General features: G+C 37.3%; 4 protein-coding genes and 2 long non-coding RNA genes across 9 annotated transcripts; 3 read left to right on the forward strand and 3 right to left on the reverse strand.

The window, feature by feature from the left end:
• The first annotated feature begins 2,350 nt into the window (after window positions 1-2,350).
• On the forward strand, window positions 2,351-3,437 carry LOC128031342 (uncharacterized). Of its 2 annotated transcripts, XR_008188078.1 has the most exons (3): window positions 2,407-2,476; window positions 2,908-3,054; window positions 3,120-3,437. It is a non-coding gene; the product is annotated as an uncharacterized LOC128031342 (long non-coding RNA). The 2 variants fall into 2 exon arrangements; XR_008188079.1 differs by lacking the exon at window positions 2,908-3,054 and having other exon boundaries at window positions 2,351-2,476.
• Window positions 3,438-5,981: 2,544 nt separating this feature from the next.
• Window positions 5,982-88,868, forward strand: LOC127933267 (unconventional myosin-VI-like). 2 transcript variants are annotated; one of them, XM_052530114.1, is made up of 32 exons: window positions 5,982-6,265; window positions 37,619-37,760; window positions 49,277-49,346; window positions 49,460-49,533; window positions 50,940-51,069; window positions 51,211-51,316; window positions 51,750-51,805; window positions 51,911-52,008; window positions 52,088-52,252; window positions 52,593-52,673; window positions 54,940-55,120; window positions 57,985-58,129; window positions 60,299-60,456; window positions 60,749-60,840; window positions 61,085-61,157; window positions 62,363-62,490; window positions 63,843-63,938; window positions 64,201-64,371; window positions 65,233-65,271; window positions 66,162-66,255; window positions 66,936-67,066; window positions 67,628-67,705; window positions 67,834-67,963; window positions 68,098-68,188; window positions 69,350-69,500; window positions 73,526-73,734; window positions 77,390-77,468; window positions 80,171-80,331; window positions 84,737-84,840; window positions 85,602-85,733; window positions 86,819-87,037; window positions 87,245-88,868. In XM_052530114.1, exons 2-32 carry the CDS (start codon window positions 37,644-37,646, stop codon window positions 87,442-87,444), a joined length of 3,759 nt encoding a protein of 1,252 aa, XP_052386074.1. In that variant the 5' UTR covers window positions 5,982-6,265; window positions 37,619-37,643; the 3' UTR covers window positions 87,445-88,868. The 2 variants fall into 2 exon arrangements, 1 of the variants encoding a protein (XP_052386074.1); XR_008147477.1 differs by lacking the exons at window positions 66,162-66,255; window positions 66,936-67,066; window positions 67,628-67,705; ... (8 more) ...; window positions 86,819-87,037; window positions 87,245-88,868 and adding an exon at window positions 64,690-64,796 and having other exon boundaries at window positions 6,073-6,265; window positions 65,233-65,265.
• LOC127933268 (uncharacterized) lies at window positions 44,614-46,286 on the reverse strand. Its single transcript, XR_008147478.1, has 2 exons — window positions 45,936-46,286; window positions 44,614-45,395 (listed from the first exon to the last, which is right to left on the reverse strand). It is a non-coding gene; the product is annotated as an uncharacterized LOC127933268 (long non-coding RNA).
• Window positions 88,869-88,966: 98 nt separating the features above from the next.
• Window positions 88,967-110,351, reverse strand: LOC128031559 (interphotoreceptor matrix proteoglycan 1-like). Its single transcript, XM_052619878.1, has 18 exons — window positions 109,880-110,351; window positions 104,347-104,571; window positions 102,879-103,045; window positions 102,736-102,764; window positions 102,353-102,381; window positions 102,227-102,270; window positions 101,986-102,135; window positions 101,365-101,423; window positions 100,541-100,722; window positions 100,119-100,460; window positions 99,138-99,961; window positions 98,151-98,240; window positions 95,337-95,556; window positions 93,914-94,124; window positions 92,988-93,173; window positions 92,668-92,851; window positions 91,425-91,508; window positions 88,967-89,543 (listed from the first exon to the last, which is right to left on the reverse strand). Exons 1-18 carry the CDS (start codon window positions 110,049-110,051, stop codon window positions 89,463-89,465), a joined length of 3,279 nt encoding a protein of 1,092 aa, XP_052475838.1. The 5' UTR covers window positions 110,052-110,351; the 3' UTR covers window positions 88,967-89,462.
• An 8,951-nt stretch (window positions 110,352-119,302) lies between these two features.
• Window positions 119,303-123,274, reverse strand: LOC127933483 (5-hydroxytryptamine receptor 1B-like). Its single transcript, XM_052530512.1, has one exon. The coding sequence runs from the start codon at window positions 122,917-122,919 to the stop codon at window positions 121,765-121,767; it is 1,155 nt and encodes a 384-aa protein (XP_052386472.1). The 5' UTR covers window positions 122,920-123,274; the 3' UTR covers window positions 119,303-121,764.
• Window positions 123,275-135,603: 12,329 nt separating this feature from the next.
• Window positions 135,604-140,267, forward strand: LOC128031504 (collectin-11). Of its 2 annotated transcripts, none has more exons than XM_052619801.1 (7): window positions 135,604-135,741; window positions 136,159-136,289; window positions 136,964-137,035; window positions 137,427-137,498; window positions 137,574-137,627; window positions 137,753-137,848; window positions 138,073-140,267. In XM_052619801.1, exons 2-7 carry the CDS (start codon window positions 136,160-136,162, stop codon window positions 138,480-138,482), a joined length of 834 nt encoding a protein of 277 aa, XP_052475761.1. In that variant the 5' UTR covers window positions 135,604-135,741; window position 136,159; the 3' UTR covers window positions 138,483-140,267. The 2 variants fall into 2 exon arrangements, with proteins under 2 accessions (XP_052475761.1, XP_052475762.1); XM_052619802.1 differs by having other exon boundaries at window positions 138,091-140,267.
• The last annotated feature ends 3,912 nt before the right edge of the window (window positions 140,268-144,179 follow it).

The following is a 144,179-nucleotide window of genomic DNA, read 5'->3' on the forward strand; positions in this document are numbered from 1 at the left end:
CACTGGTCCCTTAATGCTGTTTTTTTTTTGGTAATCTGTGCAGGGTTGTCTTGCCCTGGCAACCAAAAACACACTCCTTTTGTGACATTTCGCGACGCTCTCGCTCTGATCAGTGAATCGCTCTGATCAGTGAAATGTCTGTGCTCAGCCTTGCAATGCTGGAGCGCGCGCTCTTCCGGCAGACGTGCCCTCAGGACCCATATAAGGAAATTCCGCTCCATCTAACGTCACACAGAGCCATACTCGAAAAAAACTTTCCGAAACTTGTGACAAACCGGAAGGAGTATTTTGGGAACAAAAATACTCCTTCAAACCTACAACTTAATTTTTGAAACTTTGTCCATGTTTAGCATGGGAATCCAACTCTTTAACAGTGTAAAAAACTCAGTATGCATGAAATAGCATCCCCCCCCCCTTTAATTTCCATGTGTTGTGAAGGATTTGCAGTGCATATTGTTAATGCATGTGTTGTGAGGATTTGCCGCGTTTCGTTATATGCATGTGTTGTGAGGATTTGCAGTGCATTTCGTTATATGCTTGTGTTGTGTGGATTTGCAGCGCGTTTCGTCATATGCATGTGTTGTGAGGATTTGCAGCGCATTTCGTCATATGCACGTGTTGTGAAGATTTGCAGCGCATTTTGTTATATGCACGTGTTGTATGGATTTGCAGCGCGTTTCGTTATATGCATGTGTTGTGAGGATTTGCAGCGCGTTTCGTTATATGCATGTGTTGTGAGGATTTGCAGCGCGTTTCGTTATATGCATGTGTTGTGAGGATTTGCAGCGCGTTTCGTTATATGCATGTGTTGTGAGGATTTGCAGCGCGTTTCGTTATATGCATGTGTTGTGAGGATTTGCAGCGCGTTTCGTTATATGCATGTGTTGTGAGGATTTGCAGCGCGTTTCGTTATATGCATGTGTTGTGAGGATTTGCAGCGCGTTTCGTTATATGCATGTGTTGTGAGGATTTGCAGCGCGTTTCGTTATATGCATGTGTTGTGAGGATTTGCAGCGCGTTTCGTTATATGCATGTGTTGTGAGGATTTGCAGCGCGTTTCGTTATATGCATGTGTTGTGAGGATTTGCAGCATCAAACTGATGAAGATGTTTTGTTTTTTTTATTTGCTAGTGTTTTTTCAATTTGCATGTGCTTTCTTAAATTGCAGCGCGTTGAGCTCACTCGGCCACCATAACAAATACTTAATACAAGCTAAGTTGTTTTGAGAGCATTTGAGGCATTTATTTTATTTTATTTTATTTTTTATCACAGTTGTTTTTTTGGTTTTGCTTTTTGCATGTACATACAATGCACTGTAAGTCACTTTGGATAAAAGCATCTGCTCAATGCATAAAAAAAAAAATGGACCACAAAACCAGTATTAAGTGTCAATTTTTCGAAAATTGAGATTTATAAATCATCTGAAAGCTGAATAAATAAGCTTTCCATTTCCACAATATTTTTCCAAGATAGAACTGGAATAAAACTTTGAAAATCTGGATTCTGAGGGAGCAAAAAAAAAATCTAAATACTGACAAAATCGCATTTAAAGTTACCCAAGTGATTTCTTAGCAATGCATATTACTACCCAAAAAATAATTTCTGATATATTTACGATAGGAAGTTTACTATATATCTTCATGGAACATGATCTTTTCTTATTATCTTTAATTATCTTTACTTATACTTTACTTATTTTTGGCATAAAAAAATAGATAGATAATTTTGACCCACACAAAATCCCAGCAAGTTTTGTGGTCCAGGGTAACATACACACACACACACACACGCACACACACACACACACATATATATGTGTGTGTGTGTGTATACATTTACATTTATGTATATACATTTACATTTTTTTGAAGTCTCATACTCACCATGACTGCATTTTATTTTATCAAAAAAAAAAAAAAAAAAAAAAAACATTAAATAAGAAAACCTCTAATTGTTATATTACATTATAAATGTCTTCACTCTCAATTTTAATTAATTTGATGCATTTATTTATTTATTTTTTTGGAGGGATGAGTGAAAATTATTTTCTTTGATTTATCTCTCATTATGCATGTTTTTTCCCCCATAGACGACTTCGACCAGTGTTTCTGCTCCCTTTCAGATGAGGAGGTTAGGGATTGATGTTCAGGTAATGTGAGTAAATCACTTTCTAACTCTAACAAATCAATGGATAGTGAATTAACCTTTTCCAATTATTATTATTATTATTTTTTAACAGACTGTATAGAACAGATATTTCATTAACAGTAAAAGTAATGTCTCTAAACAGTGAGTCAAGTTTTTTTCCCCTTCATGTTTTCCCTTTACCCGTCACTAGATGGCAGTAGCTAGTCAATGAAATGCTCGATTGTACTGAGTCATTGATGAACTGTCTGTGTTTGTAGAGCATGCATGCACTCGTCATGGACTCTCTCGCCTGCAGTGGAAGATCATCAGTGGTGCAGATACTCCAAGAGTAATTATCTTCTGTTTCAAGAGTTTGATTATTTTTGCACCTGTGCATTAATCGAGAGCACACATTTTCTCTTGTGCTTCTGTTTTCTGCATTTGGCAGCAAATGTCTCCAATTAATTTCAAACGTCTTTCTCAAGGGGGAGCAGCTCAGAAAAGCCAAGTCCTTCACTGGACCGCATTCAAATCTCATTGGAGACGTTTGTATGCTAGAAAGAGCCATTTGTTTAAATCAATTCAAAGGACTCGTTGCTGACATAAAAATGGAAATCTGTCCACAAACAGAGCAAACCACATGCATGTTAGCTAGTGGCATATTTAAAATGGTGGAATTCACAATCAAATTATTCAATACTTCACAAATAAAAATATTTATTATCAATGAGCGCAAGACAACATTGCCATCCTAAGCAACGTATTTTCTGTAAATCCAAGGTACTTACAAGAAGAATGGAAGGTCAGAATGGGCTCTGAACAGAGTTTTGGAAATGGAGTGATGAATGGAGTCCCCTCGTCCCACAACGGGATAACTAAACAGACTGTGGCATCTACCTTCTGCTTTATGTGGAGAGCTTCATCAAGGTTTTTTGATGAGCAATCTTTTTTTTTCTTCTGTATTTAAAAACTGTTATTATTTATTGTTTCAGGACCCACCACAAACGTTCCTTTCCAACCTGAACAGAGGACAGTGAAGAAGAAGAGGAAGAGGAGGCAAATCAAACAACTCATTCTCAGGCTTCACAGACAGCAAAATGTTTTAAAATAGTTTTTTACTTCCTATGGATCTTTCAATGTGACTACAACCTCAACCCCTTCCTACAGGATGTTTCATGGAAGGAAATTAAATTTGCATGTGTGAAAAATGAAATGTCATTTGCTTTGGAAATGGATCATTTGTTCTTGAAATCCAATTGAAAATGTAGCCATAAATAAAATCTATCAAAATAAAATGACAAGATGCTGAATCCAAGTTCCAAAATCCATTTTTAAAAATTGTATTTGTTGGGGTGAGAGACTCACTTAAACCTGAATTGTTTCATTTCTGAACAGAATAATAAGAATAACTCTTTTTCCAACCGATTTCTCCAAACCTGCCACTGCATTAGTCCCGTCTCAAACCCATGTCATTGGTTGAGCCAGTGTTGCTTTACTGTGTTGGTTGAGATGCTCAAATAAACAGCGATTATATGAATTCTTCAAGGAAATGAGTTTATAAATGGCTTATTTGTAGTTGTAAAAATATCCAAGAGCCCTTGCTGTTTCTTCAAGCAATCCAAACATTAAGATTTCATTCTCATTCTCATTGAAGGCCCAAATAAGCACTCATAAAATGAAAAAATACATTTATTCCCCCAGGAACACGGCTTATGCATATTCTAAACTCATTAGTTCTTCCGGACTTGCTTCTGTCTCTGCTGGAGGGCAGAAATTTTTGCCTGTTCATGCCGAAGATCAGTCTGGCGTCCTGCGCGATCAAGAAAGATGACCGTCTGCCTTCCAGTCCTCAAATTGAAATGCTTTATCTATTTCTGTGTTTCACCCGGGGCAAGGGTTTATTGATGATAATGAACCCCCTGATCCCTCAGCACTTCAGAGTATAATATTCAAGACTTTGGAAATCAAATGCAAAAAAATAAGAACCCTTCGTTTAAAATATGCCGGCTGACTATTGGTGTTTACATATAATGGTTACAATCCTTCTTCAAAGGGTTAATGTGCACACTGTAGCAAGTATGAGAACTATAAGCAAATCAACTAGATTAGTAGACCAGAAAGTTCAATTCTTAGTTTAAAAGAAACGTCTCATAGCCTGTATCATTTGATCAACTTTGAAACCTTGAAAACGAGCTCCTGTGACGCCTCACCTTCTTCCCATCTCTTGAGATTGCATCCCTGCTGTGTTCTCCATATGAGAAACTTCCTGTATCTCTTTAATTCTGAAGTGTTAGCGCTAATGAGACTCTTTGAGTGGATCACGCACCCGATGCTCAGTTATTACTTCAGTGCTTTGTGGAATCACCCATCTGCCAGGAGGCCAGCAACATATGAGCTGTAATTTAAGCTGAAATGTTTCTGAGGGATTGGTTACCACCGAGGGTATAAGGAGGGCAAACCCAAATACTCAGTTTGCTGTTTGATTTGTGTTCATGATTGATAGTATTAATATCTTTAATAAAATCATTCATTTGTATTAATTAGAACTCATTTATTATCCCATATGAATAGTCCTAAATGTGTATATTTATGTATTTATTTATTTTTAGAAAAAATACTAGAATATCTCCGAGCTAGCATAACACTCCTCCTCACTTCAGGCTTTTTGTGTTTCTGGCATATGTGCTCTGGAGCACATTGTACGATTGTTTTTATCTCTGCGAGGCTCCTGGGAAATGCAAGAGTCAGTCTGGCATTAAATCTAATTAATGGTGTTTCTTTATGCTCACCAAACATGACTGCAAAACTCCTGTTTTAACCTGTTTTGAAACTTGTTTCTGAAGGAACTGATGTTGAATATCAATAAATGTTGGTATACAAGATATTATTCTATAAAATCTTGTCAGATATTACAATACTTCATGGCTATATTTGAGACTAACCCAAGCTTCTAGTTTAACTGTATAAACACCCTGAAGAACATTTCAGCATGAAGTCATACGGAGAAATATAAGTCTAGGTTTTTAAACTAAAAACTGTTTTTCTCCTAGCTGTTTTGTTCAGACATTTGATACAGTGCCACGTAGTGAGTTATCATGTGTCCTAATTCGATTTACAAACACAGTCTGCTTTTCAGGGGTATTCGATTTCAACTTGGGAATACCTCTGTAAGTTTTGAATTACAAGCCAATAAAATATTAACGAGTCTCCAGTTTGTATCAGTTGTGCATCTTTTAGTAGCCATGACAATCCAGTAGACAACTCTTGACTTTCTCCTCATCATCCCTCAACAGACACTTTTTCATTTTCAACACAACTTCATATAAATATAGAGAATATCTTAAAATATAATTTAACGATTTGATAATTGTTTTGGTATTGGACCTGGTTCATATTTGTAGCCTGTTTTCCACTAGGAACGTGAGTTATTCATTCTATAGTGTGCATATTTATAAAGCCCCTGTAGAGAAAAATTAGCTTTTTGTTCAGTCCAACAAAGTTTAAATGTTTTTTATTTTTTATTTTTTTATAGAATGCTGACGAAGCAACGTAATTTGTGCGAAGAGAACTGATCAAATGAAAATTAAACATTTGTTTTGATTAAACTCATTAATTTGTAACCTGTGTATTTTACTCTTTTAGACCTACTACACACTCAAGAAAAATAGTAATGGGCCTATTATTTCCACGTTAAAACACATTGCTCTATTTTCATAGTGAACAATTTGTGTTGGCTGTGTGTGTTTTTGTGATTAGATGAGTGATATTTTAGTGATTAGATGTATGAAAATACCTGCTGTGTCTCAATAACCTACCTAGGCAGCATTTAAGATGTCAAGTTGCTGCTGCGCGTTCCCGCGAAGACCAAGTCTGTGCACGCGCCGTCTATATGAGCTGTATAGAGAGTCAGCTCTCTGTGTTTTGAGACACAGCCTGTGTAGGTCACAGCTCAGTGTCACCACTGAGGTGGCTGTTATTCCTGTGGATTTCAGGCTGAAGTCGGACACACTTTAGAGGAAGGACAGCGGTTTTGAAAAAGGGAATATTTCACATCGAGGGAATCTGTCACCGCTAACCGGGATAATCTGTCGCTTCTGTGTCCATAAAGGCATCTTTTCTTGCCGGACTTACAGATAATGTGAGTGACTTTCATTGCTCTGTTTGGTGCGTGTCTTCTGTTTAGAGCAGCTAACATGTTAGAGGTTTGTTGTTAGGTCGTGTTTAATTGCTTTACAGTGGCAAGCTAGCATGCTGCTAATGAATGAGTCCATATCATAAACAGTCGTCAGGTGAATTTCGAGGATCATTTGTTTTAGTAACAAGCACAATTCTGTTTAAATACGCGATTCTAATTGTGACTTTTGTGTGGTATTCGCAAATATTGCTATATGTAGCTTCTTTTCTATCAGGGTTAGTTATATCTATTAATAGTTTTGCATTCGGTTGGCTTTAGTTATATTATTTTGTCTTTCAAGCGGGGTTAAGTTGGTTTTGTTTTCGATATTCGTGACACATTCAGCAGTAAACGCCAATAACTCCAAAACGAATTGCCCTACAAAAATCTAAACAGTGTGACCTCCAAAAGGGAAGAGCTGATCATGTTCCACAGCCTTCTTTTACTATATTTCCCTCGATATAATAAGCATGGCCCCGTGCAAGCCGTCGCAATGTGCAGAAAGCCGGGAGAGAACGCTCTCAGCAGAGCCTTCAGTTAGGGACCGTGGGGGAAGTGCAAACTTTCTTCGTTTTTTGCTATAGCTCAGTAGGCGTTGTTTTTGTAATAGCTTTTTAGTTAAAGGGCATATAGACATGATAACAGTGTCAATCAATAGTGGGGAACCGTGGACATTTTTCACAACCTCTTTTTTTTGCCCCTACGGGTAGAAACGGGAATTGCATGTCCAAAATTAACATTCTTTTTGTAATAACTTTCTACAGCAAGGAGACAGAGACATAAAGACAGTGTCCATCAATAGAGGGGGACAGTGCACATTTTTCACAACCTTTCTTTTTACCCCTACTGGTAGAAAAGGGAATTACATGTCCAAAATTAGCCTCCTTTTTGTAATAACTTTCTACAGCAGGGAGACAGAGACATGAAAAAAGTGTCAATCAGTAGGAGAGAGTGGACATTTTTCACAACCTTTCATTTTACCCCAAGTGGCTGATTAGGGAACTGCATGTCCAAAATTATCCTTCTTTTTGTAATAACTTTCTACAGCAGGGAGACAGAGACATGAAACCACTGTCAATCAAGAGAGGAGGAGAGTGGACATTTTTCACAACCTTACTTTTTCCCCTTACTGGTAGAAAAGGGAATTGCATGTCCAAAATGAACCTTCTTTTTGTAATAACTTTCTACAGCAGGGAGACAGAGACAAAAAAACACTGTCAATCAATAGAGGGGGACAGTGGACATTTTTCACAACCTTTCTTTTTACCCCTACTGGTAGAAAAGGGAATTGCATGTCCAGAATGTACATTATTTTTGTAATAACTTTCTACAGCAGGGAGACATAGACATGAAACCAGTGTCAATCAATAGAGGGGGAGAGTGGACATTTTTCACAACCTTTCGTTTTACCCCAAGTGGCTTATTAGGGAATTGCATGTCCAAAATTAACCTTATTTTTGTAATAACTCTCTACAGCAGTGAGACAGGTGCATGAAACCAGTGTCAATCAGTAGAGGGAGAGAGTGGACATTTTTCACAACCTTTCTTTTTACCCCTACTGGTAAAAAAGGGAACTGCATGTCCAAATGAACCTTCTTTTTGTAATAACTTTCTACAGCAGGGAGACAGAGACATGAAACCACTGTCAATCAATAGAGGGGGGCAGTGGACATTTTTCACAACCTTTTTTTTTTACCCCTACTGGTAAAAAGGGAATTGCATGTCCAAAATTAACCTTCTTTTTTGTAATAACTTTCTACAGCAGTAAGACAGGTACATGAAACCAGTGTCAATCATTAGAGGGAGAGAGTGGACATTTTTCACATCCCTGAATTTTACCCCTACTGGTAGAAAAGGGAATTGTATGTCCAAAATGAACCTTCTTTTTGTAATAACTTTCTACAGCAGGGAGACAGAGACATGAAACTACGGTCAATCAATAGAGGGGGAGAGTGGACATTTTTCACAACCTTTCTTTTTACCCCTACTGGTAAAAAAGGGAATTGCATGTCCAAAATAAACCTTCTTTTTGTAATAACTTTCTACAGCAGGGAGACATAGACACGAAACCAGTGTCAATCAATAGAGGGGGACAGTGGACATTTTTCACAACCTTTCGTTTTACCCCAAGTGGCTTACTAGGGAATTGCATGTCCAAAATAAACATTCTTTTTGTAATAACTTTCTACAGCAGGGAGACATAGACACGAAACCAGTGTCAATCAATAGAGGGGGAGAGTGGACATTTTTCACAACCTTTCTTTTTACCCCTACTGGTAAAAAAGGGAATTGCATGTCCAAAATAAACCTTCTTTTTGTAATAACTTTCTACAGCAGTGAGACAGAGACATGAAACCACTGTCAATCAATAGAGGGGGACAGTGGACATTTTTCACAACCTTTCTTTTTTACCCCTACTGATAAAAAAGGGAATTGCATGTCCAAAATTAACATTCTTTTTGTAATAACTTTCTACAGCAGGGAGACAGAGACATGAAACCAGTGTCAATCAATAGAGGGAGAGAGTGGACATTTTTCACAACCTTTCATTTCACCCCAAGTGGCTGATTAGGGAACTGCATGTCCAAAATTATCCTTCTTTTTGTAATAACTTTCTACAGCAGGGAGACAGAGACATGAAACCACTGTCAATCATTAGAGGGAGAGAGTGGACATTTTTCACATCCCTGAATTTTACCCCTACTGGTAGAAAAGGGAATTGTATGTCCAAAATGAACCTTCTTTTTGTAATAACTTTCTACAGCAGGGAGACAGAGACATGAAACCAGTGTCAATCAATAGAGGGGGAGAGTGGACATTTTTCACAACCTTTCTTTTTACCCCTACTGGTAAAAAAGGGAATTGCATGTCCAAAATAAACCTTCTTTTTGTAATAACTTTCTACAGCAGGGAGACATAGACACGAAACCAGTGTCAATCAATAGAGGGAGAGAGTGGACATTTTTCACAACCTTTCGTTTTACCCCAAGTGGCTTATTAGGGAATTGCATGTCCAAAATTAACCTTATTTTTGTAATAACTTTCTACAGGCAGGGAGACATAGACACGAAACCAGTGTCAATCAATAGAGGGGGAGAGTGGACATTTTTCACAACCTTTTTTTTTACCCCTACTGGTAAAAAAGGGAATTGCATGTCCAAAATTAACCTTCTTTTTGTAATAACTTTCTACAGCAGTAAGACAGGTACATGAAACCAGTGTCAATCATTAGAGGGAGAGAGTGGACATTTTTCACATCCCTGAATTTCACCCCTACTGGTAGAAAAGGGAATTGTATGTCCAAAATGAACATTCTTTTTGTAATAACTTTCTACAGCAGGGAGACAGAGACATGAAACTACTGTCAATCAATAGAGGGGGAGAGTGGACATTTTTCACAACCTTTCTTTTTACCCCTACTGGTAAAAAAGGGAATTGCATGTCCAAAATAAACCTTCTTTTTGTAATAACTTTCTACAGCAGGGAGACATAGACACGAAACCAGTGTCAGTCAATAGAGGGGGAGAGTGGACATTTTTCACAACCTTTCTTTTTACCCCTACTGGTAAAAAAGGGAATTACATGTCCAAAATAAATCTTCTTTTTGTAATAACTTTCTACAGCAGTGAGACAGAGACATGAAACCACTGTCAATCAATAGAGGGGGCAGTGGACATTTTTCACAACCTTTCTTTTTACCCCTACTGGAGAAAAAGGGAATTGCATGTCCAAAATAAACCTTCTTTTTGTAATAACTTTCTACAGCAGGGAGACATAGACATGAAACCAGTGTCAATCAATAGAGGGGGAGAGTGGACATTTTTCACAACCTTTCTTTTTACCCCTACTGGTAAAAAAGGGAATTGCATGTCCAAAATTGATATTCTTTTTGTAATAACTTTCTACAACAGGGAGACATAGACACGAAACCAGTGTCAATCAATAGAGGGAGAGAGTGGACATTTTTCACAACCTTTGGTTTTACCCCAAGTGGCTTATTAGGGAATTGCATGTCCAAAATTAACCTTATTTTTGTAATAACTTTCTGCAGCAGGGAGACAGAGACATGAAACCAGTGTCAATCAATAGAGGGAGAGAGTGGACATTTTTCACAACCTTTAATTTTACCCCTACTGGTAGAAAAGGGAATTGCATGTCCAAAATAAACTTTCTTTTTGTAATAACTTTCTACAGCAGTGAGACAGATACATGAAACCAGTGTCAATTAGTAGAGAGAGAGAGTGGACATTTTTCACAAACTTTAATTTTACCCCAAGTGGCTGATTAGGGAACTGCATGTCCAAAATAAACCTTCTTTTTGTAATTACTTTCTACAGCAGGGAGACAGAGACATGAAACCACTGTCAGTCAATAGAGGGAGAGAGTGGACATTTTTCACAACCTTTCATTTTACTCCAAGTGGCTGATTAGGGAACTGCATGTCCAAAATTATCCTTCTTTTTGTAATAACTTTCTACAGCAGGGAGACAGAGACATGAAACCAATGTCAATCAGTAGAGGGAGAGAGTGGACATTTTTCACAACCCTGAATTTTACCCTTACTGGTAGGAAAGGGAATTGCATGTCCAAAATTAACCTCCTTTTTATAATAACTTTCTACAGCAGTGAGACAGATACATGAAACCAGTGTAATTTAATAGAGGGGGACAGTTGAAATTTTTCACAACCTTTCTTTTTACCCCTACTGCTAGGAACTGGAATTGTATGTCCAAAATTAACCTTCTTTTTGTAATAACATTCTACAGCAGGAAGATAGAGACATTAAACCACTGTCAATCAATAGACGGGGACAGTGGACATTTTTCACAACCCTGAATTTTACCCCTACTGGTAGAAAAGGGAATTGCATGTCCAAAATTAACCTTCTTTTTGTAATAACTTTCTACAGCAGGGAGACAGAGAAATGAAACCACTGTCAATCAATAGAGGGGGACAGTGGACATTTTTCACAACCTTTCTTTTTACCCCTACTGGTAGAAAAGGGAATTGCATGTCCAAAATTGACATTCTTTTTGTAATAACTTTCTACAGCAGGGAGACATAGACCCGAAACCAGTGTCAATCAATAGAGGGGGAGAGTGGACATTTTTCACAACCTTTCGTTTTACCCCAAGTGGCTGATTAGGGAATTACATGTCCAAAATTAACCTTTTTGTAATAACTTTCTACAGCAGTGAGACTGAGACATGAAACCAGTGTCAAGCAATAGAGGGGGACAGTGGACATTTTTCACAACCTTTCTTTTTACCCCTACTGGTAAAAAAGGGAATAGCATGTCCAAAATTAACCTTCTTTTTGTAATAACTTTCTACAGCAGGGAGACAGAGACATGAAACCACTGTCAATCAATAGAGGGGGAGAGTGGACATTTTTCACAACCTTTCGTTTTACCCCTACTGGTAAAAAATGGAATTGCATGTCCAAAATAAACATTCTTTTGGTAATAACTTTCTACAGCAGTGAGACTGGTACATGAAACCAGTGTCAATCAGTAGAGGGAGAGAGTGGACATTTTTCACAACCTTGAATTTTATCCCTACTGGTAGAAAAGGGAATTGCATGTCCAAAATGAACTTTCTTTTTCTAATAACTTTCTACAGCAGGGAGACAGAGACATGAAACCACTGTCAATCAATAGAGGGGGACAGTGGACATTTTTCACAACCTTTCTTTTTACCCCTACTGGTAGAAAAGGGAATTGCATGTCCAAAATTGACATTCTTTTTGTAATAACTTTCTACAGCAGGGAGACATAGACATGAAACCAGTGTCAATCAATAGAGGGGGAGAGTGGACATTTTTCACAACCTTTCGTTTTACCCCAAGTGCCTTATTAGGGAATTGCATGTCCAAAATTAACCTTCTTTTTGTAATAACTTTCTACAGCAGTGAGACAGATACATCAAACCAGTGTCAATTAGTAGAGAGAGAGAGTGGACATTTTTCACAACGTTTAATTTTACCCCAAGTGGCTGATTAGGGAACTGCATGTCCAAAATAAACCTTCTTTTTGTAATAACTTTCTCCAGCAGTGAGACAGAGACATGAAACCAGTGTCAATCAATAGAGGGGGACAGTGGACATTTTTCACAACCTTTCTTTTTACCCCTACTGGTAGAAAAGGGAATTGCATGTCCAAAATGAACCTTCTTTTTGTAATAACTTTCTACAGCAGGGAGACAGAGACATGAAACCACTGTCAATCAATAGAAGGGGACAGTGGACAGTTTTCACAACCTTTCGTTTTACCCCAAGTGGCTTATTAGGGAATTGCATGTCCAAAATTAACCTTTTTGTAATAACTTTCTACAGCAGGGAGACATAGACACGAAACCAGTGTCAATCAATAGAGGGGGAGAGTGGACATTTTTCACAACCTTTCGTTTTACCCCAAGTGTCTTATTAGGGAATTGCATGTCCAAAATTAACCTTCTTTTTGTAATAACTTTCTACAGCAGTGAGACAGATACATGAAACCAGTGTCAATTAGTAGAGAGAGAGAGTGGACACTTTTCACAAACTTTAATTTTACCCCAAGTGGCTGATTAGGGAACTGCATGTCCAAAATTAACTTTCTATTTGTAATAACTTTCTCCAGCAGTGAGACAGAGACATGAAACCACGGTCAATCAATAGAAGGGGACAGTGGACATTTTTCACAACCCTGAATTTTACCCCTACTGGTAGAAAAGGGAATTGCATGTACAAAATGAACCTTCTTTTTGTAATAACTTTCTACAGCAGAGAGACAGAGACATGAAACCACTGTCAATCAATAGAGGGGGAGAGTGGACTTTTTTCACAACCTTTCGTTTTACCCCATGTGGCTTATTAGGGAACTGCATGTCCAAAATTAACCTTATTTTTGTAATAACTTTCTACAGCAGGGAGACAGAGACATGAAACCACTGTCAATCAATAGAGGGCGAGAGTGGACATTTTTCACAACCTTTCTTTTTACCCCTACTGGTAAAAAAGGGAATTGCATGTCCAAAATTAACTTTATTTTTGTAATAACTTTCTACAGCAGGGAGACAGAGACATGAAACCAGTGTCAATCAATAGAGGGGGACAGTGGACATTTTTCACAAACTTTCATTTTACCCCAAGTGGCTTATTAGGTAATTGCATGTCCAAAATTAACCTTATTTTTGTAATAACTTTCTACAGCAGGGAGACAGAGACATGAAACCAATGTCAATCAGTAGAGGGAGAGAGTGGACATTTTTCACAACCCTGAATTTTACCCTTACTGGTAGGAAAGGGAATTGCATGTCCAAAATTAACCTTCTTTTTATAATAACTTTCTACAGCAGTGAGACAGATACATGAAACCAGTGTAATTTAATAGAGGGGGACAGTTGAAATTTTTCACAACCTTTCTTTTTACCCCTACTGCTAGGAACTGGAATTGTATGTCCAAAATTAACCTTCTTTTTGTAATAACATTCTACAGCAGGAAGATAGAGACATTAAACCACTGTCAATCAATAGAGGGGGACAGTGGACATTTTTCACAACCTTTCTTTTTACACCTACTGGTAAAAAAGGGAATTGCATATCCAAAATTAACCTTCGTTTTGTAATAACTTTCTACAGCAAAGAGACAGATACATGAAACCAGTGTCAATCAATAGAGGGGGAAAGTTGAAATTTTTCACAACCTTTCTTTTTACCCCTACTGCTAGGAAAGGGAATTGTATGTCCAAAATTAACCTCCTTTTTGTAATAACATTCTACAGCAGGAAGATAGAGACATGAAACCAGTGTCAATCAATAGAGGGAGAGAGTGGACATTTTTCACAACCTTTCATTCTAACCCTAGTGGCTGATTAGAGAATTGCATTTTCAAAATAAAAATAAAAATTATTTGCTTGTGTTAATGTGAAGAAAGAAAGTCATAAACATCTGGGATGACAGAGGTCAGTAAATGGTGAAAGAATTTTCATTTATGGGTGAACTATCCCTTTGAAGATGTCAGGGCGTGGTAGAAACGGAGCAGTGGAAAAAACAGGGTCTGGGTCCAAGTGCAGGGAATAAATTACTTTTTTAATAAATGAGAACAAAAAGGCCAACAAGGCAAAACAAAACAGAAACAAATCACGGAGACAAGAGCAGACGCAGCCAAGATGCAAAAACACGAGTATCCAGGAACATTTACAAATCACAATTTACATTACACAATTAATACAGCCTGACAGAGTGGTTAGAGAGTGGAGAATATATACTCATTGACAATGGGCACCAGGTGTGTTTGTTGTAACGGAAACAGGTCAATTTAGCTCAAAGGGAATCATTTAAGATTTTAAAGGGAATTTGAACAGAATCACTGTTTCACGGCTGTTCACGGAGACGCCCTGCGATTCAGTGAACTAGCCGTTTAACATCAAATCTGCGCTGGATACTAATATCCAAACTATAGTGAAAACACTATTAATTAGAATAGTAACAAGTTCGGCAGTTTAAGACATTAATTTGTAAGCACAAAACACAAGATACTTCTCTTTTCAATATGAATAAGGCTTTATTAGATAAATCTAAGACATATAAACTAATCTAACACATAAACGCACGCACTCACACTTTCACACAAGTTGCAGGAAGATCGAAAGTTAGGAAAAGATGAGTTTAAGAGAATGGAAATATGGAATTCCAAGTTTACAGCAATACGTTAAATTGCATAGACATAGAACAACCATCAATCACGTAATTAGCCCTTGCATTGAGTTCCTCAATGTGACTAAAATTATATTAGATACACCAGCACAACAAATATCTGGGGATACGTTGCCTTCGTTTTCTGTGAAAGGGACTCCCATTGAAAGGGGTATCCCGGTGTCGCTGATTGGCTGGAAGTTCAGTAGTGAAGTGACGTCTTGGGAAGCCCGTGGTTGTTGGGCGTTGGCTGAAAGTGCAGAGTCGTGTGCGCTGGTCGAAGTTGAACGGGCATCCGAGGTCAGGCTTCGGAGACTCGACGTTACAAAACTTAACTCAGAACACGAAACTCTCAAACGGAAAAAGAAAAGAAATAAAGTTTGACGAGACTAGGTTGTGTTCCTTCTTATCGTGGCATAGTAGCAGCAGGCAGGCCGAAGCACGCAGGAACTGCGCTCAAACAGTGATGACTAAACCGCATGGCTAGAAGCTACAAGCTAGCAGAAGCATAGCTAGAGACTAGAAACAGACATGGCTAATAGCAGCAGCAAGGGACTAAATGCAGACTAAAAGCAAAATTTCATGGTGTCCAAAGTATTTAAACTTCCTTGTTGGCCACCCCTCAAATGTTGCCTTGACCAATCAGATATGGTCTTGGCTCTGGGGTATCATAAATCATTTGTTTATCTTACCAGGCATGTGGTTCTTGCCTCACAGGGTCTAATTTTGAACATGATTCCTATAACATGATTATGATATATTTTACAAATAAATGATTGTCAGGACAATATCAAGCAAGAAAATTTGATTATATCAATTCTAGACATGACTATGTATCCTATAGTTATCAAAAGACATACACAATAAGTGATTATACATGATAGTCAAAGGTGTGGGTTACACATAAATGAATATGGAGTTAAGCAATGGAACGATTCATTTATAAGTCTTTTTGAGTTCATTCTGGTCCATATATAATGTACCAAAAGCAGTTTCTTTGCCATTCTCTGGCAAAGGGACTTTTCTGTGAAGACAAAGGTTTAAAGCCCTTCCCCCTTAGGAATTTCAGTCTGGTTCTGCTGGGTGGGGGGAAGTCAATGCAAGTATTTAACTTGATCTCCTGGGTTTACATGTGATGTCCAGCGTTGCATTTCAATCACGAACAATAAATTTGACAATGTCTTCTTCGAATTAAAATTGTCAATAATTGTTCTATTGGTGTTAATGTTGAAAGCTGTTGTGTGAACAAGTTGGTTGGTTGGTTATCTTGCTTGGCTCTTGTGGCACTAGAACTGATTTATGACTTCCTGAGGAGTTCAGCTCTCGTTTCAATGCACACAGCTCTGATAGACTCTTTAATTTGTCTGGTTCGACTCATTTCTGCTACATTGTGTAAGTGTGTGAGTGGATGAAACAGCTGTGCGGAGTGAAGGTAATGAGTCCGGGAGCAATTGAGAAACACAGGTGGAGCAACTAAACAATAATGAGGTAACAAGGTGGGTGGGATCAGAAAAAGACAGGATAGAGCACATGGCACCAAACAAACACAACACTCACAGAAGACAGTGACAGAAAGACATAAGACTGTGACAGAAGAGCAAGATGTGATAGAGAGGCTAGAAATATATTCGAAACAGAATACTAGAATGTGTTCAATTAATGAGTAGAGTCATAGAATTAATTAAAAAAAAACGTTAACGTTTTTAAAGTCCATTTTATTTGTGTTGTCTATTCAGCGTCACTGTCTAAAAGGACAATTAATCTTTTCAATTTTTATTTTGGGCATTTATAGTTTTTTCCTAGCAAATATTGATAAATTGTTATTTGTGACTAATTAGATTCATGAGAAAAAATATTAATAGTATTTAAATTTTCATCACAGATTTTATTTGCACTATTTTGTGCATTCAGTTTATCATAGCTAATGGCTCTATCAAAACAGAACAAATAATAAATAAACTTTTTTTTTTTTGCGGGTGAAACGAAACTTTTGCTGCCTCAAGTAAAATTACTCAAGTATTTTACACCTCTGTTAATATGTGCTTACTACTAATAAATGGCTAATATTCTATAAATATGCATACTTATAAGCAACTAGTTAATTAATAGACTCTGAAATATAGTGTTACTAATTATTTTAATTAATTACATGTATTTAATTGAATGAATATTTATTTTATTGTGGTTTGGTTACTACATATTACTAATAAAGTGTTTTACTTGAAACATGGTGATGGTAGTTCTTAAGATCTTAAACTTTTAAAGAACCTTATATTTTGTAGTTTCACACTGAAGCTAGGTTGTAGAAAAAGGTGCAAATAGGAGAAGATTCAGAAGGTATTTATTCCACATGACACAGGAAAAGGGTATCCACAGATAGCAGTCATGAGGTCTAAAACATTACCCGACAAAGTAAAACTAAAAGGACAAGAACGTAACGTAGACAGAACAAATGAAATAATTAGCAACACCACAGGTGAACTTATGTAATCAAAATGTGAGACAAAATATAGGTCAAATGACAAAGTATGAAAGACAGACTTAGTCCAAACTAACAAAACTGTGATAAGTAGAGTTAAGAGTTCATTATGCTTACAAAAACATAAAGGATAGATATAAACCATACACTGTTGACACAATGACAGGAGTAATGTGTAAATATACAAAGTATATGCCAGGTGCATGTGGATGGGATAAACTCCACAAATTCCAAGTATTTGTTATTATTATACTTCACCATCATGTTGCTTTACTTCACTTCACTACATATAGCACAATCCTTGTCAACAATGTATGGTTTTATGTCTATGCAATTACAAATAAAGGTACCTGAAAAAAATGTTATGAGACAACATTAAAATACATCTTTCTGATTTAGTAGATAGAACATGCTATCCACTTATAAAGAACACTATTTATATGTACCTATTTTATATTTATTTTTATATCTATTTAATGTACAGTACAGACCAAAAGTTTGGACACACCTTCTCATTCAACGAGTTTTCTTTATTTTCATGATAATTGAAGATTCACACTGAAGGCATCAAAACTATGAATTAACAAATGTGGAATTATATATGGAATTATATACATAACAAAATATTGTGAAACAACTGAAAATATGTCATATTCTAGGTTCTTCAAAGTAGCCACCTTTTGCTTTGATTACTGCTTTGCACACTCTTGGCATTCTCTTGATGAGCTTCAAGAGGTAGTCACCTGAAATGGTCTTCCAACAGTCTTGAAGGAGTTCTGAGTTCTTGAACTGAATACTGAACTATTTTGATTTGCTGTGCACTATTTGTATGAACACTTTTAACGTATTAACAGTTAAGATACTATTTTATCATAAATTAAATATTGCAATTGATTTCGAATCACTATATTACTGTATTGTGTTACAACCCATTGTTTTGCATCTTGTCATTTTGTCTCCTTTTTTTTTTGTATTTGAAAGTGTTTTGTCCAGGTAGGATGCTGATTGGCTCCTAAAGGTTAATGACTGGCCCATCTAGATTGGTGCATTCAATCTTAGGCACACCTTAAAAGCCCTGATGTCACTTCCTTTCTCCAGTGCAGTGCAGAGTAGAGAGAGAGAATTGTTGTTGTTTGGCTGTTTGGCTGTTTGGCTGTTTGGCTGTTTGGCTGTTTGGCTGTTTGGCTGTTTGGCTGTTTGGCTGTTTGGCTGTTTGGTCTCTGTTGAACTTTGATACTATTTTTTTGTAAGTAGGAACTGATTGGTATTTTGACTCTATTGCTTGTTATGATGTGTATTTGGATTCTCCTTGTAACTCTGTTTGCCTGATCTTGTAAATAATTGTATATCATTGTAAATCTAGAGGGTTGGGAGAAAGTAAGGAGTTTGACGCCATTTTGTTTATTGTAACCTTTTGATCTCTGTTTTTTGGTTAGGGAGTTAGGTTAAAATATTGTACTTTTATTTTGTTTAGGGTATAAGAAAGAGGTCTTAAACTACAGAAGTTTTGTTTATTATTTTGGCCTGGTCAACTCCTGAAGAATATTCCCTCATTTACTTATTTTGTTGGTTGTATTTTTGTTTGGCTCAATTAAAAACCCTCTAAAGAATCCCCGTTTTCTCCCTTCTCTTTTTATGTTATGCCTTTACCCCTAGACGGGCGTAACATGAATTGGGGGCTCGTCCGTCCATTCGGATGAAATTAGAAACTTTTTTTACTCCATCTGAATGAAGTTGAGTATTTGGGTACTCACTGTTTCTGCAGAGTTGTGTTTTTCTTGTGTTTGCCTGGTGGTTTTCATCTAGTGTGGGAGGAAGCTTATGGTTTACAATGTCGTTAAAATTTGAACTTGAGAAATTTACGATCGCGCCTACAGAAGAACAGTTTGAAAAGTGTCGGAAGGATGATTTATTGTTAATTGCAGATTTTTTTGATATAGGCGTGTCTCGAAATGCGCTTAAGAGGGAGCTTAAGGAGGTCTTGCACAAGGAGTTGGTAAAGCAAAGGATTTTACCTGGTGAAGCTGAGGTAACGGGTGTTGCAACAAATCCAGTGTTTTCTGACGACTTGAACGCTTTAGAAAAGGAGCTCAAGTCTGATGAGGACGAGCGCATAGATCCCGATAATCCCTCTTCACCAAAAGAGAAAATGTTAGCAATCCGACTAAAGGAGTTAGATGTGGAGTTAGCCCGACAGCAGTACCAGAGTCAGCTTTTGCAGGTCCGAGCACTGGAGCTTGAGACAACAAGAGACATCCGGCTCAAAGAGCTGGAAAATGAGCAAAAGTCTGGTCAAACACGGCATCCTTCTTCTCCTGGATTGCAGGGAAATACTACTCCTGTGCAGGCTGTTACTTCATCACCTCTTCCTGCAGCATCGTATACTTTACCGGTGAGTCAAACTGAATTTGATGTTTTCAGACAAATTTCGTTAGTTTCTACATTTAGAGAAAGTGAAGTCGATACTTATTTCACTGTTTTCGAACGCATCGCTGCTACTCTGCAGTGGCCCAAGAATATTTGGCCTTTACTGTTACAGTGTAAACTAGTGGGTAAAGCGCAGGAGGTAAGTTCGGCATTGACTTTAGAACAAAGTCTAGATTATGATGTAATTAAGTCCTCTGTGTTAAGAGCTTATGAGCTTGTTCCAGAAGCCTATCGACAAAAATTCAGAAAGCATATGAAAACCTCCAGCCAAACTTTTGTTGAATTTGCCAGAGAAAAGACTACTTCGTTTGAGAGGTGGTGTGCAGCAAGTAAAATCAGCACGTTTGAACAACTTAAGGAGTTAATCCTCGTAGAGGAGTTTAAGAATTGTGTGTCTGAAAAGATTGTAGTTCATTTAAATGAGCAAAAGGTGACATCACTCACCGAAGCTGCCATCTTTGCAGATGAATTTGTGCTTACACACAAAATTGTGTTTTCTCCTTTACGTCCTACTCGTCGTGTCACTGAGCGGAATCCCAATTCTAAAACTCTGATTGGCCAGAATGATGAGCAGGGTCCTGATTCTCGTGAGTGTTTTTACTGTCATGAGAAAGGTCATTTGATCCCTTTATGTCCTACGTTACAACGTAAGAACCAGAGGAAAACACAGACCACACATAAAAGTGTTGCTTTTGTGCATACCCACCCTTCAGAGTCTATGCTTGCGATTGATCCCACCTTTGAACCATTTGTGTGTGATGGTACAGTCTCGTTTTCTGAGTTAGACACAGAGCATAAACATGTACGCATTTTGAGAGATACGGGTGCGGCACAGTCGTTCATCTTGACAGATGTACTTCCTTTTTCGACACAGTCCAGCTGTGGTTCAGATGTCCTAGTTCAGGGAATTGAACTTGGGGTAGTTAGGGTTCCACTCCACAAGATATATTTGCGTTCTCATCTTGTGACTGGGTTAGTTAAAATAGCTGTACAATCTCAGTTGCCACTGAAGGGCATTTCTCTCATTCTTGGTAATGATTTAGCCGGAAGTAAGGTGTCTTGTCTTCCTGAAGTAGTTGATATACCCTGTGTATCAAAGAGTAATGTGCTATTGACACAGGAGTTTCCTAAGGTATTTCATTCCTGTGTTGTTACACGAGCACAAGCTCGTAAGTTTGAAGAAGAACTTGATCTGTCCGACTCATTTATGTGTTCTGATCAGTCAGATGTTGAGACTAGTTTAAACGTAGAGAAACAAATTTTGAGTTTTGGGCCAAATGTTGATTTTCCTTTTGATAGGAAGCACCTAATCGAAACACAAAAATCTGATGGTACACTGACGACTTGTTTTAATGCTGTGATGGATAAAACCTTGTTAGATGATCATGTTGTTGCCTATTTTCTAGATGATGGAGTACTTATGCGTAAATGGAGTTCTGAAGGAAAATGTAACTGGAACTCTGTTACCAAGTAGTTGTGCCTAATTCTTACAGAGAATATGTTCTACATGTTGCTCATGACCATGAATTGTCTGGACATTTGGGGATCAAGAAAACCTATAACAATCTGCTAAGACACTTTTTCTGGCCTGGCATGAAAGCTAGTGTAACTAAGTATTGTCGTTCGTGTCATGCTTGTCAGGTTGCTGGAAAGCCTAATCAGGTTGTTGCCCCAGCACCATTAAAGCCTGTTCCGGTAATGAGCGAACCTTTTGAGAAACTGGTAATAGATTGTGTTGGTCCCTTGCCGAGAACTAAGTCCGGCCATTCGTATCTGTTGACTTTAATGTGCTCTGCTACCAGGTTTCCAGAAGCAATTCCGCTACGCACCTTGAAATCTCCTGCAATTGTGAAGTCCATCATTAAGTTCTGCACCACTTTTGGTATGCCAAAAATAATTCAGTCAGATCAAGGATCTAATTTCATGTCCCGTGTGTTTCGTAAGGTAATGAAAGAATTGAATATCAAACATTGTGTATCCAGTGCATATCATCCACAATCACAAGGCGTGTTAGAGAGGTTCCATCAAACTCTTAAGTCTATGCTTCGAACTTACTGTCTTGAACATGAGAAGGATTGGGATGAAGAGGTTCCGCTTTTGTTGTTTGATGTCAGAAATACGGTCCAGGAATCCCTTGGATTCAGCCCAGCTGAATTGGTCTTTGGACATTCTCCTCGTGGTCCATTAAAGATGTTGCAAGAACAACTTCTTTCTCAAAGTCACTCAGTTAAAGAACAGAATGTATTAGATCATGTGAGTCATTTCCATGAAAGATTGCATTCTGTCTGGAAGTTGGCACGGCAAAGCTTAGAAAGTTCACAGTCTCGGATGAAAAGTAGATATGATGAAAACACTGTTCAACGCTCATTTGAGCCTAGTGATGAAGTTCTTGCATTACTGCCTTTGCCTGGGTCAGCTCTTCAAGCTAGATTTGTGGGTCCATATGTGATTGAGGAAAAGTTAAGTGACACTGACTATGTGGTAAAAACCCCTGACCGGAAGAGGAAAGAGAGGGTATGTCATATTAACATGCTAAAATTGTATGTTTCTCGTCCTAAGCCCGAATGCACCGTTCCACTTCCTGTTATTGTAGCTGGGAGTGCAGTCTCCTCTGAGTATTCACCTAGTGTAGATGATCTACGAATTGGAAGTACCTGTTTGTCTGACATTTTCCTGAAAAATTCTGAATCCCTTGCTGTAATCAGTTCAAAACTGTCTCATTTATCTAGTTCATCTCAAAAGGAACTAATGCAGTTGATTGAAAAGTATTATTCACTGTTTTCTGATGTGCCCACTGTAACAAATGTGTTGGAGCACGACATTGATGTGGGTGATCATCGTCCTGTTAAGCAAAATGCTTATCGCATCAACCCAATAAAGCGTGAGATCATGCAGAAGGAAACACAGTACTTGATTGAGCATGGTTTAGCTGTGCCAAGTTCAAGTCCCTGGTGTTCCCCATGTCTTTTAGTTCCTAAATCAGATGGAACGTCACGCTTCTGCACAGATTACCGTAAAGTTAATCAGTTGACTAAATCAGACTCATTCCCTCTTCCTAGAATAGATGATTGTGTTGACCGCATTGGTCAGGCCAAATTTGTGACAAAGCTTGATTTACTAAAAGGATATTGGCAGGTGCCACTCACTGATCGTGCTTCAGAAATCTCCGCTTTCGCTACTCCAGATGTCTTCCTGCAATACAAGGTTCTTCCCTTCGGCCTGAAAAATGCTCCTGCCACTTTCCAGCGATTAATGAGCAAGGTGCTGTCAAATGTAAAAAATTGTGAAGCCTACCTTGATGACGTTGTTTGTTACTCTGATACATGGGAAAGTCATTTAAAGACTCTAAAGGAAGTCTTCTCTAGGTTCCAAGAAGCTAATCTCACCCTCAATTTAGCTAAATGTGATTTCTGTCATGCCAAGGTCACCTATCTAGGTAAGGAGGTCGGTTATGGTATGGTTCGACCAGTGGAATCTAAAGTTCGTGCCATCATGGATTTCCCCTCTCCTAAATCTAAAAGAGAACTCCGGCGTTTTCTTGGCATGGTCGGGTATTACAGAAACTTCTGTAAAAATTTCTCAGATGTAGCAAAGCCTCTCACTGATAGTCTTCGAAAAGATGTTTCTTTTGTTTGGAGTCCTAATTGTCAAGTTGCTTTTGATTCACTAAAAACATTGTTGTGTAGTTCTCCTGTCCTTGCTGCTCCAGATTTCACCAAACCGTACAAACTTGAAGTGGATGCCAGTGGAACCGGTGCCTGTGCTGTCCTCCTACAAGAGGATGATCATGGGATCGACCACCCTGTATGCTTTTACTCCAAGAAATTCAATCGACACCAGTTAAATTACAGCACTATAGAAAAAGAAGCTTTAGCTCTTTTATTAGCATTACAGCAATTCGAAGTGTACATCGGTTCAAGTTCAAAGCCTGTTGAGGTATTTACAGACCACAATCCACTTGTTTTTCTTCATCGCATGTGCAATAAGAATCAAAGACTCATGCGATGGGCTCTTATTTGTCAAAGTTTTAACTTACAAATCCGATACAAGAAAGGTGTAAATAATGTCATTGCTGATTCTGTCACGGTGTTCTGTATAAACCTGCTGCCATGTTTATTCTTATGTGTGGGGGTGTTACAACCCATTGTTTTGCATCTTGTCATTTTGTCTCCTTTTTTTTTTTGTATTTGAAAGTGTTTTGTCCAGGTAGGATGCTGATTGGCTCCTAAAGGTTAATGACTGGCCCATCTAGATTGGTGCATTCAATCTTAGGCACACCTTAAAAGCCCTGATGTCACTTCCTTTCTCCAGTGCAGTGCAGAGTAGAGAGAGAGAATTGTTGTTTTTTGGCTGTTTGGTTGTTTGGTCTCTGTTGAATTTTGATACTATTTTTTTGTAAGTAGGAACTGATTGGTATTTTGACTCTATTGCTTGTTATGATGTGTATTTGGATTCTCCTTGTAACTCTGTTTGCCTGATCTTGTAAATAATTGTATATCATTGTAAATCTAGAGGGTTGGGAGAAAGTAAGGAGTTTGACGCCATTTTGTTTATTGTAACCTTTTGATCTCTGTTTTTTGGTTAGGGAGTTAGGTTGAAATATTGTACTTATATTTTGTTTAGGGTATAAGAAAGAGGTCTTAAACTACAGAAGTTTTGTTTATTATTTTGGCCTGGTCAACCCCTGAAGAATATTCCCTCATTTACTTATTTTGTTGGTTGTATTTTTGTTTGGCTCAATTAAAAACCCTCTAAAGAATCCCCGTTTTCTCCCTTCTCTTTTTATGTTATGCCTTTACCCCTAGACGGGCGTAACAATTGTCTTATTACAATTATTTACAAAATTTTATTTCCTCAAGTACTGGGTATAGAATATATGACAAGAAATAGCTTATTATTGATATTATTTTGATCATGATATGACAATCTTTGTATTCTTGTCATTAATGGCCATTTCAGTTTGATGAAAAGATGCATTCATGCGGACATAATTGCAAAGTTCATGGATCATACTGAAGCAAAATGACAGTGATTTATTTATTTATTTTTTTAGCACTCCCTTTTTGACAGAACTGTGGTGTTTTTTGGTGTATGTTTAAAAGCCTGGATTTTGCATTCCGCACATATAGGTCAACTTGCAATCCCGCATCGCCATTTAATTAACTAGTAACTTCCTGATGCTTAAAATTCTACATTGTTTTAATAATTATTTTCTCATGACAGATTAATGAATGAACGGTCTATAAGAACCTAAAAAAAAGTATTTGTCTGAGATCAAAGATGTATTTGGCACCTGACTGTCTGTGCACATTTTTTTATGAATTATGATCTTCCTGCTAGTAAATCTATCCATCTACCTCTCTTACTGTAACCATACGCTCATCTATACAGTGGTGGAAAAAATTATTAGAACACTATAATTGTCAGAAGCTTTAAATTGTTTAAAGACAGTAATCTACAGTATGTCTTTATCTGTAGCTGTCAGTAGAAAATTTCAGCGTACAATCCAATCACCAAACACATGGCAGTTGCTTCAATGCATTTAGGGGTGTAGTCCTGGTCAAGACAATCTCCTGAACTCCAAACTGAATGTCAGAATGGGAAAGAAAGGTGATTTAAGCAATTTTGAGCGTGGCATGGTTGTTGGTGTCAGACGGGCCAGTCTGAGTATTTCACAATCTGCTCAGTTACTGGGATTTTCACGTTCAACCATTTCTAAGGTTTACAAAGAATGGTGTGAAAAGGGAAAAACATCCAGTATGCGGCTGTCCTGTGGGCGAAAATGCCTTGTTGATGCTAGAGGTCAGAGGAGAATGGGCTGACTGATTCAAGCTGATAGAAGAGCAACTTTGACTGAAATAACGACTTGTAACAACCGAGGTATGCAGCAAAGCATTTGTGAAGCCACAACACGCACAACCTTGAGGCGGATGGGCTACAACAGCAGAAGACCCAACCGGGTACCACGCATCTCCACTACAAATAGAAAAAATAAGCTACAATTTGTGGTGGTGGTGTAATGGTGTGGGGGATGTTTTCTTGGCACACTTTAGGCCCCTTAGTGCCAATTGGGCATCGTTTAAATGCCACGCCCTACCTGAGCATTGTTTCTGACCATGTCCATCCTTTTATGACCACCATGTACCCATCCTCTGCTGGTTACTTCCAGCAGGATAATGCACCATATCACAAAGCTTGAATCATTTCAAATTGGTTTCTTGAACATGACAATGAGTTCACTGTACTAAAATGGCCCCCACAGTCACCATATCTCAACCCAATAGAGCATCTTTGGGATGTGGTGGAACGAGAGCTTCGTGCCCTGGATGTGCATCCCACAAATCTCTATCAACTGTAAGATGCTATCCTATCAATATGGGCCAACATTTATAAAGAATGCTTTCAGCACCTTATTGAATCAATGCCACATAGAATTAAGGCAGTTCTGAAGATGAAAGGGGGTCAAACACATTATTAGTATGGTGTTCCTAATAATCCTTTAGGTTAGTGTCTGTCTGTCTGTCTATCTGTTTGTCGATACACTGGTCGGTCTGTCTGTCTTTCTGACCAAATGGTTAAAATAAAACTTTGATTTGTGATATTGTATTTTCAGTATTCAACCCGAACAGCATTGCTCCCTGTGTGGAAAAGAGTGTTTAGTTGGAAGCATGGCTCCTTCATTGAGTAATTAGTAAAGTGACATGACATTCAGCCAAGTATGGTGACCCATACTCAGAATTTGTGCTCTGCATTTAACCCATCCAAGGTGCACACACACAAACCATGAACACACACCGGAGCAGTGGGCAGCCATTTATGCTGCAGCGCCCGGGGAGCAGTTGGGACAAGGCCACAACTTCCCCATGAAGATGAGGTATTATACAATCTGTAGAGCTGAAATGTTAAATTATTTCAACTATATAGATAATTATTATGCCGATAATTAGTATGCAGTTAATACAGAAATGACTTTAAATCAAATATTAAGTAGTATTTTGTATTAGGTCAATACAGATCAAAAGGTTTTATTATTTTTACTGTTTGTTCAATTGTCTATATTTCAATTTGATGATTTTAAGCTGAAATTACTATTAATATCTTAATAATGTAGTAATAAAAGAATGAATTACAGTTTATTTTTAACTTAATATGTTGTCAGGCTGTCTGGTCTCTGTTTCCCTGAGTCTCCACTAGTGGTCTCACTTCCCCATAGGCACCTCACCGCAGGCACTACAATTCCCACAAAGCCTTGTCCCTTCATCACAGTAATTGCACTTCTGTTAATTGCACTCAGGTGTCTTCACTTGATAGTCATTACCCTGCCTATATTAACCGGTCTGTTTCTGTTTGTTTTCATGGAGTCCTTTCTTTCTGTCACCCAGTTTCCTCGCCTTACGAGTTTCAAGTTCTATTCCTGTTCCTGTTCCTATTCCTGTTTGTTTGTTTGGATGGATTTTTGGTTTTGACCCCTGCTTGTTGGATTCTGAATTTGGATTACCCATTAAACTCACAGTGTGTTTGGATCTCTCGTCTCCTGTGTTTCCCTGGGTTCCCGAACGTAACATATGTTCAATATAATTAAAAATTAAGTTTACTTGTGACAATTTTTATTTCCACTAGATTCAGTGCAGCAACTGTGAAAAATGGTACCACTCTGTCGGTCTCGGAATGATTAAAAAAGAGGTACAAAAATGGAAGACGAGAAAGTGATTGTGTGTTTTCTATAAGTAAAAAGTACTTTACAAGTGTAGGTGTTAAAATATATTGTTTACTCTTGAATGTTTTTTGTTGTTGTTGTTGTTGTTTTTTGTTTTGATCAGCTCCTTATAAATGTTAAAATCAGTCAATTTTAAAATCAGTATAAATTTATGATCAGTGTATTAAATACCAGTTCAGTCAAAAAGGCTATTTACTGTTGGCTGTTGTCGTTTCAAATTAGTTTACAGTATTAACAGGATCATTCTGCATTACATAAATTTCGTAATTGTCAGGATGTAAATAAGGTACAATTTGTAAATGCAACTACCTTGTGCAACAGTAAGGATTAAATGTGAGGTTGTGTAAGTTGATCACTGTCTCCCTCTATTAACTGACACTGCTTTTACATCTCCCTGGTGGAAAATGCCATTACTAAATTAAAGTACAAAATGCTTCAAGCTGCAATGACGAGCCCAAGTCACTAGTGCAACCACCATCCTCTAGTGTCATTGGGAAAGAGGTGTGCATGCATTGATATTAACCGTTTGGTAGTCTGGTTTTAAGGGTTACAGCAATGAAATGGTTAAACACCATGCACACAGACAACAAAATATAAACCTTTGATAATGGTTTACAATAAGGTTTAAAGGAACACTCCCCTTTTTTGGAAATATGCTCATTCTCCAACTCCCCCAGAGTTAATGAGTTGAGTTTTACTGCAGTGATATCACTGCAATGGCTGCACTCATGTTATGGCTGCACCGTTCCTTGATTATTACACCAGAATGAGTATAGTTTTTAATCATATCACCCTAGAAAATCACAACTTTACATTTTCCACCGGTCTTAGTACAAAATAGAACTACAAAAGAGGAAAGTTTTAAATAGGAAAAATACCCATACTCTTTGGTCATTTCTGAATGCCATGCTGCTGGTCTCAAAACCTGATATTGGCTGAATGGATTCAAAAATGGTATAAACTGGGAGTTTGAGAATGAGCCTATTTCCAAAAAAGTGGAATGTTCCTTTAATATGTTAACAGTACTTAACTGTGCATGTTAACTTGAACAATATTTTTTATAGCATTAATTATATAATTACATACTAAAAATACATTATTAATTTTCATTTGTGTATCTGTTAACATAAGTTAATGTACCGTGAATCAACATGAACAAAAATAAATCAAGTAACATTAAAACATTAAAAGATTGATAAATGCTCTAAAAATATATATTGTTCATATTCAGTTAATGTATAGTAATGCATTAAATAGCGTTAACAAATTAGACTTATTTTTAAAATACTACCAAAACTTGTAATTATGTAAAAACATTATTTAAATTATTTTAATGATCTAGTAGTGCAGAAATAATACTATACTTACAGTACATACTAACATAATTTATGTATTTGTTGGTCATTGTATCTTCTTGAATTTAGCAGGACCTTGCTCACATTTCTTATCCTATCCATCTAGTGAACACCTACAGTATCACAGCCTTCATCTGTCAACTAAAATGTCTGATATGAATATGAGCAGCACAGAATTGGTGCCAAGTAATGTCCCACAACCAAAAAACAATTGAAAAATGCATTTAAGTATTCAAACATTAGATATTTACCAAGATCCTTGTGTTATTTATTTAAACCCCCCATAAAATGTAAAATATTAGTAAGCTTAAAACATATATTATAACATAATCATAATTATAATTTTTTGGGTGCTTTCCAATGGCTGGTGGCTGCCCCGAACCGTTACCTCTAAATTTCATATTATAAAATAAATTTTAAATGTTAATTAATGTTTTATTTTAAAAACAAATTTTGTATTTTTTTCTTTTAATAGTGATGTTCAAATATATATAAATATGTGTGTGTGTGTGTGTGTGTGTGTGTGTGTGTGTGTGTGCGTGTGTGTTTATCTTTTATATTTTATTTGTAAATTTGCAAATGTTTTCCTGTATTGGCCGAGATTGATTTTAACTACACCCCTACATTTATGAACAGGAAATATTAATGTGTCCCTCTCTCTTAAATCTTAAAACATATACATAAAAAAATCTTATCATGTACATATACACACACACATACACATAAATTCAATTTTCCAGAGAATAAATTAATAAATACAAATAATGTGTTGCAAAAAAAAAAAAAAAAAAAAAAAAACTACTGAAAGTTAATGAATATAACTAAATAAAAATTTCTGTCGTAATGTTAAAGTATGTTTTGATCAACCAATATGTTGAATCAAAACTGTTGAAGAAAAGTCATTAAGCGGTAAAAATAAAGGTTGTGAAAAATGTCCACTCTCCCCCTCTATTGATTGACACTGGTTTCATGTCTCTGTCTCCCTGCTGTAGAAAGTTATTACAAAAAGGAGGCTAATTTTGGACATGTAATTCCCTTTTCTACCAGTAGTGGTAAAAATAAAGGTTGTAAAAAATGTGCACTGTCCCCCTCTATTGATTGACACTGGTTTCATGTCTCTGTCTCCCTGCTGTAGAAAGTTATTACAAAAAGAAGGTTTATTTTGGACATGTAATTCCCTAATAAGCCACTTGGGGTAAAACGAAAGGTTGTGAAAAATGTCCACTCTCCCCCTCTATTGATTGACACTGGTTTCGTGTCTATGTCTCCCTGCTGTAGAAAGTTATTACAAAAAGAAGGTTTATTTTGGACATGCAATTCCCTTTTTCACCAGTAGGGGTAAAAAGAAAGGTTGTGAAAATGTCCACTGTCCCCCTCTATTGACTGACAGTGGTTTCATGTCTCTGTCTCCCTGCTGTAGAAAGTTATTACAAAAAGAAGGTTTATTTTGGACATGCAATTCCCTTTTTCACCAGTAGGGGTAAAAAAGAAAGGTTGTGAAAAATGTCCACTGTCCCCCTCTATTGATTGACAGTGGTTTCATGTCTATGTCTCCCTGCTGTAGAAAGTTATTACAAAAAGAAGATTTATTTTGGACATGTAATTCCCTTTTATACCAGTAGGGGTAAAAAGAAAGGTTGTGAAAAATGTCCACTCTCCCCCTCTATTGACTGACACTGGTTTCGTGTCTATGTCTCCCTGCTGTAGAAAGTTATTACAAAAAGAATGTCAATTTTGGACATGCAATTCCCTTTTCTACCAGTAGGGGTAAAAAGAAAGGTTGTGAAAAATGTCCACTGTCCCCCTCTATTGACTGACAGTGGTTTCATGTCTCTGTCTCCCTGCTGTAGAAAGTTATTACAAAAAAAGGTTTATTTTGGACATGCAATTCCCTAATAAGCCACTTGGGGTAAAACGAAAGGTTGTGAAAAATGTCCACTCTCCCCCTCTATTGATTGACACTGGTTTCGTGTCTCTGTCTCCCTGCTGTAGAAAGTTATTACAAAAATAAGGATAATTTTGGACATGCAATTCCCTAATAAGCCACTTGGGGTAAAACCAAAGGTTGTGAAAAATGTCCACTCTCTCCCTCTATTGATTGACACTGGTTTCGTGTCTATGTCTCCCTGCTGTAGAAAGTTATTACAAAAAGAATGTCAATTTTGGACATGCAATTCCCTTTTTTACCAGTAGGGGTAAAAAGAAAGGTTGTGAAAAATGTCCACTCTCTCCCTCTACTGATTGACACTGGTTTCATGTACCTGTCTCACTGCTGTAGAAAGTTATTACAAAAAGAAGGTTTATTTTGGACATGCAATTCACTTTTTTACCAGTAGGGGTATAAAGAAAGGTTGTGAAAAATGTCCACTCTCCCCCTCTATTGATTGACAGTGGTTTCATGTCTCTGTCTCACTGCTGTAGAAAGTTATTACAAAAATAAGGTTAATTTTGGACATGCAATTCCCTTTTTTACCAGTAGGGGTAAAAAAGAAAGGTTGTGAAAAATGTCCACTGTCCCCCTCTATTGATTGACAGTGGTTTCATGTCTCTGTCTCACTGCTGTAGAAAGTTATTACAAAAAGAAGGTTTATTTTGGACATGCAGTTCCCTAATCAGCCACTTGGGGTGAAATGAAAGGTTGTGAAAAATGTCCACTGTCCCCCTCTATTGATTGACAGTGGTTTCATGTCTATGTCTCCCTGCTGTAGAAAGTTATTACAAAAAGAAGATTTATTTTGGACATGTAATTCCCTTTTTTACCAGTAGGGGTAAAAAGAAAGGTTGTGAAAAATGTCCACTCTCCCCCTCTATTGACTGACACTGGTTTCGTGTCTATGTCTCCCTGCTGTAGAAAGTTATTACAAAAAGAATGTCAATTTTGGACATGCAATTCCCTTTTCTACCAGTAGGGGTAAAAAGAAAGGTTGTGAAAAATGTCCACTGTCCCCCTCTATTGACTGACAGTGGTTTCATGTCTCTGTCTCCCTGCTGTAGAAAGTTATTACAAAAAGAATGTTAATTTTGGACATGCAATTCCCTTTTTTACCAGTAGGGGTAAAAAGAAAGGTTGTGAAAAATGTCCACTCTCCCCCTCTATTGATTGACAGTGGTTTCATGTCTCTGTCTCCCTGCTGTAGAAAGTTATTACAAAAATAAGGTTAATTTTGGACATGCAATTCCCTTTTTTACCAGTAGGGGTAAAATTCAGGGTTGTGAAAAATGTCCACTCTCTCCTTCTACTAATTGACACTGGTTTCATGTCTCTGTCTCACTGCTGTAGAAAGTTATTACAAAAAGAATGTTAATTTTGGACATGCAATTCCCTTTTTTACCAGTAGGGGTAAAAAGAAAGGTTGTGAAAAATGTCCACTCTCCCCCTCTATTGATTGACACTGGTTTCATGTCTCTGTCTCCCTGCTGTAGAAAGTTATTACAAAAATAAGGTTAATTTTGGACATGCAATTCCCTTTTCTACCAGTAGTGGTAAAAAGAAAGGTTGTTAAAAATGTCCACGGTTCCCCACTATTGATTGACACTGTTATCATGTCTATATGCCCTTTAACTAAAAAGCTATTACAAAAACAACGCCTACTGAGCTATAGCAAAAAACGAAGAAAGTTTGCACTTTCCCCACGGTCCCTAACTGAAGGCTCTGCTGAGAGCGTTCTCTCCCGGCTTTTTGCACATTGCGACGGCTTGCACGGGGCCGTGCTTATTATATCGAGGGAAAATATAGAAAAAGAAGGATGTGAAACATGTTCAGCTTTGCCCTTTTGGCGGTCACACTGCTTAGATTTTTTTAGGGCAATTCGTTTTGGAGTTATTGGCGTTTACCGCTGAATGTGTCACGAATATCGAAAACAAAAGCAACTTGACCCCGCTGTCTTTCAATGAGTCAAAATTGCTTTGTTTTGTTTTAATTAAGTATGTGACCAAAGTTTTCCAGAAAATGTGTAACGGCTGTATGTTATGGAAAAATCGATTGATTGTATATGCATCGTTAATAGTTTAACTGTTGTGTTCTGAAGAGCTAAGTTAAGGTTATTTATTTGTGTTTCACTGATATGAATGATGTACACCGTATTAGATGACTGTAAACTTCAGTGTCTGCGCATGCGCGACTGCTCCGGTTAAATGTCTACCCTTTATAATCCCTCTTGTCATTCCACGAAATGTGTGTGAACACTGGCTTCATCAATGAAAAGCTTTTACTTTGTGCTATTATACAATGCTTTTACACTAAAGCAGAAAACTATATATATATATATATATATATATATATATATATATATATATATATATATATATATATATATATATATATATATAAATTATATCAATAAAATATATATTTTTTATTAATATGTATTAAGCAATTAATATCTATACATGAGTGTATATTACACCCCAAATTAATACTATAAAAAAAACGGAAAAAATAGGACACAATGTAACTATCAAAATGAAGGAATTTTCAATATTTATTTATCTGTTTATTTATTTACAGTATTGTATTTTGAATTATGTTTAAATAATATATATATAGAGAGAGAGAGAGACAGAGACAGAGAGAGAGAGAGACCCTGATAAGAAAAAAACACTCACTCACTCACAGCTGCCCTGTATTTATAATTCCATCCCTGCCTTTGTACAAAGAAGAAATGTTCTCCCATCCCTGCTGTGGTAACACAATTATGCAAAATGTATTTTAACGGATCATCAAAGCAATGGCTTTCAAAAATTGTGCATAATTTGAATGATGAAGTTTGAAAAGCATAGGCCTAGTTACCAACTACAAACCTGCACACCAACTAGTAACATTTGGCTTGATTTTATTTATTTATTTTTCAGTTCTTGCATATTAGTACACTCATTTGAATATTTATAGAACCCAGCAGAAGCGCAGTAAAATGTTGACTTTGGAAGTCCCAGCGACACTGGCCTCTTTGCATCCTGTTGCGTCCTGTTTTCCATATCCTCTGAGTCTGGCTATAAAGAGAGCAGGAGCAGAGGAAGACTGTATGTGTGGTACGGGAAACTCACAGCCCTTTGACCCCGAGCCATTGCCAATGACAACATCTGTACTGCTGTCATAATTAGGTGCAATTACTCATCTCTATGATTGTCTCACTGCAAACATGTAGCTTCAGATAGATAGATGTTTATTTGATAAAGCAGTGATGAGCCAAAAATGTGGGGGAAATAAATCTGTGGTTGTCTATCACAGTAATAATGCGCACGTGGAGTGTTTCTCAGTTTTATTGTTTATATTGGATTTGTGTTGCTTTTTATGGAAGAGACTGTATCTCAGCCAGGCTTGCATTGCCAAATATGCTTCGAAAGGACTTGTGTGGTCATTATCTGTGGATATTTAGATATTTTATTTCATTTTTAAATGTTTCATTTAATTTAATTTGAGTTAAAATTTCAGTTTTTTGAAAAGTTAATTTTCTCTTTCATCTCCATATCACTTGTTTCAAAGTCTCTTAGGCATTTTCAACAAACCCTTCTTTACGTTTGATGGTCATCTGCACAGAATATAGCCATAAAACATTTTTATTGTGTGTCTAACATAATTATAAAGCTTTTATCAAAATGAAATGTTGTGTAAGCATATTATGATTAAGTTAATCTTATAACAGATATAAGAATTGATAATGAAGATTAACCTTTAAAGGTTACCAACAGTTGTTATTATTATTATTATTATTATTATTATTATTATTATTATTATTATTATTATATTTTTTTAAACATTGCACTTCCCTCTTTGTGACTGGGGGAAGCACTGAGTTTACACCATTATCCGGTAGCTAGAATGGTTAACCATAGGAACTGCACGTATATTTGCCGGCTCTTATTAAATCGTTGAAAATTCAAGTGAAGGTCATGGTGCCACATGAACTTTGGTCTCATTTTGTCTTTGAGTACTTCCACTTGATCACTCAAATTTGGGTCACATCTGATTAATAGCATGCTACTCTATTAAAGTCACACATTTTTTTATAGGTTTTTATTTAATGAAAAATGTGCCTAATTAAATGAAATATAAGGCCCAGTGTGCATAATATCCATCCTAAATTCTATGTGAATTTAGTACTATTTAGGGCAGACAGGCTGGATAGTTGACACATTTGGACGCAGGGAAAGTGTCCATCTGAATGGGCCGTTGAGTCATTGGCTCACTTGATTCGTTTAAAAACTGATTCATTTAAGAAATGAAACCCCGTGTTACTATGCACTGTTGTATAAAGTTAATAGCACATTAATTTTCTGCTCGCGCATGTAGGTCTACTGATATTCAGAAAAGTACATTGCTTGTGCAGTGAATATAAAAACATAAAAAAAAAATCATATATGGGTATTTTTTCTTTAATTGTTTGAATTATAAGGTTATTTTACCTGTATTCTAATAGGCCTCATCGTGCAGTGAATGCTTTTGGACTCTCAAGACGTCTTATTGTTTGGTTTTTCAAGGTCAATGTCAGCTCTCCTATCATCTCTCAATCCCTCACAGTTACAAATACAGCACAAACACATGTCAGGAGAATGTTTTCAAATTCCAATGAAGGAAAAATCATAAGTTTTTTTGTTGTCTCCTTTTTAAAGAAATTCAAAAGTTGCGCTTGAACCATTTTGAGCATAAAAATGATTAAAACGTGCTTGCGCTTGTCACATAATGGAGTTCTGATTGGCCAGCAGTTATTCATGAATTAACTTAAATTAATAATTGTAACATTTCATTTGCATGATAACTTTTATATAATACACATTATTAATCCAAAGGTGATGGTAAGGGGGATTGTGGTTTTACTGAAGGGATGCTTTTTGTCATTATTTTCCAGCAGAGGGATGCCATCCCCCCATATCCCCCCTCAGTTCAAGCCCTGCTCATCAGTAAATCAGTGGAAAATGCTTAGAAATTATGATTCTAAGTTATGCGTTTGGAAATGGAAGTTTAGCTTAAAAGAGACTGAAAACTATTTGAAGTGTGTTAAAGCTGTTTGCACTGATTTATTTTGTTCATTTGTGCAGTGGCTCAGGAGATCAGTCTTCGAATCTGTAAAAACTCGAAAAACTTAGTCTCAACAAGCTGAAAAAGTTATTTTGAGGTAATGTAGGCATAAAATTGATATCGGAAAAAGTATCGTTCAGGAACCAATATCGATATCAAATGTTTTTGAATGATAGCGAGCTCTACGCACAACAGACGTCTTTGACATAATGTCAGTGCTGTACTCTTGCCAGGTATAATAATGCCCTTGTTATTAGCCATTATTGCTTTTGTAGATTTGACAGCAGTTCAGTTAAAATCATGCAGTCTTCAGCCCTCAGTGGATCTCATGGATCTTAACGGATGTCATCCAGTGTTTCAGATAAATCACCTGCTCTTAATAGGGAATTATATTGAACACTATAAGAAGTCAATGGTTTATGGTAGGATCAGAAAGAGATCAGATAGGGCCACCAACTGTTCTCTCAAGAGGAGAGACAGTGCAGATAAAGATGGCTCAGAAAGCAATCCACTTTTACAGGATAAGCCCATACCTGAAGGGAATAACAAGATCAACGAAAAAAAAACATATGGAGCAATAAGCAAGGAGACTAAAATAGAACTGTTGTTGAAATGACAAGTCCTTGACAAGACATTTGTCTGACAATGGCCTAATTTCCCGAAACATCATTAGACTGCATGGAAGAAGACATTTCCCCTTTCATAATAATGTGAGACCAGTCAGACTAAGGATGCTCGATATCGGCTGATTCCAATGATGTTCAGATAATATTGTGCATCTCTAAATCAGACCATAGAACTTTTGCTAAGGCATGCATCACAGTTAACATTGTTCATGATTTTCAAATCACAGATGATAAAAAAAAAGAATAAAAATTCCCATACACTCCCTATGTACTATATGTCTCAAAGTTTAACGTTTGAGTGATCAGATTGCTGTCCTTCTCGCATCCTGGAGGGTGTTTACACTTGGTATATTCATGATTCAGTAGACATCTGATCAGTAAAGATGCACGAAATGATGAAATCTAAGTACCCTAGCAATTTCTTAACAAGATTTCTTAACAAACATATTGATGGTTATTTATTTTCTTTGGTCATATACACGATTTATTCATTTATTTTACCATGGTAATTAAGTGAGAGGGTGACAGCTGCTTCATGGCCAACTTAAAAGTTCTGCTCATCTGTCATAGGGAGCAAAAATATGAAAATCCTATATAAATTTGGGAGATCCTGGAAATGTGTCTTACCAATGCCATTGCAACCAGAGGACACTAGGAAGGGTCTTGCAACCTGCAAGGACTCGCTAACAATTCTCTGGCAACCACACATTAAGGCAGGCAGAATTGCCTAGGAAAGCACCACTCACATTGTCTTCAGTGATCTAGTTTCTCGTTTCAGTGTGTATTTGTTCATTATGCATATCAAGATTTCGAAGTGGCTAATGAATGGAAGATGTTTTGTTATTTTCATTATCATCTATGTACTAGAGACAACCCTTGTCGGCCTCCACTTGCAGCATACTGAAAAACAATTTGTTCACAGTCACGTGGTTTGTGTTAAACAAAACAATTATTTTTCTGTCGGCAAAGCTTTGCATACTGCCGGCCAAGTCAGTGATGAAACTTGTGTGTCTGTCTTCCAGAGCTGCGGTGTAGCTACGGGCTGCAATGGAGGATGGGAGGCCTGTGTGGGCGCCCCACCCAACTGACGGGTTCCAGTTGGGCATGATAGTGGATATCGGTGCGGATGCCCTCACCATAGAACCTCTCAATCAGAGAGGAAAGGTAAGACGTCAGTTTTACTGCCCTTGAAATGCATCCTGTTAGCATTTACCCAGTGATCAAGCAGGTGGCACCCATTGATTTAATTCACATTATTGTGCCTCATACGAAGGAAACCTTAGCTTAGTTGCCAAGCACCTTTGATGTTCTGTTCCTCCACTGAGACCAGACTACCTCAGGAGATCATGTGATCAGTGTTTCTGCTGACGTGTTGAGTTTTTCCCACCACACGCTTGATTAACTTCATGATGTGTATAAAAGGCCTTCGGGTATCTGAGCAATAGGTAAAATGTGAGAACGTGTATGTGGAATAGTGCTGTGCCATGTAAGGGTGTCACTTGCAGGGGATTTGAATAAGTAATGAGCTCTGCCTGCGGCAGGTGTGCAGGTCACGTTACACTCAGTGTAGGTTCATTAGACTAAAAAAGCCACCTGTGTTTCAGCTGCTTACCAGTCCCTTAGAGACTGTAGCACTGGGTGTATGATATCTGAAAATAAAAAACGTGACAAAAGCGACTTATGAAGACATTCTCACAAAGGAAAATTTAATAAATGTAATAAATGGGGTCGTGCAATATTGACGAAAAATAGATCTTTATATTTTCTGGAATTTTATTTATAAGAATAATTATACAATATTTTGCTGAGTGTGTTGTTGTGCTGACATCTTAAGGACTACAGTTACATTAAATGCATAAATAATGTTTAGCTATTTGAAATAATAATAATAAAAATAAAAAAAAATAATGAAAAGATACTTTAAATGTGAAATTAAAACCGCCAGTAGGTCATTCAACAGCCACATTTTGCGACACATGGCAGTGGTAAACCGTTTGACGGGAAATAAAAGAGCATGGCTTCAACAACGCCGTCGTCTGTTTGCACATACACCATGACAAATAATTAACTGCACTTATACTTATTTAACTGCATTAAACTTTGCCATTAATATGCAATTAATTGATCTATGTACGAAAACGTTAAAATGAAAGGAATATTCTAAAAACCTCTCATGTAAACACCTTAATCGTAATATTGTCTTATTCAGAATAAGGTTAATAATCAGATTACTGCTGTCCATGTAAATGTAGTCACTGTTAATAAGTGAGTCATTACGATTGAACCAAATCATTTAAACGGTTGCTTCATTCAGGAAGGAAACATGTTATGTTGTTTAGAGACACAAAACAGTGCTGTGGTTCTGTTTGTAAGTATTTTTGATGGTGAAATTGATCAAAAACAGACAATATGGGGTCTAAAATCTTTGTATGACATTGACTATATAAAATTATATGTTCTTGATGTGATGTCCATTTTTTTTTATGCATCTAATCTATTAATTTATTTAAAAATGCAATTCATACTGTACATTCAATGACTCAATAAAAATATGCTTCAGTTATGATCAGCATGTTTTTGGTTTTCTGAATCAAGGGGTTCCTGAAATAACATCTTATAAGTAATATTAACTTAATTTTGTATAATTTTATAATTCTTATAAAAAACTTACTCATTAAAGATTGCATTGAAGGAGAAGTTAACCTGTTAACCCCCCCCCCCCCCCCATTATGGGACTCACAGCTGAAAGTGCTCTACCTAATTTATAATTGTAACAATTTCCTACTTCAGTGTGTTACAAACATCATTTCGGTGTCTTTGAAAAGAAGACCCTTTGGGCTTTACTTTTTATCAACCAGATTTGATAATGCTCAAAAATATTAAAAGTTATATACCCTGAAGTGCCTTGAATAGTTTTTTTTTTTTTTTTTTTTTTTTTACCACACTTAAATATTTTTTTATTTGATATAAAAATACATGAAATGAGTCCTGGAGCAATCTAGAAAAGTAACGGGTTGAAAGTCACATGTCTCATGAGTTTCTATTTCAAATCTGAATAAGATCCTGAAAAATGTGGCTCCTGCTAATTTTTTTAGGAGACTGTCTACACCCCCCACCCCCCAAATAAAAGAAAATATATTTCCCAATAGTATTGAAGGCTTCTACAAATTATTTAGTCAGTAAACTTTGCCACTGCATAGTTTTTTTCAGTTATAAAACACTAGACAGAAACTTAGACATCATATAAGTGATTTATCTGAGCACTAGAAAAATACAATAAGAACAATTTGAGTAAGAAAAAAAAAAAAAGATTTAACTTTGTTTGTCAATTACAGAAAATTCTGAGATTGCTAGAAATGTAGCATTTACAATGAATTACAATGCAAATAAGTGCTGATGTGTTGATGGCCACTTATACAGATGGTAATAACACAAATGTGCCGAAGTAAATAATCCACTCTCTTTATTCATATAGACGCGTTCACTTTGATAGCTGTGATCATGCAGTAATAGTGAGCTGATTTGGGCTGATTTGCATTCACATTCAACATAAAACAGACTCTCACATTTATAAAAACTGTTGAAAATAAAAGAAACAAAGAAAAAGGCGATGGCTATAAGTTCCGCCTCCATCAGCTGACAGGTGCGTCAGAGCGCATCACAAGCCCTCAGGAGGGAGCGCCAAAATTCAAATATACTATCTTTCATACACTTTTTTTTTTTTTTTTTCGGTGGATCGCCTCATTCTGTTTGTGACACTGTACGCTGCAAAACCATGCCGTTTTTTACTATCAAGATGCAGTTTCCGACCGTGAGGTATTCCATAACGGACACAAACAGTTATGTCGCTGAAGAACTGAAATGTAAACAAAGGAATTATGATCCATATTACAAGGTTATTGCTTCGTTGGACTAAACGTGCTTCATGAGATGTCGTTCATTAGACCCTTACCTTTCTAACTAAACAGGGATTTACAGCTGTGGATGTTTATGACTCGTTATTACGACGGATCTGGTATGTACAGCGTTTCCATTGTTCATGTTTTTATGTGTACTGCTTACACAAATATAGCAAATACAGTCTTTATAAGCTTTCCATTGAAAAACAGCGATCTGTCGTTGATGCTTGAGGCTTAGATTTTTATAACGATATATAGTTTGTCAAGATTAAATTTGTCCCGTTTAATTTAATCTATTCATAAATAGAGATGTTCCGATACCCTTTTTCTCTTCCCGATACCGATTCCGATACCTGGGCTCAGGGTATCGGCCGATACCGAGTACTGATCCGATACCTGGGTGTGTATCTGTATATACAGCTGTATATACTACTAGCCCTGTGTAAATTGCTAGAATTCTTTTTATGGTGTGCTTCAGACAGATCCCTCAATAAAACATGAACAAATACATGGTGAACTACTGTATTTATTACAGTATTTTTATTATCTAACATGAATTTGACAGTATTATTTATTTTCATATGCAAAAAAGAACTTGCATATGCATATGCAGCCAAAAATCTAACACCGCAAACTAAAAAAGGTATTTAAGTTTTACAATATAACTGTATAAAAAAACTGCAACAAATAAGTCTAGGAATATAAAAAAAAGATCTATTAATCAGATAATCTCTTTACAACAAAACAAGTAAAAAACAAGCAACCATCTAGGCATAATTATTATTATTATAGAGACGTATTATTATTACTGTAGGCTACAACAGTAGCTTTATATATTGTCAATTTACTCATGTAAACCAAACATTTATTTTAATGGGCTGCCATGAAGATCTTTGAGTGTCTGTGTTTATGATATGACAGTATTCTCAAATGAAACGGTAAATTCTCATGAAGTGACGGTTTATGCGTTCGTGTCCTCATGACACACAGCAGAGACTACAAAACAGCGAGCTCTCGCGCATCTGTGCCAGTCACCCACAGAGATGTAGATTTTGCGGGAGTAATATTTAAATAGTATTTTGCAGTTTAATATTCACAGACACTAGTATATATTCGGCTACTGTCTGGAGCCCTGCGCTTTGACTTACACGGAAGCGACTGAACGCAGTTGCCGGTACTGAATATACTCGAGAGTCTGTAACTACCGGTACTACAGAGACATACTGCTAACCACTGATCTATAATATAGTAGCGGCTTCACTGTCTTTTGGCAGTTTAGAATGTGATGAGTGATCCAGTCATATATAGATAAGGGCTGCTAACGCGTTTTCATTTCTTCTTCGCTGCTCTAAACAGTACGGTGTACATTTTAGGACATCCTCAGACCTCAGTCATCAAATGAAAAGGCGTCATGCCTCAGACTAAAAGGCTTCAGTCATCGGACAAAACGGCATCGCGTCTCTGACTGAAAAGCTTCAGGTCTCAGGAAAAACGACGTCAGGTGTCAGGTCTCATACAATTAACGTTAGGCATCAGACGAAACAGACTCAGAAAAAAAGTCATCAGACGAAACGGACTCAGACAAAAAGTCATCAAACGAAAAGGACTCAGGTGGAGAATCGCGTTGCCCCGCCCCATGTGACGTCACACGCACGCCGTTCACAGGAAGTAGTAATGGTTGATTGATGGCAAAAGGAGGTAAGCAGCGTCTGATATTTTATATTTTATTCAAATGTTACACTAATTAAGTTATATAGGGAAGAGAACATGCTTTTCGAGAGTATTGTGTGCACGTTTAAGAAGTTAGTTAGCCATATTGCAACTAGCCAGCTTTTATTTTGGCCAAGTAGTAAAATTACCCTTACGAAAAAAAACATGATTTTACTATCAAAAACCACAAATAAATAAATAAATAAATAAATAAAACACATGGTCGATATAGTTAAATCATGGTATCCACAGATTAACCATGGTTTTGCTACTCACCATAGTTTAACCATGGTGTTTGTAGTAAAACTGTGGTTATACAAATGGTACGTTAATCATTACACTAAAAAAACAATGTTACTACACTTTTACTATAATAAAACCACAATGCATTAAATATAGAAAAACTGTTGTTTCATCTCATAAATAATTATAACAATTATACGTATAAAACTTATACTTATTTAACTTCATAATGGTTTATAAGTCTTATATCGTGACATTATTTATTTAAAATATATACAGTATCTTACTATCTTATTGATATTACAATAAATATTGTTAAAATCAAAAGTGCCATATTACACATTCATCTAATCAGATATTTGATATGTTGGTTGTTTAAGGAAAAATAATATTTTTATTTTCATTATTATTGTTGTAATTATGTATAGTGGTATTTGCCTGCTTTGAGTAAAGTAACAAAACAACAATGCCAAGATATGAGACTTGTATTATATCTAAGGGAAACATTCTATTGTAAGTTAAGTGGATGCATTATATTCATTGCGTATTATAAATCATAATCTTAAATGCTATAACCACAAATAAGTAAACATTATAACACATTAAAACTGTTGTTATGATTACTCATGAGATGATATGACATATTACAAAGTTTTTTTTCTAATACATTATGCATTCATCATAATGCCATAAGAATTCTCTTATAATTTGTTTTAAATACGGGCTTCATAGGAAGTGTTACCGTTAAGTTTAATCGATAATGTACTTCTTCACTGATGTTATACAATATCCTTATACAAATGGAAAAAAAATGTTTACAGCATCTAATGCTTTTATCTTGGAGTGAAACACAACTAAGAAGATGAATAAAATCAAGTGAGCCACAGAGATGGCATCGTCCAAGAGCACAGGCATGTATTTTTCTTTTTTCTGCATTGGTAAGAAAACTATTAACTCAAAGAAAGTATATGTAAACATTTAAACATCATATACTAATAATGAACAAGAGTGCAGATTAAGTAACAAATATATAAATGAAAACCACCCAAGATCAGTAAACAATCTTTAACTATTACTGTATTCATTTTATATTAAGGGAGTTCATCCAGAGGCAGCGAGTGAACTTTGTGTCCTGAAACCAGAATCAGTTGGGAAGAATGGAACCAAGTCTACCCAATTAAAAGGCTTACACAGGTAATTCACAACTCTGTTTGTGTGTGTGTGTGTGCGCACAGCTATAGCTTAATGTCTTCACGACTCATCATTTGTGTTCATTTCTTTAGGTCACTTCCAGATGCTGATGTCTTGGCTTCTGGTGCAAAACTACGTCAGATTAATCCCAAGCCTTTGCTGCCGCAAATACTTGAGGGCATGTCAAAAGTAGAGTTGTACCTCTTGGCAGTCCACTTTCATTCCAGTGTCCCCGTATAGCTGCAGGTGTTCCTGATCTTAATTTCCCCCCACTACCTGTGCTTGGTTTTCAGTTTGGCTGTAATTTTAAATTTGGCCAGACGGACGAGTGCATGATCCATCTGAAACATTCGTTTGGACTAGTGGAGGTAAAAAGCACCTCTGCTGAAAACATTGCTCAGGTTCCATTTATGAAAATTCAAAGAGGACTAGCCAAACTTAAAGAGACCCATAAGTACTACTGGCAGGTACAAGGTCAGACTGCAGTGACTGGTCTACACTGGTGTGACTTTGTGACTGACACACAATCAGATTTCATAATACAGATGATCTGGCGAGATGATGCCTTCATAACATCAATGAAAGTACTGTTATAACGTTTATCTGGATGTGTATCTTTCAGTGGTATGAATGGACAGATTCTGTTCATATTATAGTATGAACCTAAGATTTATTTTTACATTCATAGTAAATATATACTTTATGTAGTTGAGTAGTATGTAGCATATTTTGTAGTAGATCTTTGATAACATATTAGATACATCACAAATTATAACAATAAATATATTGTACTTGCTATTAATTAGATAAATGTACATACCAAGGTGAATACTTTTTGTATGAAATCTTCTGTAATGTATATGATATGCATATTCTTTTACTACTTGCGTATATTTACATTTGATACATTGTGTGATATAACAAAGAAGATTTTTTTCATGAGTTATTATAAAAATACTTTTCATTGTCAACTATTTCATTGTGTCTGTGAAATTATTTTCAGGGACATTTTATTTAAATAATTTCATTATACAAAATATACAATTTTACATTACAATAAAAAAAGGAAAAACACATTTAATGGTGGTAGGTATGCATTGCAACTAACTGAAAAGGTAAAAAAATGTAATAAATAAAAAACTACTATCAAATGTTAACACTGTAACACTACTATTGTAATAATATAGATTCACTGCTCAAGAAACATTGGTCCCTGATAATAAACCATAAAACAGCAATTATGCCAGATCTGATTAATTCTTCCTGACAAGGTGAGTGGCACAACAGAATCCCAGATGTGTATTTCCTTGACCCTTCGAATCACTCTTTCCACCAGAAGTCTGAGGCGTGCAGTGGTCCTGTGTTTTTTCACAGTCCTGTTTGCTGAACTGCTTGGCACATTTGAAAGGTGGAATGATCCGTCTAGCACCAATACTGGAGAGCATATATTCAATAGTGAACCCCTTGTCTGCCATAACCACATCTCCACTGCACCACACAGAGCTACCCCAACCAGACCTTTGAATGTGGTAGTGCACTTATAACTTCAGAGTGGAGTTTCAGTGATGTAGGGCTTTCACAGCAGATTTCTGTACAGTCCAGGATGACATGCAGGTTTTGATTGAACGAACAGTAATTCTCTGGCATGGAGGAGCTTATTTGTTGCCTGGAAATCTAAATGGGTAGTGAATCCAGGTAATCGTCCTGCTCAGCATAGCCACGCTTACCCAGAAAATGTCAGCGATAACTTGATTGACTGAAACAAACAAATATATATTTAATTATAAGACAGAACCATTGTATTTACAAAATCATTTAATTCAACAACTGGTGTTAGACTCATACAGGTATGTTATAATTAGACCAAGATTTCAATCTAATAACTTGAAAGAATTTGCTTTACCAAGACGTAAAGTGACCATGGTTTTATTATAGTAAAAGTGTAGTAACATGTTTTTTTAGTGTAATGATTAACGTACCATTTGTATACCCACAGTTTTACCACAAACACCATGGTTAAACTATGGTGAGTAGCAAAACCATGGTTAATCTGTGGATACCATGATTTAATTTTGTGTGTGTGTGGTTTTTTTTATATATAGTAAAATCATGTTTTTTTCGTAAGGGTAATTTTACTACTTGGCCAAAATAAAAGCTGGCTAGTTGCAATATGGCTAACTAACTTTTTAAACGTGCACACAAGACTCTCGAAAAGCATGTTCTCTTTCCTATATAACTTAATTAGTGTAACATTTGAATAAAACTGTTAAAATATAAAATATCAGACGCTGCTTACCTCCTTTTGCCATCAATCAACCATTACTACTTCCTGTGAACGGCGTGCGTGTGACGTCACATGGGGCGGGGCAACGCGATTCTCCACCTGAGTCCTTTTCGTTTGATGACTTTTTGTCTGAGTCCGTTTCGTCTGATGACTTTTTTTCTGAGTCTGTTTCGTCTGATGCCTAACGTTAATTGTATGAGACCTGACACCTGACGTCGTTTTTCCTGAGACCTGAAGCTTTTCAGTCAGAGACGCGATGCCGTTTTGTCCGATGACTGAAGCCTTTTAGTCTGAGGCATGACGCCTTTTCATTTGATGACTGAGATCTGAGGATGTCCTAAAATGTACACCGTAAAACAGGGGTTGCTTGTGGCAACACAGCACAACTTCCTGTGTTTTCAATGCATTTTGAGCAGCGAAGAAGAACCGTGCAGCGGTTAGGCAAAGCTTGCGGTCATAACTAGGTCTTTTTTAAGAAAATGGTATCGGATCGGTATATGGGTTCATGTACTCGCCGATGCCGATGCCAGAATTTGTTGTGGTATCGGAGATATTTCCGATACTAGTATCGGAATCGGAACAACTCTATTCATAAACACTGACATGTGCGGGTCGAGGGGCGTTGAGGATGTCTGCGTCGGGGTGCTGGCTAACAGGTAAAAAAAAAGTAAAGAAAGACTTGATTTTGACGGCTGACGGCTGTAAATCTGACGGCTTGACGGCTGTAGGTCTTGAATCCATGGCAGCTTTTATTGGCTAAGGCCTGCCCATAAGGGCGTTTGACCAACATGTCAAACAGCCAATCACTGTTTGTTTCATTTCAGCGTCACATTTCGGGGGCGTGGAAATGACGCTACAATTGGTGGTGATGTTACAAAGGGATTTCATTATAATATTATCACCCCTTAATCTGTAAGTTTCCTCCAATGGTGCCATTATTGTGTTTTAAACAGCAACAACGGTGTACCATCTCTAATGCCGTTGCGAAAGTTTGAGCATATTAACTGTTCTGCCTTCGTCTGCACAGGCGAGCACAGAACACTAATAAGATCTAAAATAAACATGCAATTTATTTACATTTACATTTATTAATTTAGCAGACGCTTTTATCCAAAGCGACTTATAGATGAAGACGGTGGAAGCAATCAAAAACAACAAAAAGAGCAATGATATATAAGTGCTACAACAAGTCTCAGTTAGGTTAACACAGTACAAGTAGCGTGGGATTTTAAATAATATAATAAATAAAAAGAAAACAGATAGAATAAAAAAAATATATTTCCCAGAAGTTTACCGTCATAGACATAACCGACTGTTTTTGTAACTCGTGTGTTTTTAACGTAAACTAATCTGTGAGAGAGAATTTGATTTAGTACTCAAATGCTGTGACAGCTGCTTTCTGTCCATCTGCTTCGAATTTGTGTTCTCAGAAAACCTTATATCAGAAGTTTAAACTCATTTGGTTTAAAACGTATGATTTTAGCATGATAAACATGGTAATCAAAACCATAACAGATGTTTTTAGCAGGTCCCAGCTGCAATGGCACCACTCTATTCTGGTAAATGGGCGGGGAGCAGCAGCTCATTTGCATTTAAAGAGACAGGCCCTTTTCTATTTCCACTCAAATTAATCATTTTCAAAATTATATAATAAATGATCTGTGGAGTATTTTGAGCTGGAATTTCACTGATACATCCGGGGGACACTAGAGACTTAAATTACTATTTATTACTTAAATGACTATTAAATGACTTTAAATATTTCACATACTTTTGAGAATCCAGTATAAGCGCTTATCGTCACAGTTGTAACATGAAGGCTTTTTTCTTTCGTGAGTGGGTTTGGTGTCACTGCATCTTTGTTTCCAGGCAGAATGTTCAAGAACACAACACACACTTCTCCCGGAAATCCTGTATAATTCAACCAGTTCAATGACGTCTTCAAAACTCCTGAAGTGTTTCCACTTTTGTGTACCATATGCATCATATGTTCAGCCAGAAGTCCATTGGAGAGACTAGTGCACAGGGGATGGAAAGTTGTTGTGATGAAAGATTACAGGGACACGTGATTTAAAAAACAAAAGGAAAGATGTGAACACTGATAAATCATTCATAGTAAACAATGCAATATTCCATAAAAAATAAGAATAGTCCATTTTGATTTGATGCTGTTAATATAAAAAAAAATAAGTCATGTGGTGTAGTGGTGTAGCTAGACACATGCACAGAAATTATATCATAGATAGGACGTCTGCAAATCCTTATGACTATTTGTCAAGTCACCAATTTAGTCAAGTGAAGTCAATAATATATTAATATATATTATATATTAATATAATATATTATTATATAAGTTATATAATAATAACTGTATAAATAATATATCAGAAAAATATCAGTTTTCTCTTTGACCTTTCAAGTTTTAAAATGTCGTGTAGTTTTAAAATGTCTCCTCAAAAACTTATGAAAAATAAATAATAGATTAATTATTGTATACTTTATAAATTATAATATTTGTTATTTATTTATTATTATTATTATTATTATTCTTTTTTTTACCCTATATTTCATAACTTATTTAATATATTTTAGATCTATATGAAAGCAACATGAATAATACAAAGAGTAAATTTCTAAGAACTGTAAGAAGCTATGGATTGTTTGGATCAGTGACTCTCTTATTTGTCCGTGGCACGTTAGCTTTTTTTAAACAAAGATTTTTTTTTTTTTTGAGATTTTAAAAAAGGTTGTGTGTGTTTTTTAGAGGTTGATGATAACCATGACATTGACACATATGATAACTGTCCTAATGTAAATGGCTTGTATAAAAGTGAGGCAGTGGAATAATGTAAAGCAGGGATGAGATGAATTTTCTGAGAAAGGTCGGCCTGTCTCATCTCGCTGGTGTGATGGGCAGTTCTTGAATGTCTTATAATGTGTCATGTAATGGATTTCGCAGCTTATGTTCTTACCTTTCACATTAACGTTACTTTACTGTTTCTTCTCTGCATTATGGCCACCATTAGACACGATCAATCATGGCTGACCTAGCACCGCTCTTCATTGTCATTTGAGCAGTCGTATTGTATGAAGACCTTGAGTGTTTATAGCTTTACACTTCACTGAAAGTAACCAGACAGAGTCGGAAATGAGAGGACAAACTGCTGCCATCATTTCCTTTTTTTTTTTTTTTTTTTTGTCCCATTAATCTTCTGCGTGGTCGTAAATGGTGTGTGCTTTTAATAATATGGATAGATAGTGAAATAGGTTAATGTAGGCAGTTGTTGTTAGGCCAGGTTTTTCATTTGGCCGGAGGTCATAGAGTTGACAATGCTCATTTGACTTCTTTGCAGACATTCCTGGCACCCATCAGTCAAGTCTTTCCTGCTGAGGACGATGTGAACAAACATGTTGAAGACAATTGTAAGTATATTTCTACCTGTATCATCTTAGATAGTTAAGCTAATGATGTTCAAAGATATTCTCTTATTTACTTGGGATATATATTAGTTACATGTTTACATATTTACTTCCAGGTTCTCTTATGTATTTAAATGAGGGCACTCTTCTAAACAACATCCGTGTTCGTTACAGCAAAGACTTGATCTATGTAAGTTAAATTCCTGTTTTGAATTCTTGTTTTCTATCATTTCTGTGCCCTTTTCCAAACCCAAAACTATGCATATACACAAATACTTGGCCAACTCATAACATAAGCAACTCCAATTGGACCGATTTAGGGTGTGGGCACATTAGCAAAATTTTGCTGAGAAATGAGGTCCATTATTTATTGTGAATAGTGTAGTGATGCATGAAGATCTGCTCACACAGAAGTCTTTCAAACCAAGTAAAAATGTAATTGATTTTCACCATAGGGAAATAGATGTTTAACAATTACTTATAAACCCTTGAAAACAGACTTACTGTGAGCTTCGAGGATGTAAATCAATAGTATATGATTTCGTTGAATCCTTCAGCCCGCATTATTTCAACCTGTTTTTCAAATAATCGTGTTTATCAGCGGAGTTCCTAATAGAAAAGCTACATTACCCATGATTCTGTAAAGAGAAAATCATGCTACAAGATCTCTGCACTGATTGCTCATACTGTAGCTGGCTGGCAACTTTTAAAAAATCTCTATGGGGAAAAAATACTTCCAGATCCAACTTCACAGAAAAGGTAAAAATTGAAAAGTCTTCGCTCATGCTCTAGTGCCGTCCCCTCATTTTCCATTGGTTGGATGAACAGATAGTCCCGCCCTAAGCTCACACCATTGTCGGAGCCAATGTTGATGTATTGACTAGGTTAGGTTGCTCAAATGAACAGATTCATGTTTTTAAAGCACCACAGAACCTACCCGAGTTGTCTGTGCATATTAAGCTAAGCATTTTAAATGACACCCATAACCTAAATATGTATAACAAATTGATTCTCTGATGAATTGAAGCCTCTTTTAATGAAACCGCACTTAAAATTTTAACAGATTTGGGTCATTAAATCTTTTTTAAAAATGCACAATGTATTCAAATATTTGGCTTAACAATCACCTCAGGGTAGTGTGGGGCGTAGATCTCACCGGCAGGCATCCCTGCAGGCACGGAGCTGATGGGCATGTTATTGTCGTGCTCCAGTAGCCCTTATTAGCCTCTTATCTGGGAGACGGCGGTCCCACTGTCAGCGTCCGCTCATCAGCACAGCCCCCGAGCCTGTCAGGAGACGGCCCAGGCCCTGGCCTACTGTGACTGCACGTCTCAGATGACCCCGCTAATCCTGCTCAGACGCTATCAAGTTGCCCAATGCACTTAATTAGGTCCAGTGAGGTAGCGACGCTCCACATGGCGCAGCTAACCTGAAATGATGAAGCGTTGAATGACAGTGTTACAACATTAACTTTTGTTGGGTCTTCAGCCATTGATTTTCAGTTTGTTCAAAATATGGAAGACTCCAAATACAGAATCAACCACATGGCAACGAACGTTTTACATGTTTTCTGACCATGTGTGTGTTTTATTTCAGACGTCTGTGGCTAACATCCTGATTGCTGTGAACCCGTATTTCGACATCCCTAAACTCTATTCCCCAGAGACCATTAAGAGCTATCAGGGACGCTCTTTGGGGACACTTCCCCCTCATGTCTTTGCTGTTGGTGAGTGGGCTTCTAATAGGACACTTAAGGATTCAGTTCTAAGGCTTTATTTTGTAGATATGTTTTATTGTAAATGGCTACAGTTTTGACAGTGATTTTAAGAAACATCTGTCTCTCTCTCTCTCTGTGTCTCTGTCTCAGCGGATAAAGCCTACAGAGACATGAGGGTTCTGAAGATGAGTCAGTCCATCATTGTGTCCGGTGAATCGGGTGCTGGAAAAACAGAAAACACAAAGTTTGTTCTCAGGTATGACAACTGTCAGTATTTTTATTGAATGACGAAAACACTCCATATTTCTCACATGCATACAGGGTCCAAATTTAGTCGTTTTTGCCATACCTGGCAGTAGTGGTGAAGTTAGGACAATATTTCTTTTTAGACAAGAGATTTATTTATATGTTTAAATAAAATTGCAATTATAAAAAATTATTATGGCATGCCTATGGAAGTGTTCAAAAACATGAAAACCCATTGTTAACCCTAACCCTAACCCTATGATGATAATAAGAAATGTTTCTTGAGCAGCAAATCAGCAACATTGAAAAGTCTTACTGACACGAAACATTTGAATGGTAGCATGTTGCATTGCTCAGTAATGTTACTGGTAAGTGAATATGCTTTATGTTTCATTTGAACAAGTTTTGTCATTTCCACCATGTCTTGATCTGCTTAATTTCAGGTATTTAACCACATCTTATGGGACATGTCAAGATATAGATGAGAGGATTGTTGAGGGTATGTTCTCTAAAGACACTTTGAACTGGTAGTGTCTAGAGCAGTATTGTTTGAGTTTTGCATAAGATGCAAAATCAGTTTTTAAATAATGTCTGTTCTGTGCAGCCAACCCCTTGCTTGAAGCCTTTGGAAATGCAAAGACGGTCAGGAACAATAACAGCAGCCGGTTTGGAAAGTTTGTGGAAATTCACTTTAATGAGAAGGTATGCTTTCTCTTACTCCGGAGGCTGGAGTGTGATCTCTGTAAGACTTCATTAATAATTGTGTTCATCGTGTGTTTAGAATGCAGTCGTGGGGGGATTTGTCTCGCACTATCTGCTGGAGAAGTCTCGGATTTGCATGCAGAGCGCAGAAGAGCGAAACTATCACATATTTTACAGACTTTGCGCTGGGGCATCGGAGGACGTCAGGAACATGCTTCACCTCAACTCTCCGGACAACTTCCGGGTCAGTTTTCTTGAGTATTGTGTGTGTGTCAGGAACCTGGCAAGCATTACACCAAGCTTAGACACTCTGTTCAACAGGAAAGCTTGAGATCTTGTGTTATAATTGATGCAATGAAAGCAATCTGACAGCTGTGGCCATAGCAAACAGACTGTATCAAAGCACACAACTGAATAAAATCCTATATGTGATTTCCAGGTCTTATATACAGTAAACATTAAATACATGAGACCATGAAAATGGAGATGTGCCACTAGATGGCATATTTGCTTTACAATGATTAGGAATGTATGTTTGGTCTCCTATATGAACTTGCCTCACTTTGTGTTTGTGTTTCACTCAGTATTTGAATCGCGGCTGCACCCGATACTTTGCAAACAAGGATTCAGATAAACAGATCATGCAAAACAGGAAAAGTCCTGAGGTACGTTGAATCGTCTGTGTTTGGGAATCTCTGGGTCAAAAACTTGATTAGTCCGTGTCCTCGTTCCTGCATTCTTATAGACATTTGTGGCAAATTTGAAGTAATAAACAACCCTAAGTTAAGCTGTAGTTAAGATTTCAGACTTGTTTTTGATGGATGATCAAATCCTTGCGTTATTTTTGTTTGTGTAGTACAATGAAGTCTAGAGGACATGCTGAATGAACAGACCTTGACCGCAGCCAGAATCTCTACATTTGCAGGATCACCGTTTTGCCTCAAATAGAATTAGTTACCCTCTGAAATCAGTTCAGGTCTTTGATGAATTATGTAAAGTGTAATAAATTCCAGCGTTGTTGTGTTTGCACACAGCCCTCTCTTGAGACCGAGCCCATCAGTTGATGTTATTGTTATCAAGGGCCATTATTATAAATCATCGTTGTGTTGGATCCCTCTGGAGGTGATGAGATATTCATTAGCTGCTGTTTCTGTTGGTGCAGTAGTTCATTTGCTAGCTCAACACCGTCTGTTTCACTACATTTTCAGATGAAGATCTGGGATTAGTTTCTTACCCCATATTCGCAGATGGTACTTTTGGTGTTTTTTTCCTCTCCTTTCTTTTAATCATCCTTGAACACTTGAATTTCATAATGAGTTTGGGTTGGTATCAGGCTATTTATGCAATCCATTTTTAATTCTGAATCAACTGAGATTTATCTTTGCTCAGGCTCTGGTCCAAAACCTAGAGAGCAGTTTAGTGCTTATATAGGCGACGGCTTTTTAGGAATGCATCCTAACCAAGGAAGCGTGTAAGTGACAGACTTGGAACTTTCTACAAAGGCAGGAAATTTGCGCAATACAAGCAGAACTCAGATTGACTTAACAGACAGTTTTTAATCTATCCCATTTCAAATCTTATTCCAATCAAGTCGTGACATAATGAATACTTAATATTCATGGGTCCAATTCTCTACTCTTTCAATGGAGAATACGATCTCAACAGCCATTTATGTGAAGAGAACTGTAGATTTATATTCAAATTTAAGCGAAGCTTTTAAAAAGTCACGGTGTCCCAGAAACCGATATTTTATCGATTCATAAAAATGAATCCCTGTATTTCGGTTAGTACGTGATTCTTCTGTAGTATTACAGCACACTGGGAGTGCATTTTAGCACCAATTTTTCTTTGCTTTGGGCATCTGATAGAAGGTTTAGACCCGGAAATGTTATAATTATAAATCATCATACTCTTAAAAGCTATAACCACAAATAAGTAAGTATTATAATACATGAAAACGGTTCTTATGATTTATTTATAAGATGATACAACATATCATAAGCTTTTTTTAAATACGCATTATTAATTATGATACCTTAAGAATAGCCTTATTATAAATACAGGCTTCATAGAAAGTGTTATCGTACATATTTAGAGATACTTTTAAGAATTGAAAAAGATTTCAGTGCATTTATGATTTTGTTCCACTTAGCCATCTTGAATTGAACTTGAATTGCATTCTGGGATTGCCAATGAGCAAAATGTATATGCAAGGCTGCCGGAACAGAGCACTACGTACTTTTCTAGCCAATTTGTTTATATTCGTAGTTTCCTAACTCAATATTATGTGTCTTTGCCTTCCCCTGATCTTTTTAAAATTCAGGATCATAAGGTGATGTTTTTACCAGTTGGCCTTTCTAAATGCTTTTCACGCTTTACGTTCTTCAGCTTTCTGGGTTTCTGTGCATGAAATTAGTTATTAGTATGTGCATGGGTCTGCAAGCTAATATGCATGAGGGTTTCTGTGTGGAAAAAAAGTATTTTTGTCTGGGGTGCTTGTAGTTATGGGTATTAAACCGTGTTTAAACTCTACTGTGGTGAGAGTGGTGTGATCTACCTTGTCATCAGACTACTGATTATCAGTACATCAGTGACTTAACGGCATAGTTTTCCCAAAAAGAACTAAATTCTGTCATCATTTACTCACTGTTGTATCCTTTAAACACAATGTTAATGTTGCTCTTTGGACAAAGTGTGATTAATTGATGATGGAGGAAGCCGAAAAAGGGAAGTGCTGGCACACTGACCCTCAGGTGTGGTTTTTCTTTTCTTCCTTCCTTCAATCAGAGATCTAGATGTATATACTGTGCATTTCTGATCTCTGATTACAGCTGCTGTGCCACTGCATTTCCTTCTCACACACTTGAAGTGTGACGTATTGATCGTTTCACTTCTGGAAACGTGTGTCTTGATGGTCCGTTGTGTCTCTAGCATGGGAAGGTGGGTGCCCTGAAGGACCCTCTGCTGGATGACCTGGGGGACTTCAACAGGATGGTGGTGGCCATGAAGAAAATCGGCCTGGATGACACAGAGAAGCTCAATCTCTTCAGAGTGGTGTCTGGTGTCCTTCATCTCGGCAATATCGACTTTGAAGAGACAGGAAGCACCTCTGGTAGCCATAAATATAGCATCAGTAGAAAAATAACCCAGCATGATGTCACAAGTTTCAGGCATATAGGGATAAAATTACAACCAATCAGCACATATTTGATGTTTCATATGCAACCTGGGAGATTTCACTCTTTATCTATTGCAATAAAGCAGAACTAGAAACCAAACAGCCTATAAAATGTCTTGTGTCATGTGCAATTATGCTTAAAGAGATGGGGTTTATTGCTTGTTGCTTTGTCATGTCATGCTTGGTTTAGAAGTATTTGGTTTCTTTCAGGTTAAGGGACTTTCAAAATATGACCAATTTTGCTTTTATACAGAATTTGCACCATCTGCGTTCAGTCAGGGAAGAAATTTTCACTGATGTCTGAAGTGTTATTTCATTATTTTCCGAGCTCATGCTCATGTTCTCATTAGACTCCCTCACACACACACACACACACACACACACCCAGCCCTCCTCCAACTCAAAAGACTTCATTAGAGAGCTGCTGTGGGGGTAACAGGGCTCTTTCTAGTTTTTGCCAGATATGCATCCAGGATTTGTTTTCCTCCTCTGATGAAGGTACAATACCTTTTAACACTCTGGTCTGCTCCTAATGTTATAGAGGTCTTACAGGAGACCTGAAGACTATTGTGTATCAGCACATTTTTTTCATAAATTCTTTTCATAAATGACAAAAAGAGCCTCATTAAAAAAGATTAAAATCCTGCAAAGGAAATCTTTTTAAGTAGTTTGGCGTAATCTTTTATTATGTGTACAAAAAAATATTTTTTTTAGGGGGGAAACCAAGAACGTTTTCTGTAAAATATAATATATATAATATAATATATGAAATCCATGTTATTGAGACCATATAAATAAATAAAAAAATCAACATAATGTCATAGAGGATATATATATATATATATATATATATATATATATATATATATTGTCACGGGAGGAGCACAAGACAGACACAGTGGGCGTGGCGTCAGGCCTCGGAGAGGCTTTTATTAACAGAAATCATAAAACAAAGGGAATAAAAGTGGCCAAAGGGGGAAAGTGTCCAAAATAACAGGGAATCTGGTGTCCTCGTCGTGTTGCGGGGTTTGTGTAGGTCGGGCAGTGTTCATCGAGGAAGGGTCCAGGCAAGGGGCGGAGTCCGGCGGCCGCACGCGCTCCCCTCCTCGGTCCGGGGCGCGAGGGGCGGCGGCTTCTCCTAGCGGCCGCGTCTCTCTCGTTGGCCGCGGCGCTGGTAGGGGATGGACGGCCCGGCATCCTGGCCCGTCGGCCGTGTATACGGGTGCGGTTCCCATCCGGATCGCGGGTCCGGCAGCTCACGTCTTGGTGGCGCGGGAGTCCCTCAACGCACCCTTCCTGGACCCACGAGGACACCAGTGTGCATGCACGGGGAAGAGACCGGTCTCCCGAGGAGAGGCGCGTTGGGCTTTTAAACAGCGGCGGGGATGAGGCTCCATTCACATCAGGTGTGCCCCATCACACGCCGCCAGCCCTGACTCGTCCAGCGCCCCTCCTCTCACACACCCACTCCAGTCGGGAGCCTGGTGAAGGGCGGCGATTTAGGACGGGGTGCCGGTGACAATCAGGGAGGAGGCAGCTGACTCGTCACATTCCCCCTCCCAAGCGACATCCCCGTCCCCAGAGCGCCACCCACACGGGAGTGCTACCATCCTCAACCAGACTCCAAACGGTCGGAGTGGGCGGGGATTCCTCTCCGGGCGGTCCTCCCTCTCGCAGCGCACCAGAACAGGGACAGAGAAACCGGGTTTTAGTGACAGCCTCAACCAACCAAAGGGTAAAATGACAATGGAAAAGTCACTTACCCCTTGTGTGGCTGGGAGGCTGTCCCCAGTTTTCCTCCGTCCCAGTCTGGGTTCTCACGAACGTTTGCAAGCGAGAGGGAGTGACGTCACCAGACGTTTCCCAACTGCGCTGTCTAGGCTCCGCCTGCCCGCATTCTCCACCAGTGTCACGGGAGGAGCACAAGACAGACACAGTGGGCGTGGCGTCAGGCCTCGGAGAGGCTTTTATTAACAGAAATCATAAAATAACAGGGAATAAAAGTGGCCAAAGGGGGAAAGTGTCCAAAATAACAGGGAATCTGGTGTCCTCGTCGTGCTGCGGGATTTGTGTAGGTCGGGCAGTGTTCATCAAGGAAGGGTCCAGGCAAGGGGCGGAGTCCGGCGGCCGCACGCGCTCCCCTCCTTGGTCCGGGGCGCGAGGGGCGGCGGCTTCTCCTAGCGGCCGCGTCTCTCTCGTTGGCCGCGTCTCGCTGGTAGGGGATGGACGGCCCGGCATCCTGGCCCGTCGGCCGTGTATACGGGTGCGGTTCCCATCCGGATCGCGGGTCCGGCAGCTCACGTCTTGGTGGCGCGGGAGTCCCTCAACGCACCCTTCCTGGACCCACGAGGACACCAGTGTGCATGCACGGGGAAGAGACCGGTCTCCCGAGGAGAGGCGCGTTGGGCTTTTAAACAGCGGCGGGGATGAGGCTCCATTCACATCAGGTGTGCCCCATCACACGCCGCCAGCCCTGACTCGTCCAGCGCCCCTCCTCTCACACACCCACTCCAGTCGGGAGCCTGGTGAAGGGCGGCGATTTAGGACGGGGTGCCGGTGACAATCAGGGAGGAGGCAGCTGACTCGTCACAATATATATATATATATATATATATACACACACACACACACACACACACACACACACACACACACACAAACCTTTTTTTTTATCTATTTTCTAAATGTACATTGAAACATTTATAAAGCTCTGCTGTCAGGACACATCATAAGTAATATTTTTTTTTTTTTTTGCCACAGTTTAAAGATGAGCATTAAACATTTGCATCTGGTCTCAGGTGGCTGCATTTTGAAGAACCAGACCAGTCAGACTCTTGAATACTGTGCCGAGCTCCTGGGCCTGGACCAGGACGACCTGAGAGTCAGCCTCACCACCAGGGTCATGCTCACCACTGCAGGGGGCGCCAAAGGCACAGTCATCAAGTGAGTGACCCTAACATCTGTTCACCCACTGACCCTCCGGCAGCCTGATTTGTTTTATTTCTCTCTCAAATGAGGAACAAAAGTCGACCAAAAAGTAACCACAGATCCCTGCTTGGTATTTTCCACACTCTCCTCAGATCTCAATCTTCCCCGCGATGCCAAATCTCTTCTAATATTACATTTCATCATTTCATCCCATTCGCATTCGCATAACTGTTAAATGAATCCTCTGGTCTTCCCCTTACAGACAAGAAGAGAGCTGAAAATAGCTATTCGCAGCTTTTCCATTAGAGATCTAGTCAGTATAATCAAATGTGGCATTGACTAAATTGGCTGAGGGGCCGTAATAGTCTAGTTGCCATTCAAAGACTTCTGCATTTAAACTGACGTATTTATTTTTACTGATTACGTAACAGATAAGGCCTTTCACAACTAGACTGACGTATCAAGCAGCTTCTTCCACTACCTTTTAAAGATAAGTCTCGGGTTTGCAATTTTGTGAAACAAAAGCCCAGTTCTTCTCAGCTTTCTCCGTGCATAGCCCGCAGTCCGATTACTGCACAAGTTTGTTGTCGAAGGGGAGAGAAATTGGAAAAACTCTATTGCCTCGATCAAATCGTAACGCTCCGTTCTTCATCACCCAGGTGGGGTTTCATATTCGGTGCCGTCTGAATGATAGGCCAGCGCTCGGTGGATTAATATTTAACCGAGCACAGATGCAGGACTGGGAGTGTTTGCACTGTATGAATAATGGATGTTTGTCTGAGGGAGTGGCTTGGGGTCTTTTAGGTATGATGAGAATCAAAGTCGCAAGAGGTTTCACTGCCCTCCTTATTTGACTGCGAACAGATGCACAACCACGTAAATATGTAATATGCGTTTTATGGAAAATTATGGAGACTGTATTCAAACAAGGCTACACTGACGCTCGGAAAGGGCAGCAGCTTGTGCCTGACAGAGCTTCATTTGAGGCGCTTTGTGATTCTTAAAAATCTGTTAAACGCAACAAAGCAGGTGACATTGAGACGGAAGAGCGCAGCAGCCTCTCGACACACGTGCTACGGAGGGAATACACTAATCGCATAAAAGCAAGTTAATGAAAAGCAATCTCGCAGACTCGAGATCATAGAGATTATTGTGAGCCAGGCCCAGCTTTTATTAACTGTGCAGGCAATAAGAGTCACACAGCAGGTATTCCCACAGCGGGACGGCACCGTCGAGAGAGCAGGAAGGTTTTATCATCTAGTTCTGGAGTTTCAGTTCGCTGGCCTCCCTCCGTATGCCTCCTGAGGATTGTGGGGAGCCATTGTGTCCTGTGATTATGAGCTGTTTTGCTTTAACAGCCGTGTGTTATAGAGATTTATTGTGTTTTCGTGTAATATCGCTGCGCTGCTGCATTTCAAGCCCTTTAAGCTTCGCCGGGGTTTCAAGTGCTGTTTGTTCTGTGTGTATACATTTATCAAAGTTATCACTGCAAAATAAGTATGAATTGAACCTTTTCCCTGTACCCGTTTCAGTTGAATTATGTAATTAATCTGCTGGAGGACAATTAAGGTTTTTTACAATTTTCTTTTTATATACTTGATGAACAACAACGCAGAAAAGGAGGATGTTGGAATGAAGGATGTTTCTGTGTTAAAAGTAGTCTAGGCCATTTAGACCCAGTTATTTGCATGCCATAAACATATTTTCTTGCATAGTTTTAGGAATAGTGGTCTTTGGGGGACTCATGATACTGTTAACCAATTTACCTACGTCCCCATAAATACAAGCCCCCACACCCCCTAAAAAATATCTTTTATATCATTACCAAACAATTTCAGCGGCTTTAATTATATCCGTTTGTCTTCTGTCTAACTGTAGAAACTTCTATTGTCAGGTCAAATAAAGTCAGAGAAGATTTTCAGCAGCCTTGAGCATTTGCAATCGTAATGGAATTGAGAGGGAAATAAATTGCATTTTGACTCAAAATTATTTCTCGTTGGCGTTCTGCTTTCCCCTGAAGTTTTTTTTTTTTACACATTTTGCTTGGAGTGGTAAAACAGCAACTGTCTTAAGAGTGCAAAGTTGGATGAAGTAAAACAGAATGGACATGAATTGATGAGGCGGCATTAGCCAAAGCCCTGGCCCAGATTTTGACTCCTCCTGTCCCACTTTGCTCCTCTCCAGGGTGCCTCTGAAGGTGGAACAGGCCAACAATGCCCGCGATGCCCTCGCCAAAGCCGTTTACAGCCGGCTCTTTGATCATGTGGTCAAACGGGTCAACCAGTGCTTCCCCTTTGATACGTCCTCCAACTTCATCGGTGTGCTGGACATCGCTGGCTTTGGTAAGGCTGTGTGATATCCACAATGGATGGGTCACGTTGCATTAACACAGATTTCAGTGACTCTTTAATGGTCAAACATATCAACTAGATGCATATGAGAAATGAGAAAGCCAAGTCTTATTTTCTAGCTATTAGCTCGTCTTATACAGAAATAAGGTTGAGAATATGCAGTAGGATTAATGATAATTGGCTCTCACTAACAGTGTCTGTGAAATAGTGTAACTGTTAAATGCTTTTAAAGATATACCCAGCACATGAATCATAGAATGCTTTTTTTTATATTCCTGTTCAGAGTATTTTGAGCACAACAGCTTCGAGCAGTTCTGCATCAACTATTGTAACGAAAAGCTGCAGCAGTTTTTTAATGAACGCATACTGAAAGAGGTGAGTCATCAATGTTATTGGGATTTTTAGTATTGATCAGCGAATCATAACTATGCCCTTCCTAAAACCAACGCATGAAGCCATTTCATCTGTATTCTTTTTGCTTTGTAAGCACACAACCGTTCCGATTTAATGATTCCAGTAAAACTTCTTTTGAGACGTTCTTGTTCCAGCAGATTAAGTTAAGCGTTTTCCCACTTCAGCAAAAACTTTCATCTTGTGGTGATTTTTTTTTTCTCCCCAGGAGCAAGAGCTGTATCAGAAAGAAGGCCTGGGAGTAAATGAAGTTCATTATGTAGATAATCAGGACTGCATAGGTCAGTGTTCCTTTGGCTGTGAATAACAATGGCCTTCCTCCATTCCATTCATTACGGGATGCACTATGGCCCATAGACGCCAACTTAAATATAATGAAGTCCTCCTCACGTAGAAATGCTATGGTCTCTAAACCCAATGTGCAAATGTAATTCTTTCTCAAATTATGACCTTCAAAGGCCAAAAAACATAGTTATTTGTATACATCGCCATGTCTGTTACTCTCTGGACATATCATGCCGAAAGATGAATGTTCCAGCAGAAATCCATGCTGGGTGCCTGAGATAACACAGGAATGGATCCTGGGAGAAACCTCTCTTGAGCTCCCTGGAGAGGGTTTAGGAGATAAGATGAAGAGCTTGCACTGTTTTAGTTTTTTGATGCCGGCTTTAAAGGTGATCGCTTGAGCAGTGCAGTCTGACCCAAATCACCCTGTCAGAAACAGAAAGTCAGTCCAGTCTCAGAACACTGAAATCTTCACCCGCTCACTGAATGCAAATACCAACACCAAACCGAACTGTGTTGTCTTGAGGTATCCGAACCAATGCCTTTTACCTTTTTAGTCTGTCTGTATTTTAACACCCTAATGACTTATTTAGTATCTTCCTCATATGTATTGCAAAAGCATCCACCTCTTCTTTTTTTTTTGCACAAGCTGTCAAATCTATTTTAACTTGTGTGAGTTTGCACCGTATGCAGGGGGCTTAACATAACATCTCACCTATGATGCGGCGCAAAAAGCTTGCACACAACACCTGCATATCGCAGATGTCACTTCTTTTCCAAAGGGAAAAACTTGCTTTCCTTTCGCCATGTCTGCTTTTCCTAATTCTCTCGGTAGTGATGCAACACATGTCCTCGTGACTTCCAAATGGACGCATAGGTCCTTTCCCTGCATGTCTCCTCATCAATCACATCACAATTATACTCGGGAGTCTGCTTATGCAAATTCATGACTGCGCTTGCATCCGCACCTCTCTCACCTGCGCATGTCTCAGTTGAATTATGCAAATGACGGATGCTTTCGTAATGATTATCAAATAGGTCCATGTTTGCCTACAGACTTTGCATTAGTCTTGTACTTCACTTTGGATAATACCTTCTGAGGGGGGATTGAATATGTTAATTTACTATTCAACTTGAATTCATTCATATGAAGAGTTTCTGTCAGTCCCAAAATTCTCTCTGTGACTTTATTACTTTGCAGATCTGGTTGAGGCAAAGCTGGTGGGTATCTTGGATATTCTTGATGAGGAGAACCGTCTTCCCCAGCCCAGTGATCAGCACTTTGCAGAGGTGGTTCACAGCAAGCACAAAGATCACTTCCGCCTCACCGTAAGATATGGTTTGGTTCCTTCCATCAGCCAATACAGTATAGCAAAGAAAAGCAACCCCTTAACTGTCACTCCCATTTTTGAACATAGACTTTATAGTGCACGGTCCGAACTTACTTTTTTTAATTCATGAATGAAAACATTTTGTAACATGATATTGATATACCATTTACATGGAAATGCAATGTCTGATTTTAAAATGGGTTTTAAAGGATGAATTTTGAGATTTTAAGTTTTCAGTTGATATATAATTTCTGATGATTTCTAAAATGTGACAATGAGAGAAAAGTGAGAAAAAGGCAATGAAGAAGTCTTTTTTGAACAAAGGTCAGAACTCCTTTTATAATGTAGATTTTTGAGGGTGCACTCTTGTCATAAATTAATCTATTACTTTTCCTACATTATTCTTAACAAAAAACATTGGTAAAATATATATTTGGGAGTCTTAGACCTTTCCAACGATATATAGTTTGTCAAGATCAGATTAGGTTTAATTGTAATATAGTGAAGTAAATGTAGGCATCCCGTATATGGGACGGGGTGACAGTTAAAGGGTTAAACTACGTGCCTGCTGGATAGTTTCATACAGCCCCTTAGTAGTTAATAGTTTATCCTTCATTTTGGACCAAAGATCTGTTTTTTAATTTTTTGCATTTTCATCTGACCTTCAGTGTCAACATGTACATATTTTAAGGGATTGTTAAAGAGTAGCCTAATATTTATACACACCAACCTTTAATTTAGTAAACCTTTAATCTAATAAAGATAGGGAGTCATCTTACCACAGTGGGGAAAGATGGCCTTTTTTGTGATTTTTAATTTTGTAAGAATTAAACTAGCAATTATTTCCATTCATTTCCCTAATTTATACATTATCCTGTTATCCACACTAATGTTGTTTCCATATATGTTACAGTTTAGCAATTATCTATTATCTTAAGGGATAGTAGTGAACTATCACTTTAATGGAGGCATCTTCCACCATCAATATTTCCATCTGGCTTATTACAACAAACATGTTTTAGTGCTAAAATTAAATAATACATTAAACTAAATATAAACTACAAATATGCATAGTGTATTTTTTTGGCATTAAATTGTGACTGAAACTTAATGTGCTTGAAAATACTATGGCGCAGTACGTAATAAGGCTACATTTTCTTTATGTAAAATTGTGTTTGTTACTTCTATTGATTTATGGGGTTAAATAAGACCAGGGCATATCTTGGTAAATTTTAGTAGTGATTCACCCTGACAGTCCAATCAATGTCAAGACCCAAATATGAAGGAAGTCATAAAAATACCAAGATGGATTTTGCTGAAAGTTTAATTCTGTGTGGGCTGGTTTTTCAGGTTCCCAGGAAGTCAAAGCTTACAATCCACCGGAATTTGAGAGATGATGAAGGATTCATCATAAGACATTTTGCTGGCGCTGTGTGCTATGAGACTGTAAGGTCCCAATTCACTCAGTTCATTCTAAATCCCTTTTTGTTTGGAAACCGTCTTATTGTTTTAGTTCTGTAACGTGACAATGTTTAACATAAGTTAATTAATTTCTGCCACACTGTAAAAACAATTGGGACCTTGGGGGAATCCCTTTTGTAAAGTAGTTGGTTTTTTTTGTGAGGTTGACTTTGTGTTTATTTCTATGCCCTGTGGGTTTTGTGTGTGTGCGTGTGTGTGCGTGTGTATGGTGTATCTATGAGAGCAGACCCAGTTTGTAGAGAAGAATAATGATGCCCTCCACATGTCTTTGGAGAGCCTGGTGTGCGAGTCGAAGGACAAGTTTGTTCGGGATCTCTTTGAGAACAACTCCAATTCCAAGGACTCGAAGCAGAAGGCTGGCAAACTCAGCTTCATCAGTGTGGGAAACAAATTCAAGGTGAATTTGTCCTTTAGCTTTACAGTTCTATTCTCCTGATAGCAAGGTAACACATTTTGTCAAAGTTGTCAACAGGCCTGAAAATATGACAAAAAAAAAAAATTAAGGTCTCAAAATTACAGGCTTTCCTCAGATTAGGAGTTCCTCAAATGTTTGTCTTTAGACCGCTGTAGATTTTGTTTTTGTGGGGCTTGTTATTCGTCAAGTTGTTTTCTCTTTGTTCCTCTTTGTAGTTTTGTGAGAGACATTTTACCTTTTACCTGGTGATCTAATTCTTTTCCTTCTAACATTTGCCCTTTCTCCGTTCTCCTCTTTTAGACCTTCTCCTGTTTCTTCAGCCTTTCCCTGTGAAAAGTTCTGAGGCTGAAATAAATATATAAAGAGAAACAAGGAAAAAAAAGTGAAAAAACTGAAGCTTTTGTAGGGTAAGCCTGGCTGAAATATTGAGTGCCGGCACCTGCAACTTCATAAACATTTGCAGATCTTAGTTTTCTCCCACCCTTCTCTTCCAACCTCTTTCACCCACTTGGTTCATTGCCATGTCTTTGTTCCATGTGGCTGCCACATTTTTGGTCTCTGTTGTTGTTGTTTGTCATGATATACAAGGAATTTCACTGTAAACACATAATCATGCCATTTATGTCTCCATTATATACTGAATTTGTAGAAAAGATCTTCACAGTTGGTCTAATCACCGGCATAATGTATGTCTGTTACTTCCTGTGTGTGTCAAAATGTGTGATACCATTTGCATGGCAGAATAATTCTACAACCATGTGTGTAAACCTTTTTTTTTTTTTCTCTCGATAAGATACTCTTAATTAAAATGTACAGGACTCACTCTCACATTTCATTTCATAGACCCAACTGAACCTTCTACTGGAAAAGCTACGCAGTACGGTGAGTAATGGGTTATTTACTCATTTAAAAAACGTTGGCTACTTGATTTGGTTATTACTGAGTGTGTCTAATGCATGCCGCAAACTAGGAGGCACAGCAAATGATGCAACGTGACAGTTGATGATTTATGGCACTAGTAAATGACATATTAAAATGAACAAAATATGCTTGTTTGCTTTGCGTGTCAGGAAGAAGATATGTCTAAGTTGCCCATTCAACTTTGACAATAAGTGAAAATATTTCTTGAGCACTAAATCGGCTTATTTGAATGATTTCTGAAGGATCATGTGACACGGAAGACTGGAGTAATGATGCAGAAAATGTAGTTTTGCCATCACGTGAATAAATTACATTTTAAAATATATTAAATTAAAAATGGATTTAAAATTTTAATATACAGTTGTGGCCAAAAATATCGGCACCCATGGTAAATATGATCAAAGAAGGTTGTGAAAATTCATTTGCATTATTAATCCTTTTGATCTTTTATTTAAAAAATTCACAAAAATGTATCTTTTCATTGGATAAGAATTTAAAATGGAGAGAAAAATTATGATCAAAAGGATTAACAATGCAGATCAATTTTCGCAGCCTTCTTTGATCATATTTACCTATATTTTTGCCCACGACTGTATCTTTGAGTATTACTGTTTTTACTGCATTTTTGAAGCATAAAAACAAATAAAAATACATTAAATTATATTTAAAAAAATAACTTCTGATTGACAGTGTACCTGCTTTAGTTTATTTCTGTTTCGATCGTGCATATGGTCCAGTGTAGACCAGATCCTACACCATTTACTCAAGTGTCCTAACAAATATAATAATATATGTATTAAAATATATTATTATAACTATGTAATCATTTCTCATGTGTATGTGTTATAAAGGGATCTAGTTTTATCCGTTGTGTTAAACCTAATCTGAAGATGGTGAGCCACCAGTTTGAAGGAGCTCAGATTCTTTCTCAGCTTCAGTGCTCGGGTATGTATACGATTTTATAGGTGTATTATTTATTTATTTTTAGTTCTCAATTCATCCCACAGCACATGCGGTAATGCTTCAAATATTTCAATTTACGAAAACCCGTCGCAAATACACAGCGCTCATCAGTCGCAAGCTCCGTTTTAAAACACATCCCGATATTGCCTATGGAGCAGCCATATTAAATGTGAGCTCCACTGATTTTTCATTATGTTTGGGAAGTGGCGTTGCCACAAGAGTTTTTGAAGGTTGCTGTTATTGCGTTTCATAGGCTGTTAGCAAAGTTTTAGAAATAAACTTTCATGGAAGAGATAGAAGAAAAGGATATTCACGGAGCTGCACTGGTATGCCGATGTGCCAATTAGTTTCATACTTTTAGACCTTTGTTGATTAGTCGTGCACCATGATAAATGTAGCCTCATCAGCTACAGTACTTGCATAGTAGCAAGAAAGTACTACTTAGTAAGTGTCCTAAGTGTTTATACTCTTATAAACTCTAAATTCTGTGAGTTTTGTTGACAAAGGCAAGCACATACAGTGTTAAGTTACATGTTGAGTGCACATTACAAAGAATAAGATGTTGAATCCTCCTCATAAATTGGTTCATGCTTCAGGTCTATAATGCAGCAAATTCTGTATTTTCACTAGCTACATGATCTGTACTTCCCCTCTCCTCTCAGGCATGGTATCAGTGCTGGACCTGATGCAGGGTGGCTTCCCCTCCCGAGCGCCGTTTCACGAGCTTTACAACATGTACAAGCAGTACATGCCCAACAAGCTCACAAGGCTTGATCCTCGACTCTTTTGCAAAGTAAACCTCTATCTATCTTGATTTGCATCTAAAATGAATAGCTCTTTCTATTCGTGTTGTTATTCACATGATGTTCTTGTGTATATAATTAGGATTAGTATGATAGATGATGGCTAGCTGCTGGATTATTTTTAGAAAAGGCTATATGACCTTTCATATCCATGCGCCAAAGCACGCACAGAGTGATCCCTAATTGGTTTCAGTGATAAATGATAGAGGTTTATCATTAGTAGTTACAGATACATTTGAAAGTCAAATTGCATTTTAATTATACACCCGTGGTTAAATATAAAGTATTTACTTCATCTTAAAATGTACAATTAGATGCTACACTAATACAGTGAATGAGCAGGTTGCAATTAATGAATGATTGAAATTATTGAAAATAATTTCTAAATCACAAGTCACTTTGGCAATAATTATCAAAACAGCAGATTTTTTTTTTTACGTTTACAAGGCATTAAAACATCAAATGTAACATCATGCCATTCTTATTGATCTCTGATATGCATTTAATAAAGTACTCATTCCACTGTCTGATTGTATTGTCCTCTTCTGCAGGCTCTGTTTAAAGCACTTGGCCTCAACCAGAATGATTACAAGTTTGGCTTGACCAGGGTTTTTTTCCGCCCTGGGAAGGTAATAATGTCTTATGATATTTCTCATGAGGGTTGGAATAGTATGAGACCGTTTCATTAAGCTTGCGCACATGGGAACCTCGTAAATGCAGCTATATAAATTTCAATGTGTGTCTGTGCTTGCCTCAGTTTGCAGAGTTTGACCAGATCATGAAGTCTGATCCGGAGCATCTGGCCGAGCTTGTAAAGCGTGTCAATAAGTGGCTGGTGTGCAGCCGCTGGAGAAAGGTCCAGTGGTGCACACTGTCAGTTATTAAATGTACGTCGCCCTTCACAACTTCAGTAAACTGCCTTTAGTAAAAACAGATTAAAAGCATCCCACGCCCTCCCATTCACTTTTGCTGCATTACAGTTTGATGCTATAGAAGAGTAAGAATCTTCTACTTGTTACAGTGAGGAACAAAATGAGCTTCAGGGCCAGTGCCTGCATCAAGATTCAGAAGACTGTTCGCATGTGGTTGTGCAAAAGAAGACACAAGGCTCGGTATGTACAAACAGCACTGCGCTATTAGTGACTGATTTCTCATGCATTGCAAACTCAGTGTGAGGATCTGTTTTCCAACACTTGGGTCAGTGTGTTGTCACTATGTTGTTTACATCTATTTGGTGTTTTTGGAAAGCTGTCCGTGACAAATCTTAATGGAAATATCATATACAAATCAAGTTTAAAATGCATTCTTTGAAATGTGTTTGTTTCAAGTGGTTTTGACGAGCTTTTATACTTTTTTTTCAAGAAAAGTCTAACATATTTTTACTACTTTGAAACGGTCTTAAAGGACCAGTTAACTCAAAAATGAACATTTGCTGAAAGTTTACTCACCCTCAGACCATCGGAGATGAGTAGATTTTTGTTTCTTCATCAAAACCGATTTGGAGTAGTTTAGCATTACATCACTTGCTCATCAGTGGATCCACTGCAGTGAATGGGTGCCATCACAATAAGAGTCCAAACAGCTAATAAAGGCATTACTATAATCCAGTCTATCAGTTAATGTCTTGTAAACTGAAAAGCTATGTAAGTAACAAAACCTTCATCAAGATGTTTTTATCTTCAAACCATTGCTTCTGGTTATTACAAGTTCTCATCTGAATCTGGAGAAAAATATGCACAGATCAAGCCTTTTTACAATTACAAACAGTCTAAAACAATTCTAAACTGATATGTTGGTGGATTTTGATGTGAGAGGAAAACAAAGGGATACAGTTTTTCACTTTAGGAAGTGATAATAATCATTATAAATCCTTAATGATGGATGTTTTTATTGCAAACTCACAACTTTAACACTTCAGAAGATGTAAATTTAAGAACTGGAGTTGTAAGGATTATTTGAGGATTATTGTGACGTTTTTATCAGCTGTTTGGTCTCTCATTCTGACGGCACCCATTCACTGCATAGGATCCATTGGTGAGCTAGTGATGCAATGCTAAATTTCTCCAAATCTGTTCCAGTGAAGAAACAAACTCATCTTCATTTTGGATGATCTGAGGTACAATAAAAAAAAATGAAAATACCCTTTTTTTATGTTTCTCAAAATGACCCAAAAGATCAAAATGAGATCTAATATTGAAGATATCATTGAAGAGGTTTACAAAATATGTATTTTTGAATAAACTAATAAACCCTATTCTCTATTCCTGTGGCAGCATTGATGGCATGGTAAAGGTGAATAATTTGAAGAAGAGGATGGAGAAATTCAATGAGGCTGTGAATGGACTCAAAGAGGGAAAACAAGAAATGAGCAAACAGGTCGAGGAACTGGCCGCCTCCACCGACGCCCTCATGACCAAAATCAAGGTGAGGTTTTCCACCGGAAAACCACCCAAGGTCGACAAACCCCCTTTCACCTCCTCCAGCGTACCGAGCTCAATGATGTTAAATGTTGTAGCTCTTTTCTTAGTCTGCCGTCGTGTATCAGTTTCCATGCATAATTCAACAGGTGTGTGTTTTTCCATGTCCTGATGAAGGCGGTCTAAAGCTGTGGCTAGAATTGTCTGGCAGCTTCAAGTGTCTCTCTTCTTAAGGCCCAAAGAAAGAAAGCAGAAGCGTTTCATCTCATTCAGCAGAAAATCTAGCGCTCAACAGCAGAGTAAATAAATAGAAAGTATGCAAATGGACAGTCGACAATGAGATTTCTCTCTGCAGATCATCATTGACATTCGCACCACACACTGTCAAGTCGATTTTCAAGGCTTTGTCGCATTATGCCCTTTCTAGTGTTGATTTCTTGCCTTCTTTCGAACTTTCTGCTTCGGCTGATTGAAGGCAGTATATGCGTTATTGTATTCTCTACGTGGAGCCCTACGTGGAGTGCATTATTGACAGGGAAGCTCGAGAGATATTGTGCGTTCTCCCTGATAGAAAGCTGGCACCAGAGCTGAAACTTTTCTACCTGAACATTTCATTCCTCCCTTTAAATGAGATATGTTCTGCACTTCTGCACCCATGATAGCCCTCTTTGTTATTAGCATAGCACGTTTTGATTAGCATGTGGTTTTTGATTGGCAATGCCTCCCATCACCTTACCATCTGGACTGGAGATTACTGTGGCCTCCCTGGCTAATAACGTAGATTGTGTCAATGACTGTCATTCAACACACTAGCGCTAACTCATCTAGCGTTAGGGGGTGAGACAGACCTTGTCATTGAGTCCCCACCCCTCTGCAGTACAATGATCTTTCACAATGCTTGCACCCCTCCACGCACCTCTGGTGCTCTGCCAGATGGCACAAAATCCACATCCAGGTTTAATGAATATCTGCAGGATTATGAATACAACTGCGGGTGAATGTGGCCCAACGTCACTGCTGTCGCCGAGCTGATGGGTAACCACTGAGTTGCTGCCACTTTTTTGTGAAACCCTTTTTCAAATTTGTTTAATGAAGTACCTGAAGAAAAGCTTTTTTAAAGAAGCTTCTGTAGAGTTCAACCAAGTGGCCTGTCCTGTCACCATTTGTCATCATTTACTTACCTTATTATTATTCCAGCCGCTTATTGTTACAAAAGGAGATATTTAGGCAGACTGTGCAAGATTCTGTTTTCCATACAACAAAAGTCAATAGTGATTTATGCTGTCAAGCTTTAAAAACTATGTAAAAATTAGTCAAATATACAACTGACAAAGACTAAGATCTCTCGTGATAAACAATAATCAACAGATCAAACTGAAGATGTTATTCACTGAAAATCTTCCCCTCACTTTGAAAATCTCTTTTGCAGTCTAGCCTCTAATTTAGAATACAGAAACACTAGTATTACAGGCATATACAGTGCCCTACATAAGTATTGGAACAGTAAAGACAAAATAGCTTTCTCTGCTGTGGAGTCAAGACATTTGCAAATATGATTAAAAGATGAATATGTGACAAAACTACAGAATGTCACATTTTGTTATTAGGTCTTTCGATACATGCATGCTTTACCAAATAAAAAAGGACAGCACTTTCAGAGTTCATCCCACTATTTGATGTGTGCATAAGTATTGGAACAGTTGAATTTAAAGCAGATGTAAAATATTAAAAGCTAATATTTAGTTGCAAATCCCTTGCATGCAATCAGAGCAACCTGCAACCCATAGACATCAGGAGACTCTTGGTCTTATACTTAAAAAAAAAAAAAAAACCCCAGCCTTTAATGCAGCCAATTCCAACTGTTGCTTGTTTTGGGGAGTTTCTGTCTTTAGTCTCCTCTTCAGCTGGTGAAATTAATGTTCAGTCGGATTTAAATCTGGAGATTGATTTGGGCAATCTTAAGACTTTACTTTTCTTTGCCCTGATAAAGTCCTTGACTGAACTGGCAGGGTGTTTTGGGTCATTGTCCTGATCTATTATGAAGTCTAATAAGTTTGGTGGTATTTTCTTGAATATTGGTAGCCAAGATAATTTTGTACCCTTCCAAATTCATTCTGCTACCACCATCTTAAGCCCCTTTCACACTGCACGTAGGACCCGGCAAATTGCCAGAACATTGCCGGTTCGCCTCCTGTGTGAACGCAAACACATCCCGGGATTGATTCCGGGACTGATCCCGGGTTGGGGACCTAGTAACATTGCCGGGTTCAGTCCCGGAACATGCGCTGTGTGAACAAAAGCCAGATCTAATGCCGTGTAGTAGTGATGACGCACGTTATCGTGCTACTCTTTTACCAGGTCTTTTGAAGGAAGATCAATGTTCGCGAAAACAAAATATTTGCAAACTGTACTGAAGCAGAGATCAGTTAGTTCCTCACTTTCCGCACTGACGCTGAGATCGTTCGCTAGCTTCAGTAAAAGTATAACGCGCCTAGCGTTCACGTGTCGTTACGGGACATTTACCGGTTGTGTGTGAAAGCACGCACATATCCCAGTGTGAAAGTGCAAAATCTAGCGAACCGGGAACAATTTCCAGAACACATTACCCGTGTATTTGCCGGAACTGCAGTGTGAAAGGGGCTATACATTAAGCCATCATTAAAATGAAGAGGTCCTGTTCTGGAGACAGCCATGTATGCCCATGCCATGACACCATCTTCACCAAGCTTTACAGATGAGATTGTATGCTTAGGATCATTTGCAGTTCCCTTTTTTTTCTCCACACTTTTGTTTTCCAATCACTTAAATAAAGGTTAATCTTTGTCTCATTGGTCCATCAACTCTCACATTTGTGAAGAATCTTGCCTTTCTATTTTTGGTGCTGATCAGAGGTCTTGCTGTGTAGCTTCTGTAATTCTGTGTCAAATTCTCCTGCTGACTGTAGATTGACAGAGCATCACCCCAGCGTTCTGGAGGTTGTTGGTGATTTTACAGACATGTATTTTAGGGTTAATTAAATATAGTTCTAATTGACTTTCCTCTTTTCTTCTAGCATCCAAATTGCTTGTATTTCTATAAGAGTCGGCTTCCTCGTCTTCATCCTGTGTTGTGTGTGTCATCTTAAATGCAAGACTTAGAATGCAGAAGCAATGGATATAACTGATAAGACACATTCCCTGCTTTAATTTTCTGAAGAGTTAAAGCAACAGGACACAGCTGAACACTTAGAAAGACCTGTGAGGCAACGGTTCCAATACTTGTGCTCACATCAGATAGGGAGATAAAACTCTAAAAGTGCAGATCTTCTTAGCTGGTAAAACATCTTTGTGTTGAATCACTCAGTAATAAAAATGTTATGTCTCATATTCACCTTTTAATAATTTTTACAGATTGACTCCACAACAAACAGAACAATTTTGTCTTTACTGTTGTAATACTTATGGACAGCACTGTAGATAACAAACAAAACAAAACAAAACCTCACACTCTTGATTAATTTTGACTGCATGATGAATCAAATGAATTATTACAAACAATCACATCTTTTATTCTTGGGAAGCGACGAGACAGAACCAATAAAACCCATTACAAACGAGCCATTTGTTGCATCTAGTGGGGACATAATTACTGATTATAATGACTTATATTGTCGTTTTACTCATTGCGTTGCGAATCGTGAAGCTTGTAACACTCCAAAGAAACATTTTCATCACATCATTTGACGAATGAATGTCCAAAAGCAATATATCTCTACATTTTCACAAAGGAAAATGTATAGTAGAATGCATTATGGTGGATATTTTTAAAAAGGGATATAGTTTAATTAGCGCTTTTCTGACTTTTTAATAGTAATCATTTGTCGACGCAGTTTTAATCACTATTAAAGTGACACAGTCTGAAACACTGCCCTGTAAAATTTCATTCACATGTAAGCAGAACAGCCATTATAACTAAAATATACAGTAAACATAAATAACCCAAATAATTTAAATCAAATCCATTTTAACACTCTCTTTTTGACTTTACCCTCAGTCTACGGTGATGAGCCGCAAGGAGATCGAGCAGGAGTATGAGGGCCTGGTGAAACGCTCAGAGCAGCTCCTCTCCTCAATGCAGAAGAAGAAGCAGGAGCAGGAGGAGACGGAGCGACTCAAGCACATCCAGGAGGAGATGGAGAGAGAGCGGAATAGGCGCGAAGAAGAGGAGCAGTTACGCAAACAGGAGGAAGAAGACCGCCGCATGTGAGTCACGTCGAAAGTTTCGAATGGGATGAACCGTACATTAGGTCAGAGTCCCAGCGCGTTTGAAAGAAGAACAGGAGCTGAAAAAAAGGGTGTGGGAGGGGATTGGCAGAGAGATTAATACATCACTGGAGGGTTCGGCTTGACCTGCTCTCTCTTATGCATTCTCCAGAGTCTGCTGTCATGGACAGCATCTGTCATCGTTTCACGAATCAGGCCATGATGATATTTCTCTGTTTATAGTCTTGTCAAAGAATATTCAGTTCCACACTAGTAGATGCAACGACAGCAACTTTTATCATGCTGCATGCTTTGTTTTGTGGCCCATCCAGCCTGGAACCCTTTCTTTTACTCATTCAGAGGCACTGCTTTTACCTCATACATTTATTGGAGCCAACATTTTGCTCCAGTCACCATACAGTATTGTTCAAAATAATAGCAGTACAATGTGACTAACCAGAATAATCAAGGTTTTTAGTATATTTTTTATTGCTACGTGGCAAACAAGTTACCAGTAGGTTCAGTAGATTGTCAGAAAACAAACAAGACCCAGCATTCATGATATGCACGCTCTTAAGGCTGTGCAATTGGGCAATTAGTTGAAAGGGGTGTGTTCAAAAAAATAGCAGTGTCTACCTTTGACTGTACAAACTCAAAACTATTTTGTACAAACATTTTTTTTTTCTGGGATTTAGCAATCCTGTGAATCACTAAACTAATATTTAGTTGTATGACCACAGTTTTTTAAAACTGCTTGACATCTGTGTGGCATGGAGTCAACCAACTTGTGGCACCTCTCAGCTGTTTTTCCACTCCATGATTCTTTAACAACATTCCACAATTCATTCACATTTCTTGGTTTTGCTTCAGAAACAGCATTTTTGATATCACCCCACAAGTTCTCAATTGGATTAAGGTCTGGAGATTGGGCTGGCCACTCCATAACATTAATTTTGTTGGTTTGGAACCAAGACTTTGCCCGTTTACTAGTGTGTTTTGGGTCATTGTCTTGTTGAAACAACCATTTCAAGGGCATGTCCTCTTCAGCATAGGGCAACATGACCTCTTCAAGTATTTTAACATATGCAAACTGATCCATGATCCCTGGTATGCGATAAATAGGCCCAAAACCATAGTAGGAGAAACATGCCCATATCATGATGCTTGCACCTCCATGCTTCACTGTCTTCACTGTGTACTGTGGCTTGAATTCAGAGTTTGGGGGTCGTCTCACAAACTGCCTGTGGCCCTTGGACCCAAAAAGAACAATTTTACTCTCATCAGTCCACAAAATGTTCCTCCATTTCTCTTTAGGCCAGTTGATGTGTTCTTTGGCAAATTGTAACCTCTTCTGCACATGCCTTTTTTTTAACAGAGGGACTTTGCGGGGGATTCTTGAAAATAGATTAGCTTCACACAGACGTCTTCTAACTGTCACAGTACTTACAGGTAACTCCAGACTGTCTTTGATCATCCTGGAGGTGATCATTGGCTGAGCCTTTGCCATTCTGGTTATTCTTCTATCCATTTTGATGGTTGTCTTCCATTTTCTTCCACGTCTCTCTGGTTTTGCTCTCCATTTTAAGGCATTGGAGATCATTTTAGCTGAACAGCCTATCATAGGCTCATTATAGGTTTTCCCCTCTCTAATCAACTTTTTAATCAAAGTACGCTGTTCTTCTGAACAATGTCTTAAACGACCCATTTTCCTCAGCTTTCAAATGCATGTTCAACAAGTGTTGGCTTCATCCTTAAATAGGGGCCACCTGATTCACACCGGTTTCTTCACAAAATTGATGACCTCAGTGATTGAATGCCACACTGCTATTTTTTTGAACACACCCCTTTCAACTAATTCAACTAATTGCCCAATTGCACAGCCTTAAGAGCGTGCATATCATGAATGCTGGGTCTCATTTGTTTTCTGAGAATCTACTGAACCTACTGGTAACTTGTTTGCCACGTAGCAATAAAAAAATATACGAAAAACCTTGATTATTCTGGTTAGTCACATTGTACTGCTATTATTTTGAACAATACTGTACTTTAACAACAACTAAAGGTTTGGATTAGCCTTAAGTTCTTTGCACTCTGTATGGAGAACTTTTTAAGAATGCTATCTGTTGTTTCATTATGAATTTGAACCTGCCACTTATAAATACAGTATAAATTATAATTTAAGAATACAAGCTTTTAGGGAAAGTCGTGGCCTAGTGGTTAGAGAGTATGATTCCTAACCCTAGGTTTGTGGGTTCAAGTCTCAGGCCTGCAAAACCGCGACAGTCCTTGAGCAAGGCATCGAATCCCCAACTGCTCCCCTGGCACTGCAGCATAACTGGCTGCCCACTGGTGTGTGTGTGAACTCTGCTCTGTGTGTGTGCACTTTGGATGGGTTAAATGCAGAGCATGAATTCTGAGTATGGGTCACCATACTTGGCTGCATGTCACATAACTTGTCACGTCATTTTTAAAGCGAACCTTTGAAAGTGTATTTAGAGTACATACATTTATGACATTTATGAAATACAACAATTATGACATTTTACAAAACACGTTAAGATTGCATTCATTCTTTTGATGGCTCTCACTATAATCGTATACAGTAGGGTCCAAAACGCTGAAACTTTGTAAATCTGGTTGCAAAATCTGGTATTTAAAATCCAATTTGCAAAAGAAAATAAAGTTTTAGGATTATGATGTCCTGTAAAATTAGTTATAAAAATATGAGATTACCATTCAAAACGTTTTTTTTTAAACAAATTATTCTATTCAACAAGAACACATTAAATTGTTCAAAAGTGACAGTGAAGAGATTTATATTGTTAAAGAGTGATTTTCATTTCAAATTAATGCTGTTCTTTTAAACTTTTTATTAATCAAAGAGTCACAGTTTATGTACACAGAAATAATAAGCAGCTAAACATTGATAATAATTATAATAATAAATGTTCCTTGTGCACCAAATCAGCAGATTATAGTTGGAGTAATGGCTGGCTGCTGAATAGCTTTGCCATCAAAGGAATATATTACATTTTAAAATATATTAATATAGAAAACAGATGCAATGTTTGGTTTTGTTCATTTCTGTTCAAATGTCGCTTTCTTCAAAGCAAAAGTGTAAATGGTAAATGTAAATTTAAACTAGAAAAAGACATCCAGTGCTCTGACACTTTTGGACCCACTGTACTGCAAATTACTCTTTTATTGGGAGCAGCAAAACATTGATATGATATCATTACTGTACCCATTATCCCCTCTTCATGCTTATTTTTTTTAAAACTCCCTGTTATTAAGGACTTTGCTTTGGCAGGGTTGCATAAATCAGTACCCAAATCCATGAACAACAAAGTACAATGAAAGATGCAGCAGATGTGGTTGGCTGTTTGTGAGATGTACTGTATAATATATATAGGTCTTTTGATATGAAAATGCTAATATTTGGTAACGACGCTCACCAACAATGCTCAGACCACACGATTCAATTTCAGCTGCTATTGAAGGGTCTCGTTTGAACTACAAAGCGTTTCTCTTTGTGACAGTTGCGAATCCACCTGTGTTTTCACGTCCCTTCCTGTGAGTCATTGATCAGGAGGAATAATTCCCCGCGGGCCGGTGTAACTCATTAACAGTCCACCCTCAATCTCTCTCCCATCAGGAAAGCCGAGATAGAGCAGAAGAGGAAGCAGGAGGAAGAGGAGAGAAAGAAAAGAGAAGAGGAAGAGCGAGTCACGCAGGTGTGTATGTGTATATGTGCTCCCTCTGTGTATTGATTCCTCTCCTCCGCTGACTTCTTCGGAAAACCAAATGCCCACTCCGCCTCACGCTGGCGTGTTCAGAGCTGGCCAGGACTGGCTGTTCTGCAGGTATAATCATGACTGTATTGAGCTGCCACAGCGGCCTGTGGGTTTATTCATCAGCCCCTGCCTACCTCCTGGGGCTGGATTATGATGCGTCTGCGGAGTGAAAGTCCTATGTCTCCTCTCTCTCTCAATGGTGATGCTGTGTTTGGGGGCTTGGCTGACTTCCCCTGCGCTGCTTCCTCTAAATAAATCGTCCTGCAGAGACACTTTGTGCCCATTGCTGCCCAAAAACTGTTGCACACTCTTCATAGGCTTTTGTGCTGCTTTCTATTCTATTCTATTCTATTCTATTCTATTCTATTCTATTCCAGGGCTGTTTGATTTATTTTCAATCTACCCCATGTTCATATTCTATATTAACTGTTCTATTGAATTGTGTTATGAAAACGCTCTATTTTATTCTGATTCTATTTTCTGTTCTGAGAAATCTTCCCTGTTCTATTTACCTTCTGTTTCATTTTTAAATGCTTTATTATTAATTAAAACACTCTATTCTGTTCTATTCTATTCTATTCTATTCTAGAAATTACCTGTTACGGTGACATTTTATGTTACATTTCTCTATTTAATTCTGTTTTTAAGCGTTTACTAATACCTTTTTCATAATTAACATATTTAACAATTATTAATTTTGTTAATAATAACAGTAATGCATTCTTAACTCAGATGAATGAACAATTATATTTTACCAACTGTGATTAATAAAAAAATATTGCTGTGAAAAATATGTCTAAATAGTTCATGTTTGATAAAGCATGAACTGATTTTCTAAAGTGAGCCATATGAAGTCTGCTTCTATTAAATTATTTTATTCTGTTCTATATTGTGCCATTTTTGTTGTTCCAAGTATTTCTCTCTTTCTCTCTCTCTCCGTGTGTGTGTGTGTGTGCATGTATGTGATCAATGTTGATTCTATTACCTTTGCTTGAAAACATGATTGTTTCTGTTAACTTCAAAAATTTCTTGGAGTCCTTGAATAAAATGAAGACCTTTGCAGAAGAAAACATTTGCAATCCACTCCAAGACTGCTGTCACACGGTTTATAAAATCGTTATCACTGTTATTTTCAGACATAATACATCACTCGGTTTTCCACCAAGTCTCTCCTGCTTTTAGCAGTTTGATTCATAGCTCAGATTTATCATGTTTACCAGTGTTTGCTGTAACCCTCCCTCTCTATAGAAGTCTTTGCATATATGGGTATTCAGCCTCAGAATAGCACCTGCGCCATCCTTCTTTCTGTCTAAGGTTTTCTCTGTGACAATGTTTAATCTAAGTTTTTCTCTTCAAACAGTCCTTTGCTCTGTTTTGGCCTGTTTTTGGACCACGCTGCTGGGCTCTGTCCCAGACTCTCCTCACACATCTAAAACCATGCTGTTAATTTCATTTGTTTTTATTCTTTTTCCTTATTTCATTTACCACAGTCTAGACATAGAATCCCAAGCCGCCTGGCTGCGGTACAGCCTCGATTATACACCTAATCAGACTTTAGCACACAGCAGGAGCCCAATGGCTTTATATCCTTACAGTGGGCAGTGTTACAGATGGGGTTACAGTTCGTCTGGGGCAGGCCTGCCCCTCTAATCTCTCTTCCCTCAGCTGTAGGGAATTCTGTAGCCTGCCTTAAACCGCATCATAGTGATTGTGCAGAGAAATGTTACAACCAAGAAGCTGCCGCAACATTCCTAAAAGTCAGCAAAATCAGGTGTTTGCAGGTATACTGAACTTTCTTTTTTTAGGAAAACCAATCAAAATATTCTTCATCTAGCACTCGTGGACATATCAACGTTTTTGTCCAGTCAAATGCTCTCCAGATTGAAAACGTCTTGCCCCTGCCCCTAGCAAGTAGCACATTATATTTCCAGGCTGTGATGTGTAAACAAAAAACTCCTGGCTATTTTTAGAAAAGGGACAAGTCCTGCCCTGACTTACTGTTTCAACAAGAATCATCAATACCTTTCCCTCCTTGATTTGCACTGTTATTGAACTGAATTGAACACTGAACTCACTTGAGATGAATAACGTCCCTACTGTCTTCATTTGAACTGCTTATCACTGAATTGAGCTTGTTTCATAATGAATACATTTGAATCAACACTGAACTGACTGGAGCTGAAAAAATTATACAGTTGCCTTGCTACAGCTGCTTAATAGCAGAATTTTGGATTTGCCTCATTTTTGAAGTCTGCATTTTTGATTATGTTACTTGTTTTTTATAAAGAAACTGCGCCCATCAAACCATTAAATGCTGTCCAGACTGGTTAGTTCTGGTTTGGTGCTGGTCTAGGAGGTTTTGATAAAGGACACCAGAAAAAGTATCCAAAAGTATTTTTATATAATTTATTTTTCAAGGGATAGTATCAAACTCATTGGGATTCTTCTTGACCCAACACAGTTCAATGCTGTGAACTCAAATATGTGGTCATCGGCACCCCTGCCGGCACCCATTTGTATGCATGTGTCTCTGTGTGTTACCATCCAGTTGGAACTGAAAGAAGGCACAGGTGTGGCAAAGATTATGTGTGAGATGGTGTGTGTGTGTGTTATTGATTTGTAGGAATGTATGTTTGTTCCAGGCTGAACTTGAGATACAGCTGGCATTGGAGCGAGAAGAAGAGACTCAGAGACAGACCATAATGGAGCAGGAGAGGAGGGACAGAGAGCTGGCCATGAGGATCGCTCAGAGCGAGGCAGAACTCATCCAGGATGATGCTCAAATGGACCCCAGCTTGCGCAGGTACACACACACACACACACACACACACACACAATAATAAAATAATCAAGTCAACATATCAAACGGCGTCACCAGGTGAAATCATACAAAGGAAGACTCCATGCCGGGTTGTTCCCTGGCTACCCATTCATAAAACACACACAAATTGCAGATATTTCTAAATGGAGATTTCCATCTGAAAAGAGCCTGTGTGGTCTTGAGTGGCGACAGAACAACAAACAAAGAGCAAGGTTCTGCCAGACAGCGTTACATAAATGCCATGAATAATTTTTACTGCGGCCAACCCATGTGTCTACAAAAGCAGGTAAACAGAAACACGAGATGCCTGCGGTGCAGCACTGAGAGTCATATTTCATTTAGTTAATGGAAGTGGACAAAGAAGTGTTGCCTGTTCCTACTTTGTGTATAATAAAATAAAAGGCAGTTCTGCTGTTATTGCATGTGTAAAATGGGTGCTAAAGAAGACCGTGTTGTCATCCAAACCTCTTTTGTGCTTCCTCTCCCCTCCAGTTATGTTACCACAGGTGTTTGATTTTTAACAGAGATGTAAAATCTAGAACAGGCCTCTTTTTTCCCTCAAGTTTCCACTTAATTTAATCTAATCACACTCACCCACAATCACGTCCTGTCCCCTTAATCTCATCACAACCTAGATAGAGGATTACTTATAGAAAGTCACTGTAAACAATGGGCTAATTCTTAGTTTTGATATTAACCTAAATACTTCCTAAACTACATGAATAAATTCTTTTATTGGAGTTTGTGAATTGAATGGATTACATTTGTAGATTTGTATTTTCCAACAGTAATGGAGCATGAACCAATTAAATCCATGACACAGAACTTTTTTCCTTTCTTATAATTGTTTATATTTGAACAACCCCCCAATACTAAACATTAATATTTGCCATTTAATATTAATTCACAATAATATAAAATGTTTTTTCTTGACCAATTATAAAATAGGTACAACAATCATATTTTTTTTTACACTTAAGCACCACTCATATTTTCTTCAGAAAATTATAAAATGTAGTTGTAGTTTAGAAAAATTACTAATTAAATGTAATTATTAAAAATAAATCATAGACATAGAAAGTGCCTTGGGGAGCTTTTAGGAGTCCTTTATAGGTGTGGATCCATTTCCGTTTAATTTCCTTTTTCTGTTATGCTAGGAACTCAACAAGCGTATTTCCATTTACTTATGTTCCCTCAAAATATATGTTGAATTTATGTATGTCTCAAGCTCTCAATATGAAAATTTTCAGTGCTAGATGATGGTTATTGAAAAAGAAACTTGCCTTTGCGTTTTAGTACATACTGAGAAAGGTTGCTTTAAAGGGAAAGAGAATTTTGATGCAGTGCGTTTATGATTCTCATTCTTGTGCTGTCATCTGGAGTCATGTTTCATTTAGCTTATAGCAGAGGGAAATCTGTCACAATACAATATCAGCCTGTTTTTTCTTCTCTATACATCACTTGGAAAATGCCCCACATGGCAGTTTACCAGTGCCATCTGATTTCTAGTTGTGTCCTCTTTTGAAAAGTCAAACAAAGTAGTTTCGCTTTCACAATGAAACTCACAGCATCTCCACATTCCGTCACGCCTCCATTATGCAAATCTTCCCACATAGTGACATAGACATGTGGGGGCGTGTTTAAACGAAGGCATTTTAGGAAGGCGTGGACAAGTCTCAACTCATAAAAAATATCTCTTTGGGTTTGAGACTTTAGTCATTGCAACTTTAGGGATCTTATCTATTCACAAACAGCTTGTAAGACTCCAAAGAGAAAGGAAAACTGGAAATTGCATCATATGATGCCTTTAAGCAATGCTTAAAATGTATGAATTCATTGCTTTGCATAAAATATCAAATCAAATGACATCTGCAAGCTAATTATGGTAAAATGCAGTCTCAGACACTTTTGTTTACTTATCAGTCTTGAAAATGGTTTCACGTCTTAATATTTTTGTAGAAACAGCATTTATAAGAAATTAGTCTTTTGTAACAATTTCTTTACTGGCATGTAATAACAATATAATATACAGTAATTTTAATATTGAACACAATCTTTTTTTTTTTTACTTATATTTCTAAATCTTCTGCTTGGAAAATGTACATGTGTTATCTTTACAATAAATGCCACTTGGTTTTATATTTTGTTATAGCCCTATATAATGCAGTGACACTGATACATTTTCAATATGTAGATATTTTTGGTGGCTTCTATATATTTCAAAAGTTCAAAAGGTATTTCACCCTTAACTAGTTTTAATGTAGTTCAGTGCTTTTTGATATTAGCTTGAAATGTAGTAATCACTTTCTTAAATGCTTGCTCGACTGTAGTTTAACTGCTTTGAATTATGAGTAGCTTTCCCAGCACTAGTGTTGACATTTCATTTCTGTTCCTCTGTGTGTTTGTGTTAGCACTCGGCTTACACCTGTATGAGTGGGTTAATCAGCAGGGTTGGCGGTTCAGTGGCTTCTCTCGCAGGGTCTCCGTTAAGCAGCTTTGCTCTTCACAGCCGTCAGAGTCGACAGAGTGTCCCTACATCCATTGTCACCATGTTAACCCACGCAAGAGCTCCTCCCAGACACACACTCACCACTCACACTGACAACCCTTCCTTCTCTTCTGGGACTCCTGTCACTGCTTTTATATGAGGAAGTGTGCTTTAAGGCTGTATGGTGACATCATCACTTTATGATTTTAAATCTTGGCCTCAGGTACTGGAATAATTGTCTTCTTTGGAAATGATTCAGCTCAGGAGATTGCAGGTCTTTCTTTAGTAGGATGGGAATTATGGGCTTATTGACGTCACAATCAAACCACAATCTCTCATGAGGTTATCATATGATGTTGATAAAAAGGACATTATTTTGTGTATTTTGTTTAATGAACTGACTTTATGTGGTTTAAGGTTAAAATAAAACATTATTTTCCATATACTGTACATTATTGTTTCTCCTCTATGACTCGCCTTTTTGAAACGTGTCTTTTTTTTTTTTTTTTTTTTTTTACAAGGCTCATTGTTCTGAAAAGTGAGGCGTGCTCTGATTGGCCAGCTATCCAGTGCATTGTGATTGGCTGAATGCCTCAAGCATGTGACGGAAATGTTACGCCCCTTGCTGTACTGTCATGCTGTCTCCCTGTCAGAACACCGGCGTGACAAGACAAAAAAAAAAAAAAAAACATTGGTTTGAACTTTTCTTGACAGTGTCGTAGATACAACTGATTTCTAGTGGTGTCCTCTTTTGGAAGGCCAAACAAAGTACTTTTCCTTTCACAACAAAACAACGGCAACAGCGAGAATCAAAGTTATGCCTTCCTTTGCGTGAACATTTGGGCGGCGTTATGCACATCTTCCCACATAGCGACATTGACGTCGGGGCGTGTTTAAATGAGTCGTTTTAGAAGGGCATGGACGAGTCTAAACTTTTATTAAGAGGATCTCTCTGGGTTTGAGACTTTATTCTTTGCAACTTTAGGGATCTTATGTATTTGTGAACAGACTGTAACACTCCAAAAAGTAAGGAAAACTTGAAATCACGTCATATGACCCCTTTAAAGCAAATGTAGTTTTTTTTTCCCATTAAAATGGTTGAATATTTCTCTACTCATGCACAGGCTTGTTTGAACCAGTTCAGTGAAGCTTCACATCTAAAATCAATATAAACACATTATATTATATATATTCAATTGCTACTTTCAATTGCCTACTCTTAAAACGGCTAAATTTATATCCAATTGGTCAATTTAAATTATGAACCCTATAATTCTGTGCACACTTTAATAAAAGACTAATTAGACTGTGGCAGTGGTAACAGCAGATGTTTTTTTTTTTTTTTTTTCATTTCTTCTGCCAGCCAAGTTCACCTGAAACTACATAAAAAAAATCCACAAGCTAACAGTTGTGATCACATAGTACCCAAGCCCTGAATTTGATGTATTTAGGAGTGCCAGTAGGATTAGAATCAGGGTGGTGATGTTTTTGGGACTCCAAGGACTCCCACAGTCTTTGAGGATCTTTAGTAAAGAAGACAATCCCTTCTCTGATTGGCTTAGCGTGGGAGTCTGGATTGCAAAAACCCAAGCAGAGCGTGGCCTCACCCTCGATCAACATTAAAAATCGTTAACCGCCATTAACCACCAAGGCTGCATCTAATTTGCTCAGTGAGGTGTTAATTTGGCATGATCTGTGCTATTTCCAGGTCACTACAAGTTTCAGAGAGAATGTATCTCCACATAAGCAAAAGGCCATTTAATCATCTGACTGTGCTGTGGCTTAGGGAACGATAAGCAGCTGGTAACAGGAGCTTAGGAGAGAAATCAGAACCTTTGCTTATGGAAAAATATGAAGCTAAGAAAAACTCCAATATGTTCCTCCTCTGTGCAATTTCAGGGGTGTGCAGGCGCAGGCCAACAAGGTGACAGCCGGGGTAAAGAAGTACGACCTGAGCAAGTGGAAGTACGCTGAGCTGCGAGACGCCATCAACACCTCCTGTGGTAAGAGCAATCAGTCCACTCAATCTGCTCACCTGAAGCTGTTCATGTCAAAAAGCATGTCATCTTAGAGAGTGGAGACTGACGTGTAATATTGTTGAAGATGGAGAGACTAGCATGTAATATTGTTGAAGATGGAAAACACGCATGATGGAGATGAAGATGGCGTAGCAATTGTTTTGTAGCTTGTTCTCAATCCATAATTCATTGATTTTGAAAGTTAATACATTATATATTTTGTCTTTTTATTTGCAGATTTGTTTATTTGTCTTTTATGATAGTTGAACCATAAATCACAGTGACTTCACTCCCTTTTGTGCTTCACAGACTTTCTGGTCTTTCATGTTGGTTTAATTTTCAGATGTCTTAAAAAATTGTTATAATTACCTCACCCTTTTGTCATTTTCTGTCTTCTGTGAAACAAAATCAGATGCTTGGCAGAATTGTCTGGCTGCTCCTTTCCACAGATTTAAAAAATAAATCAAATACAGTGATTATAAGGAGTAAAAAGCACCATAAATGTTCTTGGGTGAGGGTGAGGTAATTATAACAAAATCCTGTTTTGTATTCTATTCAAGACATAAAGTCATACAGATGTAGAAAATTTAGGTTTAGCATATTAACCATTTAAGGAACATCTTAATTTTATTGAACGTAGACAAACTTTGTAACAGTTGTTCCATGCTTATTTGGCATGAATCGGACCACTTAAAATCAAAGGTGATGTGAAACTCAGTAGTGAACGTAATCTCTTACGCTTATAGATATAGAGTTGCTGGCAGCGTGCCGAGAAGAATTTCATCGTCGTCTGAAGGTGTACCATGCCTGGAAATCAAAGAACAAGAAGCAAAATACAGACACAGAGATGAGGGCTCCTAAATCAGTCACTGACTATGGTAAGATATGACCCGTTTCCCCAAGAGAACCGCCTGCACGGTGGCGGAACAACAGGATACAAATTGCTCTTTGCAGTCGTGTGTAGCCGATGATTTCATTTGTAATGGCCAAAGGTGATTCAGCATAATATTTATTCTAGAAAGATACTTTTCTAAAAAAAAAAAAAAAGATTCTTATGCAAATGTGTGTTGCAACAGTTTCTCAAGGTTGAATCTGCACGTTTTGTCTGTTGTTCTTTTCAAGAACCTTGCAGCACATTTTGTGATTAGCGTTAGCCTTGTCATGCACATAAAGCAGTCAGCTAAAAGCACATCTAAAGGCATTCGCTGCTGTTTCAAGGAAATCAAGCCTCCTACTTTTCCTACTTGAAAGGCACATCAGTGTTTGGTTGCTGGAAGACTTTAGTGCTTGTAAGTGTTTGCTCGTGCAGAACAAACAGGAGATTTAGAGTTCTGTGACCTGCAGGTTCTTTTCAAACCCTCCGGCTCTCTTGTGGTGAAATCCTCAGATGTGTCTTACCTTCAAACAGTGGAGTGTTTGTATCAGGTGCATAGGGCTTATGAGAGATGAAATCAGGCTCCTGGCTTTGCAAAGTCAATACTGAAGCGCTGAGAACTTCTCGGACAACTTTCTTGACATTTATCCCGACCTCCTAAGCTTTTTGATCTTTAGGGATGACGGTTTTAAAATGTATGGGGTGGGAGTGATAATAGGAAAATATCAACTTTGGCACTGACACAGAACAAAATCTTACAGGACAGAAAACCATCTTTACCTGCTGGTTATGTAAGTGGGAACAAATGTGAGAGTCATGGGTGGGACAAAAAAAAAAAAAATCCTGGAGTGGACGGGAGAGAGAGAATATTGCAGGACAAAAAAGTCCATCCAATGCAGAACTCATTCAATGCAGAACTCTAGGTGGACCACCAAAAACAAAACTAAAAACTAAAACGTGTACTCAGAGCAACTTAGTAATCGCATTGTAATCCCCTCAAGCACCCTAAAGTTTCAAACAGACAAAATACCTTTTTTTTTTTTTTTGAAAGTTTTGTTACTGTTGTAATTTTCTCTTATATTTCTTCAGCCCAACAGAACCCCTCTCCACCCGTCCCAGCCCGGCAGCAAGAGACCGCGATGAACCGACAGCAGCGTTACTTCCGCATTCCCTTCATACGACCCGCGGACCAGTACAAAGACCCCCAGAACAAGAAAAAAGGCTGGTGGTATGCTCACTTTGATGGGCCCTGGATCGCCAGGCAGATGGAGCTTCACCCAGACAAGCAGCCCATCCTCTTGGTAGCAGGTGCCCAAGGCCTTCTTCAAGGCTACCTAAAGTTTTGATAAGATAAAACAGTAATTTTCCTCTACTGTGAACAATGAATCCTTCAGAATAGAAATAGGATTTGAAGGATAAAACAGCTGAAGCGATTACTGGAAAATACTCTTATCTGCGGATGCGAGATGTGCACCAAGGCATAGCATGATGTCTTTTATCTTTTTCTGTACCCAGGTAAGGACGACATGGAGATGTGTGAGCTGAGTCTGGAGGAGACGGGGCTCACGCGAAAACGTGGAGCGGAGATCCTCCCGCGGCAGTTTGAGGAGATCTGGGAGCGCTGTGGCGGAATCCAGTACCTGAGGAACGCCATCGAAAGCAAGCAGGCCCGACCCACCTACGCCACCGCCATGCTCCAGAACCTTCTCAAGTGAACACCGACCGTCTCTCCTCTTGGTTTACATGATCTATGCACGTGTAGATGTAGACGGGAAAGTGGTGTAGCTAAAACAAAAGGCTGTGCAACTCTAGTGGACGCAAACCCTGTCTAATTTACTTTGTGTTTGTAGTTTGTTCTTCATTTTGCTGTGAACTTAGAAATCAGTCTTCACACAAATCTGAGCCTTGCTTGAACCTGTTGCTCAGAGATGCCTTAAGATTTTCAGACCTAGTTCATAATGCAAAGGGATGTTATTGAAATATCACACCCATGTAAACCTGCTCATAAATCTGAAATACACTAGGTGTTATTGTTATAAAAGGACATTACAGTGTGTAGCGATAGCCAGTTCTGTTAAACTACACCACAAAGCCTTTGTACTCTTTCAGTCGCATTATTGGTAATGTGATCTGTGTCATTTGTTGCATGTTAAAATATGATAACAAGGCATTCCCCTAAAAATTGCTTTTGAGCATCCTGACCAACCCATGCAACATTGGCTCAACCAATGGCGTGGGTTTAAGGGCGGGACTATCCATTCATTTGACAAATGGCAACTGGAGGCACTTACTTCAGCTTTTAAAATAAAATTCTCTCTCAAGACTTAAATGGTCATTACGTTAAATAACAATTGAAAGTATCTTTAATCTAATCAGATGGTGGTGGTAAAGGTTAATGAGGAACATGAACTGGAATATCATTAGGTTGTAATATTTTCTCGCACTGTGTACATGTGGTAATAATGGCAGTGTTGTTTCCAAAAACTACACCATCTGAAATTGCCTTTACATATATTTGATATAGAATTTTATAAAAGCAGCTTCAGTTCATAAAAAGGGGATAGCCACTTTTTTGTACTTAAATCATGGTGATATGCTAAAAGGCATATCAATTTCTGTTCAGTGAAGTAATAATGGCACCTTTGTTAATGATTTGCTGTGAATTTTCTTGGTGTTTGTGGTAGATTTCTCTCATTTGAAAACATTTATGTACCAACTCAAGGAGAAATGTATTTAAATGAGCTTGTACTCTGACATGTGTCTCGTTATGGCCCTTTCTTATCTCATTTGGTAACAACTGCCTGAAGAATGGAAGCAATGGAAACAGCAGAGATCCTAAACATTCTGGAAACTTGAGACAGACCAAATTGCTGCATTTGATCAATTTGCTGTCATTATCCAGACTTTGTTTATTCATAAGCTAATGTTTTTTCTCCATTGAGCCCTTTCCAGATGAAAAGATGTCATCTCAAACAGTCAGTTTATCCATATTATAACTGTTAATTATTTGTTCCTTGACTGTCATTTATCTTTGATGTTTCTGGGTTAAATATACTCCGATTTTCTTATTTTTGACTGGCCACTGTTACTCTCATCACTTTGTTAGACCAAAATAAACATTCCATTTCTTATGTTTCAATCTTTGCCTTTATAGTCATACAGACACCCTGACTATTAACCTTTAAAGTCATCACGATCGATTCTTCAGTGCACATGAACATCTAAAAAGACACAACATGAAATATTTACTTTATTTCCAACTGAAAGATGCCTTCAGAACTACCTTTTCTGTTTAATGTAAAAAAAGACACCATGACCACAGTTCTGTATTTTTGTGATACCCTAGAGAGTTACAGAAATAGTTTACATGCATTTCTCTGTTTGGGACACCAAGGATAGACTAGAAGAGATGACTTGAATCTATTTTCTGTTTAAGATACAACCCAATGTATCAATTTGTAAACAAATACCTCATTGTGAGGGAGGAAACAATCCTTTGACAAGGGTTCAAAGCATCCAACACATTGCATGTCTCATATGCAGTTTACAATATTTTGCAGATACAATTAAGTCCTCGTTCCTGGAGGTATTCCTTCAGTTGGCCAAGAGGATGGCTGATCCTTGAGCAAGGCGGTTGTATCATACACTCCCCAAATGTCAACAAGAAACCAGCAAAGCTGAGTCGCACGAATAGTGCTTAAGAGCTTTGGTGCCATGCTTAGCTTAAATAGTGTCATAGAATAGTCACTTCAAAGCTGTCACTATCAGGACTCCTCAAAAAACAGCAAGAAGACCTGCTGGACCTCCGACACGTCTGTAATATACAGCATGAAAAAAAACAACAACCTGGTCATTCAAGAAAATTAAACACAATATGCACCAAATCATCAGCAGTTGGGTAATGAATAATTACCATACAACAACACACCCTCCTGTGACTAAACATCGAAAGAATCATTCGTTCACAAATTGGACATTACAAAATGGACTATTACAGGTAATAATGATATAAATGTTCAATTTCTTGCACAGACTGACCTTAATATAGGGTCAGGAGCCACAAGTATTCAATGTGTGTTGCCTGATACGCTTTTTTTGTTTGTTTCCTTTCACTCTCAAACTGACGGCAGCAGCCATCGAATTGCATTTTAAGAATGAACTTGGACTGGTTTCAGGTAAAAACGTCCTACTGTAGAAAAAACACCTATATCTTGGAGAGCCTGAGGGTGAGTAAATTAAGATATTTTTTTTTTTGGGGGGGGGGGGGGGGCGCAAATCCCTTCTAAGGAAAACTAAGCAACTAACTCACATTGCTAATAATGTAGCACACGTACGTTTGCAAGCTGTCTGCAAAGCATCTGCTGTGCGTCTGATGGACGTCTATACATGCATTCTAAATCATAAACGTCTTAAAGACATTCTGAAGACATATGTTTGCATTTCTCTGGTTTCATTTACATTCTGAAGAATTAACAGCATCAGATCATATTTGATTGGGCTGCCAAGTGTCAAGATACTTGTACAGAAAACGAATGGGAAGGTCTAATTAAAACACTAAATAACGATTTATAACGCTTTGTGAAAGTCATTGAGTAGCCAAGTAATAACTTAAGTGCTCTGTTGATTCATTAAACGCTCTGACAGATTCAGTTTATTAAGAACAGAATAGGCTCATAAGAGTCAGTAGATACTGTAGGTGATGTAGAAGATAGCCTACTAACGTTACACACGCTGTGTTTGTTGCTAGGAGCCCACGGCGACAATAAGAAGTGCTTTCTTGCCATTATTTTGTGGCAGCCTATACGTTATAATTGATTTAGATTCGAGTTCTTCAGAAAAGCACCAATGAGCATGGTAACTCGTCTTATTGCAATATATATATATATATATATATATATATATATATATATATATATATATATATATATATATATATATACAGTAACCATATTGGTTTGCTACACTAACCATAGTTGAACCATGGTATTTGTAGTAAGACTGTGGTTATACAAATGGTTATCAATACGTCCAATAAACATGGTTAATTGACCAATTCGTAACGGTACTAATGTCAGAATCCTCTATGAAATTCATTATTCGGACACACAATACTTAGGTCACTATTGAGTGAGTGCATTGATTTTGAAACACAGCCATTGCCTTAATTTTTTTAGTTGTCGATCTCATTATTCTTTTGTTTACACATTCTTCATAGTTTGCTAATTTACTAGTTCCACTGGAGGACCAAAATAAAAGAAGATTACTTTCAGGAATAATCAGTGTATTATATTAAGTTACACTTTAGCGAATAAACATCTTCAGTCAACTCTTAACCTTCTTGCCTATAAACAAAGCCAAGTATTTAAGCCTACTAGACCAAATAATGCTGCTTCCGAATTTGCATTACATGCCAAGATATTTGTATAATAATTAAGTATTTTTAAATACACAATTACTTATCTGCTTTCTGAGATTGTGAAAGAAAGTGTCATTTTTAGATTTTAGATGGAACTGAGCAGTGGCAGGAAGGACACAACATTCCCAAAACATCTAGTTTATTAACATTATTTCCTATTCTACATGATGGTTGACGTTTTGATGGCAAAGATTTATCATCTTGACATGCTAAGTCATGCTGTCGTGATTATTTATGGTCACTGTTAACGTCAAATGAGTTGTTTTCACACCAGCTTACCTCGTTATGTGGAATACACTGATGGAAGTCAACCATTTCTGACATGAACTTTTCTGATCTTCTGGTGCAGAGCTGTCTGGGGATCTGGAAAAGGAATAACAGACCACCATCAATATTGAACAGTTTTCAGTGGAGACAAGGTCTTGCCAAGCAAAGAAGCAAGGTACATTTTTGGCACTCTATGACAATGCAGACTGTCAATATTCTGAAGAACAAAACATCTGTTGTGGGGAAAAAAATGACTGATTATTATTCATAATATCATTAATTTAGACAACTACAGATGCACATTTAGACTAAATGAGATGCAAAAACCATGCATACTGTCAATTGTTTCTAGTATCCTCCTTGAAAAATAAATTCTTAATGTTGCTTCTTTGAAGGTTTCAGAATGGCAAACTATGTTGTGCCATACATTTTTAATAAAAAGGAATATATGCACATACGTATGTTTCAAAAGTTTGGGTTCAGTAAGATTAATTTTGAAACAAGCTATTGCTTTTCATTCAACAAGGAAATTTTAAATTGCTCAAAAGTGAGAGTAAAGACGTTTATAATGTTTTTAAAAAAGTAAATCCTGTTCTTTTGAACATTTATATTCATCATAAAATCCTAATAAGAAATGCATCATGTTATTTTTACAAACTATAACTGTTCTGTGATGACAAGAAATGTTTCTTGAGCACCAAATCAGTATATAAGAAGGATTTCTGCAGGATCATGAAGACACTGAAGACTAGCTGGAAATGTACAGTTTTAAAAATAAAATAAAAATTATAATAAATATTAATATTTCACATGTTGCTATTCTTATTCTATTTCAGATCAAGTAAAAGCAGCCTTGGTGAGCATTATAAACTTTTTCAAAAACATTTAGAAAAATCTTAACGACCCCAAATGTTTAAACAATGTTATTATTTAAATGATGGTAGCATATTGTAGAATATTGTACGCTGTCGGGCTACTAGATTTTGTGCACACTGCACACATATTCAGATCCTTAAATATTCACTGAAGGCCATTCAAAATGAGCTGTGTAGTCTGACAAAATAACAATTCTGTTGAGTGGAATCATATTATAGGCATCATATTCATAACAAGAAAAGTTAGTCCATCCTCTCCACAAAATCTAAAGGATGCAGATAGGATTTCATGAGCAATGGGATGATTATAGATGTTAGTAGCGATTATGGCATTGATTTAAATAGATCATGACAAATACCATCTTGGCAGTACACTTTACCTCAATACTAAGCTGTAAACTTTCAAGTGATCGAAAAGTGCCTTGGCCTGAGTGTTGTGAGGAGGCTGAGTCAGAGCTCATGGGACAGAGCATGCTTGACACATGTGTTAAGACCCCATCGTCATTCTCAAAAACTGGATTTACTCTCATAGTATTACCAAATGGGAATGCAGGTTGTGAACGCCTACAATACAAAGGAGATCAGGTCTTTATACCAGCATGAGTCACATTAAAACAGGTCACCACTGCAAATCCAGATCTGGGAAGAAAGATCAAATGTCTAAAGAAAAAGAAAAGGGGATAAAGTAAACCCTGCTTACACAAGTCTTATGGTCTTTCTGGTCCGTATGCATTTCTTGTTAATGAAAATCAAGATGCTTATCACAGCACAAACCACTGAGAGGCTTCCCACCAGGCAGGCTACGAAAAGGAGAGGGTCAATTGGCACAGACACCAGTTCGTTGCAGCGTTCTCCATGGTAGTGCCAGAATTTACCTAAAGGACATCTAAAAGTGGTTGGGATAAAACATGTTTTTGATCATTTTCTCAGTCATCTAACATGGGCTCAGGGTTATATATTAAATAAATATATATAATATATATATATATATATATATATATATATATATATATATATATATATATATATATATATATATATATATATATATATATAAATATATAAATTATATTATCAAAAAATATAATTTAATAAAATAAAATAAAATAAATAACAACATAAAATATAAATATATATATATTTTCTGACCTAGAATTCAGTTAGGTTTGGTTACTTTTCATACTTAAATCAATAAATTAAATCAAAATCAAAAAATTCTTTCATTTTAAAAAAATGTCACTCAGACATTAAACAATGCAACACCAATTACACATTTAAATTAGCCGTTTAAAAAAAAAAAATGTATTGATATTTATTAACTTTTTCTACATGGTGGGGAAATTGCCAACCTCTTCTTCGTATGAACATTGACCTTGGAATTACTTATCTGCATTATATATATATATATATATATATATATATATATATATATATATATATATATATATATATATATATATATATATACACACACACACACACACACACACACATATATATATATATATATATATTAATAATTACTTATTTTGTTTAACTTTTTACACACTCGTCGTTAGACCTTGCGCTAACTATTACTAAAGTACCTGTAAAAAGTGATATTGCAGGTTTCTCATGTTAGCGTACCTGCAGGCCGCTCCGTGTCCTGGTATGATCTCACACAGTCCTCCGTTCAGGCAGTATTCAGGCTGTAGGTCACAGATGCTGGTGCAAGGTTTGCCGTCCACCGTGCTGTAGCCCGGGTCACACAGACACTCGGGCTCCGAGGTTAACGTGTTCACCACGCAGCGGGAGAACTCATTACACCCCATAAACTTACATGGATCTGCGTGGTCAGCTGCATTAGACAATAAGGAGTAATTGGCATTGAATACTTGTGGCCAGACACACACAGATGCTTAAAGACTTAATACAGGTGTGGTTATCCCTTTACGTTAATGTGGATGCTTTAGTTTACTGTTCTGCCCCATTCACATGACAGCATGTTTAATGTATTAAACATTAAACATTCCAGCCACTGGTAGGTCTTTCTACTTCTGGATGCCTTAATGCTATTTCGAAAATCTCATTACAAACGTGAGATTTTAACTTAACAAGGAATCAGTCTTGTTGCTAATAATTAACATGTGGTTTGATGAAATCGCCAATTCACAATGAAACTGAAAGACTCTTTGTCATTTTTCCACAGCAAATTGAAGTCAGTGTGAACAGAGCTTTCTTAACCCTCATAACGCTTTCAGGTCTCTTTTGACCTGGAAGAGATACATTCAATTTGATTTATTATATAGTTATATGAGTGTTATATTAGTTATATTGCTTCTGAGATTTTGTGTTTTGTTGATAAGCATTGACGAACCTTGCCAACATGAACAACTGATAACTTTTTCATCTGAAATGCAATGTATTTTATTATTTATTTTGTTTGGAAACTTTTCCGATCAATATTTATGTTGTCTAGATGTTGATTTGTTAGAAATGAATTTGCAGGTTTCATACATTTGGACTGTTTTTGAGCAGTCATGAGTAATAAAGTCAAAGGAATATAATTAATTTCCATCAGTCCTATGGGGGTTAATGCTGCTGATTCTCATACTATACTGGGGTTCATATACATTTCATACAATCATATATTCAAATAAGATTTCGCATCATATATTTTGCATCATAATATTTTGCATCATAATATTTGTTGTTGTGGTTCGTGTGTTATTTTAAATATTTATGAGAGGTTGTTGATCAGATGAAAAATATTAAATTATGACTGTTTTCTAAAACGATTCTTTGCACCTGCAATGTGAAAATCGTATACAGATTTTGAAGGCATTATGATGGTTAAAGGGTTGTTTCTCTCAAATATGAAAATTCTTTCATCATTTACTGACACAGTTTTTTTTTTTTTTTTTTTTTCTTTGTGGAACACAAGAGGAGATACTTCGAAGAACATTTGGTCCCCATTGGCATCCATTGTATGGATGAGACTTTTTTATTTATCTTTTATATCTAAAATATCTAAAGTCATTCAGGTTTCTTCTTTCAACACCGTGCTTACCTTGTTCCACATCCACTGATTGGGAGTTGATTTCCAAGTCCAGTCTCTTGGACTCAGCCTTGCAGAAGTCCTCAAGCACACACTGCACAGTCTCTGTAACATTGTCTGGAAGCGGTTTGTTTAATGTCATCTTGCTGTTTACCACCACACTGCCGTTCTTGAAGTTCAGAATCTCCAGCTCCTTAAATCCAGTCAGGTTGGACTGCAGATATGGCAGGAGCTGTGGGAAAGCAGAGATAAAGGTGAAATGAGTGAGTTGCGACTTCTCTTTCGTCGTTGCTGACTAGTGCAGACTGGTTAATTGTGCATGAATGAAATGCAGCTCAGATGTGAAACCTTTGGGATTATCAGTTCTGAAGCAATTCTTCTCCATTGCTAGAAAATAAACGATTTTGGCCAGTGTCTGTCTCTCATCCTATTACAATATGCAAAACCTTCTCACTGCTCATTTCATTCTGCATGAGGAGGGCCAGTTAGAGATAAAGACGGTTGTTCAGGAGAAATAGGGCGTATAGCAGCTCAGTCATTCATCTCGGCTCAAGATTTCAAGAGCTTGATTGCATCAGTCACACATAAGATGGAAGACTTTAGGATATGATAAATTCACATAAGAGTCACAGAGATCATTTAGAAAATCTCTCAAATTAGATTTGCATATTATTTAATAATTCACTATTTTTAGCCTCACAATTTTCGTTCAATGTAATGAAAATATTGTAATCATTTAATAACGAATAGTCAGGAATTAAAATTTTAAATCTGAAAGTAAAAAACAAACAAACATGTTTGTTTACATTTTTAATTCAAATGAAGATTCAAAGTTCATTTAATATATTAAAGGTTCCATTTATATTTAAATTTTTATTATTATATTTTAATGAATTACATTTAATTGGCATTTTAAAGTAAACATTTTAAAATGGACCATTTCCATTTAATTCAATTCTAATTAAATGTTGTGTAATTTAAAATAGTAAATATGATTAATGAACAGTGTCTGTATAAGACGGGGTAACTAACACTTTTAAATATTTAATAAAAATGTATCATTTCAAATATAAGTAATATTTTAAATAATTTTAAAGAATTTATTTGGATGAATATATAGAATATCATTTATATTTTAATTATTTACATTTTTTTTTCATTTTTCATTTTAAAACATGAAATATTCTAATCATTTAATAGTGAATGGAGAGCGCTCAAGGAGAGTGCACGTGAAGTAAGTGCTCGTCTGTGTAACAGGAGGTGATCTGCCAGTCATGATCAACCTCTCGGCTGAGTGCCAGGGCCGAGCAGGTGTTATTCTTCCAAACAGGCCTCGCTGTGACTCAGAGCTCACCCTCAATCAGTGTTACTGTCTAGCTCATGCCAGTGTCATGACCTTTGACGGCCGTCACAGGACAGAAGGAATCGTCTCATATATACAGTAACACTCATTTCCAAATAGGTGAATTAATTAACACAGACAGCATCATTGTAGCATATCCCTAGCACAAACCAGTAGAGACAGGAGTAAATGAGAGGCTGAAATCAATACAAACCTAGTTTAAGTCTAAAATATTACAGCTTTCTCTACCGAAAGCTACCGAAACGTTGAATTATAAATGGGCAGAATTTGTATGTGTACGGTGGAAAATCAATGTTCCTTTTGCAGAATTTGCAAGAACAGAAAGAGGTTATCAGATTATCCTTTAAAAGCCCATTTATGAATCAATGAACTAATTTGATGCCCATTTTCACCTAGATATTTACCAGAGCAGCTTGTGACCAGAGTTTAGATCATGTGATCATCCAAAAGGTCTCATAGCACTGGTGTTAGTCTACTGACTTGAAACTACAACACAATGCTAGTTTCGGGCAACCACTTATTATTAGAAATTGAGTCTTTGTGTCTTGGGATTCATACAAATGTCAAAATTCGATATCTTACAGAACACAACATACAGTAAGATGTTCAAAAGTTGTTCAAGAATCCCCAATGCCTTAGGAGCTGTGTGAAGTAAATTATAAAGATTAAAAAAACAAAAACAAACTGCAAACAAGAACCATTAGGAAGAGCCATGTACTCTTTAACACAAATGAAAACCAGTCTGGACCAGTCTAGATAAAAAAATAAAAAAAATATATATATATGTATCTTACAAGAGATCATTCAAAATAAGCCACAAAAGCAGCTACTGTGTCTCTGTGAATTGTTTTTATTACAAAGAATTGATTGAGCTGCTCATTTCAAAATCTTTTTGAGATTGTCATTGACGTAACACTCTAATAAACAACATTTGGAAACAGATTACATTCAAGGCCATGTGTCTCACCGAACAACAATTCAAAATCATTAGGCAGCCTAACCAACTAAAAGCAGATTTAGAGAAACAAAACTAGACAGCAAGTCCCTGAGGTATTTTTTTGGCATGCTCTGTGTTTTTGGTCTTTTAACTCAACAAGATTGTGAAAGTGGATCCTCTGTGTTTTACACAAACAAGAAAACAATATAACACACAGATATGCAGTTTAAGCAATTTACATGAACACATACTCTCATAATGCCTACTGTATATGCACATTTTATTGTTAGTGCACACCGAAATCCTGAGAAATAAGGAAACATCCATACTATCAAGAAGAAAAAAAAAAGAAAAAAAAACATAGGTTGGGCAAAGCATTTAGCTTTGGTTAATGCTGGTTAGAGAGCTCATTGATCAGCAGTTAGACCAGTAAGAACAGAAGTGGGAAGATGTTAAACAAAAGTGCAGAATTTAGTGCCAAAAAGTGATTAATTATATGCTCTTTCAAATTTGGATATATATGTACCGGTATTGAGGCTAATGTCTTCTGTTCTCTCTCAGTCACTTGACTAGAAGCCTCAGGGTTTGGTGAGTCACTTGGTTCAGAGAATTGTCTCTAGTTGAAAAAAAAAAAAAAACAGGATATTACCAAATGTTATCTGAATAAAAGCATAAGTGCAAAGTGTTGTATGACTGGACAAGAGGTGTTCTGAAAATTCCTTGGTTTTTTTTTGAATGCTGAAGCCTTTGTGTTTTCTCTTGTGTTAGGATTGTTCAGGGCAGGTTTTCACTCCAGTGAGCATGGAGTGACCAGAGAACAGAAAATGGAAAGAAGTGAGTGGAGTTGGAATGGAGTGATTATGCATCACTTTGAACAGGGAGGAAAAACTGCTCCACTCATACGCAGGTCAAGTTGCTTGGTGACATGCAAAACTTAATGCTTTGGTTTATTCTGGAACAATTTTAATTGGCATAAAAAAAAAAACAAAGTGGTGAAATTTAAATTGTCTAAAATTTAAGTTCCGTTCGCAATTGTAATTACCTGGAGCCTTATGCCTACAATCAAATGAACTGCAGCCATGCCGATATTCAGCAACACACCACCCTTGTTTGTGTGAGATTGCTTAATTATGTTTTGAAATTGCCATACAGGATTTCATTTTTTTATTTTTGTCTAAATTGAAATTTAAGGTAAACAAAGTTTAGAGCAAAACATTTGAAGACAAAATAAGTATCCTTACTCAAAATGTACATAAATGTAATTCACTTTTCTGTCAGTCACCCAAACCCTATATACAAAGGATTTATAGAAAAATATATATTACATTTTGAACAACACTCTTCTCAGATGACTTCTGTCAAATCCCTGCAGACAAATGACACACTTTATCTATTCAGTTTTCCCAACATGCACTGTGCACAGAAAAAAAAAAAAAAAGTACAGCTAACAACAAATGGAGGATAGAAAGGCATGCATCAAGACACAGTCAAATACAAAGGTGTGTTTACCTACCAATTCAAGAAACGTGTTCTCCAGTGATTTGTACTCAGGGGAACTCTTGTTGAAAAAATCCTCCGAAAACATCATATTAGTCACACGTAAACTAAAAAACACTACTAACTCTTTGGCATGGTTAGAAGCCGTCACTGAAGAAGTGGTAACATAACCTAGAGGATGAGCTGAGGACTGTGGATTCTCGTCGACCTCTGAGGGGAATCCACTCCCAGGGTCCAGAGTGTCATCCTCCTCATCGGACTGTTCAACATCTTGTGTTTCTCTATCAATATCTGTACTATCTTCATGTGGGGGAGGTGAAACCGTCCACACAGTCTGTCCCTCTTCATCCAGGAAACTGTCTGAGGTCAGGTGTGAAATGAGGTCTTCTGTGGGCGTTAGTTTAGAGGGAATTGCTGCCGGAAGAATTGGTTCTGGAGTGGTAAGTCCAAGTGGAGGCACCTTTCGATGGAGTGTGTCTACTGTGGCACTGACAGATTCTACATGGTCACTGAGGTCAATTGAAGTGGGCGACTCAACTGGACCTTCAGCAGAGGTCTCTAAAGGTTCGAAGGGGCCAACTGTGTCATCTTCATGAAATATAACATCTTTAGCCGGCTCAGTAGGGGTTGGGGAGGTCAGGATTGATGATGTTGCTTCTGCAGGAGTCGCCGCTGGTGTTATATCAAAATCAATTTCAGGTTGAGTTGAAGTAGATGCTTTTGCTACTTCAAAAGACTCTAATTCCAGTGGTGCAGCTGGGGCAACAATTTCATTTCCCACATCCTCTTTTACTTCCGACCACTTTGATTGGTAATCCACTGTAGTGGTTCCTTGCAAACCTTGAAAACAAAGAACCGGTTTCAGAGAGTGTCTTTGAAAATGCGTCTAATGCAAAATTGCAATTGATTCTCAATTTTTTCGTCTTCCTAACTTAAAGGGCTTGGTTTGGAAGCAAGTGCTCTTGTACACTAACCACTACAAATATGAAAGATTTACCTTCGGTCGCTGAAGTGACTTCAGTGGTTAGACTCGCCGTCTTTGAACCCTCAAGATGGGATCTGTTAATAAGCTCTGTGGCTACTGGTTGTGTGGGAACGTGAGATGAAATAACATCTAATTTCTGTATATCACTCCTTTCTGTCCCCTCACCCGAAGTGGTTTGAGTCCTATCAGGGCCCAGATCTCCAAAAGAGATGCCCATACTTCCACAAGGTGCTATAGTGTCCTCCGAGTTGGCTTTTGTGGACTGTGTACTTATTTCCCCAGGTAAAAAAATAGATTCTTTGCTGATTTCAGTACTGGATCTCATGCTCTCCTGCTTGCCTGCTGTTGAGGAGTCTGTACAGGGCGATTCAGGTAAGGTAAAACATTTGCAGTCTGTCTAGGGCTCTTATGTTGATTGTATTGATTTTGTGTACCTGGTTCGAAAGTAAGGGAAAGCACGTCCACAGGAAGTGATGTGTCCTCACTTAGCGCCTTGACCACCATGCCCTTTAGGACTCCCTCTATGCCATATTTATCAGTGGAGTCTGTGTCACTTATGGCCTGTGTCCCGTCAGTCTCAAACACTACAGCATAGCTTGCTGCAGCACCTTCAGAGCTGACCGATGTTAAGAAGGAAATTGGTTTGCATGAGGTTTTGCATGGACTTGTATTAACCTGATCGTCTGTCATGTTGACTGAAGGACCATAAAACCATTTTAATAGCTAAATAAATATCATACTTATCATTGGCCTATCAGGCTGATACATAATTGTTATTTTAAATCTTATGAGAACTGAGTGAGGAGATTTGGTGAGTCTTCTTGGATTTGTTTTATATATTTAAAAAAATAATAATTAATTTAACTAATATAGGTTTGCTTTGAAATTCATTTTCACATGCACAGGATTTGGGATTTTTTGGGGGAATATAAAATTGTTCTTAATTGTTCTTAACAGTGCATGAGGATTAATTATTGCAATTTCCCCAAAACTACTATCATATGGTTGTAAGAAAGCATGCTGTGTTATGAGTAAACTACACAGTCTACAGTACAACAGAAAATGATGGTACAATACAGTAATTGAAACACAGTTGTTCTGCATACAATTTGCCAAGTGTTTCTTTTCTTTTTTTTTTTTTTTATAAATACTTACCCCATGTTGCCCCTGTGAGAGAATTACCCATCCACAAATACAATTTTCAAGTTCAGTGGACTGTAATATCTCGGTGAATCCCACAGTTCCAGAATCAACTTACCGAAATCCCAGCTCCTGAATCTCTTTAAACCCAGGAAGTTTGTCAAACACATGCAGCATCTGCAAAAGTGTAAAGGAAATATTCTAGGCGTAATTGTAATAACTTTATTTCAACAGCTGCTTGATTCAATAAATTATGCACAGTAGGTTACATATCCTTTCCATAGATTTTGGATTGTCCAACATGCTGCCATGCTGTGAAATCATGTGCCATGGCTCTGGTCTTATATTTACTAATCTTATGCCGGCTTTTGTAGTTACCAAATTCTTCTTTGGCTTTCCTGTTTTTCTGATCTTTCAAGGTAAGCTGCTTTAAAACCTTTTGTAGTAATTTGTATAATTTTTTTTTTTCACTTTAAGATCTCCAGAACTCTAAAGTTCTCTAGAAAGTTCTTAACACGAATGCATTTCATTTATTTTATTACAGTTATCACTCACTGCCCCTTAAAATCTATTTCTTTTATTAGGTTTCATAACCACGTTCCTGCTTATTGTCAATGTTCCTGTTTCCATATTTCGCCTTCTAAGCTCAACTCCATCACAGGCTCTTTCTCAGTTAGTAGCTTGAAACAGCTTGAATCTGTGTAAAATGGCATATATTTAATAGTTAATTTCACTTAACCTTCTCATGAAGATTGCGAGTGAAGTCTTCCCGTTGCGGGCTGTCTGGATCCCTCAGTAGTGCGCTGTAGACGGGGTCTACTATAGTCACGCTGAACTCCACAGTGTGCTCCACCAGCTTCTGAGGGACAACATCTGGTGCCCCGGTTTCCTATCAGATCAGAGAATAGTCAATTTGTTTGCTTCGGACTTCATCAGTATGTTAAGTGCATATTCTAAAAAGCAGGAGTTAGTGGCCGTACGCTGTCAGAATCCATAATGAAAAGCTCTAGAGGACTCTTTGAACCTGAAGCATAAAAAGCAATCAATCAGTCACTTTTTATAAGATCAACCAGTATTTCTTTCTCATTCGGATGGTGAGGACTTACATTTCTCGCCTGGTGCTGGTGTGAGAGCCCTAAAAATAATTGAAAACATATCAATTCCAGAATGATATATGCAATAAAATGTATTGTTCCTGATAAAGGGGCTGACTGCATATAAGCCCGAGTATGTTTGTGTGGCTCTAACACCCAAGCGTAATATGTCTGGGCACAGATCCCTCTTATTAAAGTGGATCAGGTCAGAGAGCAGTGTTTAGTTAGGCCACCAAATATGAACAAACTTTGTTTTTTAAAGGACAGGCTGAGATTTTCATCTCCCACTAGTCAGGTGACCTCATTCTAGATAATTTGATGGGTTGGGGACCAAAATGCAGACAAGTAAATCGTCATACCCTGAATACATTCAAGATCATCTTCGGGATTCTTACCTCTCCTGCTCATCTTGAGCACTCACTTTCTGTAAATGAGAATTCACGAAAAAGCCTTTTTCAGGTTAATGATATTGGCACTTTTATTCTGTATTGGCAAGATGAAAGGACTGAACTGGCGACGGACACGAGCAGCTACTCACACTGGCTACCATGTCAAGATGCTCCTGTGTGCTACTAAAATTCCGGGCCAGATCCTCCATGCAAAGCGAGTCTCTCTGACAGGCGTCCACCCACTGCTGGTACTCCATGGTGTCAGGAACTCTGTCAAGAAAGATCTGGAAGGCCTCCCACACAGCTTCTTGACAAACTGTTTCATATCATGAGAATTATTTATCATTAGAGAACTGAGCGGAGATGGTGAGGACCTGATAAAACATGCTGGGACACATACATTATCTGCACCGCTGACAGAGATAGCACATATTTAATAATGTTTAGCATGCAGTCTTTGCTTCCGTTATCTCATTTTGCCTACACTCTTATTATGGACATTTAATTAAGAGTATCTTTTAACTACACCTGACAGCTAAATGTGCCTCACCTTCACCTTGTTTGTACCAGTAATTTCATATCTTTGCTATCTGTTTCAGTGTAAAAATCTTTGTCAGGTGACCCAAAAAAGGGTGCCTCATATTGTCTAAAGTATTAGGAAACAATAGGATACACCAGTGAGAGCCATTTTTTAAGGGTCTTTAGGGACCCTTCATACCGAAATGACATTGTTGTCATAATTTACTCACTTTCATGTCATTTCAAACCCTTTTGACTTCATGTGGACTAATTCTGTGATGCTTTTTCAAGTTTTGTGTTCTACAGAAGTCATACAGCAACATGAGGATTAGGACATTTTTTAAAGTTGTCAAACAGTCTCTTATGCTCATATTTACTCTTTACATTTATAGCATAAGTTTTTTTATTTTTTTATTTATTTAATCTTTTAGAAAAAAAAACCCAGTAAAAACAGCAACACTGTGAAATATTACACAATTTCAAATAACTGTTTTCTATTTTAATGTAGATGTAGCCATTACTTCAGTGTCGCATGATCCTTCAGAAATAATTCTGATCTGGTGCTCAAGAAACATTTCTTAAGGCCAATGTTGTTGGGAAAGTTTAGAAGAACAGCATATAATTGAAATAGATATGTTTTGTAAAATTGTAAATGTCTTTACTATCACTTTTGATCAAATTGAAGCCTCCTTGCTGAATACAGTATACATTTTATACTGTATATTAAAAAAAAAACTTTTCAACATATATTTATAAAGATTTTTTTTTCATCATTATTATTAGATATTGAAAACAAAATGTTTAATTTCAATTTCTTTCATTTTTAATTACTTTGGTTTTACTTTCCTTGCCACATATAGAAATAGTCCATACTATAACACTCAAAGAAGGCAAGGCTAAAAAGGTACACTACATTTTTCTACACTTGGCTCAGAGCCACTTCTTTTTTTGGCTTGGCATGATCCTTCATCTCTCAGAAGGCTTGGAATGATCGGGAAGTTAATTATGATTTATGAGGATCTGAGGTGTTGTTGCCTAATTCGGCACTGATGCTCAAGGCTCTGTCCCTTGTGGTGTTTAGGGTAGATGTTGTCCTACCTCTTAGTTTGTAGTAGGCTTTATGGCTGGTGATGACCTCCTCCATGCTCTCCTGGGGACAGACTTTCACCCCCGTACTAAACAATGCTGATCTCTTAGCTCGATGCGCTTCTAGAGAAAGTGAATCTCTGCCATCTGTCAGCTGTTTGGTTGGCTGTGGAGTCTCCAGGAAGTGCCTGTACTTCACATTTCTGATCCTTAGAATCAAGTCGTCAGCAGTGAGTTCTGCAAATGTCACAGCAACAGCGTGAATTAAGTGTTTCAAAAGAGCAGGATTGACTTTACCTGAGATCAGTAAGCCACTGGATCATATAATTACACTTCATGTAATTACACTCCCTCGGAGACCATCTGAAACACTTTAAGTCTATGTTTAGTATGCTGAATGAACATTTAATTGGATTAGGCCTAAGTCAAGCAGTCGGTTTTAACACCATCCTGGCAGATGTTAAGTGCATTCGCTAGAAAAGAGTTGAAAATGTCTGCTCTCCAACTGTTGAAATCACAGACCAAGCTGGAAGAAATTCTTCAAAATTATTAACATTTTTGCATGAACTAGCCCTTTAAATTATCAATTTGAGTGGTTCCATTTGTACAGTGGTGTGTCATTGAAAGTTCTTACTTGCCAGAGACCCTCAAACTAACTCATGCTGACATCTAAAGAATATTCACACTCGAGGTGGCCCACTTTCTGACCTGTTCTTAGCTGTTAGAGTTTTAACCAGCACCTGCGGTCATTGCCGTAATAGACCTGAACCTTGTTTTTTACTGGTATTTACAGACTAGAGAATTTCAGGATGAATTGTTCAGATATTAGAATGAAAGCAAAGCTAACTTCATTAACTTCAGTTCATGTTGTTGTCATAATGAACATACAGCGATGCATTTAATTACTACAGTAATGAAGCATTGAACAAGTTTACAGTTCATAACTCATATCAAAGTACATCTGGATGTTTTCAGACTAATTTAAGAGCTGATCTCTTCAGAGGTTATAGTGTAATCTTTATAATTTCTTAGATGTGTGACTCACAGATCCATTAAAAACAGACCAATTGTTTGTCCCCTTCAAGTGAGATCTGAGCCACTTCAACACCTGCTGAGAAGTTGAAAGATCATATTAGGTCTTTATTTTTCAAATCAATGCAATGTCGTGCCTTTAGGTTATTAAAAAAATAGGGTACAGGGCCTCCAAAATCGTGTCTGTGGCAACATTTCTGCAAAATCATATTGGGTGTCTTTTTCGCAACACTTGTGAATGTGATATGTCTAGTGACTGCCTAAAAATGTGAATTCAGTTTTATCCAAAAAAGAGGAACATGAATCTGGTTTTATTTTATTATGTTGGTTGTTGTACTTCAGCAGTTCAGAAATGAAATGACAACAAAAGGTTACTGCTTTATCACATCTGAAAACATGGTACTGCCAGAGCGGGGTAGATTACTTGAAAATTGTAATTCGCTACTGATTCCAAATGACATGACAAAAATTTTAGTTAGTAACGCAATACACTATATTAAACATTTAAAGTAATATAATCATATAATATTTAGGTCCTTCTCAAAAAATTTGCATATTGTGATAAAAGTTCATTTATTTTCCATAATGTAATGATAAAAATTTAACTTTCATATATTTTAGATTCACTGCACACCAACTGAAATATTTCAGGTCTTTTATTATTTTAATACTGATGATTTTGGCATACAGCTCATGAAAACCCAAAATTCCTATCTCAAAAAATTAGCATATCATGAAAAGATTCTCTAAACGAGCTATTAACCTAATCATCTGAATCAACTAATTAACTCTAAACACCTGCAAAAGATTCCTGAGGCTTTTAAAAACTCCCAGCCTGGTTCATTACTCAAAACCGCAATCATGGGTAAGACTGCCGACCTGACTGCTGTCCAGAAGGCCATCATTGACACCCTCAAGCGAGAGGGTAAGACACAGAAATAAATTTCTGAATGAATAGGCTGTTCCCAGAGTGCTGTATCAAGGCATCTCTGTGGGAAGGGAAAAGTGTGGCATAAAACACTACACAACGAGAAGAGGTGACCGGACCCTGAGGAAGATTGTGTAGAAGGACCTTGGGGAACCTGCGGAAGCAGTGGACTGAGTCTGGAGTAGAAACATCCAGAGCCACCGTGCACAGGCGTGTGCAGGAAATGGGCTACAGGTGCCGCATTCCTCAGGTCAAGCCACTTTTGAACCAGAAACAGCGGCAGAAGCGCCTGACCTGGGCTACAGAGAAGCAGCACTGGACTGTTGCTCAGTGATCCAAAGTACTTTTTTTGGATGAAAGCAAATTTTGCATGTCATTCGGAAATCAAGGTGCCAGAGTCTGGAGGAAGACTGGGGAGAAGGAAATGCCAAAATGCCTGAAGTCCAGTGTCAAGTACCCACAGTCAGTGATGGGGTGGGGTGCCATGTCAGCTGCTGGTTTTGGTCCACTGTGTTTTATCAAGGGCAGGGTCAATGCAGCTAGCTATCAGGAGATTTTGGAGCACTTCATGCTTCCATCTGCTGAAAAGCTTTATGGAGATGAAGATTTCGTTTTTCAGCACGACCTGGCACCTGCTCACAGTGCCAAAACCACTGGTAAATGGTTTACTGACCATGGTATTACTGTGCTCAATTGGCCTGCCAACTCTCCTGACCTGAACCCCATAGAGAATCTGTGGGATATTGTGAAGAGAAAGTTGAGAGACGCTAGACCCAACACTCTGGATGAGCTTAAGGCCACTATCGAAGCATCCTGGGCCTCCATAACACCTTAGCAGTGCCACAGGCTGATTGCCTCCATGCCACGCCACATTGAAGCAGTCATTTCTGCAAAAGTATTCCCGACCAAGTATTGAGTGTATAACTGAACATAATTATTTTAAGGTTGACTTTTTTTTTAAATTAAAAACACTTTTCTTTTATAGGTCGGATGAAATATGTTAATTTTTTGAGATAGGAATTTGGGGTTTTCATGAGCTGTATGCCAAAATCATTAGTATTAAAACAATAAAAGGCCTGAAATATTTCAGTTGGTGTGCAATGAATATAAAATATATGAAAGTTAAATTTTTATCATTACATTATGGAAAATAATGAACTTTTATCACAATTTGCTATTTCTTTATATATATATATATATATATATATATATATATATATATATATATATATATATGAAGAGTTCAGATGCAAAAGCCTCTAAATGCCATCTGAAATTTGCATCTTAAATTAGGATTTTTATCAAGCTCCTATGCTTAGGTTGAGTCATTTTATTTTAATGGCAATGTGCAGGTCCTTTTCCAGGCTATTAAAGTGAAATAACTGAACATAAATATAGGAGCCTGATAAAAATCCTAATTTCAGATGAAAATTTCAGATGGCATTTAGAGGCTTTTGCATCTGAACTCTTCATATATATATATATATATATATACACAACATTTAAGAATCTTGATGTAGTGAAGATGACTTGCTGAAGTTCAAACCAAGCATCAGAATGGGGAAGAAAGAGGATATAAGTGACTTTCAACCTGGAATGGTTGTTGGTGCCAGACGGGCTGGTCTGAGTATTTCAAAAACTGCTGATCTGCTTGGATTTTCACACACAACCATCTCTAGGGTTGATTACTCTTAGATTACTTTTGACCTAAAACATTTATCACTAATCTAACTCTCACTACATTTTTTTTTCTTTTTCATTTGTTTGCCTGCATGCCATGGGGCATCAGAGAACCACAAACATGCAAATGTATTAATTAATTATTAACTTATTATTATCTTTGAAGACAAAAAGCCATCCAAAGACACATTAATACATGGTTAAATAATCTACTGAGTGATCATACAAATAAACATTAATGTGCTCATCAGTGGTTGATGCAATGTTGAGAAAACACTTCTTCAAATTAAAATGATTTTTGTGAATCCAGTAGTGGTCAAATGCTGTGTGTGTAATTACAGCCACCTGACCAGCGACTGGTTTTTGTGTGAGAATTCACAAAACTCAAAGACTTTTTGAATATATACAAGAATAAGGCTATTTCAGAAAGGAATATTTAAAAGATGAAAAAGAGGAATAAAGGAGTTGTGTGAGTAATATGTAATAATGTAAACAATAAAAAGTAACTTTAGTCTGATTATGAGAAATGTACATTATTTTAAAATGTAATGTAATCTTATTAAAAGTACTTAATTTTGGGAATCTGATAACGTCATCCATCCAGTTACTACCCAGCTCTGTGAACTGCCTATAATAAACAAAGGCACATGCGAGATATAATAGAAAAGAAATATAGAAAAAGTTATCAATCAATCAATCAATCCATCAATCCATCAATCAAAGTTCATTCTTTCATGAACTATAATAAAAGTGTTTTGGGATCATAGCATAGTATTGTGCAAGGATCTGCGCAAAAATAAGCCTTTATTAATTTATAGCTAATCATAATTTGTGTGAAAAATGAATAAAAGTGTGAGTTCTGCTGTTCATTTCACTTGGAAAACGGCAATACATTGTATTTATATGTGCTTTTTTTTGGAGTTTGCAAAAAAAACAAAAAAAATTCTTATAATGAGACTATTTTGCAAATTCTACCAGTACCTGCATTATAATGCTAACTGGTTTTAGTAGAGTGTGGTTAGTCATTTAATATAGATTCATGCAAACTACTTTATGACAATCGGTGCTGAATCTGTAACAATTACACCATTGTTTTCATCTGAAACCCTGGTGTCAAATCAGATTGGACCTTCAGTCTCATTATTTTGTTCACTCACAAAAGATGCCCTGTTCTAGTGCCACATGTGGCCCTATTTAGAGATGTTTGTGGTGGAAGACAGTGAGCTGATTGCTCAGAGATACTTAACAATGTGTTTCTGGGTCACAAAACATCTGACCGCATCTGTTAAATAGCAAACGAGCAGATGTAGGGCCAGTGGTGCAATTTCTCAAAGGTAAACCAGGGTGACTGATTTGATCGTGTGTCCCGCTGCCGTCTATGAGCCCGCCGAGCACATGTGCAGACACGAGGGGCGGTGATACTAATTGAGCTGTACTTCTGAAGAGATGAGCGAGGCCCCCACAGCAAAGCTACAAGCCAGAAAAGATTAGCGTTCCACACGGCCACAAACAGAATGCCTTTTGTTTCTCTCTGCTAATGAATGGAGCTTCTGAACACTTTTGCCAGACTAGAACCTGCATGCAATGTTAGTGAAACGCACTTTTCCAGTATATTGTGCCAAAAAGGAAGCGATAATGGTGTGCTTGCCACAAAAATGTGATCAAATGATTTGTCACAAGGCTTTGTTTGCATAAGAAAAATCTTTGGGTTTCTTTTATGTCCTCGCAAATTGGCTCCTAAAATATTTAAAAGCCCATTCGATCACCGAGGGCAGGGAAATGCTATTGTGTGAGGAATCGCACAGGCTGTAGTCGCTCCGAGGCATTGTACATTACCAGAAGTCTCAATTATAGGACTTTGTTTAAATAAAACAGCATTCGAATGGCGTTCAAACAGCGGCTTACCTTTGATTCTTGTGGCTTGGAGGGTAAACAAGAACAGAATGAGGAATAATCCTGTTTTCAATGGCATGTTGCAGTAGATTATGTCCTTTTGGATGTAAAGTTGCTCATTGGAAAGAAAAGACAGTCCGAATCGACTTATCTCACATCCGAGGGTGGAAGAGTTAATTTCCATCGACTATGTGTCCAGGCTTCCATGGATGGTGCTGGTTTTGGGAACTACTGTAAGTTGGGTGGTATTCCTGACAAGATGGTGCAGATTCTTGGTTACAGATTTGGTCTCAAGTGTGTGAGTGGGTGGAAGATGCTCTGTAGGGCATGAGGGGAATGATGAGGTTAAAAACGCTGCCTCTTTTTCCAGACTAATCTGTTTACCTCTCTCTGACTCCTAATCCCCGTGGGCTCATGTGGTGAACTATTCTCATCCTGTTAGTAGCCTTCTGGGCCGGCATGTGCTAGCCTTCTTGCTTCAGTCACAAGCCACTCGACTTGCCTACTTGCTCCGTTACTAGTCCGCCCGACGCCCGTCTCTCTCAGTCTGGCCCACTCGACACAAGTTTCTCAGTCCTCTGCCAGCTTTTGTGGCTGCCAAGCTGAAACGCTGTATTCTACTCCCCCAGTTTGGGACAGCAAGCTCTGCTCTTTCTCTGATCATGGGGCCAGATCTGTGTACTGAGCGTGTGCTGTCGTACCCTTGTGGTGCATGTTAGTCCCCAGGCCTACTGCTTGAGCTGGGAAGAGGATTACACACACCCTGCCTGCTTATTAAATTTCACAGCCATAAATAAGTCTCTGCAGCTCAAAATCCATTCAAGACCTTCCACAGCACTGGACCGTCCACATTGAATTTCCAACTTTCAAGAGATAATGAGAACAGGCTGGTGGCCGTTTGTAACCAGCAGAAACCCCGCTGGAATTAGGAATTTTAATCATTTTTTTGCATAGTTAAGGCTCTGAATAAAGCTGCTCATTTTGCTCGTGGCCTGGCAAAAAAGAAGAAGAGAAAAACTCTCTTCTGCACTGCATCTTGAAGTGTTGATTTAAATTTATATGAGGACTAAAAAACAAACTACTTCTAATTTTATATATGAATATGTTAAGCTTAAAAAGCATCAAACAAAACCACAAACAGGATCGTTTTTAATAAGCTTTATTCTAGATCTAAGTTGAGAAATATTGACATTTAACATGGTAAATAGGTTTTCTACCGAAGGACCATAGTTACATTAGTTATTGCTATTACTTTACAGTTATAGTTTTTAATTTATTTTTATTGTGCCAACATTATTATTTTGCCATCAAAATGTTCTAGCATTGGTTGTAGTCCCAAATATCTGAGACCATAAGGAATATACTTTTCCTGCACTTTTTTGTCATTGTTGTAATTTTCTGCTGCAAACTGTATATTCATCACAGTTATATAAAATTTGATTAGTGACTTATGAATAGTGTAATATCTTAAATACTTATTTATTGTTATGTCACAATGTTTCTTTTTTTTATATTTACAATTATTTCAGCTTAACTCCTGCTTTAAATCAGGTTTTAAATTAATTATTATTATAATTTTCTTTTTTTTTAATTTAAACCCCAGATTTTCAATATGGCCTGTGACCTGTTAGACAGTTTAGGACCCCCTGACCCCCAGCTCTCATGTACTGCTTTAAACAGAATCAGAGGAAACCCCTATTCTGACTGATACCCGCAGCTCAATGACAAATCTCTTTGACGTGGTTTTCAAATTCACCTGTCCAGTACTGGAGTTAATTCATCTACCTGATGGCAGGAACAGTCCAGGGATATAGTATCAGCAATACTTATGCGGTAATGCAAGAAAGTTGGGAAAATCAGTTGGCTGGCCTTTCTGTGTTTAATTGTCTTCGGGAGCCTGATTCAGATAAGAGCGGTAAAAATGAGCTCAAATGCAAAGCAGGCTGACCTTCTCACATATGTTAATGAGTTCCATCACTGACCAATCAAAAGGGTGAACTTCAATTAACCTGGAGTGAGTGACTGTCTGGAGTCAGCACATCTCTTCTCCATGTGTCCTCTGACAGAGCTTTATATTGATGGATGACAGTGACTGACTGAATTGTCACTGTCATAATCCCTGGATACAGCTCTCATTATTTTGCCCCATGCTGCGTGACATACATATGATCCGCTCATCTTTGCATGTGAGATCTCCCCAAGTTGTTCTACACAAATCCCTCAGATGAGATCTTTTTTTGCATAGATATTTTTTTTATTGCCCAGGAAAGAACCGATAAATTTCACTGTTCACATGCTGACTGTTTTGTAACAACATTATTGCAGTTGTGCTCTTCCTTATTACATAATTTTTATTTGACAACTTATTTTATTTTGTTTGAATTTATTTGTAATATAAAGACAAACTTTTATTTCAAGCTTCTTGCCAAGGCAACATTTTTCTTTCTCATTTTCATTTAGTTTAACTTAATACTAAAATAACTGAAACTGAAATAAATAATAAAAACTATATATATCTATATCTATATATATATAATTATTAAAAATGTCGAAAATCACAACCAAATTAATAATCTCGATGCAAACAGAAAATACAACACTGTCTTATTAATTTGACATAAATTTATTTGATGTATATGGATTTTTGACTTATTCTCTTTTATATATTTGAAAACGTTTTTTTTTGTCTTTTTTTTATTAGGCCTATATGTTTAAGGATTTAAGGTAAATATGAACTCCAGCTGTGGTTTAATCTAAAAAGAATACAGCACCATATGAGAACAGGTGCTCTAGGCTTATTTTAGCAAAAATGATTATAATTGTGTAATGGGCAGCTATTTTTGACAAATGTGGCCGATTCTGTCATACATTGAGCTCTTGCGGCTCCAGGCTTCTCGTATGGGTGATCGTGGGTATTGCTTTGACTGGAGATTGAGCTCATGTCATGACTGAGTTATCAAACTCAACCTACTTATTTTGCAATGCGCATTCGAATAGTGTTTTCAGATACTCTGTGATTGATTGAGCCCTTCTTGTCTGCAAAAGTGGGTGAGACGAAGAAAATCAATCATGTTATTGAGCTCAATACATCATACATGCAATGAAAAGATCACAAAGACCAAACACAAGATTGTGGGATTTGTGTAGCTCTGGATTAATAAATGCTTTGAAGCCACCAGGGGGCAAACTTTAACTAAATTAAACATTTTATGTATATGTATATGTTTATGTATATGTATATGTACTGTATATCTAACAGAAAAAGAAATCCTTTAGTATACATTCCTGTCTTGGATCTCCATTACTGAACTTGATCGATTCATGGTAGAAATACTTTTCTCTGGTATTCAGCTTATAAACAGATCACATTTAAATTTACAAGCGCTGGTGTATAAGAGTACAGTGAATACAGTGCGTATGTGATATATTATGTTCGATCTCATGTCAAACAAGTCATTGAAATGCACTTTCATTCCAGCCATTTGTGAATGGCAACTCTGATTGCTAGATAAATGGCCGGCTGTCTAGAGTACATGCAAGGTGAATTGTAAACAGTGGAAATTGCCCTAAATATGGCCATCTGCTCTGAAAATGAGAAGCATAATAGATGCTGTTACAGTGACCATAGACTGACATCGGCATGACACAAAACATAGGCACTTAAGTCACAAAAATCTCAACGAGCCATCACACGGCCTTGCGAAATGCTTTTTCCAGCGGTATATTTATGACTGTGCCCAGTGAAGCCACTCTAAATCTATATGTGCTATGAAGAGCCGAGATGTGCTGCCCCCAGGAAACTTCAGCAGACCAGAGTAATGACTGTGTGCTATGGAGAGAAGAATTTCATATTTGACTCTCACTCCTGGCAGACCGAATTCAGTGTCCTTGAAGATTTGATGTCATGTTAAAATGAAAGCTTTTTCAGAACTAATGCAGAGCCGTTGACCATTGACAATGACATATCCACATGCTGGTGTGACACTGTCAGTAGAGTGTTTACCGAAGCTTATCATATTGAATTAATTTTAATACCATCGTTACGGTTGCTTAGCCATTACTTGCCATTGAAAGTTAAACGGAACTGACATCGTTTTTCCAAAAAGTGAATGGGAAAGTCTAACATATCTAGCCAAACATACTTGAGTAAAAGAAAAAAAAAAATGCTTTGGTCATTTTGATTTAGGTGTTTAAAAGCAAAAAGAAATTTGTAAGTGAATGATGAAATTAAGAGATTTTCACATTAAAGGTCTTTTACATTACATTTCACATTAGGTCTTTTACATTACATTTCACATTAGGTCTTTGATGCACTAAAAGGAACCTGTTCAGTCACAGATTTCTCATGTGTAAAGCTCAAGGGGAACTACCTCTCTGGTGAACGTTAAAATCAGCTTTATTGCAGTTTGAATGTTTAATATACAGTTGTATATTATAGCTGTATAGTAGTGGTGAGACAAATCTATTTACAAGGACAAATTACCAGTTTATTCCTGTGATGCGAAGCTGAATTTTCAGCAGCCATTATGCCAGTCTTCATTGTCACAAGGTATTTATTATTTCACAAATATACTGAAAAAATTGATAAGCATATTATAACTTTTAAAGGCTTTTATTGGCAAAAAAATATGATGAGTCAATATTTACAGTGTTGACTCTTGTTGTTCACAACCTCTGCAGTTCGCTCTGGCATGAGGGATATTAGCTTCTGGGCCAAATCCTGACTGATGGTGATCCATTCTTATCTTATTAGTTCTCGGGGTTGATCACAATTTGTGTTCATCTGCTTGTCCATTCTTCTTTTGAGGACTGACCACAGGTTCTCTATGGGATTGAGATCCGGGGAGTTGCCTCGCACCAGATCAAAAATGTCAATGTAATGATCTTCGAGCCACTTCTTTATCACTCTTGCTTTGTGACATGGTGCTCCATCATGCTGGAAAATGCAAGGATCATCACCAAACTGCTAATGGATCGTTGAAAGAAGTCGCTCTTGCAGGACGTTTTGATACCATTCTTTATTCATGGCAGTGTTTTTGGGCAGAATAATGAGAGAGCACACTCCCTTGGTTGAGAAGCAACCCCACACATGGATGGTCTCAGGATGCTTCACTGTTGACACAACACAGGACTCATGGTAGTGTTCACCTTTTCTCAAATCAAATGACTTTTTTGTCAAATCACCACAGCACATGTGCCTTGATGAGTGAATTTCTTTAGAGTTTGCTCCATGCAGTGTTGATGGTGATGGGTGAGTGATACTTTGAAATCCACCACCAGCTCCTTGGTCTTGTCTTCTTCTCTGAAAAATCGATTTTCCAGATGGTTAAACAGTTGGAAGGGAGCTTCAGAAGAAAATAACTTTGCACCAGTCTTCTGCTGTCCAATCCTAGTACTTCCTGCAATATTTCAGTCTGTCCCTGACATTTTTCTTGGAGAGAAATTGTTTTTCTTAGCTGCCATTCTTGACACCAGGCCATTGTCCAAAAGTCTTGGTCTCACTGTGCTGAGCAAGCTCTTCACTGCCGGAGACACGATTCTGTAGCTGAATCCTCAGGAGTAGACGGTCCTGGTGCTTGCAGGAAACTCTGGGACGTCCTGAAGACTTCTTTACTGCAGTCGAACCTTTCTACTTGAACTTCTTGATGATCCAGTAAATGGCTCTCTCGTTGTAGCAGTGTACTTGCATGTGAGGCCGTTTTGATGAAAACCAAGGATGGCTGCATGTGTTTATTTGGAGGTAACCATTGCTAACAAGAACACAATGATTTCAGGAGCTTCTTCCCTCCATCAGTCTGGTCTTACAATCTAATTAGTGATTTCAAATGACTAGTACTCATTCACACCTCCAAATGTGCTGCTGATATAATTAGTCAATTAACGTTAGCTGGTCATTTTGTGTCAGGTTGAAAATACAGTGAAATATATATATATATATATATTGTGACAGGTGGCGCTCCTGTCAGCTAAGAACAAGAAACGGAGGATACAATTCACACATGCTCACCAAAACTGGACAACAGAAGATTGGAAAAAACTTTGCCTGGTCGATGAGTCTCAATTTCTGCTGGGTCATTCAGATGGTAGGGTCAGAATTTGGCGTAAAGAACATGAAAGCATGGATCCATCATGCCTTGTCTCAATGGTTCAGGCTGCTGGTGGTGGTGTAGTGGCGTGGGGGATATTTTCTTGGCACACTTTGGGCCCCTTAGTACCAATTGAGCATTGTTTAAACACCACAGCCTACCTGAGTATTGTTCCTGACCATGTCCATCCCTTTATGACTACAGTGTAACCATCTTCTTAATGACTACTTCCAGCAGGATAATGCACCATGCTGCAAAGCTCAAATCATCTCAGACTGGTTTCTTGAACATGACGATGAGTTCACTTTACTCAAATGTCCTCCACAGTCACCAGATCTCAGTCTGATAAAGCAGCTTTGGGATGCGGTGGAATGGGAGATTCGCATCATGGATGTGCAGCCGACAAATCTGCAGCAACTGTGTGATGCAATCATGTCAATATGTACCAAAATCTCTGAGGAATGTTTCCAAAACCTTGATGAGTCTGTACTAAAATATGTAAAAAAAAATAAAAAAACTTATTTTAAAGTATAAATTCCCTTGAATAAAACATACAGTACTGGGTTATTATTCTAGTAGCACTTGTTTGTATTTGTCCAGGAAGCACTTCTTATCTAGCTAATAGCTTTCCAAATTGTTTGCTTGCCATCTGTTGTTTGCAATAGTCTCATATGCGACACTAAAGCACTTTTGCAAGTCACTCTGCATAAGAGCGTTTGCTAAATGCCTTAATGTAAAAGTATAGAAATGAAGTGCAATTACTAAAGTACTTTATACCCCTGCATAAGAGTCAGTTTTCTCAGAATAGAAATACTGGTTTACTGGTTATGTTGCAGCACTGAAACTGCTACACATCATATTTTTAATGGGGGAATATATTTCCCCTGATAATTCATGCTTACTAAGGTAGACCAAAACTCTGCTTTTCATAAATCAGCATGTTGCTATATTCTAGAGACATAATCTATGAATGTCACATCATTTATACTGATAAACACTTACAATTATTGAGATGCATTAAGGACATTTTTCCTGCCATTACATTACAATGCAAGTATAGACCCTTTTATTTCATAGATTTATGTAACAAATAACTAATAAACAAAGAAAATCTTTAGTGTAAAATCCATGGTTAAGTCGCAAAATTATGACATTCTGCATGTGGTATTAAATGTCACCTCATCTGTCATAACTTGATGTCCGTGTTTGTTTGATGTCATTATTGCAATATTCTTCCTTTTTTTTTCTCTCGCAACTGTAATCATTTAAAGGGGATAATGCACCCCGAAATGAATATATTATCATTTACTCACCCTTAAGTTGTTCCAAACCTGTATGAGTTTCTTTCTTATGTTTACCACAAAAGAGGATACTCTGTAACCAAACAGTTTCCGAATGCTCCAAAGCTTCCGATGGCTACCAGCAGCTGTTTAGTAACCAACATCCTTCTAATTTTCTCCTTTTGCATTCAACAGAAGAAAGAAATTCATGCAGGTTTGGAACAAGTTGAGGATGAGTAAATTATATTGATTTTTGAGCGAACTATGCCTATAAGAATCAACATTTGAATAACACATAATGGTCAAAATCTATAATCTGAAAATCGACTGCCAGCAAAGGCTTTGTTAAAGCTTTGACTACCATCATTTAACATTTGATCCTGTTCAGTTATGCTAACCACGTTGAAAGTCAAGTCTCCTTGCTATGCAGCGATGCACAGGCACAATCAGAATTGCTGATGCGGTCAAACCATCGATGTGAAGGGATTATTGTTTGATTATAAGGATGACCTCTACATTTTATATGTTAATGTTTTGTAAATGAAGAGCAGATATTAATTTACCCATCATGCTGACTTTCTGTAAGCATTTCCCCAGCAGGTTTGATCTTTTATATCCCTATCTCTCCTTTTCTATATTGTGTCTTCAGCTGTTAATTAATGGCATTGCATAAGAAGACACTAATTCGCTAATAGTGATGAAATTACTTAAAAATCTCTCTAAACAGTGAGACGGCAGACAGGCTAGACTCTCACAGATTATATAACACATTATTTGCAAAGTCTCTGCTCTCTTCGAGACAAGATTGTGCCATTTCAAATGTCAAAATACCCTTGAGAAAGATAAGATGCATGCTTATAGAGGAAGGAATGCTTAAAAGTGGAATAGTCATTAAAAGCGCTCGAATAATGTGGCATTCACGACGTCGCTTCACAGATGCCGACATTACGGAGCGGACTTCCTCCCTAAAGCAGATGAATGTCAGATGTCAAGATGAAGACCTCTGTCAGAGGAGTCTGTTTCCTCTGAATCTGAGCGAGTGTTTGGATCAAAATTAATGAAGTTTTGTCTTGACATTTACTGAACTGCTGGTTGCTGTCTGTTATGGACCATGTAGAAATATAATGGATTAATGGCCTGTGCTAAACTCATTATTCGTAAGACAAATGCCTAAATGTTTCCTGACATAGTCTTGATTTTGAACATACCTGAAATATTTCCTTCCTCCATACTACCTTTAGTGGAATTAATAATCCTGAGGTAAATAATGCAGAGGCACAGCAAAGATATAAAGCAATAAAATAGTATAAGGATGATAATAAGCCACTCCAACAAGTAAACAGGTATCTGTCAATCTCAAGGAATGGCATTTGGATTAAATAAATAAATTACTGCAGCAAGTAGAGAAACGCGCTGTACATGCAGGTATTTTTTATTTGAGACATTTACTCTTGTAATTGTAATAACTCTAAAAATAGAACCTTGTATGGTAACTTTGTGTGAGGAACTGACCTACATTTATGGTTTAGCATCATTCATCACTGGTGTCTTGATCCCATTTGTGATTGTAAGTGAATGAAATTTTAAAGGGAATATTGGATGTAACTTCATTTCCTATAAATGTGTCTTAGCAGTGTGTGGACACAAGCACCATACAACAATAAAATCCATTTACTCCCTTTTTTTAATCCCCTAAACAGTCTCAATTATCAAGGTGTTTTGATTTTCTGAGCAGTATGACATCATAATGCTAAGGCCCCACCCATGACCACTTAAAGATATTAGCATATTTCTGCCCTCAGCAAGCTGTATGCTGTTTTCCCTGCGCTTGAGCAGCTGTAGTGATCTCAACAATCTCATAAGCAATGCAGATGTTTTGTAGTTGGATGTAAAAGTGAACAGGCCATGTGTGCATATATGCCAATGAGTGATTTGTATGTTGATTATATCAAGGTCGTATGTTATCAAAGACAAGTGGTAATCATATGCCCGCAAATGAGTGCTTCTCTGTGCGCTCATGATTAATGCTCCATCCATAGAGGACATTAAGGATAAGGAGGGGAAAAAAGACCTTTATTTGAGATGAGTCATGTGCTATAACCAAATATTTCAATAAAAAAAAACAACAAAAGAAAAACATTTAATGACAACAACGGCTTATAACAGAAATGCAAGCTTAATTTTGCATAGTATTAAATCTACTAGTTTCAATGAGTTTCGAAGAAAAGTTCAATGACAAAGACGAGAGATTCAATTCAAATTAATTAAACAAGAAAACAAGTAATTAACGGCTCCTCCAAGCATTTCCAAATCATTTTATACTAATGCTACTCGTGATTAAAGACATATTGATCAGCATACTCCAAAAAGACCAATATGGTTAGGGGGAAAAAACAACGATGGACATTTATGCCATCATGTTGCTTGCTTTCCCAGCACCGTCGCTTTCTGAGAGCTAATTTGCGATTCACTTTTAAGCGGTTCTGACAGGACAGCTTACACTTATTGCGGGTGTTTGCATGGTGTTAAGCATTCGAGCTGTAACACTATAAAATTAGGTCTTTAAAACTCACTTCACGTCAACCTCGTAGACATTAAAAGGGTCTGCGCTCCAAAAACCAGTGAAAATATCAGCATGATTTTCATTTTCTTGATGATTTTCATGTCAGTTTCTAGTCCATTGGCCCCCTGCTTATAAATGTCTCCAATTTCACTGGCTGCTGTAGGAGGTTTTGCAGCATGGTAAGTAAATCAATATCCATCATGACTACACATACAAAGAAAGGGCTGAAGGAAACACAGGCTCATTTTTGGAAAAGCAAAATTGTGGGACATATCAAACGTGCCTTTTCGGGAGATGCTGCAGCTTTGCAGTGATCCTTTCCTTTCACGTCCATATGGGCTTGATAGGTCGATATCTCCCCCTCAGCCCTTTTCTTGTGCATCTTTGACGTATTACTCACCTCTTGCGGTAGACGTGTCATTCTCAGTTACTCCGTGATCTCTCATACTGCCAAGTGACAGATAATATGACTTATGGGTGCATAGCACAGAATTAGTTAGAAGTAGGTCTCAAGTCTCATCTAAATCTTAATGGCTTCAGGGTGGTCAGTTTAACTCTGTCTGAGGCTCTTGTACTGCTGATGACTGTATAGTGAGTACTTGACCTCAGTATACATTCCTACTGCTTGCTCTCATCAAACAAGGACTTTTCACCAAAACACCCACATTTTTGGGAGCTTGGAAAAGGAGAGCCATTAGAATAGATTTAGGTACAATAATGTATCACCAGTGGGCCTGTTTTCATTATTCAAGCGTAAGATAATCATGCAATGCTATATGACGAATATGCATATTCACACTATAAGACAGGACGAAAGATGTATTGGATGTGAGCACAAGCAAATGGATTACCCAACTTATTTATTAAGTTTAGGATCAGTCAGCAGCTATAGGCAGTGATCACATAAGAGCAATTTAATTGCACATTTTATAAAGACAATGAAGTTTTTTACACATTTTTGCATTATTAATTAGCAACTAGTTGACCACAAGCTGTCAAAGCACTACTACGGAATCCAAAGTCATTGTAAATTATGCTCAGTTTTGCAGGAGTAGCCTACATCTAGTATGTCAAACGAGGCCCACATGACAGAGTTTATTACACTGCTGTTCGGGATTTTTGATGACCAGTTTGATTGACCGCTCATCTTGGAAACCTGTATCTGTATCTCTACTGGTAAACTAATCAACTCGCTATCATTTCTTGGCCATTTACTTCTTTATTTCGTGATGTATTTTTTTTAAAGCAGTCATGTGATATATGTGCAGTCAGACGGTCATTACCAGGACACAGGATCAAGGAGGTAATTTCGTATGAATTGATGTGAATCGTAGGAAAACTTACGATTTGTACAATGTTAGTTTTTCTACACAATTAGCCACGACGTGAAACTGGAGTTAATTGCTTACACAATGGCTACTGTTGATTTTTAACACTATTTTTTTTTTTCTTATTTTGAAAAAAGTGAGGAAAATGTCACTTTTTGAACTAGCAACCAATGCTGTTTTCTAAGCAGTTAATGGAGTAACCAAGGATGTGAAAAAAAAAGAAAAAAAAAGAAAAAAAAGAGCGATGGAGGGAGCGCGCATGTGATTACCTGCGTCTGCTGCGGGCGGCTCTCGGGAAGGTTAATAGGCAGAATCATAATTACAAACAATGGGGCTATTAGATTAATTAGTTAAGACAAAATTGAAATACTTTGTCATTTCTATCCTGTTGTCTGTCATTTATTTGATTGGCCGTATATTTGTTTTGTTTCCTTTGAGCCATGCTGAAAAAAAAACTTGAAATAATAATATGTGACTATAATGAACTGGAACTGCTTCAAATCCCTGCAGGTGTAACAATCAACACCTAAGACTCTCTGTCGACCAGTCAGAATCAAGCATTCAACAGCGCAGCGATATCACTTGCCATAATGACCGTCTGACTGCAAGACTATTATCCTAATATTATTTTGCTTTTTTACTATCGTCTGCAACATCTAAATCTTATGAGTTTGTGAAAAGCTTTTTTAAAATCCTCATTCGACATGGTGTATATTATTGGATTGATCAGTGAGTTGACATAGCCGAGCCAATTGAAAAAGTCAAAGAGTTCTGCGCAAAAGCAGGATGGACAGAGGGGAACCAGCAGTGTGTAAATGAAAAACGGCAACCAGCACACAATATAGGCTCCTAAAATAACGCCCAGGGTTTTGGTGGCTTTCCTCTCGCGCGCTGCCGAGATTCTCTTTTTCTCCAGAAGTGAATCGGACACAGTTACTCGAATTTGATTGTCACTGCTCAGAGACCCGCTGTCCGAGTAAAGTTCTTGCCTTCCACAATGCAAAGGAGAAGTCGAAGCCACCGAAGCGGGAGAATTAGTGCTCAGATGTGCCGAAGTGAGTCTTTTCCCCGCTTTTTTGGGCGACTGCTTCAAAATGCGCTTCCGCGCCTCCACGTAAATCCGCCCGTACAGGGCGATGAGCAGCAGCGTAGGGATGTAGAAAGCTCCAAAAGTGGAGTAGATGGTGTAGAAGATGTGGTCCGTGTTGACCGAGCAGGTGGTGAGCTCCCCCGCCTTCACCTGTCGCCAGAAGAAAGGCGGCAGGGAGATGGAGATGGCGATTATCCAGGCGGTCGCCACCATCCCCGCGGCGCGCGCTTTGGTGCGTTTGTTGGCATACTCGACCGCGTCCGTTATAGCCCAGTATCGATCCAAGGCGATTACGCAGAGGTGCAGAATGGACGCGGTGCAACAGGTGATATCTGAGGACAGCCAGATGTCGCAGATTACCTGCCCAAGCGACCAGACATGCGTGACCGTGTAAAGCACGCAAATGGGCATCACGAGCACCGACACCAGAAGGTCCGTGACAGCCAGGGATGCGATCAAGAAGTTCGCCGGTGTCTGGAGCTTTCTGGACTGGGAGATGGTGGCGATGACAAACGCATTGCTTAATATCGTCGCAAGAGTGATGAGACCCAGAACTGACGCTAAGGTGACTTGGAACGCGAAACTTTCCTGTTTTTCGCCCGTTTTAGGTGTTAAAGTCACATTGGTGCAGGTCGAGCTGTTCAAAACCTCGAAATGGCCAGGTGTTGGTTTGAAGTGACCGCTGCGCTCCATCCCAGCAGACATGTGTTTTCATATTTTGAAAATAAAGCAATATTTTCGGCGCTTCATGATATCTGCCAGCTCCAGCATCAGGTGCAGACAAACGCTCGTGGATGTTTTCGTTCTGTGGCATGCAAAGATATATTTCGGCTTCATTCTAATTCTCAAACTTCGGTGTCTCAGAAAAATAGATATCAGCGGCGGGCATACCAGATGCAAAATTGCACAATATAAAGCACCCCAGAAGTTGTGCGAGAACATCCCTGCTCCTCTTGCATCACGTCCACAATCGAGTCATCTTTAGATACTTTGCCCGCAAGCAGCGGCAGTTCTTCACAGGTTTCACTGATAGGCGGTCGCAGGGTTCTTGCTTTTTATAGGGCTCTGATGCAAAAGTTGCAGCTTTGATAAGCATCTTCTAGTTTGAGAGAGGATGCTGTCCTCTGGGTCTTAGTGTCTCGCCTCCTTAGGCTTTATTGCTCCTTTTTAATTATTTACAAAATAAACTCACCCTCACGTTGTTCCATACCATTAAACTGTTATTATTTATTTATTGTTTTAAATTCTGTTAGCTAATTATTTACAACATGTAAGCTCCAAAAAAAAAATAAAAATAAACAACAACAACAACAACAACAAAAAAAAACCTTAATGTGCAATCAATACCGCTCTTGTGCTACAGCCCTATGCTATTCTGAATCAATTATAGTTATTTTAAAGTTATTATTATATTGGAATTCTTTTTCCATTAAAGGTTAGGGTTAATTCTTTCTTTTTTTCTTTTTTTGAGATTTTGTTCAACCATGCACACATGCACACATCTTGAGTAAATTATCTTTGACAGAGCAAGTATTAAATGTGAGGCAAAGTCCTCACATTAACTATAGTAAATGCATTTGTGGCTTCTCTGATAATGACTAATAATAAAATCAGCCAAGGTGTAACTAAAAACTATCAAACTAATCGCTCATCATGTGAGCGACAGCTGTCTGTCATCAGAAGTGAACTTTACTGTTGAAGTAAACCTAAACAATTAAGTGACCTTCATTATGTAATCACTGAGTAAGCAGGAGGGTACTGTAGTGAATTATAATGTATTGAGCGCTTTTGTCAATACAGTTTCTCCTCCATCCTCGCTGACGCTATTATGTTGTACTAATTTCCCCTTCATTTTGTGATTTAATCATGTGACACACCTTATTCCCACATGAAAAGGCTTTCAGGAGACACAATTATGTCTTTCTCTTTTATATACATATATAGCTCCTTTAGTTCTTTTCATTGCTTTCAACAATACCCTGTTGAGCACAGTGGCGGTTCTTCAAAAAAAATAATTTTGTTTTCTCCAGTACAAAACCTAATGCAGCCAATTATCTAGGAATATTAGTCCTATTCGTCGCAACTCGAGTGATTTGAACACTCCATGCTGGAATGTGTGCCTATATGTGGGTGCAAGTTAAGTATACTATAATACTGAGGCAAAGGTTCTATATCATCTGCATGTAGACAAAGAGAAAAGAAGATGGCAATTAACATATATGCTTACCAAACCAACTAAATATCTGCTTCCCTAACTACTGGTGACTTACTCAGCAGCAATACACTGCAGGCTCATAAACGCATTTGAAAATGAAGTAATATTGAAGTGTCATGCTAAAATTACTAATGAGCCAATAGTTATTTTCATTCCCATTGACTTATTATTTTTGTTTATTATTATTATTATTATTATTATTATTATTATTATTATAAATTAATATAATTTTTTTTGTATGTACAAAGGAAAGTCACTGGGAACCAAATATAATAAAATTACCTCCAACATGATTTTGTCAAGTTATCACATTAGGCCACATATAACTCAGTATATTATGGAAAGTCCCAGCTGTAAATTGAAAGCTTTATGACCCACTTCCCGAAAAAAAGAGTTTGTTCCCAATTCCAAGGATTTGCCTTCACAGTCACCCCATTACGCACCTCCCCATTGAAAGATCATTTCATTTTTTTTTTCATATATATTTTTTCTTTTACATTTTTTTTTACAGTCATTAAATGTTGAATACTGTGACGGTAATTCAGTGAGATTTTTGAAGATGGTGGATGTTCTGTACAAACCCTAAAGCACAAGTCACAGCTAAAAGCTGCACTCTTTTAAATGTAAATGCAGTCTAAATGAAGGGAATCTTTTTTTTTCTGAAAGGCTTCATCTGACGTTAAATATGTTGCCTTGCAGTAGCCGTGATAAAAAAGTCCACTACTCATTCCCTACTTCTGGTCAACATGACTGCATCTTCACATGTCCATCTGAAATATGATTATCAGTTATCAAAGACAGCATTCTACCCTATAAACTACTGTATGCTCTTGAAGGTAAAGTATTATATTCCATAGTTAAATCTCAGGCAATCACGTATGCATTTATGGGACAGTTGGAGTGGTTTGAAGGCTAGGCTCGGAGCTGAAGCATTATAAGTTTATTGTCCTAGATCCCAGCTGTGCAAAATTGAATAAAAAGTTTCAGAATCTTTGTGTAAATATCTGTTTTTTCCAAACATCTATTTGACTTAACATCTTCGCACTTTCCTTGCCCTTATTTTCAGTTCTTATATTTTGTCTGCAGCATGCTACAGACGTAATAGTAGGCTTGAAGGATTGAAATTGCAGTGTGATGTTCAATCACGAAAACACCTTTGTGACTGAAGATCTATGAAATGCATAAACGTATGAATCTTGAGAGTGGAAAACAGAATAAGAGCCTTGTGCATCTCGGACTCAGTTTTCTCAAGGTCACGAAAGTACATGAAGTCCAAGGTGAAAATCAATTTGTTGACGTGCCCTTCAACATCTGACCCGCCGCAATCATTTGATTCAGCAGAAATAAACTCCATGTCAATGATTTTCTTGCCTCCCTATCTAATTTAGGCCTTTATCATTTTCATTTGTTTCTAACCATCTGCCATCATATATAACAGGAAGTACAGTAAGACATTACGCCATTTGACACTATGAAGACATCCTAAAACCTTTGTCCTCTGTTGAATATCAAGTAGTCTCCAGTGAAACTTGTATTTCCTATTGATTTATACTTGTCTAGACGCTGCATCAGTACACATAATCTAAGTTTAGATTTGTTGTACATATAAGCTGGCTTTTTTCATAACAAGATTTACTTATGTCACTCGGAACAATGGTTTTCAACATTTTTCAGGCCAAGGACACTTTTGGTTTTTCTTTTTGAAAGAAAAACTTAACAAGGCGGCATTTATAAAGTAAAAAAAATAAATAAAAAAATACAGTAAAAGCAATATTGTGATTTATGTATATGCAATTTGTTTAACTATTTAGATATTTCTAATATGTAATTTATTCATGTGAAAGCAAAGCTAAATTTAAAGAAATAAAATAGATCTTACTGACCCCAAACTTTTGAATGGTAGTGTGTGTATGTCTATATATTTTAAGACTTTTCAAGTAAATCAATCTTGTGACCCCTTGGGTGTCACTGGACACTAGTTTGAAATCACTGGCTGGAAAGTATACATGGAAAGTGAGTCTGTCTTTGTCCAGTAGCAGCAGGAATGTGTCTGGGAGGTCCAACTTCACTGGTCTCCCATCAGTAGTTTACACAATACAATGACTTGGGCTGAGAGATTCATAAATCATCAGCCAGTGGTAATTCTTTGGACATTAATGGGCTCTGATGAATTATGAAAATAGCCTCTGTTTAGTTTACTATGCAAGCAGGCAATTAAGTCTGTTCAATATGTCTTAATTAATGCAATTTTGTCAGCACAATTGTACTGTAAGGGCGCTCCAAGAATTCTTGGCTCAAAGGAGTTAGATAACAGCATCTGAACACTAGTATTCACTGGCTTCTACTTCGTTCTGAAGATGCCAATGAGGTATAATGTGGCTATATAATGTGGGCCAATTTCCCAGACACATATTAAGCCTTGGTCCAGGACTGGTGAAAACCATGAATGAAAAATTACTATTGTCAGTGAAACTTGACCTATAGGACACAGGCTAATTTGCATCTGGGAAAACAGCCATGCATTTTTTCCAAACACAGATTGAATCTGGCCTGCATTAGGGAAACTATCCCAAAGTCATCTTTAGCAAAGATCAGTGGCTATACTTTGCATTTAAATATAGGAAGTATATCCAAATTCAAGAGATCATCCAGACACCTTGAAGACCATTTTAAAGCACCTAGAGCTATCTGACCCGAGCACTTTCATCACATGCCTGTTGCCATTTGGTCTTAATCAAAGTGAGCAAGAAGCCGGAGTCAGGACATTTATGCTCGAATGTGATATTCATTCAAATGGTTGGGAATCTCATCATGAAGAAAGCACACATCTACTTTTCCCAAAACGTTTGCATGGCGTTATATTGTTTTCCACAGGTGTTTCACTATGAATATATTGAGGGCAAAGGTATGTGATGCACTGTTGCCGGTACTCTGGGCATTTTCTTCAGTATAGGGAAACACTAAAATGCAAGGTTCAGTGACAGTCACTGGAAGTCCAGCAAATTAGAATGGACAGATAACATGGTAATATGGCAGCGGTGTAACCTAGACTCACTGGAGTGGCAGGAAAGAGGATGTCAAAATTGGGATCCGTTACAAACTATTCCAGACATCCTGTGTTTGGAGCTCCTTTAATTGCCACATTATTCCACCATATGGTGTAAGAATGATGCCATCAGACACTGCAGTGTCTCCTTTCTAACCTCCTCATCCTCCTCTTGCCATTTCCACTTTTAGACTGTTTCCTCAGTCAGAACTAACTACATTGCACTCATACAGGCTATATATATATATATAATTTTTTTTCTTTCTTTTTTTTGCACACTTGAACCTCACACCTGTTCGTCTGCCTGCAATATGTAATGGAGAGGTACTGACCCAAGGTAGAATGTGTCTCTATATTGATATATTCTTATAAGAACTACATTTAGAACTACAACTACATGTAACTACATTTTTTTTTTCAAAGTGCATTTATATTTACTTTGTTGAAAATGAAATTTCTCATGCTCTTGTTCCATGACTTTTCATGCATGGAAAAAAATCTCAATATAATAACAGTTCATATTGATCATGTCTTTATAAAAAACAAAACATAAAAACATGAAATTTGTCCACATAACATATTTAATCTTTTCTTTGAATGTGCTAGAGAACTGTTTTAATTTTGCGTAACAGGCAGGATCATTATAAACTGTCATTGTATGGCAGGAATTTTCATAATTCTTCCAACCAAACCGTTTTTGCATAAAATATCTACTTGAAGTACCCGCTGAGATTTTAGGTTAAAATTTCAATAATTTAACAACACATTTGATGTTCACTGCTCTTTGATGTTTGTTAATGGTCAAATGACATGCAGGTGAATACAGTTCCCTCACAAACCCATGTGTGGGAAACTCTGTTATATGGGAAAGAGCTAAGTAAACTTTTTCCAATTTGTGTTCCTCAGAAGAAAAAAAAGACATAGAAATGACCTGAGGGTGATTAACACTGGCAGAATTGTAATTCTTGCATATAATATTGCTTTATCCAGTCTTCATGACAGTTCAGTGCCACAGACCCTCTGGGTGACCTCAGGCTACTCGGTTTTCACAGCAGTTTATTTTCCAGAAGTTTATGTGTGAATACGAGTGGTGCTTATGAACAACACAACAAAATCCATATGGCAGAATGTGAGTGCTGAGAAGTAAGCATCTTTGCCAATTGCAGTATTTAGATGGCTAAACAGCTTGTTGTGACTGTTTGTTTCTTTAATAACTTATAGTGTGGATTAGGTCTAAACATAGAGTATAGTGTATTTTATTGTTTTTTCAGGGAAACTGCTTTGAAACCTTTTCATATTTAAAGAAGCATTGAACACCATCCAGTTCAAAGTCGAATCTAACGTCTTGCATTTTGTGCATTTTGTTAGAAAACAAAGATTTTCTATAAATTGTCTTGGAATATTGAGCATTCAAAGTATGACACTTTTATTTGAAAACAGCAATACAGAATTTTAATTTAGATGCGCATACAGTATATTTAGTTTAGTTTTGTGTTGGAAAATAGTCACACATTTGATCCATCAAGTCAAAGCACTCTCAGATGGATGCTTAAGCAGGAAAATACTCTCCATAGACTGAGTAAAGCTCCATAGGACGCAGAGACTTAAGTCAATGACTGATAAGATGCAATTCTGTTCTGTTCCTGGCTTAAACAGTGTTCGGAAAGTCAAATTCAATTTGGATGTATTAGTTAACCCATTGAGGAGTGGGAGCGGGGCTCTTCTGCCGACCTTAGGCTTTGCAAGATTCTTCACAAACATGGTAAAGCTGTATTGTGGTAAGACTACACACTTAGATATTGAATTGATTCAGTGTGTTGGTTTACGATCCATCCATGATCCCCTCATTTTCAACCATATGATGTGAAAGATTTCACTCCAGCTTGTGTTATGAGTCAGTCCTAGATCTGTTAGATTGTAGATTATTTTGCCCACACAGAGCTCAGAGCATTGCCAGCCTTCTGGAGCGGATAATTTTCCACCACCACCCAACCAGCTTGAAGCTAAGGAGAGAAATCCCAAGCTCCCACAAGCCATTGGACAGATTCCAGTGTCCGCCCTCCTCCGTCTCGGCCTCTTCCCACTGAAAACTTGCGAAAGAATGGTCTTTTGGCAAAAATGTCAGTTGTTTTAAATAACTCATTCACATGCATATAAACTTCTTTAGTAGCACCACAGTATTTAATCTGCTGATAGTCTTTTTAGTTGCTTTTAGGCCATATATCGGGAAATGCAGATCTCAGTTGGAAGTGGTTGCATATTCCAAAGTTTTTGAAATATATGTACATGTACTTTCGGATGTCCCTCATGATACTGTATATATTTCCCCAAATTGTAAAAGCCTTCCTCGGGGTGGTGACCTATATAACTACGAAGAGTTCTGCATCACTGCACCCTCCCTGCTGATCCATTACGATATGTTTTCTTCGTCAAAGGAGTGATGTCTAACTAGACTGCATCTGAGATATTTTTCTCTATATCTGGGTTTGAAGCATGTGCACACATTTAGAATGTTAGTGTGAAGTAACCTGGCAACCGTAATCTGCAATATGTGCGGCTCCGTGAGAGAAATGATCTCTCGCAGTCGGAGCGGTGATGCACGACGCTGGAAAGATTCATGTTAATAGAGCGCTGGTCGCTGCTTTGACACGTGAGTGAAGGAAAGACATGGAGGACAGCTGATACTGGGTCAGCCACTCATATCCAATCCTCTTGCTAAAATTGTTACCTCTGGAGGGGAGATTACAGATGTAAGAGCCAATGATAGGGTTTGGGGTTCAGATAGCACTCGATTGGATGCCAGATGATGATCTAGTTAAAACCCCTTCCAGGTGAAAAGAGAGTAGAAAGGAGTTTTTATTTTTTATTATTTACACTGTTCAGCCATTTTGACATTTTAATTATGTTGATTCACCTCAGTGATTTAAGGTTCCTTAAGGTCTGTTTCCCTGGTGTCAGTGGTGATTGATGGCAGTTGGTCTGGTTATTTTCATTAAAAGTAGAACTCAGACAATAGAATTTGTAGCATAGTGTTGATGATCACAAAAAATAATTTCCACTTAATTTTTAAAGTCTTACAATGAGGCGCTTTCAATGGAAGTACATGGGAGCTAATTTTATTTCACTGTAACAAAAGGATATGTTATATTTAAATGCTTTTTGGTTTGCATTATATTTGTATAGTATTGCTTTACCCCAAGAAATTTTGCATTTCTTCTTTGTGTTGTGCTCCCCTATAAAACTTTGCACTCTCAAAAAGCAAACAAATAAAAAAAAAAAGCATTGCATTCCCCAAGAAACTTGATGTTTTCTTGGAAAACATTTGCATTATCTCACAAAACTATCATTTCCCTGAGAATCTTTGCATTAACTATATAAAGCACTACCCTAGCGAGAAACTTCACAAGTTTTGGGAGCGAATACAAAGTTTCTCAGTGAAACACAACCTGTGAGCGAACATAAGTTGTACAAGAGAACACAAAAGCATTGAAATATACATTTTTCCTCCCATTTCATGTTTTTTTCTTCATCATTTTCATCCCTTTAAGTCAATGGTATAGCCATTTAGAAGTAAACAAATATGTTAACATGTTTTTAGTGTGAAAAAAAGTTGATTACTAACCTTTTCTGTGTAGTTATATCCAAATTATTACTTTGTTGACAACACAATGCCTATAACACTAAAATGGCTATTAAAATAGCTTTACAACTAAAAAAATATGCAAGTTTTAAGAGATGGATTAAGGTATGTGGTTTTTTAAATTTTTTATTATATGCTTCGCATTTCTACTGTTAAATTATCCAAAAGTTGGCCACATTTACTTCCGTTAGAAGCGCCTCATCATGACCTTGTGTTACGAGGGAACATCATGCCGCAAATGCTGCTGATTGAGCGTAACTCCTATTGAACCACAATTTGAAAGTAATCTTTTCCATATGTTCATGGTCCCCACTGTTCGTCCCTTTTCTCTTTCTGTCCCTATTCCTCGTTCTTTCCCTATTCTTTATTTATATGTTGACTCATCAAGGCATTCCACCTGAAGGTTTTTGCTGGAATGATATATCAAACGCATGGTCCCCCAGATCTGTCAGCGGCTCACCAGCATCTAATATCCTGGCCCCAGATTTAGGTATTGTGTCTACACTGCAAAGTAATTTTGTGTCAAGTCATCAGATGTAAGATAAGCGCTATGGTCTCTGAAACCAGTATGAAAACAACAATAAAGCACTATTATCATGTCGGAGGGAAATACATTTGGAGCTGATGAGCAATTCCGCAAGGCATCAAAATTCACTGCATGCCGTTTTCATGAACAGGAGGGCATGCCTCTGAAGTAACACTTTCCGTTCCTTCAAATAAATGGATGTTTCTGTGTGAGCATGTAATGGCTCGTGGCACGCATTGTGGTTGGTGTGAGGTTGTAGGACTGTGACTTCATTGATATGCTGATGATTTTTCCTCTGCGTCTGAGTAATATGAAAATGCAGTCAGTGAGTAATCATGTTTTATATCAAGACCAGATACAGAGCTTTCAGTGCTCGCACACACACACACACACACACACACACACACACACACACACACACACACACACACACACACACACACACACACACACACACAGACACACACTGCAGTGCAGTGACCACACACTCTTATAAGTCACAAAGTGTGCCATTGCACATCATAGCAATGCATCGAAATAATTAAAAGAAAACAGAAGAGAAAAAACATATATGTGTAGGCAGTTTTATAGGTAGTTAATGAGACGGAATATATTTCTGTATGTGTATGAATATTAACATATTCATGATTCTTAATACTGTATATATTTATATACAGTATATATAGTTATATATTTAGATTTATCAGTATTTATAATTTAATCTTCAACCACAGACATCATGAAATTACTATAGCCTTATGTAAAAATGAATCTACTTTAGTTTGACCCGTCTGGGACAATATGAGCTCATATATTAATAATTATAAGAGCTATTGTCTTATTGCTCACTGTCTTTCATAATGGCTTTTATTTCCTTCTTGTACTTGATATAGCCCTCATAGAACACGATAAACACCTGTGTAATATTCTGACTTTGAACACAAGGCATATTGTGATGAAGAGAGGTGGAGGTGAAGGAAAGAAAATGAATGATACTCATATCTAGGAATTTAATAATGTTTTATTAATGATTTAAATCTTTGTTCAACATCCTACCATGCAAACGTGTTAGCATATAAAAGTATATTTTTTTCTGTATTAAAAAAGGTAAACAAAATACGTTGATGATTAACAACTGATTGCATGAGAAAAATATTTTTCATCCTACTTCTATCAATACAGGGCTTCTAAAAGCATAAAGTCCAGGTCACTGGGATTTGTCCCTTGATTAACAAGTAGAACTGGCACCCTTGCACAGCGTGATTTATTCACTCATCTTTCAAGAAAATGAGTGCCTTTAATGAGCTGAGATGGTTGAATGGGTGTTACGTCTGATGGCTGAGCCGCCTGCCAACCTCCTGATCCTGACACAGCACAAGTCCCATCCTTCTGAATGTGCCCTTAAGTCAGACAGGCCTCTATGGCTGTCATGCTCCGGTGGTCAAGGCTTCGTCCTCTCCGGGCTCTGATCCACAGAGGTTCTTTTAGCCTTAGTGGAGCAGAATGCAGGAGCAAAACATCCGACAGTACCCTTTTTAAATTCAGACGTTATCCTCATCCTCTCCGGTCAAGAGACGGGACAATGCCAGACAAAACAGTGATTAAGCTATCATTAAAATAATATAAAAAGGTTCACCATTTTTATTCTATGTACACTGAGAATTGAATCTATTTTCGGGATTTAGAGATATAACTACATATCTTTATTTCTTTAATTTTATTTTCACATGTGCATTGTACACATATTATAGGTGAGCATTCTCTTAATTTCACAGTTGAAATGAAGAGATTATTTCAGTCCATTTTTATAAATTAATAGTAATAATTATTGTTATTATTCTTCTTCAGTGTTTTGTTGTGATAAATATACACTACCTTTCATAACTTTTACCAAAAATAATTTTACTTCAAGTTTATTTGATTAAGCATACTTAAGTTCAAGTATATTTTTTAAGTATACTTTATGTACAGTAGTAAGTATACAATATAGTAGTATACTTTACAGTAGTAAGTATACAATATAGTAGTATACTTGTAAGTGTACTGTTTCAGTATTGGGACTAAGTTGGCCCACTTTCTAGTATATAAAAGTATACTTTACAAGTAAAGTCAAGTATACTTAAATGTCATTTTAAGTACAGAAAAGTACATAAACGTTTTTTTGTTTAAAAGAAGTTTACTAATAGCATACTTGAATAAACTTATTTTTCGTAAGCGAGTTTGGGGTCAGTACTTAAAAAAACAACAACAAAAAAACAACAACGTATTTATTATCAAGTAAAATGATTATAAGTGACAGTACATACTTCTATAATATTTTTTATTATAATATTATTTTAAATAATTTTATTTAAATTTATTTGATCATTCTAGTCATCAAATATAAAGCAGCACTACTGTTTTCAACGTTGATCATATTAACAGATGTTTCTTAATAACATTTTTGAACGGTAGTGAATGTGTAGTTTATTTAGACACTATGGGCACATTCAAGTTCAGAGTTTACCAAATGTGACCCATACATGCAAAAATAAGATCATTGTCTTGGACATGCCATGTCACTGCGCAAGTGCTGTGATTCAGAGTGAGAACTGTGCTGCAGCACGATTTCAATTTTAAGAAATTGATTTTCCCTCATTACATTATCATGTTAGTTTTTGTTACCAAGGGAAGGATATTCCTTAGCAACACACAAGAAGATCACCAGATCTCTGGAGATGAATGACACCTTAATGTTTTATTAAGCTTGTTTATTACTGTGAATATAAATAGCAGTTCATGTAAATCTGATTCTCATTGTCAATTACTGGCATGTGACTCGTTTGTACAATGCATTCATGGAAAATGATCTGTAGGGTTTCTAAAGCAACTGTAACAGTTCATAATTCAGGATGTTCATAACTTACCTAATAATAATAATAATAATTGCAATTAGAAACAAATAAACAAAAGGTAAATAACTACAACAAAAAGAAAAAAAAACATTACTTGGACCTTATTTGTAAAGTATTATAAATATTATATTATGTTATATTATATTATAAACATCTTACAATAAGGTCCTAGTTAATGTTTGTTAATGCATCAACAATGAGAAATAGTGAGTTGTTGCAGTATTTATTAATCTTTGTTAATGTTAGTTAATAAAAATACTAATTTTCATTGTTATTTCATGTCAACTCATGGCCATTAAAATGATATTGAATATTACATAATATTAATGTAATAATATTAAATAAAATTAACATATATAAGTTTTGATTCAAATATTGTATTAATATTTCAAAATGTATTAAGATTAATAAATACAATGTTAGTTGATGTTATCTAATATAATGTTAGCAAATGACCTGATTGTAAAGTGTTACCAATAGAATAGAGTAGAATAAAATAGGATAGAATAGTCTAATTGTTAATGTCATCACCATTGCAACATATTTATTTATTTTGCCAAGCTGCTTTTCATTTTTTTTTTTTTTTTGTCAACCAAGCTATGTTCATCACATGATCAAAATGCACAGCAAAAGTTCACTTTTTTGGATTTTTCCAGATGAAATTCGGGCAAATATTTACTGCCACCCTGTGCGCTGAAGCACGAACTGCAGCATTTCTGTTCCAAGAGTTTTCCTCATCCTTGTTGACCTCAAACTAAATGAGTTTCTTAATTACTTCCATGTTTTTTGCTCATTTATATTGTAGTACATTATTACAGTATGTGAAGATAAAGTTATTTAAAATTTGCTTTGGCATCCAAAACCTGAATATAAATAATTCCCTTTCACCTCGGCTCTTCAATGCTACTCTAACTAAAACTAGTGAATGTTGGGAATGCTTTTGACTTGTTTTAGTAAGGAATGTGTTCGGAGTCGTGCTGTCTCTGACCCTGATGTTTCCCGTGGAGATATCAGAGAAGAGTGTTGCAGAGCCGCTCTTATCTTCGTGTTTACATGTACTTGCTCACTCTCAGGCCTGTTTCTTCGAGGGTGTGTGTGAGATGAGAAATTTCAGAGAGACCACCAGTGAGCAAACCCCCATTAACTCACTTGGATCCATATAGGCTGGGTCTGCTGCATATAGCGGACTTTGAAATTCGACACAAGGTAAGTCCATTTCATAAGCAATATGGTGTCCTGCAGGTGGCACAGATGACATCGAGACGAGTCAGATGTTACCTTTAAAGTTGGTGGTTACAGGAGATGTCACGGTGTGACTGTTTACTCTCTGGTATCGATTTTGAAATGAAGGAGGACAGAGGGATCTTTTGGGAGAAAGACAGATGCAAACTATTGTGTATTTGCTTTGCAAATGGGGTTGACTGTGATTTCTTGTGCTAGTATTTCACAAGACCAGTACTGTCTCTGAATCCCCTAAGATGATTTTGCTCCATTTATGAGCACTGAAGCCTTTGTGAATTCAATAACAGCTGCTACTACAGTATGTTTTCCGATGAACATGGCATTTGAAAATGTGTTGGTATTTGGTTGTGGATGAACATAAATGTTCTGTTGTGTTTCCAGTATGGGTGGAGAAAAGCTGGTGGCTTGCATATTGGTCACTGTGTTATGTCTGACACTAATAAGGTCAGTGTATGGTCAGCACATGCCAGAAGAACCGTGCTCGGTCCAGATCATCGTCCCTGGACTCAAAGGTACAACAAATAAACTACACTACGTTATGTCATCTACACTAATGATGCTCATTTTAATGTTATGCTCACCAAGGCTGCATTTATTTGATCACAAATTGAGTAAAAACTATAATATTGTGAAATATTATTACAATTTACTAGAACTATTTTAATATATTTTAAAATGTAATTTATTCCTGTAATGGAAAGCTGAATTTTCAGTAGCTTACATCTTAAGAGATCCTTCAGATATCGTTCTAATATGCTGATATGGTGCTCAAGATACAGTTCTTTTTAGTATCAGTGAAAATAATTGGACTGCCCAATGTTTGTTTAGAAAAGGTGAAACTTTTTTTTGAGGAATCTTTTAATAGAAAATTGATTATAAATAGATTTTTTTTTACATTAGACAACATTAGAAATGCTTTTACTGTCATTTTTGCTAAATATAATACCTCCTTTCTGCATAAAATTAATTATTATTATTATTATTATTTTTTTTTTTTTTATGTACTGACCCTGTTTAAACGGTAGTGTGTGTACAGCATATATTGGAATTTGATATATAAAGTATTATTTAAGTTTGAAAATACAGATGCACAGTGTGCACACTATTTACTGCAGCAATAATAAAAGTATACGTTATTCTGTGGTGCAAGTCTATGGCTGTTCAAAGTAATCCTGTATTTCTATAGGTGAACCAGGAGAGAAAGGAGAGAAAGGATCACCTGGGAGACCTGGGAGAGTGGGGCCACCTGGAGAGCCAGGTAATATTAAACTGTGCTTTTAGAGCTTAATCGAATTCCATCGCAGTGCTTTTAAATTACTATCCACTTGCATGATAAAATATGACTCAAGTTCTTTACAAACCTGTGTTAAAGTGTTTAAGTGTTAAAATAATTATGAAACTGTCAAACCGAGTGACCAGGCAGGGAGCGGCCAAATGTGTACACTTTAAAGGGCCCCTAAAACCTTCCTTAACTTGCTTTTAGATAGTTGAGCTCATCTGAGCCAGTGTTAACCAATCATGGTGTTCATAAATGCTTCAAAATTCTTATGAACAAGGGAATCAAACTCCATTCTGCAAATTACTACAATCTTTGATTTATATCCGTGCTTCTTTTTTGGGACATTTTAAGTTTATACTTTATTTTCCAGGTCCCCCTGGAGTCAAAGGTCAAAAAGGTAGTGCTGGACGTCATGGGAAGATGGGTCCTGCTGGACTCAAAGGTAAGCTTGAGAAAGAAATCACAGGCTTGTTTTGCCTAACTGCTTAAAAATGTAATAGGCCTTTTCTTTTCTTAGGTATAAAAGGTGATAAGGGAGATCCAGGACCTAAGGGCCCAAATGGAGAGCCAGGTAAAGGCCTTGCCGAAATAGAATTCAGTTCACATCAGTTGATGATTGGATTGAACTCATTAGGAACCAGTTTAATGCTTGGACTGCTCATGTGAATGGTCTTGACTAAAATATTAATTTCTCAGGCGTCCCCTGTGAGTGCACACCCTTACGGAAAATGATCGGTGAAATGGATAATCAAGTGACACAATTAACCAATGAGCTGAAGTTCATTAAAAATGGTATGTCCAAAAGAAAGAATGAACCAGTTGTTTAGGAGATTACAGTAATGTGATGTTGTCAAGTTGATTCATACAGTTGTTCTTTTTGATGTGCAGGGTGATTGCACATAGACAAAAGTATTTAGCCAATAGCCAGAAGCTCTTTTGTTTGACTGTCAGAATGCACTTGTGTGAACGCTGGCTGCTGCCGTGTGATTATAGAAATTCAGATCCTCATTTTTCAGCCGTGCCCTCCCCCGCAGCTGTCGCCGGCATCAAAGAGACAGACAGCAAGGTCTATCTGCTGGTGAAGGAGGAAAAACGCTACAGGGACGCGGAGGTGTTTTGTCAGGGGCGAGGTGGACACCTGGCTATGCCTAAAGACGCGGCGGCTAACAGAGCTATCGCTGGCTACGTCACTGAAGCTGGCCTCAGTAGAGTGTATATCGGCATTAATGACCTGGAGCGAGAAGGCCACTTTGTGTATGTGGACCGTTCACCCATGACCACTTTCAGCAAGTGGAGGGAGGGCGAGCCAAACAACGCCTATGATGACGAGGACTGCGTTGAGATGGTGTCTTCAGGCGAGTGGACTGACGTGGCTTGTCACCTCACTATGTACTTTGTGTGTGAGTTTGACAAGGACACAGTATGAGCTTCACTCTCAATTCAGACATGTTTTAAATACTCCGGTATTTAAGAAGGCTGAAATTTCAGTGAAAAAGGTACAGCCCTTCTATGTTTTGTCCTCTTTGACAACATTTTAAACAGTGACAGCAGTGTGAAGTCATGTAAAACTGTTTTAAACAACATTTAATTATTATTATTATTATACACTGCAGTTCAAACGTTTAGGGTCAGTAAGATTTTTTACTGTTTTAAGTGCTCACCGAATCCGCATTTATTTGATCAGTAAAAAACATAAATATGATGAAATATTATAACAATTAAACAATTTTTTATTATAGTTTAATATTTAAAAAATGTAATGAATTTCTGTGATGACCAAGCTTACATTTTAGCAGCTATTACTCCAGTCTTCAGTGTCAAACGATCCTTCAGAAATCATTCTTATACACTGTATTGCTGCTTAAGAAACATTTCTTATTATCATCAATGTATCAATGTTATCAAGCAGTATTTTTGAGGAAACCATGATACTTTGAAACTGAAATCAACATTATTAATGTCTATACTATCACTTTTGATCAATCTAAGTTTCCCAAAAGCATTGTTCGCTAACTATGGTTGCAATTTCCACTGAACTTTTGGTAATGACAAAACTTGTGACCATAGTTGCTTTTGGGTAACATACTCTGATGTGTCCTAATAAAAATGTGTTAATTTAATAAAAAAACTAAAATAAATGAAACGCCTTACCCCAAATTTATGAAAAGTATTGTACACGCATTGTGAAAAGTATATACTAAACTACATTTATTTGTAATCAGTTAAATAAATGAACAAGAAGTCTTATTACCTTATAATATTTCAGATTCCACTGATTTAACCTTTTTTTGGCTTTTCTCTTTAACTACCTTTCTTCCCTGCCATTTGAATTTGAATTACATAGTTTATTATTAATATACTGAATAGGTCATCATACTCCTAGAACAACTGCTAACGAGTAGATTTACATAACACATAGTCTTCTAGACTGAACTGTAGTGTTGGGGCTAGGAACTGTATTTTTAATGGTCAAACTATTTATTCTCCTTGGGTAAAATGACTTAAATTACTATCCCAGTTTACCAGTAGTGCATCATCCCATTTATTTAATACATCATTGGCAGAATGGGACAGTGTCAAGGTCGCACGAGAGAGAGAGAGAAAATGGGAGAATAGAAGATATTTATTGTATACCATATCAAAATATAACACAGTAACCAACTAACTACCCATCAAATCAAGTTAATTTATTACCTTAACTTGTTTTGAGGTAATACATGTGGTATGAAATGCCCTATGAAATGATAAAGAAGCTTTTTTGTGTCGTCATCACAGTAGATTAGGATCAATTTAATTCAGTTGTTATCAACAGATGAAAATACACAAACATATAGACACATTCCCATATTCCTTTAATGATGATACTATATAGGGGAGACCGTGGTCGGTTTTAACATTTTTTTATATTTCTATCTGTATCTAAGAGTTCTTTTAAGCCTGTGGGGAAAAAAATGTGATTCAAACTAGTAACAAGTGTCTGCTATTAAATGTCAGAGTAGTTATCTTTGCAGCACAAACAGAAAATGCTAACACAAGGAGTGAAATGTTAGGTTACCCTGAAGTCTGGGTTAGTTGTAACATACCCTGGGGTGAGATTTAACATTATGCATTAAGGATTATTACAAAAAATGGATTTTGAACATTTTTTGTTCAACACTGACATTTCAGTATAATTGGTATGTGTTTGTGTGTGTGTGTGTGTGTGTGTGTGTGTGTGTGTGTGTGTGCATGTGAAAAAAACAATAAAATTAGTTAATGTGCACAAGCTTCAACAATTGAACACTGTTTGTGTGTGTGTGTGTGTGTGTTACATTATAGCATCATGATGATAAAACTGAATAATGCATGTGTGTAAGCATTTTTGTTAATCTAAGTTATAATAATAAAACTGAACCTAAACACTGAGAGATGCCCCTCTGCTTCTTTCTCTCCCAAACATAAGCATACTGAAATTCAAAGAAAACACACACACACACACACACACACACACACACACACAGGAGTAAGATAAAACATGTTTCACGGATGTTACAACTAACCTTGAGACGTGTAGCCATGAACTAGCTTACCTTACAGCTAACAGCCTAAACATTAGCTTTAACAACTTGCAAAAGTAATATCTACAAAGACACTTTTTTAAATTTTATTTATTTATTTATTTATTTTTTTTTTTTTATTATATCTACAAAGACACACAATAAACATAATTTAACGTAATGAGTTAAACTACAAAGCAGGGACTGCCATCACAAAAATGAATTAAGAATAAAAAGTTAATTTCTTACCTCATATAAAATCTGGCACAGGACTCCACTTCAGGACTAAACTGAGAATGTGTGAGTGAATTAGGTCATTTGTAATTTGAGAAATAAGGTCTCTACTATTTTATGCCAATCAATCAACCAATCAATCAATAAATCTTTGTATATGATGACCAACCACTTTTGTCCTAAAACACTCTTATAGTCCGTTCTTAATATTTTAGATATCTTTTTTTTCCTGAAGCACTTTTTTTTCCTGAAGCACTTTTTTTTTCCTGAAGCACTAATAAAAAGCCAAAACTCTTTTCAAGGTTTATCTTTGTCATCTTTGAGTGGGTCAGTATGTTATAGTAGTGACCTGTCGCTCTCTAGTGGTCACGTGGGGCTCTACACACTGTGATTATTTTGCACTCATTGCCTTTCTGCACTTATGTGCTAATGACAAGGTCAAGACGCCCTGAAGTTAACTATGCATGAAAATATAACAACAGGCAGGAAATCTGATTCATTTGGGGCAAAGTGGCAATCTGTACACCTCGGCTGCATGTTTAACAGTGCTTTTCCTCATAAATCAAGTTTCATAATAAGTCTTTAGAAGGAACTTTACAGATATAATCAGGCGATCTGCTTGTGTAAACTGATCTGTTATTTTACACCGGCCATCACACCAAACAGATAATGGCATAAGGGACCTATCCTGCCATAAACTATATATTGTCTTTCTTAGCAGTCTATTTACAGGGTCTTGAGTGTTAATTTTTATGTTTTTGTTAAATAGCCTATAATAATGTGTACTAAAAGTGTATGTTGTAATTAATTTAATTATTTTTTTTTTTTTACACTTAACATTGCTATGCAAAACCATCAAAAATAATATACTTGTTATGTTATATTATTTTGACTTTATATTTCCTCTTTTCTTTTTTTCCTTTGATAGCTATAGTCACATAACGACGCTGAAACCAGCAAAAAACCAAAGAAAAGTGAACTGGTAAGAGTCACAGTAGCTCATTCTTGCTAGAATGATAAACCATGATAAAACATTTTCTCATTCTGTCAAGACTTGAATGATTAAAAACCGATGGACAACTTTATTGACAAATATTTTTTATTTGAAATACATTTTTCAGTTGATCTGTGTGAGAACATTATGTACTGTATCTCAGAAAGGAAAATAACAAAACAAATATCCGAGGCAAACCATAACAAGTTGGGGGAATGATTCATTCTGGTGTTCTGCATCCTATATTGTTCTGTGATATGACTCTGATACATCTCTTTGGCAAGGTTTCTCCAAACTGGAGTGGATGACTTATTTATGCCCCTTGTTGCTGAAAAACATGAAGGCTCTCGCCTCTAATTTTGTTTAATTTGCTAATGTATACAGTGAATGCTACCTTTACTTACAGGCTGTATATAAAAACTATAATACTATGAGATATTATTGCATTTTAAAATAACTGTTTTCTATTTGAATGTATTTTAAAATCAAATTTATTTTTGTGATGGCAAAGCTGAATTTTCAGCGGCCATTACTCCATTTTTAAGTATCACATGATCTATTTTGCATAGTATTCAAATCAGGACTCAGAAAGACGCAGGCTTTGTACTATTCCAAGTTTAAAACTATTTGAAGTGACGTATTAAGCTAATAGTTTTTACAACCTTCCTAAGAGACCAACATGCAATGGACCATAATACAGCAATAATAATAAAAATGCCTACTTAGAGTGTCTTTGCTTGAGGTTATGGCCATGTATGTCACTGTCTGTCACCCTTTTTGCTCTTTGTTTCCATCTGAACAACAAGCAACAGAGCATTTAAAACAGCTGATGGAAGAAAACCAGATGTGTAAGTGCCCTAAATGAGCAGTGGAACAGTTATTGTCAGTGATGCTCAGCGGGGTCCTGTTCATTTGTCTCCAGAGCAGATCCAACCTGTGGTTCACAGCAGAATAATTGTCCCAGCTCGATGGAAGAGAATCAGTAATGAGTCGTGCATCATCAAGTGAGCCCTGTTTTGAATGTGTCCCTATTGGAAGTCTTCAATGGCAAAGCCTCAGGCTACGGCAAAGTCTAATTCTTTAAAGCTGTCTAATGGTAAAAAATCTGACATGTTCTTTGCTTTATTTCATTGTTTCCAATGTCATCTGATTTCCTAGTGCTGTTCTTTTGATAACAAAAAATATTTGCAAGCTTAAATGTGTGACTTTTTAGGTTTTAAGTGCCAAATTTGATTATATCTTGTAGTGTTTTTACCAATGGAGATATCTTGGTTCCTCCAGGACGGGTGCTGATTCCAAAATATGTTGGCCATGGTGACCGAGAGATTTCATCTTCACTCTGAAGCTGTGCAAGGATAGGAGTTGCATCCATGAATGCATACAGTACACGTGTAAATAAAATACTTTTTATATATATTTTGAAGAGTTATTTATTCCTGCTAAATTTTGAGCAGCTATTACTCTAGGCTTCACTGTCACACGATCCTTCGATATGTTGATTCAGTGCTCAAGAAACATTTATTATTATTTAAAAATACTGTAGTTGAAAACTGTGTAATACATTTGCAGGATACTTTAACCTGTAGAAAGTTCAAAAGAGCAACATTTATTTGAAATAGAAAACTTTTGTGCCATACTGTGCATCTTTATATCTTTACTGTCACTTTTGCTGAATGAAAGGATTTACTTCTTTCTAAATAAATACATAATAAAGTCAAATTAATTAACTTGGAAATTGGCAAATTGAATTACCAGTAAAAAAGAATGAATAAAAAAAGGCCAGAACTGTCATGTTCGGTTTCAAAATATATTATTGTTTTTAATGGAAGAATGATAGCAAAAGATTTATTGATTTATTTTGGTTAAATTATTTCTTCTTCTTCTTTTTTTTCTTTTTTAAGAATCAACATTCTTCCAGTACTAAAAAAAGATAAACAAGACAAAACTTAGGTAAGAATAATGAAATGATTGATAAAATATGATAAAACATTCATATTATAGATGTCATGAAAATGGTTGTATTGATTTAGCTTTTTTCAAAGACTAATAGGCTAATTCTTCAGAAGGCAGGCATGAACACAAGCAAATGAGTTTGTTTTGGGAGTGTGGATTGCCATATTAGTCTTATGTGTTCTGTTCTTGAATGGTAATATGGAAATTAAACACAGAACAGAGTTAATGTCCTGAACTCGTTTACAAGACACCGATCTTGATCAGCAGCCATCCCTTTCGCCTTAGACTGAAATCAGTTAGCATGAAAATTTCAATTTGGGCCAGATATAATTTGGCTCCTGTTCATTAGTTTTGAAGATCAGATAGTTGAGAAAAATGTTACAATCACAGGATCTGAGTTTCTCCA

The sequence above is a fragment of the Carassius gibelio genome, chromosome A17 (assembly GCF_023724105.1).
Source record: "Carassius gibelio isolate Cgi1373 ecotype wild population from Czech Republic chromosome A17, carGib1.2-hapl.c, whole genome shotgun sequence".
Taxonomy (NCBI): Eukaryota; Metazoa; Chordata; class Actinopteri; order Cypriniformes; family Cyprinidae; genus Carassius; species Carassius gibelio.

Excerpts from the sequence above, each read along its gene's own strand:
- LOC127933267 (XM_052530114.1), top strand. The coding sequence starts at position 37,644 with ATGGAGGATGGGAGGCCTGTGTGGGCGCCCCACCCAACTGACGGGTTC. Across the intron at positions 62,491-63,842 it reads AAGATCACTTCCGCCTCACC|GTTCCCAGGAAGTCAAAGCT; the intron begins GTAAGATATGGT and ends CTGGTTTTTCAG. Across the intron at positions 80,332-84,736 it reads ATGGACCCCAGCTTGCGCAG|GGGTGTGCAGGCGCAGGCCA; the intron begins GTACACACACAC and ends GTGCAATTTCAG.
- LOC128031559 (XM_052619878.1), bottom strand. The coding sequence starts at position 110,051 with ATGGAAATTAACTCTTCCACCCTCGGATGTGAGATAAGTCGATTCGGA. Across the intron at positions 102,765-102,878 it reads ATCTTGACATGGTAGCCAGT|AAAGTGAGTGCTCAAGATGA; the intron begins GTGAGTAGCTGC and ends TCTCATTTACAG. Across the intron at positions 100,723-101,364 it reads ATTCAGGAGCTGGGATTTCG|CTCTGAAGGTGCTGCAGCAA; the intron begins GTAAGTTGATTC and ends AACATCGGTCAG.
- LOC127933483 (XM_052530512.1), bottom strand. The coding sequence starts at position 122,919 with ATGTCTGCTGGGATGGAGCGCAGCGGTCACTTCAAACCAACACCTGGC.
- LOC128031504 (XM_052619801.1), top strand. The coding sequence starts at position 136,160 with ATGGGTGGAGAAAAGCTGGTGGCTTGCATATTGGTCACTGTGTTATGT. Across the intron at positions 136,290-136,963 it reads CATCGTCCCTGGACTCAAAG|GTGAACCAGGAGAGAAAGGA; the intron begins GTACAACAAATA and ends GTATTTCTATAG. Across the intron at positions 137,499-137,573 it reads GGGTCCTGCTGGACTCAAAG|GTATAAAAGGTGATAAGGGA; the intron begins GTAAGCTTGAGA and ends TTCTTTTCTTAG.